Source organism: Cyprinus carpio, chromosome A17 (genome assembly GCF_018340385.1).
Source record: "Cyprinus carpio isolate SPL01 chromosome A17, ASM1834038v1, whole genome shotgun sequence".
Classification (NCBI taxonomy): Eukaryota; Metazoa; Chordata; class Actinopteri; order Cypriniformes; family Cyprinidae; genus Cyprinus; species Cyprinus carpio.
In genome coordinates, this window is record NC_056588.1 from 17,466,215 (window position 1) to 17,610,393 (window position 144,179).

At 37.4% G+C, this 144,179-nt stretch overlaps 3 protein-coding genes, 2 long non-coding RNA genes and 1 pseudogene across 6 annotated transcripts; 4 read left to right on the forward strand and 2 right to left on the reverse strand.

The window, feature by feature from the left end:
• LOC109059048 overlaps positions 1-7,037 on the reverse strand; it is a 15,731-nt pseudogene extending 8,694 nt beyond the window's left edge.
• A 13,648-nt stretch (positions 7,038-20,685) lies between these two features.
• Positions 20,686-62,300, forward strand: LOC109064655 (metastasis-associated protein MTA1-like). Its single transcript, XM_042774299.1, has 18 exons — positions 20,686-20,987; positions 33,930-33,997; positions 36,617-36,710; positions 47,092-47,218; positions 49,186-49,249; positions 49,731-49,848; positions 50,840-50,942; positions 51,215-51,314; positions 53,719-53,907; positions 54,790-54,864; positions 54,957-55,015; positions 55,132-55,259; positions 56,590-56,741; positions 57,030-57,219; positions 58,078-58,167; positions 58,254-58,406; positions 60,328-60,482; positions 60,968-62,300. Exons 1-17 carry the CDS (start codon positions 20,960-20,962, stop codon positions 60,435-60,437), a joined length of 1,848 nt encoding a protein of 615 aa, XP_042630233.1. The 5' UTR covers positions 20,686-20,959; the 3' UTR covers positions 60,438-60,482; positions 60,968-62,300.
• A 1,401-nt stretch (positions 62,301-63,701) lies between these two features.
• On the forward strand, positions 63,702-74,578 carry LOC109064656 (transmembrane protein 229b). Of its 2 annotated transcripts, none has more exons than XM_019081691.2 (3): positions 63,702-63,968; positions 71,388-71,493; positions 72,931-74,578. In XM_019081691.2, the coding sequence occupies exon 3, from the start codon at positions 72,941-72,943 to the stop codon at positions 73,505-73,507; it is 567 nt and encodes a 188-aa protein (XP_018937236.1). In that variant the 5' UTR covers positions 63,702-63,968; positions 71,388-71,493; positions 72,931-72,940; the 3' UTR covers positions 73,508-74,578. The 2 variants fall into 2 exon arrangements, with proteins under 2 accessions (XP_018937236.1, XP_018937235.1); XM_019081690.2 differs by having other exon boundaries at positions 63,705-63,968; positions 71,388-71,488.
• A 933-nt stretch (positions 74,579-75,511) lies between these two features.
• On the forward strand, positions 75,512-79,331 carry LOC109113405. The gene is made up of 4 exons (XR_002021744.2): positions 75,512-75,669; positions 77,570-77,627; positions 78,249-78,405; positions 78,488-79,331. It is a non-coding gene; the product is annotated as an uncharacterized LOC109113405 (long non-coding RNA).
• A 46,695-nt stretch (positions 79,332-126,026) lies between these two features.
• On the reverse strand, positions 126,027-131,049 carry LOC109053699 (mRNA decay activator protein ZFP36L1-like). The gene is made up of 2 exons (XM_019071017.2): positions 130,877-131,049; positions 126,027-129,564 (listed from the first exon to the last, which is right to left on the reverse strand). Exons 1-2 carry the CDS (start codon positions 131,039-131,041, stop codon positions 128,500-128,502), a joined length of 1,230 nt encoding a protein of 409 aa, XP_018926562.1. The 5' UTR covers positions 131,042-131,049; the 3' UTR covers positions 126,027-128,499.
• A 61-nt stretch (positions 131,050-131,110) lies between these two features.
• Positions 131,111-135,149, forward strand: LOC109101365. Its single transcript, XR_002019730.2, has 3 exons — positions 131,111-132,567; positions 133,040-133,142; positions 133,282-135,149. It is a non-coding gene; the product is annotated as an uncharacterized LOC109101365 (long non-coding RNA).
• The last annotated feature ends 9,030 nt before the right edge of the window (positions 135,150-144,179 follow it).

Sequence of the window (144,179 nt, forward strand, 5' to 3'; positions counted from 1 at the left end):
ACTATACAAGAGGTTCCAGTACCTCCCAATGTCCAGCTCTAATGAGAACACGCAGAGCTTACAGTGCAATATGTACACCTGATCGCTAATTGTTTTGAGATGCAGAGGTAATCTCTTTAGTCCTGCTGGTACTGTCTGTAGATCTCCCATTAGCCATTAGATCTTGTGTTTTCCTTCAGTTTAACCCACAATTAAATCAGAAGATAACACCTCAAATCCGTGAACAACACAGAGGTCTGTTCAATGTGTTTTGGCTGGCATGCAAAGGGAGGGTAAACGAAACCCTTAGCACCTTCACACGAATGAGCTTGTGCCATCTCAGCAGAACAGATACAGATGCAGGTTTGGATGCAGGCTAATGGAGCTGCACTGTGCAGTCAGCTCTCATTTCGAATGCAAATCAGTCACAACAACAACTCCCTCTACCCAACAAGTGTCATATGAGATTTAATGAAGTCAGCATTACCAAGCAAGATTTATCACATAAATAAGTCTCTCTGTAAACATGTCATGCCCAATATCCTGGGGTTGTTCCAGTATAAAAGAGGCTTTCAAAGAGTCTTACTTTGCCAAATAAATAAATAAATCAAGCCATGAGAGATGCATCAACATCAATCTCAGTTTAATCATTCTTATTAGGTTTGTCTAGGCACAACAGATGCATCTATCTCTCTGGAACATAGGGACACTGTATTTATAATTGTTCAAGTGTTTTTCTTTAGACGGCGTGGCATATTATTTTTGAAACAACTGTATAACCTTTGTAGACCCTTTTTTTGCATTATATATAAGACCAGGAATGTGTATTTAGAAAGTAAATAGGGTCATTTTTCATGAAATTGTATATCTAATGATTAGTTCTGCACTAAATAGAAAAAGAGATTGATAAGGAAGGTCTGTTATGTGCTGACCCTGCCTGAGATGTAATCACAAATAAACAGCGCTAGGCCTCAACAACATTTACACAGCTGAACACCCTACGGGCTCCACAGCAGAAATGCACTCTGAAATCTACTCCATCATCCTCAGCAGAGACTTTCTGTGTGTTAAAATGGATTTTTATAAAACTTAAAAGGCAAAATGACAAAAAATTATAAACAAACAAGCACTTTCTGGTTGGCACAGGGTTGACAGTAACTCTGAACTGCACTTGATTTGAAGAACCAGCCATGCAAGTTCCTAACAGAATAGGATTCAAAAGATGGGCAAAATGACATGCGCTATATATCTGTCCACTCACTGTGGTTGTACACATGGGAATCAATTTGAAAGGCAGGGATAGATTTGCTTCAACCTCAGCAACTATTAATGTGGACCCATCTGTTCAGAGCATTACTACAATACTGTTCTCTACCCTGACTGTATCCTCTCATACTGCAAAAGCAACATGCACGTCATCTGGGTCCAACATGGTGCTTTGCTTCGAGTCACTGATTACAGCCTGACCTGGTAGCCTTGCATCTGAGGGCCTGCAGGCCTTAGCCAAACATGTACGATCACACACAGAGATAAAACAAGGTAAAATGTAGCTCGAATGTACACAAATTCATTACATGTCCTTCCTGGCTCCAATAAATGTAGAGAAGATTGCTGTGTTTAGTTCCCATGATCCTCAGCTTTTTTAGCTATAAATAGTACACATGATCTGCGTTCAAATCATGTTCTGTAGCTCTGTTAATGACCCTATACTCTTCTATGGTCGCCGTGATTTTGCCAAGTAAGACATGTTACTTGATCAACATCTTTTGATGATCCTTGATCAACATTATTGTCCAAAAATATAGACTTAACCCAATCCCTACCCCTAAACCTAACCCTACCCATAATTTATTCCTAAAATCAGTGGGAAATGATAGCTGATTAACAAGGGTGTAGAAGCACTTAACCCTGATTGTAAGTCTAAAACAGATATTTCCTGAAAAGTTATATATCAATTCTGATTGGTTGATTGGAATGTTGTTCCAGGATCAACAAGGATGTTGATTCAGGAACATGTTGTACTTGGTGAAATCATGCTCACCACTCTTCTATGATGGCAAACAGTGCCTTTCTTTCAAACCCTGCCCATAACCATCAACTCCTGAGTGGTAGTTCCTTCTCCAAATAAATCTCAGATAGGCATCTGATTGCGTGCTTGGTTTTCCAATTTGCACTGGCTTGTGAATTTCCTTACAGTAGTGCGTAAAGGCTGGGTGTGGTTTGGGCCATTGCTGCACAGATGTGGCCCTGCTGACGCAAGGCACGGCAAGATGTCTGTTTCTTCAGTCTAGAGCATTTTCCTCTTGATATAAATTAAGCAACCTCATGATTCTCAGTTGTCTGGCCTGAATGAGAGCTACATGTGCCTGTGTGCTACTGCAGTGCCCCATGGCTGTCAGTACAAATCAATGCTGCCTCTTGGAGTTCGGGCTCATTCAGATTCCCTGCAGCCAATATGTAACTCTACTGGTCCTCACATTTCAGTGGTTGGGTGAATATCATGAAATCTATTATGAACAGGTTGGATTACATTGCATTCTAAAATCAAAAGTAAGAAATAAGAAATTTCTGCTGTAAATGTAAGATTTTTTTTTTTTTTTTGCATTGTAACACTTTCATGACAATTAAGCATATTCCCTCTTCCAATTCTCATTAAAGTAATGCAACAAATTATTCATGACCGTAATATGAAATGTAAAATATATAATAAATATATAATTTATGTGATTTCAGTGTAGTTTAATTTAAATAATTTATGCCAATTTAAATAGTAAAAAATATAATTATTACATTAATTTGTACTGTAATACTTTTTATTTTATTTTTTTTTATTTTTTTTTTTTTTAGATTTTTTTTTTTATAATTATTACATTAATTTCTTCCACCCTCAATCCCCATGGCTGAAGTGCCCTTGAGCAAGGCACGGAACCCCCAGTTGCTCCCCGGGCGCTGGATATATAGCTGCCCACTGCTCCGGGTGTGTGGAACAGTGTGTTCACTGCTCACTGTTGTGTGTGTGCACTTGGATGGGTTAAATGCAGAGCACCAATTCGGAGTATGGGTTACCATACATGGCAAATGTCACGACTTTCACTTCACTTTTCACTTCCAATTTAAATAGTAAAAAATATAATTATTACGTTGTTTTGTAATGTTGTGATTTTTATTTTGAATGATATAGATTAAGTATACATTTCTTTACTCAATTCTTAAAATAAACAAGTTTTTTTTTTACCCATATATGTCTTACAATAATGAGAATATATATAATATATATATATATATATTATACCCATATATAGACACACATATATTGTGAGACTGACCCAGTTAAAATTCAGATTCTTTATTTAAATAGATTCTGATACATTTATGGGTTGATTTATAAACTATCTAGAGGGAAATAAGATACACGCAGCATTCAATTCTCCTTGTGTCTCCAGGTAGAGCAAATTTATGTAGACAAATTATGCATGTCTGCAGGCCTTCGGGCAAGTCAAATTAGAATAATGTCAGTTTAAAGACTAGTCCCATAAAACACAAGTAATTACATGATGGCTTAGGTCTTTTTTCTTGCTAACCTTGCAACAAGGGCAAAAAAATAAACAAATAACATAAAAAAATCCTGACAGACAAGGCGAATGGCCTCCAATTCTGACTCCCAGGATTACGCAATGCCCCTAAACAGTAAGCAAAAATGCAAAAAGTGGCATTATATAATAGATTCTACACCTTAAAACAGCTTGTGAGGCAGCCATGTGGAAAACACAGGGTTTTAATGGGTACAAGTAGTAAAAGTAAATGTGAAACGTTGAGAGACGGGGACCGAGAGAGAAAAAAGGAAAAGTGAGGGGTGGTATAGACAACTCCCAATTAAACCAACTATCTGTCTGCCTGTATCTGAAACCAAAGGATGACAATGGACATGCCCTCTCACATTTCGATGTGACTGGCACCTAAGAAAGAAAGCATTCCTAACTTCTATTCCAGAATAAATGCAGGCCTTCAAGGGAGAACCGTGAAAAAGAGAAAATATGAAGAAAATTGAAGGAAGCAGATTCCTTGTTTTGCCAGATTCTCTCTCATCAATGAGATTTGATACGATGTAAGCAAGCTCTTGGCTGCCAGGGACAGGTTTTCGATCATATAAATGTTCAAAATGTGTTGTAGCATTTACTTACAATTCTACCTTTGTTTTTAGGCATACATGAATTACTTCCAAAGGTTGTGTTCAAATGTGAAAGTGGATATAATGTCGATAATGTTTTTCAGAGTATAGACTCAAAAAGACCCATTTTGAATTGATGGGAAAAATGGGAAAGTACTGATTCCATGTGAATGTGAGAAATTAATCTTCTATGCTTCCTCTTGTGCAAGAAAACCACAATATTTGCTAACAGCTGTTCAATAAAAAAATAAAAGTTTCAAGCAAAAGTTTGAAAAGTTTCCACTCAATACAGTGGCTTAAAACTTAGGTTTGAAACAGGATATAGTCAGAAAGGAATTTACAGGAACACATGCACAACTCCCACAAACTCAATTTGGAAATACGATCTGAAGCTGGGTTTGCAACCAAACCATTTTGTTTTTTATTTAATATATTACATTTAATATTGAATATAAACTAGGAAAGTAAATTAACATTAATAGATAAATTGGGGGGGGGGGGGGGGGGGGGGGGGACAATTACATAACCTTAAACAACAATATTAATCATGATTATTTATATTATTTAATAGAGCTTTATTGCTGATTTTTCGCCCTTATGTCTAGACCGTGGATCTGGATGCAACATTCAGAGTCAACCTCAAATATTCCACTTGGTGACATTTCCATATTCAGAGGAAACACACGGACCAAAAGAGGAGAACCACACCCCTGCTCTTCCACAGCTTTTATGGAATGTGTCTTGGCTTCAACGTGAGTCTAATAAAAGCACAGTCACCCGCATCCATCTCAACCAACTCTCTCATGACGTAAACCGAGGTCTTGGGTGAAACCCTGAATTGTCCTTTCTTCTGCCCTATGGCATCATGGACCACTAAGACTGGCTGTGACGTCAGCAACATGTGCAGTTCCTCCCTTGTGCACAATAAAATAAAAATGTAAAAAAATAAAAAAAAACGCTATAATGTCTTAAGACTTCAAAACCTGATTTTTTTTATTATATGAATGATTAAGCACATTATTAAGCCTATGAATTTGCTTGAATACATGTTGTCGTCCAGTGTGAAATCTGGAACCTGAAGCAAAACCAGCTGAAAAACACTCAAGCTAGAGAACTTGCTGCCCACCCACTAGACACACAGCAATGAAAAGAGCGGCATTTGCTTTTATATAACAGCACCTCGCTCACACCATTGATTTAAAACCAACTGAAAGCTTTATTGGTCATGTGTAATGGCTGTTCGGTTGACACACAGATTAATACAACATAAATAAATGTTGAATATTCATCTCAGTTTCCACCACAAAGGCTCTGATGCATAACTGATGAATAACCTTATGAATATGAGAGCAGGGATGATATAAGGTCAAGTGGCAGAGAGGCTATTCAACAGTTTAATGGATTGAGAGGTATATATTGAGCAGACATCAATGCTGCTGGCCTGAAAATGGATATAAATGAAAAGAAGAGGTCCTTCATTCACTATCTTTCAGTTCCCCAAACATCCGAACCAAGAGTCACATGCTGTATTAAGAAAACATCCAAGTCTATAGAAGCAATGACATCAACTTTCAAGCTTTCATTTTAGTGTTTATAAAAGTAGCCACTCATCTGGTGAAAAGAGAAAAGTAGCACCTCGACTGGTCATGTTAAAAAAAAAAAAAAAAAAAAAAAAAAAAAAAAAAAAAAGAGGAAAAAAGGGTGATATTAAGATAACAGCAGACGGGACAGACACAACTGTTTGATATTAATGTTATAAAGTGGGCAATAAAATTGTCTGAGTATAAACTAACTGTCTTTGCACTCAGACGTCTGAAAGTAAAAAGACATTCAAAGTTTATCTTTGTATATTTATTTCTATCTATGGTACTTTCCACAAATACAGTATACAAAATAGGTCCAAAAGTACCTTTCTTAAATGGTCAGAGACTAAATTTGATATACAACATTGCATCTGTCTATATACAGTTTAAACCCATGATTTGTGAGATTTTACCACAAAACATAAAACATAGACATCAAAATTAAATCTATAAAACTTATAAATAAATATAATGTATAAAATAATATAACATTTTAAATGTTTTAATATATGAAACAGCATTTATAAAATTAATAAATAAAAACAAATAAAATATATTAACATAGCTTTACTACAATGAACTGATATCAATTCAATATATCGTGACATGATTTTTATTGTTAAATGCAGCCAAGAAGATCAAGACCTTAGTGGAACAGGCCAAAAATTACCAGTTTGGGGGGATAAAAACATTGATTTGTTTACAACTAGCCTACTTTTTATACTGAGTTAATTTTCTGTTACATAATTTATAAAACATGTCTAATAAAGTTAGTTTTTTTTTTTTTTTTACAACGCACATGAACATAAAATATGCTTTGCAAAAGTCACAGGATCCCGTTTTGATGGAATATGCCGCATTTTTTTCCTCAGCAGGTTCAAGAAATGATTTTGGGGAGTTTTGAGAGAGGTGAGTGCATTGAAAGTATTTACTTAATTACTGAAGGCGGTGAAGTGAGTGATTTATGCGCTGACAAATTGATTTTACGATCTATCGCAAGAGTTTAAATGAGTTTTATCAACACCTGTACAAACAGACCACCGCTTTCCATGATTGCGCATCGTGGAAGTCATTCATCATATCAAAACATAACAGCGAGTGTATTTTAAATAGAGGTTCAGAATAAAACCGAAACGTAACACAAACTTACCAAAATAAACAGTCTTTTCGCATTTAGGGCACTTTGAAGCCATCGTCTCTCAAACTGGATTCTCTCAATCAGTGTCAGGTTTGTCTTCCAGGCGCGCAAGTCAACCAATGGCTGAGAGCTGGAGCGCATCCTACTGAAAGCGCCGCGCTGGATTTGCATAGCCCCGCCCACCCTCGCAGGTCTGCTTGAGCGGTCCGCTCCTCGCTTCTCCCATTGGTCGGGCTAACGGTCAGTCACCAAGTGGGCGGGGTCGTCTGGCTGCCACCGGCTCTTCCTTTTTACATCCTTCAAAAGGAATGTGAAAGGCGTCCAACAAAGGTTCCTTTCTCTTCTCATGAATAGGGATTCTTCAGCACTTGGCAGACCGTTACTAGTGGAAATCAGAGGGAGAAAGATATTGGCAGGTCCCAGTCATACTTACAACACTTCTCTTTTTGTTTGTGTTGAGGTCACTGAATGGCAGTATTATGTTTTTGACTAGTTTGTCCCTTACATCACCACGCCTAAAAATGTCTGTCACCCACATCTTTTTTTAGACTCAGGTTTTTGCCAGCTCTTACAGACTTTTGCCTTGACCATGTGTCCACGTCATTTCTCCCTCGAACTGATCCGTCAGCAGAGCAAATGTCCACCTTTTCCAAACTCCTTCACTGTTAGATGCAACCAAGTCCTGTTGTCTTCCATAAATCTCTAAATTGCTTAGTTGACTAGTCAAACAGAACCCTGACTACTGCTGTAAAGTGTTTCTTGACACCTAAGTGAATATTGACTCTTGCTTTACCTATAGCTGATTTCAGTAAGAGGGATGTGAATCTTGCAGCGTCAAGGTTGGGGCAAGCTGTCCCCAGATAATGATTTAATAGTTTTGTTTGTTTTACATTTTTGTTGTCATGATTTTATTTATAATTGTTACTTAAATAGTTTTGTTTGTTTTACATTCTTGTATATATATATAGAGAGAGAGAGAGAGAGAGAGGGAGAGAGAGAGAGAGAGAGAGAGAGAATGATTTCTGAAGGATCATGTGACACTGAGAAATGGAATAATTGCAGCTGAAAATTCAGCTTTGCGATCACAGAAACTGTAATTTTTAAATACATTAGAATATTAAAAATATATATTTTCTCATAATTGCAAACATTTGTGAAAAATAATTGACAAATATTACCGACCCCAAACTTTTGAGTGTTAATATATGTAATTTTTTAAAGTCCTTTTACCTCAAGCCTGTGCAAATCCAGTGGGACAAGTGGTGAACAGGTGCCTTAAGCCCCTTGCCTCCATAAATACCCAGTCTTCCATTCACACCCATTTCCTGTGGGACAGATTCAGAGCCACATGTTTCCCCAAAGCAAGTGTGTGTAACCCTCAGTGCATAATCCACCCAAACACCCACACCACCCTTCAAACACACCCAAAACCAGCCTGACTCTTCACGCACATGCTGTCGTGATTCATGTGGGAGCATCTGCGTTATTAAATGCTTCTTAAAAATAATAGAAGCAGATTTTTGAGACATAATCTAGGTGTGGTGAATCATTTAGGCTCTTAATTAGGAGATTACTATGTTTTCCTTTCAAAATAATAAAAACAAAACAATATTTATGAACAAAATATGAATGCTGTTTTACCACCATGATGCTACTGTTGTTGTTAATAGATGCCAGAGTGTTGCTAGTTGCTAAGGTGTTATTAGTGTTGTTACTGTTAACTAAAACTATAAAACACACACACACACATTTGTCTGTTAATTGAAATAAACCTGAATGAAAATTAAATATAAATATTACATGAAAAACATATAAATTAAAAACTGTAGAAATGTTATCTTGGCAACTAACTGAAAAAGTTTATAAGTTTCAGTAATAACTGACATAGAAATTATATATATATATATATATATATATATATATATATATATATATATATATATATATATATATATATATATATATATTATATATATATAGTTTAATTTTTTTTTTTTCAAAAACTAATAAAAATAGCAAAAGTACATTACAAAACATAAAAATTAAACTGAAATTAAATGAAAACCGAGGATTTTTTCCTTTTTAAATATTAATAAAAACTAGTACATATATAATAGTAAACACAAGTTCCCAGTGTTTTAGGGTGTTACTTTATATTCTGGGTGGTTACTTGAGCCTGAAGAGCCCACCAGCAAGTATTCTTGAACCTTATAACCTGCTAAAAATCCTGATTAAACCTCTACCTAAACTGTTTTTTTGTCTTTGCTGGTTAAGTTGGTCCCCTCGACTGCAACTCAAGCTAAAATAAAAGTGCCCCAACTCCCCTAAAACCAGCCAGCAGATTAACCTAAAACCAATCTGTTGGTCTTAAGCCAGCCTAAACTGGTTTACTTTAGTTTAATTATTATATATATATTTTTTTTACTTTTTACTTACTTTAAGATGGTTTTGTTCAGCAGGGTGTATGGCTTTGCTACTTAATTTGGTGTAAGTGCATGGGATGTAACCATACATATACCACTAATAAAGTAATTATATTTGAAACAGCAGAAATTAAATATATTCTGGGGGCATTGCCAGGAATCTAGTCACTTAAGTGTAAGTCTTAAGTTGCTGGGGTATATTTTTAGCAATAGCCAAAAAATGTTTTTTGTATGGGTCAAAAAAAAAATTTATGCCAAAAATCATTAGGATATTAAGTAAAGATCATGTTCCATGAAGTATTTTGTAAATTTCCTACTGTAAATATATCAAAACTTAATTTTTGATTAGTAATATGCATTGTTAAGAACTTCATTTAAACAACTTCAAAGGTGATTTTCTCAGTATTTTTTTTTTTTTTTCACCCTCAGATTCCAGATTTTCAAATAGTTGTATCTCAGCCAAATGTTGTCCTATCATAACAAACCATACATCAATGGAAAGTTTATTTATTCAGCCTTCAGATGAGAAATTGACCCTTATGACTGGTTTTGTGGTCCAGAGTCATATATCATACACAAATGTGAATGAGGATCCAGATGCACTGAAGCAGAACTTGTCTATTGTTGTATTAAAGTAGTTCTGGATATTATTAACTGCAAGAGACTGAAGGAGAGCGTTTGGTATCAGACCTCTTAAGGTGTCTACACTTAAAGAAAAAAACAACAGCAGGTGTCTGTGGGCACTGATAAGGCAGACAAGGCACAGACTCCATGTTATCTCCAACTAGTCTCTAACCCTAACCTAACCTACTCTCTAACCCTAACTAGTGACTCAACCAAACTTTACTATCAGACATTCACAGGTCAGAAACAGGAGAAAGAGAAGTGACCTTAACATGGTACTATAACATATCACTGCAAAGGCACTTCGTCATACTTCAAGTTTCTAAAAATGGATACAGAGGAATGTCAAAATCATCTCTTGGTGTTTGTCTTGATTCTCTGCCCAAGATAACAGTCGACCGACCTCGTCCTCCACTAAGAGATTGTAGTGATGGGAAGATGTACTCAGCTTTCCAGCAGTCCTCCTCTGGGAGTTTCCTCCTCTCTGGAGTATCTTTGTTTTATCTAATCAGAGCTACTTTATTTAGCTGGTTTGCTTACACATTGTTCATGTCTTTGTCAAATCATTGTTTGTTTAAGTTCAAGTGGAAAATGAATGCTTTCGGTCACATGAACGGGTGATGTAACCACAAAAAGTCACAGGAGAAGGGTGAGGGAAATATCACATGGATTCAAAGCTTGTTTTGATGGTCAAAAGTACTTTCCAGCACCTGACAGGAAAATGCATATGGAATTTTTATAAGATGTTAAGGATGTTTTAGTCACAATAGTTGGTTTGGTTTGTTTGTGTGTGTGTCTGTTGTGGATATCACTTGCAATAGGCAGTTAGATAACTTAGATAACTAAGAATAATATTGCTTTTTACAGTTGATACAACTTCTCTTTCTTCTTTTTTTCTCATATGGCATATGAGATCACTTCCACAATGTTTCAAACTGAACCTGTCCAGAGATGTATTTTGTCAAAACACCATGTGAAAGCCCACACAAAAATCCCAAAACTTGACATATTTAAACCAAGCAGAGCAATAACAGATCGATTCCTCACACACACAGCTGCCAGAGGCGCATTTGTCTCCCTGGCACAGGACAAACACTTAGTGTATAATCTTTGGGTTTGGGTCAAGAAAGTACAACACAGATCACATCTGTAATTTTGCCTTTGAAGTATATAACACAGTACTGAAAGAAGAAGAAAAAAAGGGATAAACAGACCAGTACAATAAAGGGAAAAAGTCCCAGTTTTACTTTGAAAAGTGAAACATTTTAAACCAAAACAGATCCTCTTTCACTGCGTGAAAGCAGTTTCTACTCTAAAAATATACAAAATAAAATTAAAGTATAAAAAAGATCATTGTGAAAGTTTTTAAGTTGGAGTATGTGAGATATAAATTCACAAGATATATATTGATAGTGATGTATAAATTATAAATTCCTTTTTATTAGTCACATTTTTATTTCATTTATTTCCTTTTATTCTTGACACGGAAAGTAGTTTTACTCTTTCATAGGAAGCACACATTGGGATATATAAAAAATATTTCTTTCAAACTGTAAAATCTTTGTAAACTAAATAAAGCAAGCGATTTTCCCTACAATATAATTTGTGTTTTCAAAATAAAGGTTACGACCTACACGCTTATAATTTTGCCTGGTGTAGAAGACAGGGTTTTGCAGTATTCAAGGACTAAATTCAGTTTTAAGAAGGAAGCTGTGATTGATTTAAAGGTTATGTGAACAAGTAGGCTGTCATTTAAATCATTTTATAACAAACCACAACCACAGTGATCGTAAATGACAAGATTAACAATTTGTACATGTGTATGCATGTGAGTTCATGCATGTACCGTATAAAAACTATGCATAAAACTACATGTCCATTTCTGTTAAACTGACAGCCTATAGGGAAAAGCATTACTCATGGCCCTTTACTGGCTTACTTTTATCCATATATTGCTGTATATTGTGCAGAGCAGGGAAGTGCATCCACACATGCACATTTGCTCAAAAAAAGATCAGTTGATGGACATATTACAGTTTTGCATGCAATGCACCCGTCCGTGTGGAACCAGTAACCCAGCCCTGTGGTCTCTGGGGTCAGCTGCTGCTTTCTTCCTCAAGATTTTTGGCATACGGATGACTCCACTGTTCTCTTGCCAACTGTCCATGTCCTGTAGAACAGATAGCAGGCTAAAACACAGACAGCTGGCCTCTTGCAGGACCTCACACCCTTGATGCCTGGCGCTTTGTGGTTTTGGTGTAATTCTCCAGCAGGGCAGGGCAGATGGAGACTGTGTTCATGCCAGTCCACAGCAGCTGAGAGTTTGAAAATCCTGTCGCTCCTGGCCAGAGAAGAGTATAGTCTTTTTTGGTATAGTCATTCACTTTGTTATTGCTTTCTCTTTTTGTGTCTCTGCAACCCTATATACTTTCTTATTAAGGCCTGTGCTTTTATCTGGTTTATCTTCATTCTATGTTGAAATGGTATTCGCAACCCCTTTTACTTTCATGTATGATTTTATTTGTATGATTACGCCTATTTGTTGCTCAAGAATCATTTCTTATTATTATCAATGTTGCACAAACAGTTGTGCTTCTTAATATCTTTGCGGAAACCATGCTATATATTCTTCGGGATTCTCTAATGAATATAAAGTTCAAAAGAAGAGGATTTATTTTAAACAGAAGTTTTCGTGTTTTATAAATGTAGTGCATCCTTGCTGAATTAAATGATCAATTTCTTGAATAGATTTCTATGTGTAGATATTATTGATTTACCCTTGTCCCAGAACCTGACTTTCAATCTTAAAATATCAAAATTCATTATAAAGATATGAATTGTTTGCTTATATAAAACCATAATAATGTAACTTAACAAGAAAATGATCATAAACCATTTCAATTCTTATTTTGTGAAAAATTATTTCCATTTATTCTGTAGTTTAAAATTAAAATCTTACAGTTTTGGTGTCATTTCTAGTACACCAAACAGTAATGCTTAAAATATGAGACATGACATGTGAAGACAACTGTGTGAAGAAGTAAATATCACTTGTGTGTCATTTCTAATCAAGCTGTAAGTTTGTCAAATTATGCAAAAGTTGGAAAACATTATTTAATTCCTATTATATGAAATATGTTAGCAAGGCAAAGTGAGTTGGCCATTTTATTTCTAAAATATTGATAACGTCTTTTCCACCATCATTTGAGATGTAGAGGAAATGTGTTTGGAATTTTTATGACTTTCTGATAAGAAGATGAACTTTTCCTCCACCAACAAGGAATTCTCAGTAACTGATGAAAAATTACAACGACAAATGTTTTGTGAAAGACAGTATAGCGTAAATTTGATTTAGCTATTTTTATGACACAATTCATGCAGCTGAAATGAAAAACATTATTTCTTTTCTCTCGCCCTCTCTCTCACTCTCTCTCTCTCTTTTTTTTTTTTTTTTTTTTTTGCATTTATCTAGTAACTTTAAAGGATTTTGACAAGAAACAGTGGAGGAATAGGATTGAGAAATGCTGGTACCAGGATTCAAACTCATGTCACCTACTCAGTGTCAGAGCACTAGGCCACGGTTTCTATAGAGCACACTATTTCTAAACCAGAATGTGCACACAAACACACATGAAAGCCACAAACACGTAGCCTACACACTTATCACATCTACAGTAAGGGCCAAAAGTTTTGGCAGTAACATACATTTTGTGTTTTGCAAAGTTTGCTGCTTAAGCTGTTGTGGTGTTCATTCAGATTGATTCTAGATTATTGTGTAGAGTGATCAGATGCATTTGAAATAATTGCTAAACGCTTCATTGCCCAAAAAATTTTATTTTCAAAAAAAAAATAATTTAATTTCTTTTTTTTTTGTGACTGAAAATGAATGGCTAGATTTAATTGATTGATTATTTATGTAGGAAGTGTGTGAGTGTGAATGAGTACTAATCAGGTGAAATCACTAACATACTAATTTTTTAAGAGCAGACTGATTGCTATAAAAGGAGGGAAGAAGTGCCTCCAATCATTGTGTTCTTGTTAGCGATGGTTACCTCCAAAGAAACACTACAGCCATTATCGCTTTGCATCAAAATGGCAGAGAATATTGCACTTGAAAGAACCATTTACCGGATTGTCAAGAACTTCAGGGAGAGAGGTTCGACTGGAGTGAAGAAGTCTTCAGGATGTCCCAGAGTGTCCAGCAAGCAGGACCGTCTCCTCCTGAGGAGTCAGTTATGTAATCGTGTCTCCAGCAGTGCAGAGCTTGCTCAGGAATGGCAGCAGGTTGGTGTGAGAGCATCTGCACACACAGTGAGGCCAATACTTTTGGACAACGGCCTGAAGGGCAGCAAAGAAGCCACTTCTCTCCTAGAAAAACATCAAGGGCAGACTAAAATTCTGCAGGAAGTACAAGGATTGGACGGCAGAAGACTGGTGCAAAGTTGTTTTCTCTGAAGCTCCCTTCCGACAGTTTGGGACATCTGGAAAATCGTTTTGTTTGGAGAAGAAAAGGTGAACAGTACCATGACTCCTGTGTTGTGCCAACAGTAAAGCATCCTGAAGCCATCCATGTGTGGAGTTGCTTTTCAACCAAGAGAGTGGGCTCTCTCAAAATTCTGCCAAAAAACACTGCCATGAATAAAGAATGGTATCAAAACACCCTGCAAGAGCGACTTCTTCCAACGATCCATGAGCAGTTTGATCCGTGCATTTTCCAGCATGATGGAGCACCATGTCACACAGCGAGAGTGATAAAGAAGTGGCTTGAAGATCATTACATTGAAATTTTGGATCCGTGGCCAGGCAACTCCCCGGATCTCAATCCCATAGAGAACCTGTGATCATCAGTCCTCAAAAGGTGAGTGGACAACCAGAAGCCCACCTCTGAGAACTAATAAGGCTAGAAGGGATCACCAACAGTCAGGATTTGGCCCAGAAGCTAATATCCAGCATGCCAGAGCGAATTGTTGAGGTTATGAAGATCAAGGGTCAACACTGTAAATATCAACTCATGTATTTATTTTTATTTTTTGCCAATAAAAGCCTTTAGAACTTATACGCTTAATGTTTTTCAGTGTACCATAGAAACGTGGAAAAATAATCCACACTAAAGCAGCAAACTGTGCAAAACAATTTGTCACTGCCAGAATTTTTGACAATGACTGTACACCACAGAATTTTCACTTCTAATCAAATATAACAACACAGAGAAGAAAACAATAGTTCTGGAAAGAAAAGCTTTGTACTACACAATGAGGTCAGCGCCGGGTTACTGTGACAAAATGTCATCAGGCCCAAATCTAATCTCCCGATGTGTTGTGAAAGAGGCGAGATGAGTCAATTAATTGGGTGTCATTTCCTCTGTCAGCGGTATCAGTGCTGCTGTGTTCTGAGTGAGGACTCACATTGTCATTGTACACTTTGTTCTGTAGCGAGCACGTGAGGACAAAGACATGTGATTAAAGATGGTTTTCTTGCGCCCCCTGCTGATCAGTAGTAGAATGTGCATATAAATACAGCGCACTGGCAGAGCTCACAAACATTGCTTTTTGTGATAGAAGAAAGCTGAAGTTAGAGGCAAACTGCATCATTCCTTCTCTGTTTAAGATATTTTCATTTATTTTTCTTTGTGGGCCTAATGCAAAATATAAAGATATATTGCTGCCATCTGGTGACAGCCAGAACGACACCCTTTTGTTTTTATTATAATTTTTTTTTTTTTTCTTCAGATGAGATTCATTTTGTGAGCATCTTTGTACAGCTTGCAGATAGATGATATAATGTAATAACCTTCATAACAACCAATAATAACCTTATATAATCTATAAGGTTTTCAGTCCTGATTTTAAGAATTTTGTGCATGAATCCTCTCTACCAGGCTTAGAGAAAATGCTTAGAAAAGAAAGAAAATGCCTTAGATATTTGAAATATCTGGAAAAATGCCCTTATGGTAAATTCCATTGTTTTATGTCATTTAAAATTTGGTATATTTCATAATAGTCTATTCTAGTTATTTTTTTTAAACTATAGTTATGGTTATACATATAGGGTTTAATGGTTCTACAAATATCACAGTGACCTGTAGTCACCAAATACCTGTCTTTAATTAATCAAATTAAATGAATCAAAATCAAGTATTTATTTTATATACAAATTAGCACATATAAAATAAGTGCATGAATTAGTTATAAAAACACATGCCCTCATAATCAAATAATTCCCCTGATAAAGAATTGCAATGGGCAAATATTATAAAAATATATAAGTTAATTTCTGACATGATTATTTATGCGCCCTGATCATATTTAACTACAGCAGTTTTACCATAAAAATGATTAATTACCTTAACTACTGTCTAAAATTTAAAAGATACAATAAGTATAAAATTATTCAGATAATTTTGTAAGACACAAATCAGCACAAAATATTTCAGTACATATCATTCAGTCTTTAAAATCTTAATTTGATTTTATTTAATCAAACAGTATCACAAAACGTACAATTTTGCTACGGCCTAATGCTACATATTATAGAACTTGCATTAAGATACCAAGACAAACAAGATTAATATTTATAATATTAAAATCTTTTAATAAAATAGAATAAAAGCAGATTTAATGATCTGCAACAAACCACAGAGAGATTAGTGGAGAAAGTTGGCATGCAGATGAATAGACAATAATTTAAGTGTCATTTTCCATGTCATTTCCTGCTTTATGAGCTGCGTGACTTATTAAACGATCAGATGTCTTCTCACTTGATCTGCACAAATGTTTGTCTGTTTTTATGGACTGTTCCAATAAACCTAGGTGTCCATGAAGCACTTCTGTTTCTGTTTCTTTCTCCAGCTTTTCTGATCAAAAGTCCTATTACACCTGATCCATGCAGATGTTTCATTTGTGTACTTGAGTACGTGTGTCTATATACAGCAAATTGCATGAAACTGATCAGCAACCCTCCCTCTGTGCGGGTTCTAAGTGCACAGGACCCAGGTTCACAGTCATGTCCATGGATTGAAGACAATGGTTATATTATTTGTGAGCCGTGTGTGGCTGTAATTAAATCTGTAATAAAAAGAACACAAGAAAAGACGGAGCGTGATGGTTATATTATTTTTAATTGATTTCTTCTGTTTCTCTAGCAGTTGCCTGCTGTGCTAGAGCAAGGGCCCTGGGAGAAGGCCAGCTGGGGCTCTGCCGAGAGCAGCTAGCGAGAGCGAAGAAGATCGAAAGACAGAGTACAAGAATCCCAAAACCTTCTACTACTTGTTTGAGGCGTTTAGTACTGGGTATAGACAGGCTGCAGCAAATTAACATTAGGCTACAACTTCACATCATTCCATGATAACTGCTTCAGCATACTGAGATCAATTTTATTGCTTTAGTTTGAAGTCAGGACCCCAAAAACACACAAACTTATGAAAAAATACGTAGGCACAGACACAAATCAGCAGTACGGACTTGCTTTGTTGTGAGTCTCCACAGAGGGTAAGTCGAAGCCTGCCATTGGCTGAGGCCAGTCATGTGATTGCAGATTACAGCTTGAGGCAGAGCTCGGTTTGTAAGGTTTTCATATGGTGTAAATCAGCTGCTCACCACAGCATTCCACTCTGCCTTCACTAACAACAACCGCCAAACATGAGGTGCCCTACCATTACGTGCCAAATCCAGCGCTCACAAAATCCCACTCGCCTCCCCCAAAATCTTCTCCACCAAAATTACATAATTAACTCCTTGTCACATGTCAAGCCTCGTCTAAAGAGGAGGGTTTATAATCATATGTTTTGCTAATCGATTCACAATCATCTTTATATTTATTTGCTTATATTCATGGGTCCCCCTCCTTTGGGCCTAATGAATGGGTTATATATCACGGTTGTCCCCCTAAAGACAGCCCTGTTTATTCTTGACCTATTTTTGTCATAACTATGTACCAGTGTGTGTTTATATTTTTTGAAGAGAGAATTTTTCCTTTTGTGGTGTTACAAAACGTTTATGTCAGTGATGTAGTTTTCAATGTTATACATGTTAAAAATTGCAAAAAATTAAAACTAATTACTATTATACAATGAAACCAATCCTAAATATCTTAAATGACAGTGCTCTCTCTCTCTCTATCTATATATATATCCAACTGAATATATTACCATTTAGTTAAATAAACTGATAGATAGGAATTTTATTTTATTTGTAGATAATTGAAATATGAATTATTAGATGAGATAAGTATTAATTTGGTCCAATTTTTGTTTTTCATTTTTGTTTTTTGTTTTGAATAAAAAAAATGACAACATTAATCAATTAGGTACAAAGTGATATTTATCTTTTTAAAGATATTTTATATTTAAGGATGTGTATGTAATATCGTATAAGTCCTTCATGGATATGTTGTGAGTGTTATTTAAAATTTTATTATTTTTTTGTTTTTGTTTACACACACACACACACACACACACACACACACACACACACACACACACACACACACACACACACACACACATATTAAAATAAATGAAAAAAAAATATTTTAAGCAACATATATGTACATATATATATGTGTGTGTGTGTGTGTGTGTGTGTGTGAAAATATTAAAATACATTTTTACAAAATGATGCTTACAAATAGAAATTAATTGCCTAATATTAATATATTTTCATATTTTGATTGAGATTAAGTCATGGACAGTTTATTATGTATGTGACACTCTTCTCAGCATCAGTAGTACTAGAGGTCTCATAATTTTGGTGTCTCTTGCTGGTTTAAGGGTCTATTGCTTGTGTTTTTCACATGTTGACTCATTCAATGCGTAAAAATCCTGGAACATGCGCCACCCACAACAACTTCTGAAAAGCAGTGTTTCACGTTTCCCTCTGACCAAACTTAGAAGAGGCTAAATCTTTGTAGTTGTGTACGCAGGGAAAGTATAATTATAAACTGGCTATCGAGACTTTGAGCGTATTCCAAGGCTTGAGAACAAATAAATAAAACAGGATTTGGACCTCAGTTTATAAAAATCTGGTTTAGTGACTGTCAACCGGTGTTTAGACTACTTGCTCGGAACTTAAACAGAATTAGAAACTACCACATTTCTTTATTATGCACCAGAAGACACTTCAGGCTGAAAGACAGCTTTTGTATAATCTTTTGGTAGCCATTAAAAACATTGTCACTAACTCCACTCCATTAGGCTTTTCACACTTATTAACCCACAGTCACTTTTAAGCCTTGGCTAATGTAATCCTATATGAATGTATCACACTGTACACCTTGAAAGTGGTTAAAGAAGTGCTACAAATGTTATCCAGGGTTAAAAGGTGGCCTCAACCTGGGATTAATAAAATATGTTAACCCACAGTTAAGCTAAATGTGAAAAGCCTAGTTAATAATGATGGTGTTGGACAATAAATACTCTTTGCAAACTGATTTATTTAGGTGGAACAAGACTGATGAAAAGAACAGCTTAAGCTTATTTATTCCGGGTATTGCTGGTTTGGTGTTAGTCTAGCTGGCTGAACAGCACAGCCATGCTGGGGACCAACTAAACTTGTCTGATGAAGCTGTCTGACCAAGGAAGCCTTACTAGTTAAGATAGTTAAGGGGCCTACTGGAAAGACTATATAATTTGAAACACAACATATATTGGTAAGCAGCTGCTGATCTTTTCAACATCGAATCCATCATCCTTGCAACAATCCCTTAGCTGTGGCTGAAATCACATACTGTCTGAACAGATACTGTAGTTTAATAAGAACTTATTTTGCAACCATTAAAAACGTATGTGCTATATAGTATGAATGTATGTAATATGAATGAAATCCATATTACATTTGTGGCCTCGACAGTAAATCGTCCATCAGATACACACCTCTTGACGGAAGTAGGTCATCCATTTACTTTTTTTGTTTTAATGAATACTTACTTTTTTATAGAGGCATTTTCAGACGATCTGCGTCTCTAACTAATGCTCGGCAGGTAAGGGATTTTTCTGAATTCATAAATCTAATGTTCTTTTTCCATTTTGCGTATTATGGAAAGACTAATGATGTTTGGCTGGTAGAAAAAAAACAAAGCAAAGCAATGGAAAACGACACAATATGAGCTTGGTCTAACCCGAGGAAAAGCTGATCTTTGATTTGAACCGCTATGAATGAATTTACACAGATTCCGGTTTATGAATCTGTTCTTTTTCCAGACAAAGCCTCTGTGTATTGAGAAAAGACTAATGATTGTTAAAAAAAAAAAAAAAAAAAAAAAAAAAAAGCACAAACACAAAACAACACAAAAAACAAAATTAAAAACAACAAAACATAGCTTTAACTTTGAAAAAGAATCATATCAGACATTTGAGCCTACTTTTTGACTCAAGCCAACAAGCAGCCGTTCTAACACCATAGCAACTTCCTACCCATGCCCTAGCAACCTGTCACACACACCCTAGCAACCATATTCCAACACGGCCCACAGCAAGGTTTTCATATTGCAGACACAGCAAGGTTTGGACTCTCAGCTCCAACATTGTGATAGCACCTTTTCCCATTTTCTTCTACTTATTCTAGTTAATGTTTCTTTATAGAGAGGAATGTCTTTCCTTGCTCTCTTATACTTGTTTGTTTATCTTTTTTCAAACTCAGTCTGAGAGCAACAGGTGTTTATTTGTTTCATTTCGCCTCTAGTGGGTCCAAAGTAGTACAGCAATGGTTCGGTCGTTTGAAGTAGGCGGGGAAACGCGAGTGATGCTGCCCATACAGACCCTCTTTCCCCTCCCTCTTGCGCTCTCTCCAGCCTGTGGCCCGAGTCGCTGCTCCAGAGTTAAGGATTCCGCTTTGTTGGGAAGGTGCTCCTAAACACGCGGGTGATTCTGAGCGCGATCGCCCACACCGCCCCGTGGAACGCGGCTGCATAAAAATATGTGCACTGTCTCTTTAAGATCCCTTCACTGGTCCGCTTCGTATTGATCAATCCACCATTTTCCAGCGCACAGCACTCAGCGGCGGAGAGAGAAAGCCCTACCTGGAGACGCCAGGCAGTACCGGGGGCAGTCATGGCAGCCAACATGTACCGGGTCGGAGGTAAGAGAACGCGCTTGGTAAAAAAAATGTCGTGCCCTTTTTTGTGTGTTGCTCTCGTTCATGCTTTTTCGCAACAAGGCTTAGCAGTTTTAGGTTTGTCCTTCCTCTTTTATGTTTTAAAGTACTGTAGGACTACAGTGAGAGGATGATGATGGTGATAGCGAACAGCGAGATGAAGAGGAACCCCGAGAATGTTTTTAGTAACGTTACTAACTGGCGCAACATTTATTGCCGTTAGCACGATGTAGCGCGTCCGAGTGTCATTGAGTATTAGTAACAAACTCACACATTTACACAGAAGAGACGCGTTTGAGCTTTTAAAGTTATAGTTTGAGCCGCACGCCTCACTTAGGACACCCTGACGGGTCGGACACACTCAGTTTTAATGGGAGCGGACGGTACAGTGTCAGATCTTTGTCTTGTAACTGAGTTTTTATAGATATTGGATGTAATGGATGGAGGAAGAAAGTTTTGGCACATAGATGTAAAGTCAGCAGATTGAGTCCAGTGGTCATTGTGTATGAAAGGAGATCAAAATTTAGTGTATGTGTAAAAAGAATGAACTTAAGTGAGATGTAGCTATATGCTCAAAATAAAGAGGGAAGATGACAGTTATGCACTGCTGTTGTTATAAATCTGGGTCACATTTAAAAGGTGTTCACGATTATCTGTAATTACCTTAATTATCTATTATGGCTGAAGCTGAGGTACCTAGGCTATTTAAAGGAAGAGTTCGCCAAAAAAAAAAAAAAAAATGTGCCATTTACTCACCCACCTCGTGATGTTTCGAACCTGTATGACTTTCTTTTTTCTGCAGAACAAACACAAAAGGAGATGTTAGGCAGAATGACAGCCCCAGTCTCCATTCACTTTCATTGCTTTTTCCATACAGTGAAAATGAATGGCGATTCTGTCTCCTTTTGTGTTCTGCGGAAGAAACAAAGTCATACAGGTTTGAAACATCATGAGGCTTAGTAAATTATGCCAGAAGTTTCATTTTTTGGTTTATCGATCCCTTCCAGTGATTGCATTTGGCTCAGGAACTGATTCCCTGTTGGTATCAGTTCTCCATTAGGATACCAGCTATGCTGATTTAGGGAGAATGAATGTGTGCTTACAGTGTCCAGTGTGTAATTATATGCATAATGAGTGTATTGGGCTTCGGGAGCTGATGAACTTGGTCTAACCTGAAGAAAAGCTGATCTTTGATGAGGACCGATATGAGTGAATTTACACCCATTGTGGTGCACAAATCTGTTCGGCAGCCCAGCTGTCCTCAAAATCTTGTTTTCTGCCTGGATGTTTCTGTTTAAACCTTTTCCTGATGTGTGAAGTATACTGTATACAGTATTCAGATGGTTTGTGTTTATAGAATATCTGGATCGTCTACTACATTTGTGAACGTGTAGTATACAGGCATGCAGTATCCATCCCACAAAGCAATGCGCTTGGCTTAACTTTTAATTTGCAGTTTTGCAACTGAACTGAAGTAATATCTGACAAAAATGACCATCTTTACCATCTCTTAAAGGAACTGTTCAGCCCAACATGAAAATTATGTCATTAATCTGCTCACCCATGTCGTTCTAAACCTATAAGTCTTTTATTGAAGATAAAGATATTTTCCATATTCTCTCATAATTTTTGTCCACAAAACTTCGGTGCTTCTATTGGTTTATTGAGTGATTGTGTTAGTAATGAATTTGTATAAGGCGGTTTAATCAAAGTCATCTGAATAGACACAATCCCTATGATGAACAGATTTAATTTGTGGTTTCATTTTTCGATGCACATAGAGCACATCAACTCTGCTAAACACGAAACTTGCTTGTCACTCAAGAACTGACCTCATTTGGAATGACATGAGGGTGAGTAAATAATGACATAATTTTTTTTTTCGGGTGAACTATCCTTTTAGAATGTTCTTATCATTCTCAGGTTTTAATTTAGACTTATTTAAACATGGTCATGTGACAACAGTGTATTATACCATGGTTTGAAATAGTTAGCGTTGAATAATGCATAAAAAATAGAGTATTTGGTCTGTACTACTCAGTATGCAGTGCAGTATATTCTAAACAGGTCGCTCTTCTCATTGGATATCCTGTACAGAGATGAATCACAGGTTTGTGAATGCGTTCGTTCAGGACTTTAAGATCATTGTGTAAATATCTGTTACACGCTCCTCCCTGTGTTTGCAACATCCTTGGCTGCTGAGGCTGAAAATGGCCCCAGGCACTCCATCCAGCAGAGAGTCTCCAAGGGCCTCCATACCTCTGGCTACTGCATCACCTGATACATATCGACATCTCCTGCGCTCTCTCCATTTCTCCTTTCTCTCATTGCTCTAGCATGGACCAAAAGAAGCACATTGACCAACCTTGGATTGGAGCAAAGCCAGTTTTGCACTATTTTACACCTCCATGTTCAGATCTCTGCTGTGCACCCTACACTTAGCGCAGCCGTACTAATTGCTGATTGCTGAAATGCACCATAACTATCATTTGGATCTCGTTAAAGCAGCCCAGACAGCTTCCCGTGTTGAAGCGTTCAGAATCCTCCTGATACCTCCAATGCAATCATCGTTTTCCATTGAGTGGTTTTTGGCCTATCGAATTTGGAAGCAGGGCCATAATGGTTAAAACAATGCACTGTGAGGGAAAAACAAAGCCTTAGCGTTCCTTCCTTGTCTCCTTTGTCCTCCCTCACACTTGATGAAGGTAGTCGGCCTGAATTCTCTCTCATTGAGCTAACGGCTTTTCTCTGGCTCTCTTTTCTTCTCCCAGAAGGGAGGCTTCTCCTAGACTCCAGCGTAGAATAAATGTGCCAAGAAAATCAGAGGAAAACAAATTCAGAAATGATGGAAATGGGCTAAATCACTTTGCGATTGGTGGCCTTGAACTTGGGATGGGCCAGGTTTGAGTGTGGAGCCACTTGATGAGAAATGTGAGCCATTGGGCAGGACACATTGAGCAGAGATATATGGTATTTGGGATGCTTTGCAAGGTGTTCGCTATCTTTAATATGTGTCTGGTCAGTGTGGGCCACAATGCAAGTGGATTTCAGATTCTTCTGCCTGGTACAGTAGCCGTGGCCTACTGTATTACAGGGTGCATTTTGAAAATGCATTTTGTTCCCCGTCCACCTCAGAGAAAGTGCGGTTGCTTCAAAGTTTTGTTCATGCTGAAGTGAGTCTAGTTGAATCTTCTGTAAATCACAGACCAAGCTCCTGTGCCTGCAGAACATCGCATAAGGGTTAATGATGTGATGCTGTTTTTTTTTTTTTTTTAATTAATTTCTGAATTTGAAGTTATTTGATTTTTTTGGAGTGTAGACTGTCAGTGTGATACTACTGTTCTGATGTCATAATGAGGATAAAAGCCTCATTAAAAGAATGAAATTCTTGAAAAGAAAACAAGTTGTTTGGCACAATCTTTTATTATTGTTATTTCTTAGAAAAAATATTTTAACAACTGCATTACTGCTTATTAATATTTGAAACATTTGATATTGTGTGACAAATCAAAATCATGGAGCCCAGCCAACATGCAAGAAAAAAAAAAAAACCTAAACAGGCAGTTGTATTTTAGAATGGCACTTCATGTCTTAGTCTTATGGTGTTTGTGAATTAGAGGGCCAAATTCAAGTCTGATTTTCCTACTGATTGTAAAATGTGATGTGGTTTGACTTACCAAAACATTTTATGATAGTTATTTTTTTAATTGTTAATAGATTATAGTTATAGTTATATTTGTAAAAATAATTTTTTTTAACTTTGAAAAACATGTTTAAATGTTTTCTTTTTTAATATTAAAATGTTTGTTCACATGTATTAAAGGTGTAATTACTGTACATTTTTTTAAATTATTATATGTGAATTATTCTTGAAAGTTGTGTAATATATCAAATATATGAAACCAACATTAATTCAAAGAGCATAGTTTTAAGATATGGTAGATTTTTAAGTGACTTTACCATTTCTTTATTGTGGACATTTATATATGTCAAGGAGCCATCAGGCTTGAAAGATTTCAGAAGAATTGGATGTGCTCGTCTTCCAAAAAGTTCAAATCATAACTGATGCTAATCATTAATTTGAGTATGTGTATTGATCAATTTTAATCAATTATTAATCAATTCCACAGAAGTCCTCTGAGCACAGCTCACAGCGCAAAATGCAGAAAAAACTTCCTAGATTCTTCCCGGGCCTGTATACAAAACCGGACGGCAGGGATTGCCGTTCTATAATATTTAAATACAGGTAATGATGGCATTAGAGAAACTGTGAGTTGTCTTTGCCTAGCAAAACATCAGTCGAGGCTGCTCTGAGCACTGTGGAGTCCTGAAGCACCTCCCCAGGAGCAATTATCTCTCTAGTACAGTTGTGTGATTGACAGTTAAAACAGCAGCATGATCATTTATTCAATAGTTCCTCAGCTGGCAGAGACTTTTTAATGAGATGAGTGGAATGGAGAAAATGCTCAAAGGATTAGCCAACTAACCAGTTTCTGCCATTACTTTTTTGGTAGCTTCAATTTATGATAAAGTGTTCAAATCATTGATTTTTTTTAAAATCGATTTGACCCTTGATCCATTAGCTCTAAAAAAATGCCTGCAAGCAGTTGCTGTGTTCTTAGCAAACTAATTATGGAGTTTTCATTCATTGCTGAGTTTTTTTTTTTTTGCACCTGTGTCTTACTCCATGACCTTACTAAGCTCAATACCATGTAATTTCCATCCTAATGACTGTGACGATGATATATTTTAGGTTTCTGTTTTTGTCACCGGGATGTTCCCCCAGTGGTGAAATCTAATTGGTCCAAATCATGCCAGTCAAAATTGGTCCCGTTTACTTTCTACTGCACATTCCTGGTCATGTTATTTCAAAGAAATAAAAGTGTTGCTGTGCTTTTGAAATAACTTTACTTTTTGGCTGTCGTGTGCTTTTAAAATAACTTTACTTTTTGGCAGTCGTCTGCTTTTGGGTTTATTGGTTGTTGTTAAGCAAATAGCTGTTTTGGCATTGTTTTAGTCTACAGTTGTACAGTTTAAAATCTTGCCAGTTTTATTGCAGTGATTCAATTCCCATTAAAGGGATACTCCACCTCAAAATTAAAATTTTGTCATTAATCACTTACCCCAATGTCGTTCCAAACCTGTAAAAGCTCTGTTCGTCTTCGGAACACAATTTAAGATATTTTGGATGAAAACCGGGAGGCCTGTGACTGTCCCATAGACTGCCAAGTAAATAACAGTGTCAAGGTCCATAAAAGGTTTGAAAGTCGTCTTCAGAATACTCCATCTGCCATCAGACGTGCAATCTGGGTTATATGAAGCCAGACGAAGACAAACAGAGCTTTTACGGCATGGGGGTAAGTGATTAATGACAAAATTTTCATTTTGGGTTGGAGTATTCCTTTAATATAATAAAGAAGATGATATCAGTAGTATTGGCCAAAATGATCAATTTGATAAATAAGCTTTGAGACTCCATACTGAACCTTTGGGATTCTTGAAATGCTCTCAGATGTGAACTTGACCTTCAGCATGTGCCAGTGAAAAAACACATCACATAGTTGATGCTGGTTGTTCATGCTTATTCAGGTCTGGCTTCATTGTGGAATGGAAGTTTTACAATCCAATCAATTACCCATAAATAAAGTATCCGAATCAAGCATTTTATTTCTCTTTGAATATCCCTTGTAAGTGAAAGTGAACCGTAGTGAATGGAATTTGATGTTGGCTGTAATCATCAAATACTGTATGCTGTGATTTTTGTAGGTTCATGCAGCTTTTTTGGTTTTAATGTGGATAGAAAAATGGCTTGCTACTGAATAGCTGAATAGTCTGGTCTAAACAACCACAGAGACATATAAAAACACAAACACCACTGCAGAAATCCATAGCTCTTATAGTCTGGTGACTAGTCAAATGCTTTAAAAAAAATTGTGATATCCCTTTTATCCTGAAAATTTACTGGTACTCGTCCTGTTCTCGTTTTGATGATGCTGGACAACATGATCACCCTGTTTTACACATAGTTGTCACTTTCATGCAACTTCAGGGCTGAAATGATTTAATCTTAGAATTTATAAACAAAACAGAAAATGTGTAAATTTTATGTTTGGGGTCAATAAGACTTTAGGAAATAAACGAATACTTTTGTTTAGCAAGGATGCATTAAATTAATCAGAAGTGCACGGATTAAAATTCTCTGTTGCTGTGGTGGATTTCTGTCAGCTAGATTGCAGAGAGGCTATGCATGAGCTCAGTGCAGGTCAGGGTCAGAAATTAACAAGGGCTTAGTGCAAAAATGCCACCAAAATGAACATAACTGCCCCCCAAAATAAAGTACAGTGGAAAAAATTGCCACTTGAACAATTAAACTAATTTGGATCTGACTGTCATGATTAAAGCAAAATTTTAAAATTAACGAAAAGTGTCAATTGCGGCATTACATTTAGATTTGTTCACAATAGGGCAATAGAAAAGCTGTTATTCAAACATCAAAACACACAAAAAAAAAAACAGCTAAAACATCATTCCTTAAAATGCTATTGGTCTAAAATGTTTTCAGTCAGATTTTTTATTTTTTTGCTATAATCCCTGTTAAAAGTGTCAGTGAAGACATTTATAATGTTATTATATATCTCCATTTCAAATAAATGCTGTTCTTTTAATCAAAAAATCCTGAAGTGTTTCATGGTTTCCACAAAAACAGTACATCCATTTTCAACACTGATAATAATAAGAAATGTTTCTTGAGCGGCAAATCAGCAAATGATATCTGAAGAATCATGTGACACTGAAGATTGGAGTAATGATGCTAAAAATGCAACCTTGTCATCAATGAAATAAATAAAATTGTAATATATATATATATATATATTATAAATAAATATATAATTATAATATATATATATATATATATATATATATATATATATATATATATATATATATATATATATATATAATATATATATATATATATATATATATAATTTATATATATAAAATAATTTTAAATTGTAATAATATCTTACAGTATTACTGTTTACTCAAATAAATGCAGCCTTGTTTAAAATTTTTTTTTTTTTTAAACTTACCAGCCCCAAATGTCAACCTCACTAATATCAGAGCAGTCCCTACTATATACAGTGAATTATTTAGAGTATAATATGATCTTTGTCTTTCAGTTTCTGGTTGATATCCAGCAGGTTTAGGTGTCCGGTGCGTTCAGGCCCACCGCTGTTTTTTCCTCGTGGTTCCGTATTGTTGGAGAAGGTGTTGTATAACCCGAATCCCTGAGCCGGAGGCAGAGAGCAAGAATAACCTAAGAGCTGCACTAATGCTCTGTGTATGTGTTTGGCGCATAAGCTTGAATTAACTGGTATTGCCATAGTAACGGATGTCTCATGGGTCCCGGTCTGATTGTCCTAAGACAGGGATTGAATGGCCTCTGTGCACTCCCAGGCCCTGTGCTGGCTGGGGTCTCTGCAGCGGCTGAGCCACGGAGAGTCCAACTCTGGGCAGCCCACACTTCCTGAAGTCAAGCATGATTGCATATGTGCTTGCATGGTTTTAGATCTTCGATTTAATGAGGTCGACAAGTTTATGCAAATATTTTTAATAAAACTATATTACATTTTGAGAGTGTTCATCCATGCAAAGACTTTTTTTTTTTTTTAAATGACTGTTGGCTTGTTTGTTGTATCTCTCGCTCTTTGTCTGTCTCTCTTCACTCAACTTCCTCTGGCCTGGTTAGACTCCCCGCACTTAACTCTCTCCCTCTCTCGCGTTCTGTCTGTCTTTCTTTCACCCTCAGTCTCAGTAAGGCTCGGCAACATGCACGGATTGGATCACAGGAAATTTGACTGCACTGTGATGTCACAGGCTTGTCGTGTGCTGATTGGTGGGGGGATGGGGGCACAGCAATCGCTGTGGGCACAGGCAGGAGGGTTGGCAGAAGCTGTGAGAGATGGTGGTGATGCCCCCAAGTCATCTGCAAGCTCCTCTCGGTTCTCTGCCAGGTTCTGTGTGAGGTTCTGACTCCATGTCGGGTTTTGCTCTGAACCGGGAGGCCTCTGGCAGAACTTGTACTCATTTAATAAGCAGCAAAGAGGTGTGGTCCTAGTCTTACAAGCATTCACACTGATAGATACAGTCAGACGCACATGGCTGAATGAATCTCAGATGGAGTGAAAGATTCAGGGGTTCGCAACCTTGTTTGGTCATCTACCGTTTTTTTTTAGGTCCCAAAGTTCTTGAGATCCCATCGCCCCAGTTATATCACTGAATTAAACTGTATACTGGATCTCGCAGGCAGCAAATGACAATCACAAGAATAACAATCCATGTTACTATGCAATCAGTAAAGTTATGCTTTATTGCTTGTAGCTGTCCTTGTTGTAAGATGATAGTGTGGATCTGATCTAAACTATTTCTGGGGACACCAGAATATGATGATCCCCTTTTGAGAGACCTCTTCCTTAAATATAAAGGTTTATATCCGTAAAATAGAATAAAATAGTTAGAAACCAGAGTGAAAAGGGGAACAAAATTTTCCCCTAACACTCTAAGATCCCAGTTTGAAAACCCGTTACAGAAAATTTAGATCAATACTTGGTCATAGTGCAGACAAGATCGCTGAATCTTACGTTGTGCAAGTTGCTGCATTTTTAGGGCTCTCGGTTATTGATGCTATATATTATAACCAGTTTTCTTTTATATCCATGAATGCCTATGTTAAATATAACATTTTAAGTGCAAGAGAAGCTACAAATTTTATATAACAATATATATTTTCAATATATTTGCAATTGCAAAATTGTCTTTACTGTCTCATTTTGATCAATTTAATGCAATGTTGCTGAATAAAATAATCATTTCTTTCAACCTTTTGAACGGTATTGTAATTTAGTCTAATCTAAACTATAAAAAAAATGCATTCAAAAATTGAATTAAAAAACAAATCTAAATCTCTGGTTTTCTGTGTTTGTGGTTACGTATTGTTTATTAGAGTAGACCCACTGTGTGTTCTGTGACATTAAATAGATCTGTTCGAAAGCCTGAGCAACGTGCTACAGATCACATGTTTGCAGAACAGCCAGCATACTCTTTTTGGTAGAAGAAAAAAAACAACAAACAGGAACATACTGCCTCCCAGACTTTCCAAGACAACATTAGATCATCGAGACTGTGTAGAGAACGTACCAAAGCCACTTCCTGTTCCTTTTACAGCCGGCGGTGCCGTAGATTGAGCTTATTTGAACAGGGCCAGCACTGTGTTCACACTAAGGCCTGACGGTATAAAGTGACAGGTGATAAAAGCTATCTGTTGCATGTAAATCCAAGTTTCGTCCTGCTCCATGTAACACAACATTAAACATCAAATATATTCTAAATTGGATTGTTGAAAAATGCTGGTAACTAAACTTTTTCGCTTCCCATTGACTTCCATTGTATAGACATAAAATATAATGGAAGTCGCTGAGAACCGAAACTGTTTGGTTGACAACAAGATCTTGTTTTGTGTTCAGCAGAAGAAAGAAAAGCATACAGGTTTGGAATGACATGAGGGTGATGACAGTGATGACAGAAGTTTAATTTTTGAGTGGACTGTCTGTTTAACCCTCTGGAGTCTAAGGGTATTTTTGGGGCCTGGAGAAGTTTTGTCATGCCCTGACATTTGTGCTTTTTTCAGTTTCTTATAAATATCTAAATGGCTAAAGTCTAATCTCACTGTAATCAGCACAAACTAGGCTATAATAATATGTGAGCAGCATGTATGTACATGATTGTGTTTTTGAGGAAAAAAAATGTTATGCGTGGTTAGTGAAAAACTAAAAATGTTAAATCACTTGAATAAGGCAATAAAACACATATAGAAAATTGGTTCCCAGGAATTTGGAGAACTGGAGCTTGTAGCCTAGAATTTTTCTTTCTAATTGATGTGAAAATCATCTTGTTTACTCACTTACAGAAAACAATATATTGATTTAAATTTTCTAAGACACTTTTTGTTGGTAAAAAGTCATATGCGAGTAGGCGTCAACTATCAAGAATTCACACCTGAGAAGACAAAGGCCTGCATAATGAGCTGCATAATGAGCCATTCAGTCAGCTGTGTCACTGAGAGGGATGAGTTACAAGAAAGAATGTGAGGACAAAATAAATGTATATAATTTTATGTTTGTAGTTTATTTAGAATATATTTAATTATCCCACAACATAATTTAATATTCACTTGTGAGTGCAGTTAAACAGTTTATTAGGAACAATCAAAGCTGACTTTTCAAACTGAATTTTTTGCATCATTAGTCACACAATCCTTCAGAAATCCTTTTAACAATCTTATTTTCTACTAAAAAAATATTTATTGTTATCATTATCATTATTATTATTATTATAATTATTATTATTAATGTTGAAAAGAGCTGAGAATATTTTTTTTAGGTTTTTTTAAGGGGGATAAATTGAAAGAACAGCAATGATTGTTACATTTGTTACAGTTACATTTATTGTTACATTTATATTATGTACATCAAGCTTTTGAATGGTATAGTAGTGTATATTGTTATTGAAACTTCATAATATTTCACTTGATTATACATTTAGTCAGGAATTATAGTTTGGAAAAAGTCTTTGGAAAAAGTCTAACTAGTAAAATGTTTACACGTTATGTGAAAACTAGTACAAGTATATAAATAAATAAAAAAGAGACTTACTCATGTTTATGATCTCTGCTGAATAAAGTGCTTCATTCTTTTTTCTGAGGAAATCTCAAATCCTCAACCACATCACATCTTTTTGGGGTGTGATTATGTCTTATTTCTCTCATCGCGAAGCAAACAGTAAAATAAAAAAAACTTGAAGAACAGTCTCGCTGTTGTCTTCTGTTGTGTGGGCGTATTCAAAAGCCGCGCGCTTCAGTGAAACATTGAATCTCAAAGGCGCGCTCGGCGCGGGGGCGTGGTCGCATTAGAAGATAATGAAGGAAGACGTGAAAAACGGACATCGGGTTGTTTTCATATGGATTACTTTATCACAGAATATTTGTTTTCAGCAGCACTCGTTTAGTTTAAAAGTAGACATGTCAGGCTTTCTATAGATGTCTCTCTCATGTCTCTTCGTTGAGTATTCACGGAGTTACAGTTCATTTTAATGACGCATTTGTAACTGAAGATCAGCGCAGACAAAGTCTGCAGACAGCACTCCTTGTTTGTTATCTTTATTTTATAAGTGCACAAAGTTTTGTTTGTTATTATGTCTGTATACAAAAAAAAGTAGACCCTTTACAGATTCGATTGATGTATTGCTCTTCTCTGTACGATCAAAACTGAAAGTGTAATTTAAGTTCTTTTCGGGGTTATCAGGAGAAAATACCCCAAAACGCGTATACGCGTTAATCGACTCCAGAGGGTTAAGATGCTGTTGTCAGAGCTGTGACAAAGTAGTTAGCTCCTGTCATCTGACTGAAGCCGCTGATATGGGCATTTTAAGTTCAAATCGGACTTGACTTGTGTCTCATCATGCCCTCTCTATCATTACATCATTCTCATGCCTTCTCTTAATTCTCATCAAAAGTGGCAAATATAAAAAAGGGTTGTAGGATGGTGCTGTATTTCAAAACCAAAGTTTGTAATTTTCTTTAGTCCCACTTGTTTTATCGCCCTTTAAATTCTCAGGAAATCCATTTTGATGTATTAGTAAACAGCCTTCTCTCTGTAACAGGAACTGTTGGCTCACATGGCTGTGCTACCAAACACTGAATTTGCAAGCGTGTTTTTGCCAGACTTGATGTTCTGGTCCCCCGCCCCCCACCACCAAACCATGGGATTACTGTGGTAGCGTGTGTGTATGTGTATGCCGTCTGCTGTACGCGGGGTGTAATCTGCTAGAGGTCCTGGCGCGCACGGGGTTAAGACCAGGCACCCCACCAAGCCTGAGGCCTGCGGGGGATGTCCCACAGAGCTGTAAGCCTGCACAGAGCCCACACGCCCTGGAGCAAGGCCAACAGCACACGCACAGAACACAAACACACACAAATACATCGGGAAAGGAGGGTTTACACAAGAAAAAAAGAACTGAGAGAATTGGTAGGAGGGTCAATGGCTAAAGTAGCTCTATGATAAAAGAATCTTTTAAAAATCTATGTTTTTAGAAATATATATGTCAGATTATCTGAAATTTCAAGAGGCTTTTTGACCTTGAAACACAGTCATGACGTTCTGCAGGGGTGGTCTCTGATAATTTTTTTTTTCTTTTTCTTTTTTTCTGCATGTTGGTCGCAACACATGACCTTGATTTGGTAGACAATGTTTTTCAAACAATATTTAGGCTTTCTTTTTTAAGAATTTCATTTGTTTCTTTCATTATTACATCAGAATGGTTGTATTACCCTGACACTTTTGCTAATGAATTTTTTGTTTCATTTTGAAACTCAAAATGAATTGAATTCCAAAGTAAAGTAGTTTACATGCCATGATAGAAGAGCTTTTTTAAAATTGTGCGTATTAATTGTATTCTTTCCTTTATTTTTGAATACATTTTTTAACAATAGAGACAAAAAAAGAAAAAAGAAAGCGCCATGTCTGTCTTGTTTGGGTTTAATGTTGTGTTTTGCCCATGATTGTCCTGATAGTGGCATGTTGTTTGGTGTCAGTCAAAAGTGGATGCTGAAGGTTATCTATGAGGTTGAGTTACAAATGCCATTGCTTTTCACAGTGTCAACGCAGTTGTTTTCAAGTGTTGTTGTTGGGGAACTCGCCAAAAGGCAGCGGCGCTCCTGTCATGTATCCCGGCGGAGAATGCTCTGTTTAGTCTCTGAAACAGTCCGGTAAGCCCCAGCAGGTGTGGGAGCATGACGGGAGATGCTGCCTGTCGCTGACAGACTGTAGGTGTGTGAACACTAACGGTTGTTTCTTTTTCTCCTTACAGATTATGTTTACTTCGAAAACTCCTCCAGTAACCCACTGCTGATCAGGCGAATAGAGGAACTCAACAAGGTGAGTGACGAATGAGTGCGTGTGTGTGTTGCCAAAAGCCAATCGAACACTACAAGATTGAAGCTGGTCATCCTTTTAGGCTTTAAGTCTGCAACAAAAAGCCTGGATTGTAGCCAAGTCACAGTCTTCTTTTAGTATACACACTTGTGAGCAAATATGAGCAAATGGCAATGCAATTGCAAGAGAGTGGAAAAATGTTTGTAATGCAAGAGAAGAAAGACTGGGGCTTTCAGGCTCCAAAATTAGTAAAAAAAAAAAAAAAGAAAGAAAGAAAAGAAGTTATCATAGAAGTGGTCCATATGGCTTGTGTGATATTTTCTAAATTAGGGGTGCACAACAAATATCGGCTGATAATTAATGTGCATCTCGTCAGTAAAGCCGGTTATCTAATCAGCAGTAAATTCCATCAGGTGCGTGATTTCACATAGAACAGCTGTTATGGTGCGTTCAAGTCATGTCGGATACATCGTATTTATGAGTTAAACGCACATGAATGTCACCACAAAGTCGTAATTATGAGTGGGGAAATTTTCTTTAAGCTCCAAGTTTCCGAGTTGGGGGCGTGTCAATGAGAAACATGACAGAATCGATGGATGCAACGTCTGTTGTTGACTGAAATTTATTAGTTGAAATTGATAGACAGGATTGCAATATAACAATTAATACGTTTTTATGCGATACAGATTAAAGTGGCTTCCTAAATTATTTTATTTTAAATTTTTTATTATGAAAAAAACTGATGATGTTTATTTTTTTGCTCTTCATTTTCTATAAGCAGAGTTAACAAACCCTGTTGTCTTTTCTTGTAATTTATTAAAAGAAGGTACACCGCCATCTTGTGCCGACTAAACAGGCTTAAACGCACCCAACGTCATAATTACGACTTGTCAACTCGTAAATACGAACTTTCCAGGAGGACTTGAACGCAGAGCCGTTGTTAACTGACAAAACCACTTTCATTATCAACGTGGATTTGCACAGCTTGTCAGTTACCAGCGGCTCTGTGTAGTAACAGTTCCTCTATGTGAAATCACGCACCTGATGGAATTTAGCCCTGATTTACTGACGTTATCGGCCGATATTTATCGTGCACCTCTATTCTAAATAACCTGAAGCCATTTGTGATGTTTTTGTTAACTAAGGGTGCTTTCACACTTGGTTCACTTTCCTAGTCCGAACCAGAGTTCGATTGCTGCCCCCTGCCCCTGCTGGACTGCGTTCATATTATGTTATTTGGGTCCGAACCGCGGTTCGTTTGCGTCATCAAGCCAGCAGCTGTTTACCCCGTTGCTTCGTAACGGTGGCGCTGGAGAAGGCGGCAAATGCATAACAGTGCTCTCTGCAATTTTATATATTTATGTTTTTGAACTGTTCATTTTGTTTACAAAGCTACGGTACATAACGGCACTTACGTCTGTCTTACGAATGTAATGCAAATGATCTGAAGAACACTGAAGGTGAACAGAAATGAGATCTAGAGCTCTCTGTTTGCAGCGCGTCAGTCATGCTCGTCAGGAAAGTGAGTGAAACACACACACAAACTCATTTTTATCAAACAATACGTCATTAATTTGCTTCTGCGATTTGGTACGATTGCGTTCACATCAGCGGCGAACCGAACTCTGACGTCAATCGAACCTGGGTGCGCAGCAAAAGTGCTAGTGTGAAAGCACCCTAAAACTAAACTATTGTTTTCATTAATTTAAAGGAGAAGTAAAATAAAATATAATAATATTAGATGATTGTAACTAACTTAAAATTTAATTGTAAAAATTTAAATGAAAACTAGAAATGTTGTTTTGATAATGTGAAAAACTGAAATTAAAGATTAATATAAATATTTCAAATAAAAACTACAAAAACACGACAACATTGATAATCAGTTTTCATTTTAATTTAGTTTTATGTAAAAATAAAAGCTAATTCTAAATGCTAATACATTCTGTAATAGTATATAATAATAGTAAAATAACACTGGAAGTCATAGGATGGATTTATGTGAGGAACAGACCAAAATCTGCTCTAGCTCTTCTCAGTGTATTTATGAGAGAAGTAGCGATTTCTGATTCAGTAGCACGTCATTCTTTTGAGTCAATACTCTTTAGACAAGCCAGACCTTTTAAACCAGGCTAAATCATAAGCCTAACTCTAAACTCTTGGTATGATTGATTCAGCTCATTCATTTTTATCATTCTTTTATGGTGGTTTTAGCCTTTTTTGAAACTTGAGGGCCCAAGTCCTCATTCACTTTTATTTTATTGAAAAAAGTGGTCTGAATGTTCTTTACAATTTCACCTTTTGTGATCCCTTTAAATATGCAAAGGGCGACAAGCTTCAGTATTGTAGTGAGTGTTTGGCAAAACCCCACACCTAAATGACGGATCTTTTTTCTTACAGTGTTCACACTTTTAAGCCTTTAGCATCCTCTAACATCACACTGCACCCCCCTGTCTGCCCTCCTCATCTTCTCTTCATCACAAGACCCTCTCAAATCAGCCAGGAAGTGCAGAGGTGTTTAGGTCATGGTTATGATTTGATCCTCAATTTGCATATTGAGGCTTCCCCAGGAGCTGATTGGTCTAGAAGCTGTTGCTGTGACAACTCTGTTTCCGTTTGCAGACGGCGAATGGGAATGTGGAGGCCAAAGTGGTGTGTTTCTACAGACGCAGAGACATCTCTACAACACTCATCACCCTCGCTGATAAACATGCACGTGAGTAGCTGTCAAAGACTACTTTACCCACAATGCTTTGAGCTGAAATGTAGGATGAGATAGGGCAGTGCAATAAACCATATATCGAGATCACAATGAAATTTATGTTGATGACGATGATAAACATAGTTTACTCAATATGGATTAATCTAGCAGCTTATCACACAGCAGAAGTAAAGGCGACAATAGCTTGTCAGTGCATGTCGTCTAACAAATTTAAGTCTGCTTGTTCTGCCTGTCTCTGAGAATGAAAGGTGTGGTTTCGTATACTACACAAACCCACACTTGACACTTGCGGTATTTTCTGCATCTGCTGTCTCAATATAGGAGTTCACATGAACTTCATTTCCAGAGATGTTCTTAGAGTCACTTCACAAGCTTTTCATCATTTCATTTGAGAAAAACCACTGTCGAACACACTAAAACGGAAAGATTTATGTGACAAAACTCCAAAATAAATGTTCGGTTTTACGTGAAGAAAGTATGACAGATATCATTTACTAAATGTACTTCTCAAGGTAATCGTAATGTTATTTTTTTCTAAGAAATATCATACAACCAATATTTTTTTTTCATCCATGTTTTAAATTATAGAGTTTTTTGTGTGCCATCTTATATGACAAAAAAAGAAAATGAAAAAAAAGTAAAGTTTTGTTGTAAATTACCTTAGTTTTTACCTTATTAATTTCATTAGCGTCAGTTTTTGATGATACATTTGTATTGAATTCAGAAAAAATTCACAATAAGATTTACAAAATAGAGTGGGTGAATTTTCATATCATGCCGACTTGAACGTTTAACTATTCAACTGAAAAATTCATTATTCATTGAAAGTTTTGGTTGTGCCTTGCTGTCTACTACCTACATAAGCAGCAACCCACTATGGATGCATCCTAACTGAAATGAAACCTCATAACATCAAATGTGATTTTGGTCAAAATAAGTTTTTTTTTTCCAACTTATTAGGCAGCGTGATTCTGCTGCTTACTTTTTGGAGCCTTTGTGTTGGGAGTGTTCCTAGGCAGCTGTCTTCCAGTTTGTTTGCAGTCCACAATGGCCACCCACAATCAGCTCACTGAACCTGAAATTTGTTTCTGGAGACATCCGCCTGGCATCTGTTATCATACAGAGCTAGAATAAAGTCAGTTTAGCCACCCACAATCAGCTCACTGAATTTGATTTTTTTTTATGTTTGTTTTAGAATGCATCTCTTTTCAGTATTCAGTTTTAGGCACCTTGTAGTGAAGGGTACATTTGCTTCTTTAAAAACGTGAATTACCATTCATACACGCTTTAATTTTGTATTACAAGTTTCTGAGTGAAACAGAGTATTCATTGGAAAGGAATAGGTCAGGTTTGATTTTATCCATTTAGATTTTTTTGGATAAAACATATTAGGCTAGAATAGTATTGGTTGATATAGATAAATATTTTATATATATATATATTTTATTTTATTTTTTGGTTGTTTGTTGTAAACATTTTTTGGTTGGTTTTTGATGTCATACATAAGACCAGTGATGTTCATTAAATAGGGACAGTTTTACCTTTTTATTTTAAAGTCTTTAAAATTCATGTAATTAGGGCCCGGGCACCAATGGTGCGAGGACCCTCTTGGAATTGCTCTGTTTATTCTACTACTACTTCTCCAAATTAAATAACATTTTTGAGGGCCTAAACATGCTCCAAAACTGACGAAACTTTGCACATGCATCAGAACTGGTGAAAATTTTCATCTGATATGGGTTTCAGATTTGGGTGTGACAAAATGGCTCTATAGAGCCACCTATAAAATGTCACCGAAGCGCCCCTCCCGCTAAGTTTCATGTACATGTACGAAATTCAGTACATGCATGTAATGTCCCAATACCTACAAAAAATTTAAAGTAAGTGTTGGTGATTAGTTATATTCATGTGATGTAGTAGTTTTTAAAATTTTTTGCCATTTTCAGGCCTTGTACTTTAATGAGCTCCTCCTACAGTTTTAATCAGATCATCTTCAAATTTGGTGGGTGTAATCAATGATCAACTGTGCGATGCTAAAATGTGAAGATCTTGAGTCTTCTTTGAAGGGTGTGTCCCTGACACCCTAACAAATTTTGATGTTTTGCCATGAAATATGAAGTTGCTGTTACTCAGGCAAACATTGTCAAATCTGTCTCAAACTTCACACGTTTGATAGGAGTTCTGTCCTGAACACATGTCCATGCCCATATTCAGTTATAGTCAAAGGGCCACCGTTGGGCTAACATTGTTGTATGGTAAGTTATTTCGATAGCAGGCTGATTTTGATCTCACACTCATGTTTGCTTCTCTGCAAAGTGCTGATTGTGCACTTTAGTTTGATTCAGTCTAGAGAGTCTCTTTATAATCTTAATTTAACTTTTAACCACATTTGTTGTCACTTTCACATTCAGATTCATTGTGCCGAACAACTTTAATGCTTTCGTTTTAGTGTTTTGTGTCTTTTGTTTAAGGTAACAGCGGACCTAAAAATTTTAATTTTTTACATTTGCTTACCTTTATAGCATTCCAGACTTGTATGTTTCTCTTTGTTGCGTTGAACAGATATATAGACATTTAGCAGAATGTTCTTGCTGCTCCATACAATGAAGCTTGTAGTTTTCCAAAACATGAAAGTGAATGACCAGTGCTGTCAAACTTCAGTAGTGAGAAAAGGAGCCATAACAGTGGCCCTTATGATGTCAAATTTCGTGACTGATTGTCATTGGCATCAAACCTGGTTCAGCACTTTTTTTTTTTTTTTTTTTTTTTTTTTTAGCTTTACATCCCTGGCTTCCATTTCATTTACTTTATATGAAAAAGAGCAGCCTTGACATTCTTCAGAATACCTCCTTTTGTGTTCCATGGAAGGAAGTGGGTTCGGAAAGACGTGAGGGTGAGTAAATGAGTAAAAGGAGTGAACTAATCCTTTGAATCTTGTTAGAGGTTCAGGAAAAAAGCTGCAAGATATTGATGTCATCCATTATGTAATGTTCAGATGAGTGACAGCCCTTAAAACACCCTCCTCTCTTGAATGAACTGTAGTTAAGAGTCTGTTAAAAGAGAATCTGTTCCTGCTGTGAACAAAACCTTTTTCCAAAATGGCTGCTGTAGAGATTTATCATCAGAGGGGCATCTGAGTGGTTTGTAAGTACAGGGGTTAGACACGGTGCTTATGCGTATAAAAGAGATTTCGGCTTCAGTCTGCAGCACACAAGTCTGATTCTGAGACCGTGAAGTCTGTTTGTTCATATGGACCACACAGATGCAGTCAAGAGGAACTCTCTCTCTCTCTGTGTGTGTGTGTGTGTGTGTGTGTGTGTTATGGACCTCTCCTCAATGCCAGCAGCCTCTCCGTGGACCTTCAGACATTTGCAATATGTGAAAAATGCATGGCAGGAATGGTTGTTCACCACATGGGTGTGGGCTACATCCTGTCTCTGCCTTTGGAAAAGGAAAAGGGAGTTGAAGAATGAGTGGAAGAGCATAAGGAAAAAGAAAAGTCACAGAGTAGAGGGAGAATTAGGGGAAAGTCTAACCAATGAGAAAGAGGGAAGACCCAAGTTCAGTGTTGGCTGGAGGTGGTCTCATGTGCCTTCATACAAGAGCTAGAGGCAGAGCCTTGACCCATTGTGCATTTTTAGTGCTTCATTCATTCATTCATTCATTCATTCATTCATTCATTCATTCATTCAATTTTTTAAATTTATTTTCTTTCTTTCCTTTTATCTATTTTATTTTTTTGTATTTTTTTCTCTTTATTTTCTTCTTCTTCTTTCCTTCCCTCCTTACATGCTTTTTTTCATTCTTTTTTTATCCATTTTTATTTATTAGTAATTCATATATTCTTTTAGTTTTATTTTTCCTTTAGTTCTGTTCTTTTTCTTTTATATATTTATACATTTGCTTTTTCTTCCTTTCTTTCCTTTTTATCTATTTTTATTTATTATTTTTTTTGGTAATTTATTCTCTTTTGTTATTATTCTTTTACTTCTGTTCTTTTTCTTTCATCCATATATTTATATTTTCCTTCCTTCCTTCCTTTATTCATGCATTTGTCCATTTATTTATTTTTCTTTTTAATCTTTTTAATATTTTCTGGCTTCTTTTTATTTTTTTTTTTTATTTTATTTTTTTTTTTTTTTTATTTTTTTTTTTTTTTTGTTTTATTTTTTTTCTTTTCTTTTTCTTTTTATTTATTTTTCTTTTTTATTCATTTCTTTTCTTATTTATTTATTAATTATATCTTTCTTTTTTTTATTTATTTTCTTTCTAAGTTCTTCACAAGGGTAAAACTCTGACTTTCTCCAGAAATTGTAGAAATCTACTTTTTAGTGCTCTTTGACCCTTGCTATAACCCAGCAGAGCTTGTGGTGTGTAAACTTGAGTCCCAGCGTTGGAGGAGTCAGCAGCGTGCGGGTGCTGTGACTCACAGATGAAATATTTTGCTCTCTGTGATGCTGGCTCCACCTCGCTGGGCCCTGAGAGCATGAGGCAGTGAGGCGCCGTGTGTGACGAGAGAGAGACCTGGCCCTGCTGTGAACTACTCACTGGAATCACCTCACTCGTCGGCCTCAGCCGCTCCACTTGTTTGTGCTTTCTGCTCAACCTCTCAGTGCCGAGCGCAACAGCTTTGAGTCATGGCTGTCAGAGTGAGCTATGTTTGTGTGTTTCACATTTCTTCCTGAATTAGAAGGGCACAATAAACAAACAAGGGTTTGAAAAAGGCACTAGAATTCAACTCTGTATCTTCTCATGTCCTTATCAACAAAAAGGTTGCGCGTGGTGTGGGTTAATACGCACGCAAGGGACATACAAAGCGAAAATAGACCAGTTATTATAACATAAACAAACGCATAGTAGCAAGTTAAAAATTTAAATGTATTAATTTAAATAAACCTTGTTTTGATATCAAAATATTTTGATGTGCTCTGTTGACATAATAATGTTGGTCATTGATGTAATGCATTAGCTCAGTGCTGTAATTTAAACTCGTGGAAGAACTTTTACATTTAAAATAAATTTGACATTTTTGCTTTCATTGATGTAAGTTGCAGTAAATGTTTTGTTGTTGTTTTGACAACTTTGAAAATTTGGCAGTGGATTTCTATTTCCCACATGCTTTTCATAGGACTGTATAGTTATACAGTTATACATTAGAAATTATTTATGTATTTTTAATAAAGGAAAAGACAATTTTAGTGTTTAATGCTGTTATATTTAACAGCTTGTGGTTAGGTTGTGGGTGGCTTTGTGAGAGTACTCTACATTGACCATATGAGCAATAACTGTGCTAATGCTTGTGCCAACTAATATTTTACTTGTCCATTAAATTTACATGCTAAATAAGTTACATTGACCATTTGCTATGCTAACGTTTCATTTCAATTCAAATAGCTATGATTAATTGGACTCAATTATGTTACAAATTAGTAACTACTTTTTTGAATAGTTTACTTAATTTGTGTTTACGCTACAAATTACATTTCTCTAAGTAATTGTAATAAGTTTTTTTTTTTTTTTTTTTTGTTTTTTTGTAATTTGTTTTTATGTTTTTATAAGTGTTTTAGAGTTTTTTGTTGTTAAGTTCGTTTTTATTGGTTTTTAGAATTTTGTGTGTTTCTGTGTCCCCAGCATCAGTAACACATTTGAAATGTTTTAAAATCTAATTTAAACCATCTCATCTTTCTCCTCAAATTCACTTCAGACTGCAACTTCACACGTCTTGTTAAAATTTCTTTTGCTGTGGTGGTAGATTGAGTAGTGCTGCAGAAAACAATGTCGGAGTGTTTTAGTACAGCGTTCTGTCTACATTAGTGCAAGGATAAAAAAAAAAAAGTTGAAGAACAATTAACAGAATCCAATGTCAAGAAAATCCCCCCCCCCTTTTTTTTTGTAAATGAAGCGCAATGGAATAAAAACAGTTTGTAGATTCCCGACTCTACCTTGGTTTATTTGTCCTAAATGTTTTTCCCCTACACATTTTGTGCTATGGTCATGAATCATTTTGGTTTGTTGAGGAGATATGTGCTATTACTTTTTGGATATACAACACACACACACACACACAAAAAAAAATCATTTGGCACATGATAAAACCTTTAAAAAAAATCTAATAGATTTACAGAGAGTCTTAGAATATCATATGAGGGAGGACTCTTTCGACTTGGACCAGAAAGCAACCATCAAGAACCACCCACAACACCCTTTAGCTTCATAGTGAGTTTTGCATGGACAAGCATTACCATTTTGTTCAGAAAATGTGTAAATTTTAGTCCTTCTGATTAGAACCCAGCAAATCTTCTCATTTAAACCTCATGAGTTTCATGATCAGCAGATGAATGCAGACATGCAAGAACCGCTAACGGAACCAAACGCATTAAATCGTTCGAAAATGAAGATGTTGTGAATTAAAAAAGTTCTCCATTCTCAGCCCGACCTCCTTTTCTCTTCTTCTCCTCCGCCTGGTAAGGCGATTCATTCATCAATAATTGATAATTGGTTAAGACATGTGAAATGGAGAGGTAATTTGTTGAGTATAGGCAGGATGTAGGGCCAAATGGTTGGCTTTTTTTTCCTCTCTCTTTCTCAAAACTACAACTGGAGTTTACTGAGTTCAGCTTCTCTCTTCTCGACGGCTCTCAAGGACGCGGCAGGCTGCTCATAGCCACAGGGCTGTTCCACTCTCTCTTGTCCTCTATATTTTGCATCATCTTATCCCATTCACTCTCTGTTTCAGGGTCCATCTCTATCCCTCGCTCCACATGGATCTCAGCAGGGGTTGTCGATGCTCCACACACAGCTGTAATAGAACGGTTACTGATGTGCTGCGCTTGTAAAGTGACCACCCGCTTGTGTTCACTGTAGTTTCAGATTTCTTCATAGCAAGATAAAACCAGATAGCTTGTGACAAGCGTACGTGTGTGCTGAATGTTGGAGCATGTGATGAAGAGGAGGGAATACTTATTGATTTCAAACAAACATCTTTTTTTTTTTTTAATCCCTTGATTCTTTTTGTTTTGCTGCCTTACCCTCCATCTCCATGTTTCTCCATCTGTCTCTCTCTCTTTCGCTAATGAAACTCCAAATGAATTGAAGCACGCTCGCTGGTTTCTCTCCCTCCCTCTCTCCCGACTCTCCCACTTATCATTCTCTGCCGCACTCTGCCTCCATACAGCACATATATGTGGGGTTTGTCAAGAGAGGCGTTTTTTTTATTTTTTATTTCTTCTTATTTATTAAAAATAAATAAATGCATAAATGATTTTGTTTAGTATCATATTTAATTCATTATGCTTTTGTGGTCCATAGAGTATGATATAGTGAGAATATGGATCTCTAACTCAAAGATTTTATTTAAGAAAAGTATGAACTATCATTCAGATGACAGAAGGCATGTAGTGGGTTGTGTACAACAGTTTTTTTTTTTTAGCAAGGGTTTAATCATGTTGTTAATTTAGAGGCCTTTGCATATCAAATATGAGACATTAGACTATACAGGGTTAAATGGCCCAAGGTTTTACTTGTTTGTTGTAAGTTGCTGTGAATAAAAAAGGATAGATGGATAGATACATGTATGTTAGTCAAAGGAAGACACCATATTGAATTTAATTTGAATATTTAATTAAGTGTTTCGAAATTATGCGGTGAGGGATAGATTTACAGGCTTTACAACGCGTATTAAGGTCCTAAATCATTGGTTCTCAAATCAGGGGGTCGGGGTCCACTAGGGGGCCCCAGGTGGCCTCAAAATGATTAAAATTAGGCAAAACAAACATTAAAATGAGACAAAACCACAAAAAAAGAAAAAGATAATTCATAATTTATTCACGGTTTCATTTTTCTTTTCTTTTGAAGAGCCAGGGATCCCACTGTCTTGTTGTGATTTCTAGACCTCAAAGTCATATAAATTAATAAATATTAGGCATTTTGATGAACAATTTTATAGTTATGCCAAGTCATGTAAATTCATTGGTTAAAAAGTGAGAACCATGACAAACATTCAGCTCTTGTCGTGTCTATCCTTCAAATTACAGTCAAAGTTGCAAACCACTGTCCCATTTTCAAAACTCATAACTTTAGTGTGCAAAAAATAAATCAATAAAATTTTTTGAATTTTTTTTTTTTTTTTTTTTTTTTTAGAAAAAGGTCTATTGCTGTGATTACTAAGTAGATTTTAGTGTGCTGCTAACTTGCTATGCAGTTTCTAGGGTTATCTTTTTTTTATTTTTAAACCTGGCTTTTTATGTGATCAAGTGAGATCTGATTGTGATTACAGAAAGTACAAGTTCATTGCAGGTGTAAAGTGGCTTAAAATATCTTGATCGCTAGATATGTCATATATGGTTCCTCCTTTAATGTAGTTTACATGGGTTTTTCTCCTCAACAAACCTTGTGATTTGGGGTGACATTCATGTCTGTGACAAATAGTGTGGTGTGAGTTACACAACGAAGTGCAATACTTTTAGTCAGGTTGCAATCTATGACCTTCAGTGTGATCAGAAGTAATTGTGATAGCCTTAGGGGTAGTTCATACAGAAGGCATTGTTGTGTTTAAAATTGCAAGACACAGGGCAAAGAAAAAATAAAAAAAAGGTCTCAAAGCACATTTTTTAAAAGTTGAAATCTTAACTTGAGCATCACAAGTGCAATGGTCTAAAACATTTTTTTTTTTACATAAAAACAATAAAAAAGCAGCAGAGTGGAATGCAAAAATTTTATAATAAAATGCACGAGCTCTACAGTATGTGAATGCTCCCTCAGCATTACTATTAGCTTGCCAAATAGTGATTGACTGACACTGGTTTTTCAAATTTAATTTGAAATTTGAATTGGAATATGTTCTGACTGGATGACCTATTGTTTATATACCATATTGCATTACATCATGACATATATGATATGAAATGGCAAAAAAGTGCTTAAAGGTGCTGTACGCAATTTTTTTTTTTTTTTACTGTACTAAGTTTACAACATCACATCACTTATTTCTCTGAAAAAATATTTTGGAGATAGTTTTTCTAGTTTGAATTGATGTTTTAATTTTTTTTTGTCTGTTTTTGTTTTGGTCTGTGTGATTCTGCCCACTGCCAGTCTACCTAATAGTATTTCGTCACCCTGGGTTGACCAGAAACATATTAAATGTGACTAAATCAACTCCTCGTTGCCTTCCATTAGGGCCTTTCACACCGCAGAAACCTTTTCATAGTACTAGAACTAATTGTGGAACTACCCACTTTTGGGAATTTTCGCACCGCAGGAACTGGGTGCGATTTTAGTACCGGACTGCCTTTTTCGAGAACCAAATTAGCTCCTGCTCCGGAGCAGGGTCTAACCAGCACAACTGGTACTACCCGTGATGTAAGTAGACATTGATTAGCCAGACGCATTTGGAAACGCCCTCACCTGCCATGATTTAAAACGCCATGTAACATACTGTAAACATTGTGTCAACTTACTTTGTAAGTATGACGAACAGCGATAAATGTATGGACGCTGAAGTGCAGGCACTTGTAGCAAATGTAGCACTGCCAGTTGTCGTTGGAGACTCTTAGTCCTCCTTTCCGTTCTTTCAGTCGATTTACGTATACGTCGACATTCCATGTCCATTATTGTGAAACCCGCGAGAGACAACAAAAACACAGCTCCGATCACAGCGTCCTCCATCCTCCTGTTGTTAACGTTGTTCTTATTTGTTTTCGTTGTTGAACGCAGCGCACAAATGGCGTCGCTGTCGACCGGCTTATGTCACGTCCTAGTACACACTGTCAGTGCGAATGCAACCCTTTAAGTGGTACTGGGAAACAGTTCGCGCAAAATCGACCCAGTACTTTAGTACTGTACTTTTACTTCTGGAACTAAAGCGGTGTGAAAGGCCCTATTGTCAGTTGTGCTCATTCCTGTTGCATGGTCCTCAATCTGGCAACCCACGTGCGAGTCGAGTCTGAGGGGGAGGGGGCAGGAGAAACGTCTCTCTCCAGTATTTTGGATTTAAACCATAGTACCCATTTCAGCCACTAGCTGTCAAGGTTACATACTGCACCTTTAAATTGCATGAAAGGTATATGATTTTGAGTAAATATTGTGCGAGATCATTCAGAAATAACTGAAAATTGATAAATGTTTCATTAGGTGGAACTGACACATGGGAGAACCTGGAGTCAGTAGATTTGTGGCTATTTATAATTTTTATGTTATGGCCAATAACCAATAAATGGCCAATATTAAAAATGCTTACTACTTTTATACATTCTGTTGCCTATGTAACTATGAAAATCAGCCAGTTAGCATCAACATACAGCATCACATCTGTAATAATATTAATAAGGTTATAAGGTGGACAAATGAAAGTTGTTTATCTTTTCCCTTTGACTTTTAGGAGAAATAGAAGAGGAGATGGAGAACACTGAAATGGTGGATCTCCCAGAGAAACAGAAGCATCAGCTGAGACACAGAGAGCTCTTCCTCTCCAGACAGCTGGAGTCTCTGCCTGCGACACACATCAGGTAACCTACAAAAAGCTTTGTCCATATTGAGGATACGCTTCATTCTGCGGTGTTCTCTCTAACAGCCAACTGGACTCTCTCTCATTAGCGTCTGCGTGTGAGTCACGCATCTCACACACACACCGGCTCCCTTCAGTCTTTTTCATGTTCTGGCCTAATGGAGTCCCCAGCACAGGAGAGTATTAACCTCTCGTTCATTCACGCTGCTCTCTCATCGCTACGAATTCAGCGGAGAGCAATTGAAAATTGAGTCAATCTTGTTTTTGCTCAAGGGCTTGCATTTTTCGTCAAGTCATCTGTATGTGTGAATAGAACCATTTAATGAGGATCATGCCCACTTTTATTTTGAAAGTTGCTATGAAGTCATCGTTCTCAGGAAAGCAGCCATTCAGCATAAGGTTGCCCTTTTAACCACCACATCCGCTCGTGTCCTACTTACACACTGGCCAGGTCACGTCTGCCTCGTGAACATGTAAATCATCTTTTGTGTTTGCGGAGAAAGTCGGACCCAAGGGTGGAGTGAGCTTGACGTTAAACCTTTCTGGATGAACAGGTTCTTCACTGTTTTTCCTGATGGAAGGTGGACGGCGAGCATCATCTCTCTCAGGGGTTGAAACAGTGACTCAGTTTCAAAATATGGTTGATTGGAATTTTCCTCCTGTTTTACTCATTTGCAGTGACCTAAAAACATGGACATGGGTACTGGCAGTGAACACCAAAAAAAGGATTATGTTTGGAAACCTCTTTATTTAAAAATAGAGAGAATTGTCTTTAAATGTTATTAAAATGTAACTGGTATTAAACACAACAACTGAGTTAAGTTAGAATTCAGGATTTCCTCAAATCTCATGTGAGGGCTTTGGCTACACTGCCAAAAAATCTTTTGCATTTTTTTGTTTTCAAGGAAAATATCTAATTATCCTTAAAACAAGATACATTTACTTTGAGGAAAAAGTTTTATTAAGTCTGTTTGTTAGAAAAATAAACTTAATTCAAAGTGAAAAAATAAGTTTATTTTATATAACTTAAAATTTTATCTGATTTTTGCTGATGATGTCAATTGTCCTTGCTTTGAGGATATTTAGATATTCTTACTGGAAAAAAAAATTGAGAAAGAAAAAGATTTTTGTAATGTAGTATTTTTTAAATTTTATTCTTGGCCGTTTTGCCACAATTTATATTGATATGATACTGGAAAGAGGTCAGGATGCACAATGTTCATATTTATGCCAGCTTTAATGGTTGCATGTAATTTTGTTGGTTTGATGTTCTCTAGGTCTGTTTTAACTCTGGGATCTGTCAGGAGTTCTAATTCATGCAAACTTAGTCAAATAAAGTACAAATAAAATTCAAAATGAATTGAATTTCTAAGAAATTCTAAGCATTATAAGCAAATTCTATGCATTATAAGCAAATATCTTGGGGACCAGGTTTTTTTATTTCGACTTTTTCAAACTTTATACATATTATGACCTTTAAGAGGTGCACTTTCAAAAAAGAACACATCATTGTCTTGATTGAATAAAACACCTTTTTTATAATATTTCACAATTTTTTTAAAAACTTTTCCTCTTAGATTTCTTGAAAAAAAAATTATCAAAATAATCATTACTGGCCAAACTAAGCTCATTTAGACAAGCTGCTGTGAACGAATGCACCGGTTTAACTACGACCAGCAAGGAAGAATCAATTTTCTCTTTCCGATACATTTGGCTCCCAATATTGAATAGGTTTTTACATTCTAAATTGTGAGATACATTTATAAATGGAATGAAATAACAAATGACAGACTATATGTATGATTACTTCGCTCTAACATGGTCATTTCTAAACCACAGCCGAACACAAAATTCTGTCCAGCAGTACTGTGAATGAACTATGTGAAGCGATTCAGATCTATTTAATGGCATATAAGGCTGTATGATTCAATCCACTGTTAAACCTGTGTGTTTATGTTGCTTTTTCAGGGGGAAATGCTGTGTTACACTTCTGAATGAGACGGAAGCCCTCAAGTCCTATTTAGACAGAGAGGTGAGTGTCACAGCATTATGCCAAGGTGTTTCTACGCATGTGCAAATGCTTTTGATTGCATGAATTTGCTTGCATTCTTCGTATCTCTGTTCACAATATGTCTGCAAGAGGGAAATGCTTATCTGATGTGTGTGTGTGTGTGTATGAGAGCTAGTTTTGAGTCCCGATCCAGATGAATAATTCAGTGTGTTGACCCAGTGTGTTCCTCCTCATATTTAGTAATGAGGAGACTGGAGACTACAAAGAGTCAAGCCAGTCCTCTAATATCTCAAACACTGGCCTTCACCGGTTCATGTGTCTGTGTTTATATTAGAGGCCAGGAACATACTTTACCTGTGCATGTATGCAACGCATTACAAGTGTGCTCTACTTGGTGTGCATTCCTGTCTTTGATGCAATGATACACAAAATTAAGCTTTGCATTTGTGTACTTTTTTTGCAATATGTTTTTGGCCTTAAAAGGTGTCTCTTGGTTTTGCAGGATGCTTTTTTCTATTCGCTGGTATATGACCCTCAGCAGAAGACTCTGCTGGCTGATAAGGGAGAGATCAGAGTGGGAAATAAGTACCAGGCTGACATCACTGACCTCCTCAAAGAGGGTAAGACGTTTCTTCGTTTTATTGAGTTAGACATGGTCAAAGCTCTGAGCTTTTCAGATGAGACCGTTTACCCACCACATATTTAACAGCTGTTTTCTCATCTTGCATCTCTCCTCATATTAACATTTAACAAAAATCTAATAAGATTTTTTTTTTTTTTTAATAGCAAATCAGCATATTAGCATGATTTCTGAAGAATCATGTGACACTGAAAACTGAATGGCTGCAGAAAATTTAGCTTTGAAATAAATAACATTTTTAAAAATATATTTAAATAGAAAATACTTCTAAATTGTAAAAATCTTTTACAGCGTTACTGTTTTTATTATAATATTGCTTCATTTTTCATTGAAATTTAAAATTAAAATGAATTTTTTTGATTTGTTTATGTGTTTTGTTATGCCATTTTATGCCTGTAGAATAGACTCCAAAATAAACTGATGTAAAGAATCGTATCCATTAAAAAGCAGGAGAAGCATATAAATACTTGTTACTTGCCCAAGCATGGCAAGCAAGCAAGTCACCATGAATTCAAAATTTACAATTCTTATTTTTTATCTTTATATGTAATATTGCATTGTTTATTATAAATTATTTATCTGTATACATCATTTTTTTTAATTTATGCACCCTTATAATCTTTACTAAAAATGTTGGCTCTCCTCTCCTCGCAATGACGTCACTTCTCTCTAATGACGTTTGCACTGTCGTAGTACTCTGTCACAATAGAGATGAAAAGATGATCGCAATTTGCGATTTCATACAGACTTAAATGCCCAATTGGGATCATCTCAAAATGCCAGATAGCACCCAATTTAACATCTTGGTCATAACATTGGTTTCCCACTAATGCTGCTTACATTAATTGGAAGAACTAAATTAAGTTCACATTAGGTGAAAGCTGGCTTCAGGAAGAAAGTGAAACAAAAGTCTCATTTTAAAGCAGTGTGTGTCCTTTAGTGAATGTGATCTGTGGGTGTTTGTTTGTCAGGAGAGGATGATGGTCGGGAGCTGGAAAAACTGGAGGAGAAGGTGTGGGATCCCAGCAACCCCCTCACAGAGAAACAGATCGACCAGTTCCTTGTCGTGGCTCGGTAAGATTCTGCAGTGGGAACAAATTTGCTCTGTTTTTCGTGTGCCAGGGTTTTGTGAACATATCACTGAGTTTAAAAGACAATAAACAACAAAAACCTCAACTATGAAAATCTGAAGATGCCTCCCAAATAATAACCTTTTTTTTTTTTAACCATCGTATACCCTGTTATTTCAAACTGCATATTTTGCTCGCTCGCTCTCACTCACTCATTCTCTTTCACTTTTTTTTCCCTCCGTTTCTCAAACTTCCCCCAACCCCCCTCCCCTGCAGGTCTGTGGGTACGTTTGCGCGGGCTTTAGACTGCAGCAGTTCAGTTCGGCAGCCCAGTCTGCACATGAGCGCTGCGGCAGCCTCCAGAGACATCACACTGGTACAGCACATCTCACATCTCACACTCTCGCACGCTCCACACGCTGCTGGAAGACTTTACACTGTAGTTCAGCTCAGCCGGTTCATACTAATTAATGGTAGACATTTACAAAAAAAATAAAAAATTGTCCAATTCTGATGTGTGCCAACAGATTTTATTTTCTTTACAGTGAATTAAACATCAGATGTTGTATTATAGCCAGATAATATTAATTACAATACATCACAATACATTACATTACATTGACATTTAATCCTGTCAAAACAGGCATAATAAATGTCTTTTCTCATCTTATTCTAAAATGTTGAATATAGCCTAGCTAATACGATACATAATCCTGAACATCCGTTATGCTTTTTCATAATATTATTTTCATCATCATCTTTCTCATCTCATCTTGTTATCTGTCATTGCATGTTATTTAGCTTTTGTCTGATAACCTGTACAGACAAACTAGAATATAATACACTAAAAACTGAGCAGAAAATGGCAGCACAATTTTTTATTTTTTTTTATGTGCAAAAGAAAAAAAATACGGTTGCAAATTTGAAATGGAAACAATTAATATCTGATAGTAGAATCATTAATTTGGAGAAGGAATGTGTGCATTATACGATCTAGTTTTAGTTAGATTTAGTGTAAATGATTACAAGTAAAGGATGATACAATATATTGATGGGAAAGAGCAAATTGCAGGCAAAATTCAAATGTAATTACAAATTCAGTTTGTATCCATGAACTAGCGCAGAGAGTGAAAGGCCATTTAAACCAACATCTCGTGTGATACATTAAAAAAAGGAACCAGCTCACATGTTCTTTTCCTTTTAGAAATGGAAAATAAACCTTTTGTCCTTTGTTGTGTAAGCACAGATGTGTTTATATCAGCCAAAAGTCCATTTAAGATTTAGAGATTGTTTTTAGTATTCTGTCATAATAGTCAACAAAAACATCTACTCAGTTTGTAATAGTTTATTTAAAGTATAAATTGTGTTAAACAACATAGACTGAATAATGAAATGAATAATTGTACTGTTTTGAAGTTTAGTCAATATTTTTAAAAGCTATTGGAGTCTAAATATTATTTCGTTGACACCAGTTCAAGGAAAAACGATTAATGAATTATAGAAATACATAAGGCATTGTTGTGTTTTAGACATCATATTTTATTAATTAAATGTATAGTTATTTCAAACAAAGGCTACTTTAAAATGAGCATTTTTGGTTTTACCATCAGTCTTAGTGTGTCCGGTTTCTATTTTCCTAAAAGGGATACTCCACCCCAAAATGAAAATTTTGTCATTAATCACTTTGGGTGATTTAGTTTATATCTTTTTTTGTTTCAGTTCGTCTTCGGAACACAATTTAAGATATTTTGGATGAAAACCGGGAGGCCTGTGACTGTCCCATAGACTGCCAAATAAATAACAGTGTCAAGGTCCAGGAAAGGTATGAAAGTCGTCGTCAGAATACTACATCTGCCATCAGACGTGCAATCTGGGTTACATGAAGCGATGGGAACACTTTTTGTAAGTGAGCTTACGCTGCATACGGTGATATGGAGAGACACAGAGGAGACTGTTGACAAAGGAATTGTTGAATAAAGTCGTTATTTTTATTTCTTTGCTTAAAAAAAGTGTTCCCGTCACTTCATACAGTATATCCCAGATTGCATGTCTGATGGCAGATGGAGTATTCTGACGATGACTTGCATTCCTTTTCTGGACCTTGACACTGTTATTTACTTGGCAGTCTATGGGACAGTCACAAGCCTCCCGGTTTTCATCCAAAATATCTTAAATTGTGTTCCGAAGACGAACGGAGCTTTTACGGGTTTGGAACGATATGGGGGTGAGTGATTAATGACAAAATTTTCATTTTGGGGTGGAGTATCCCTTTAAAGGTAATGTGTGCCAAAGTTCAACAATGTCATTGGCCAGTCAAACTCATGCCATTTTGTTGAGCTAGTGTTTCTGTCAGGATGCTCAAACTAATAATATGAGTGGCAAAATGTGATTAGAATTTAAAGTGCACAGTGATCATCTCAAATAATCCCCACTAGGCGATTATGTAATGATTGCGACAGGCCTATTGCCAGCTCAGTGTTCAGTCTCAGCTTATAGGCTGTACGAGAAGAACATCAGAGCACGCTTTTCACTCTCCAGCCACCCAACTCTGCCCATTGTGTACAAAACTTGAAGGAAAGACGCCAGAGGGCAACCTCTCCATGCATAAACATACACACTCGCATGCTGCCCACACAATTCCTCTTCATCTAGTGTCAATGTTGTTTCCAGGATTGAGCAATTCAGAGTTTCTGCTGAAAACAATGGAATGTTTGGTTGACGAATCTTGAATTTGAGCCATCGTTTATGATGTTTTCTTATACCAAATTTGTGATTTTCAGTTTCACGCCATGGACACGTTGCATAAGAATGGCTATGACATGACGCGGGCCATCGCGGCGCTCGTACCCCAGGGTGGGCCGGTGCTCTGCCGGGATGAAATGGAGGAATGGAGCGCATCCGAAGCCAACCTGTTCGAGGAAGCGCTCGAGAAATACGGCAAAGACTTCACTGATATCCAGCAAGACTTCGTAAGTTCATCCCAAGCAGTGTTTGCACATGCAGAAGGGTGATCACCCTGAATTTCTTCCATTTGTACTACAGCATAACATGGCTTTGAAAAGATTTGAACAGCATATGCTAAGGTAATTGTGGCAGTAATGACTGATAAACTGCCTTTGTTTAGGGTACAGCAAGTGTGCCAAGTGTGTGTTTAACTCTGCCATCTGGTGGTTGATGGGTGTTTGTGCAGTAATGAGTGTTTCGGCTTCTGGGTTTCAGTCAGAAATCTGTACTTAGAGAAACAGGGAGGAGCCAGGCATGGAAAATGGGCACACCCTTAAGAAGTGAACCAGCTTATTCAGGGACACAAAGGATGGGAAATGGAGCTGGATTTCTGTTTGCCATCACAAACAGATTTGCTTCAACGAAAGATTCCTTTCACCAAAAATTAAAACTCATCACTTACTCACCCATTTGATTTTGCTTTTTCAATCCATATGATTGCCTTCTGTGGAACAAAACAACTGATAACTGATATTGGTCTCACATAGCCTACATACATTGCTGGTCTTCCCTTTACCATATGTGATGTTCTCTAGTAATCAGTGTTCATATGTGAAAAAAAGCCTAATTTAAATGTGTTCATTATATAAATTGATCCTGTCTCTTCTGAAGACTTTAATTAAACTGCTCACTTTATAGAGACAAGGTCTTTATAAGCGTCAAAGTGTTGGACTGCGTGGATGTTCAGTGGAGGAGCAGAAATCTTTGAGATACATGTGGATAAGTAAACTATGACAGAATTTTCATATTCTTGTAACCTAAATGGGGTTTAATGTAATAAATGGCCATTTTGTTTATGATTTTATTTAATTATTCATTCTAAATGATCCTTTATTTTTCTATTCCAGCTTCCTTGGAAGTCTCTGACCAGCATCATTGAGTATTACTACATGTGGAAGACCACAGACAGATACGTTCAGCAGGTAATCCAACACGGCCGTCTCAAGTCTCTGTGTACAAGTTGAAAACCTAGATAGTTTTCACACTGAGACTAACTGGCTCTTGTTTCGTACAGAAACGATTAAAAGCAGCCGAGGCTGAGAGCAAGTTAAAGCAGGTTTACATCCCAAACTAGTGAGTATTTCAACAGGTTGAGGTTCAGCCCTGGATTTGGCATTTCACCATAAGCTTTGAGTGATTGCACTTTGACCAGATGAAATCCAGTAACTGTCATGGCCTTTTTTCTACAGTAACAAGCCCAACCCTAACCAGTTGAGCGTGAACAGTGTGAAGCCAGGGCTTGTGAATGGAGCAGGGGCTCTTCCGGGATCACCAGGCCAGCCGGTCGGATTGGGCAGAGCATGCGAGAGCTGTTTCAGTGAGTATTTGTCCTGCTCTTAAATAATTAAAATGTTAAAGGCGATATGTAACTGCAGTAGGACAACGTATTTGTAAAAATGCTCCCACCTTTTTTTTTTTCTTTTTTTTTTTTTTTAAGTGTTTTTTTTCTTCCCCTGGTAATGTAAGTCAAGATTTTTCTCATCAAAAACACGCTGTCGTCATGTAGTTTTCCCTGACAGAATTAAACACACATTTTTTTTTTTTTTTGCTGCTATACCTTGGTGAATTCTACATCAGTGTTGTTATTGTTAACTAAAGCTCTATTCACACAGAATAAATATTATCACAGGATAAGCAAAGCCTGTGATTTTACTCAAATTTACTGACTTATCTCCCGGATATGAATATTCCTTACTGCATGCTGCTATGTCATCCATCTACATCTAATCATTCTTTTTGTTTTTACTCTCTTCTGATGGTTTTCAGCTTTCTTTTTCTGCAAATTGTATAGTTGTATGGTGTGACGTGACAGGGGTGGTTCTAGACCCTTTTTATGTGGGCTTCATCCCCCCTAAAACTATCTGAACGATCGGGCCAGTGCTGCTTCCTCTAAGTTTATCATTCTCGTGTGTTTTAAGGCTTGTCAGTTTAAACATTTTAAGCTATTCAAGCACAAGACTGCATGAAAGAGTTCTCAATGCGTTACTCGTGCACTGTCATAAATTGACAGTCATCACTGATAAGCTGCTACTAAATATTGAAGAAACTTAATTTTCTGTAAAGTTGCTTTGCAATGATTTGTATCGTAAAAAGCGCTATACAAATAAACTTGAATTGAATTGAATAAATCGTCTCTGTGCACGCACACAAAGAAAGTCGTCTCTGAGACATCAAGCAAATACCAAATTGAGTTCTTTTTCACATCTTTGTCACAAAATTGGCACAAGATTATCTCTGAATGGCTGTCTTTACGAGTATCGACGTAAAAACAGTTGGTTACGTCTTAAGTGAATGTAAATAGTTTAGAAAATATCGGATGTGCATAACCCGTGCATTTCTTAGGCTATGTTAATAATGTTAATCAAACAATAAAAGAAAAAAAGAGAGAATCACAAGCTGCTCTTAACTAAGTAACCTGTATAAACACATACAAATAATGAAATAAGCAAGTAATAAGTAATAATGTCCCAACCAGTACAGGCTGAATACAATAAAGTAGCTGAACACTGATTTGACTTTTATTTATTTCAAAAAAGAGAGGATAAATCCTGTTTTCTATTATATGCCAGCTTTAATATTATTTCAGGTTGCAGCGAGTAGAGCAGAGTGGTGTTGGAAGGAGTTTTATGTGTTTTGTTTGTGTGTAGCCACTAGCTCGTATCAGTGGTACTCATGGGGGCCGCCCAACATGCAGTGCCGGCTGTGTGCCTCCTGCTGGACTTACTGGAAAAAGTACGGAGGTCTGAAGATGCCTACCAGACTGGATGGAGAGAGGCCTGGACCTAACCGCAGCAACATGGTGGGTGTAAACTGGATTCTCTCAAAACATGCTCCAGAGTCAACTCTTGAGCTCTCTCCCCCCCCGAGTCATTTTATTTAGTCTGTTTTTTCTTTTACTGTGCAATTCTGTTTTATTATGCCTCTATGTGACTGTTAAATGAATGCCCTGAATGAGCAAAACTCTCTTTCTTTTATGGTTAAAAGATGTTTAAAAATGAAATGTGTGGACTTTAGCTAAAAGTAAAATGCAATATTTAGATTTTGCTGTCACCCTGAGCTTGACTTTCCTCTCGCTGTTTGTGTTCAGAGTCCTCACGGTCTGCCCATGAGACACAGCGGAAGCCCAAAGTTTGCCGTTAAGACCAGACAGGCTTTCTACCTGAACACGTCTCAGCTGACGAAAGCTGCTCGCCGCGTCTGCCAGGACCTGTTGAGATCCAGATATTTGGCCAGACACCCGTACACACCTGTCAACACTACCGCTATCAAAGCAGAGTGTGAGTATCTGCTGGGAGACATGAATATGGTACTTCAAGTTTAAATTGCTCTGATGGTATTTCTTAAGGAGTTTTTTATATATATATATATTATAAATATATATATATAAAAAAAAAAAAAAAAAAAAAAAAAATATATATATATATATATATAACAAATAATATAAAAAAAATAATATATATATATATATTATATATTATATTATTATTATTATTATTATCATTTTTTTTTTTTTTTTTTTTGGTTCAATGACAAATTTCTAAATGATCTGGATTTTTTTTTTTTTTTTTTTTTTTTTTTGTTTAAAACATGAACCAAGTTCTTAGAAATGGCACAAAAATGTTATGTTTTGTAATCATAATTGATATCTGACATTTAAAGAAACTTATTGATCTTGTCAAGGCCCTGAGAATAATTTTTCAGTTTCTGTATATTGGTTGTACCGCAGAGCTGATTTAGCAAACAAATGTTATTGATTTTTTTATTAAGATTAATTTTACAGCATTAATAATAAGTTTTATCAAAACTCCTTAAATTGTTTATTTTTTTAAGAAGTTGTATAAAGAAGAAGAAAATGTATGCATAAATAATAAAAAAAATGTAAACTACCATTACTACATTCTTTTAAAGAGGCTTTTTGTCTTCATTATTAAATCAGTTGTGCCACCCTGATTTTTTTTTTTTTTTTTTGCCCAAAATATAAAAATATGATGAAAAGCATGTTCATCATAATATGATTATTTTGTGTGTGTTTGTATTTCTTAATTAAAAATAAAATGTTGTGTCATTGACTTCGTACTGAATTACCACATGAACCTAATTAGAATATAGAATTTTAATGGCATTTCTTATTTCAGGTGCCATCAGGTTGCCAGATATGTCCAAAAAGCCTCCATCTCTAAAGCAGACAGTAAGGAAGCCTTTAGAGTCAGTGGTTAGATATCTGGGTGAGTGAAGCTGTCTTTCCTTCAAAATCTTTTTCAAATTTTCAAGCAAAGCCATTTTATTCATGTCTTTTCAAACCATTTTCCAGAGGCCCACCCCTGCCCACCCAAATCAGATCCTCCACGAGGAGCCACCATTTCCATGGGCAGCCTGACGCCCATCAAATCCACACCCATCCTCAACAACGGCTCCCCCACCATCCTGGGCAAACGCACCTACGAGCAGCACAACGGTTTGGATGGTAAGCCATCGGCTTGTGTGTGTAAGACACTCTTTCTGTGCTGCCCACGTAACACACTCTCTTCCTCCTCTTTTTGTGTTGTCTCATTTACTTGTCTTAAACTCTCCCACTCGTATCTTCACCAACCCCCATACAGGAAAACACACACACACACACACACGTGGTACTTTAATCTCTGAATGGCTTTCAGGGTTGTCATGGTAACGGATCAGCAGTGACTCACATGGACCACAGATCAGACCCCAAAAAACACAGACTAAAGGCACTGTAACCGTAGATTCAAAAGAAGGGCTTCCCAAGCATTAGGAACACTTATGTATGATCCTCTATCACGTAGTGCTTTATTACCCTCTTGTCTCTATGAAGGCTTTGGAGAGAAACCAGTGTTCAGCAGTTATATAAATTTCTGATGAGCTTGGCACCATTCTGTCCAAAGCAGCAAATCCTTTTGCTTTAGCCCCATACTGATTTTTCAGTTTTTTTTTTATTTTATATTTTCATTTATATTTGAGGTCTTAATGCACTTATTGATATGGTTGATGTTATGTGGTTGTGATAAATGGCACATGGTATTTTCCATGTTGCCGTCCTCAAACCAGGTCCTTTGTGGTGTGAGCAGCATGTATTATGTAAAGGATGGAGTTAGCAGAAGAGTGCATGTAGTACCTCTTAGAACCAGCACGGCTCATGAAATTGTAGAATGGAGCAGTGTCTGGAGTCTCAATGATGGTAGCGTTTTTTTTTCAAAACCTGGAAAGCTGCTCTGATACGTACTTCGTACATGGGTAGCAGTCTTCTAAGGGAGCACCCTAAGTAGAATGGAATCTTATAAGTGACTGAATCTTATAACTGTTTTTGAGTGCTTTTGAGGACTTCATGTCCCACATAAAAAGCTTTCTTTAAGCACACTAGAGACTCAACTTGTTTATATTATATTATATTATATTATATTATATTATATTATATTATATTATATTATATTATATTATAATTAGAATGCATCTCTTCTATCACAATTAATATTTACAAATGCCAAATATTTAATATACAATACACAACACAAATGTATGTTCATATTATACAATTTATTAAAATGTTATGTAAATAAGCATTTATTTTGATAATTAGTAGCAAATATTTTTTAGCAGTATGTATAGAGGGATTTATCTCCTCTTATTGCAAACCAAAATACAAATATATGTACATATTCTAATATATGCATTTTTATATAAATAAAACATTTTATGTATTTATTTTGACAGTTAGTTACAAATACATTTTACCAGCATATATAGATGATTTTATCTCCTCTATCACAATTAATATTTAGAAATGCACACCATATTTCATATACAGTACACAAAACAAAATGTATGTACATGTGTGCAATTGCAAAATGTTTGACAAGTTGCAAATATTTTTTTTTTTAACAACGTGTATAGATGACTATCTACTTCATAATAATTAGTAAATTGACATTTATTCATTTAGAATACGCTTTTATCCAAAGGAACTTACAGTTGCGGAAAACAGCCAGTGATTCATCATAAAGATGAAAAATAAACACTGGAAGTGCTTGTAATAGGAGGTTTCAGACATTGTTCAGATTAGAACATCCTAGACAGGCAAGGATTAAGGAAACAGAAAGCAAAGGATGCAGTCAAATGTTGACAAAAGAGATGATTTTTTTATGCTGTTGCTTTTAGTATTTACAAATGCACAAAATATGTAATATACATCAGACAATACAAATATATGTACATAGAATTGTATATGTGTGTGTGCGTGCGTGTGTGTTTGTGTAATTTTTTATGTAAATTGTTTATTTATTTATTCATAAATAAGCAGTTAGGTGTGAATATTTTTTCTCAAAATGTATAGATGGATTTATCTCCTCTCTTTCTCTCTTTATGTGTGTCAGGGTCCAAACCCAAAGTTCTGGCTCCTCAGTGGGAAATAATGGCCAAGAGGGTTTCTGAACCAAGCCGAACTCCCTCTGGCCTGCAGGATGAGGTTCACGAGCTGGACTGACCTCTGCTTTGACAACTGACTGCTACACTCTGACCAGATGAGCAGGTACAGCTCACATGACCGTTTCAAATGCTGATTTTCTCAACAGGTACAATTTGTAGCTAATTTAATACATTTGAGCCTTCAGTATGTTTAGATTTAAAAAAAAGAAACCTTTCATCTGAAACCAATGTAAAATATGTATAACACACCAGTTCAATACTTTTTTTTTTTTTTTTTTTTTTTTTTTTTTTTTAATACAATCTAACCATCCCCAAACTTAAACGGAGTACTCCTCCTACTCCTTAAAAAAAAAACTCCTAAATCTGATCTTTTCTGGCCAATTTGTTTTTTCTTTTTACTTTTTTATATCATGTAACACTTCCAAATAGGGGTATTAATTAAATTTTTTTTAGTTTGAATACTGTAAATAGCTTATGTCATTGTATTATTTGTAATACTGTAAATGTTTTTAGTACATAGCACTAATTCCAACATATTAAAGCAAAAATGTACGTCTTGACAGCATCTCTTTAATGCTTAATTTTCAGGTGACTCGAGAGACTTTTTCAGCTCTCAGCGACTGATGGAACTAAGAGCGGATCTGCGGTCAGAAAGCCCTGTCCAGGCGGCTCATTTTTACAGCTGAAGCCATTGAAATGACTGCAAAGCCCTGGCGTTTCCATGGGTTGTCTGTTTTTTTGCAGCCTGTGGCCAATCGCAGGACTGACCTGATTGTACAGGACTGATTATTATTATTTACCATCAGCTGTTACTTCTGTCATTGTAATTATAATTATAATTATTACAATTATTATTACTGTTCTTTTTTTTTATCAAGTATAACCATTTTCTTTTTAACGACTTGAGAAAATGTAAGAATCTTGAACGTTTCTTGAAACAACTTCCTTCCGAACCATAATGTAAAGGTGGGACGGACTGTCATTTTTGTGTCTTGAGTTGTTTTGTTACATGTCTGCTCCGAGCCGATGTGAAGGACTATACAATGTCTGTTTCTCTTCAAGTGGATGCTTGTATTCTCCGGTTCTGTTAGCCCATCCTGCCACAGTGGTTTAAATTATTCAGAAAGACAACGGAACGTTCTTTTTCTACCTTTTTCATGAGTATTGCAACTGCTCCTATATGTAATTTCTCTTTTGTGAATATGTAAATGAAAACAGGAGGGAGTTGTTATTGTACAGTGGCACATTTTGGGCCTTTGGTGGTTATCAAAGCTTGTTGTAATGGATTTGCCATGCACAGCGTAGTCTTTAAAATGTCTTTTTGTAAAGAAACCTCCCATGCTCTCTCCTGCATATACAGAGAGGTGATGGGAACTCTGAAAAGGTACTACCCCATTAATACAATGATACACCTTCTTAAGAATGAGTTTGTATGAGAGTGTGGTTTTTGAGTTATTCCTCACGTATGCACGCAGCAAAAAAACAGACCGCTTCAGGCCAGGGATATGTGATACAACCCAGTTTACTCTGCAGCTGGCTTATCAAATATTGATATCTTTAGGCCAACACAACAAAATGACAAGGATGTATACACATACAACAGACTGAACTTGTAAACATTTTTGGAAAATCTCAAAAAGTAATGCAACCAAAGATACTGAGCTTGACGGTTCAAAGGATGTATTTTTGGACAACAGCTGGGGAATGATATTTTTATAGAAATGTTTTCATGACCTGCCGTCATATCTAAAACAGAATAGGTAATATAATTTCATTCTTTACAAAAGAGACGGAAATTTGGAGTCAGTTGTGATGGGAGAAAATGACACAACAGATATTTTAGGCAAACAGTATTTTAATGTTTTTCATTTGTTATTAAAGGGATATTTAATCCAAAAATAAAAAGATATTGTTTATTCACCCTCATGTTTTTCAAAACCTGTATGACTTGTATTTTTTTTCTGTGCAATATAAAAGATATTTTAAGAAACATTTCAGTGTTTTTTGTCCATACAATGAAAGTCAATGGTACCAAACATTTGGTTATCAACATTCCTCAAAATACCTTCTTTTGTGTTTCACTGAAATAATCAAGTCATACAGGTTTGTATGACATGAGTAAATGATGACGGAACTTTAATTTTTTGGGTGAACTGTCCCATTAAGTGGTTATATTTTCTAGAAAAGATTATGGTCCTGCAGCCACAGGGGATTTATGTTAAGAGCTGTAAGTAAAGTCCAGGATTTTAATATAAGACACCTCATACTTAATGTGTTAATTCAACTAAATTGTGATATTGATATGCACCTGTGATTTTTTTTAATTGATAATTTGTGATTTATTATATTACTGCCACATAATCAGGCACTGTCTATGAGTTGTACACTGGCAGTGTCTTGTGTCCAGTTGCATGGGCTCTTCAGCTCGAAGCCCCAGAGATAGAGTTGGGCTACTTGGACTTGAATCTGACACGGACTCTGACATTTTGGACTCCCGATTTTTTCCAAGTGCAGTTGAATTCATGTCGTGTAACATGAAAGATAAAAAAAATTAAATAATTTAAATAAAGTGCAACATAAAATTAACATAAGACATCAGTTGGTTTTGGACCTGGACTCGTCTCGGACCCAACAAAACCGGTCTCCACTGGCTGTATTCTAATCCCCAGGGCTCAATATTTCAGTTATACCTGTGGTTCATTTTTACCATATTAACATACAGGAGCTCATGTGTATTATAACACAAGATTGACGCTGAAGATGAAAACAGCAGTGAAACAGTTAATAGTGGACACTTGATATGAGTCTCTTAAAATCGAATGAACTACAAGCCGGCTAAAGTCTGTGTTTTCCTAATTTCCTTTTTTTCCCTCTCAAATATATATATATATATATATATATCTGTTTATTGAAATATGACATTGTCACGTGTTCTAAAATTTAGGTACAATTCCGTTAACGATTTATTAATAGCGGTGTTCCCAGTTCAGTATTCAGCTCGTAAAAAGTAATTTAGATCCTAAATGTATTTTACATTTTACAGTGTAAATTGTTTATATGTACAAATTACAATACTTTACATAAATGGCTGAAAAGATTTTGCACGTTTTAATAAAATGCTAATAAAACCATGTTTGTTTCATATGTGTGTTGATATTACTGCTATAAAATGCGTTTGGCTATTGCCATTTTTCAGTCACTGCGAATCAAATCAAGCAAGCTCGAATGAGACGACTCGTGATTCAGTTGAGTCAGTGAATCCGAGTCAAACTAATTAAGTCGCATTCACAGACTAGTTTTGTGAACCGATTCAACCAGTTCATCACAGAGATCCGACTCAAAAGAACGATTCGATGCCGATTCGGACGTCGCTTCTAGGTAGGCAGCTCGCTGTGTTTTGAAACGCAGCCGGTGTCTGAGCGTGTGCTGTACTGCTGCAGTGAAGTAAAATATGTCAGTTATCACCGGACAGCAGCGAGAGACGGCTACAAATGTACCCTGAGAGGCAACCGGTGCAACGATTTTCTTCCGTTTAACACCAAAATGAGGCCCGGCTGCTCCACATCTACAGCGGCGGAAGAATAATACGGTAAGTCTCGCCGGCTTTTAGGATGTTTCATTAGACATGTTCGGGTTTCCAGCATAGGTTATCCCACAGTTAACACGAACTAAACCGGTATCATTCACTGCACTTTTCTGAACGTTTTCTCGGCCACCAGCTCGCTGTTTAACGGACTGTTATCATCTAAATAGGCGAAGGAGGAAGTCAACGCTGCCTTCTCCATCGCGCACTTCATCCTTTAATTACGAACGAACTTAAGTTGGAGCATTTGCGATGTTGCACCTGCCTATATATCATTTTTTTTTGCAACAGGGAACTTTATTCAATGTTTATCACTATAATGAAGTACTTAAAGTCCGTTCAGTTCTAAATCCCCTTGTTTTGTTGTGTTATACAGTGTGTCTGCGCAGCCGACGCAGCGCTGCAGTGGTCGGTTGTCATGGAGGCCTGCGCTGGCATCCGACCGGGGCTGCTGCTGTCACGACTGCGGTATATTCAGCCTCACGAAAAACCCTCAGATTTACATCTCCCAAACAATTCGTATTAACATGAACATATGAGGTGCTGAATCAAGTCGCATCATTCTCAGATTGTATTTGACGACACTCCCGAAACAGACGGTGTTTTGACTAAACAGACCAATAGAGTTCATATTCTTGGGGTCACTGGCTATAAACAACCTTTGGCACTGGCTTCTCACTTTTTCCATCTCAGTCACCTAATATGTATTGTGTACAGCAAGGTTAAGCGTATATAAATATGATACGTGCCCTTTAAGAGGTCGTTCCGGGATAGTTTGGATGGGTCAATATTTATTTACTACGCTGACTCTTTCCTCATATTTCATACTGCTGAGCTTACATCAGCAGCGTGAGATCAAAGACACTTAAAGCTTACTTGATTAAAACTGGGGATTTGGTGTTTAGTTTGGCAGATCAGCTCCACTGCACTCCACGCTGTTTCACTTGGCCACATCTCAATCTTGACTCTCAAAATAAGACGTGTAATTATGGTAAATGTTGGTTTGTCATTATTCTTCATGCCGGAATCAAAGAAGTCTTGCCGTGTCAGTCTTTTTCAACATCACTGTGGCTTGGTGCTGTCATGTGACAAACCCTCTCTACTAAGGCTCAGAAGTTGTTAATCTCTTGGCGCTGACCCATATGGGTCTGGGACATACTTGTGGTCCTGTCGGGGGAACAAACTGAAAAGGATAAGCTCTTGGGCTGCTTCATAATCACTTGAAGTAAAAAGTATATACAGTAACAGGCCCGATTGGAGAACGTGGCCCTCCCTGAGAGTCTTGGGACCCACCTTATATTTTAAAGCTGGAGCCAGACCATATTAAACTACCATGGCAGAGTGATACTCAATGTTATTTTAGTATTATTTATATACTTATTATAGTATTTATTAACATTTTGAATTAATTTTTATTTCCATATTTTCAGTTTTCCTTTTAATTTTAGTAGTTTTAGTTTTGTGCTTTTTTATATTTCTATTTACCTCTATTTTTAATTTTAGTTTTTAATGAATTTATATTATATATATATATATATATATATATATTTATTTAAGAAATATATGTAATATTTATATATATGTAAAGAAACTTTTATTTTGAAATCGAATAATCAAAATTAATCGATTTTCAGGCCTATTTAATGTTCACAATTTTGCTTATTTCTCTCTCTCTCTCTCTCTCTCTCTCTCCCCCCACACACATTATTATTATAACATATATTGTTATGCTAGTATTGACATCTGTCACTGAAAAACACAGTCAAGCAATAATTATGAGACTGTTATTATTTAGCCACTCCTTATTACTAAAAGCTTTTAACTACTTTTGTTTTGCATTTTGTTTCATTTGTGCCTCATTAACACTGATGAGTGAAACTCAGGATGAATTGTCCGCCTCATGCTGAAGAATTTAATGAAACTGGTTCTGCCTCCATCTGAAACATGATCATCCTTTAAAAGCCCTTAGGAGTCTTCTCAGCAGCACTGCTCTACCTCATGAGAAGAATGAAGGCTGTGTGCGAGCTGGAGCCAAGGTGATGTCTGGAGTAACTGAGCTGTGTGTGCTATTGATCCATTGCCATTTATATTTCTGCAGAGCGGAGTGAACTCATGGCAAGAGACCAGAGCTCTCATCAGTCACCTCTAGAAACGGCGGGAATAAGAATGCATCAGAGCCGGTCATGCCAGTGCGTCAAAGGAGGAATTTATAGTATATTGTCCCTGCCATTGATATGCCTTTGTTTTTTTGGCAGGTGTGTGCATGATATTGACAAAAGAAGAGAAAAAACAACAACAAACAAACGGATAGTGTAGCCTTTTTTATGTCTGAACAACCCTCTACGGACACCTTGGAAATTGAATTGCCACTGGCTAGTAAATTTTTTAGTTTACTCGCCAGACTGATGTGTGTGTGTGTGTGTGTGTGTGTGTGTGTGTGTGTGTGTGTCTGTAATGTTTGTAAAATGGTACAGCTTATTAAATATCTGACACACTGTTAACATCAGTCAGTCAAGCAGTATAATATAGACTATTATGATATGTTACTTTAGTAATTAGAATTAAAACTTGGTAACCCATGTATGAATGCATATTAGTCATTTTAACTATACTTAGGACTGGTGGTGGTGCTTTTTTGGTCATTCTGTGTTTCTGTAAAAAAAAAAAAAAAAATGGGGAAAAAAACAAAACAAAAATACTGATAAGATAATAATAATAATATGAATTCTACTAAGAATAATGTATAACGCACTAAGGATTAACGAGTTGCTGGATTCATGAATATTAATCAGGTTGTGTGCGTTCGCTTGAACTGATTTGCTGAAATAAAAACAGGGACGATAATAGGTGAGTGCCAGCCAATGAGATTGTCGTTTGTGCATTAGTTCCGCCCACTACCGGAAAACCCGTTTCTAACATATTTGCATCAATAAAAAACTATTTATGTCTAATTAGTATATGCGCTATACTTTTATTATTTAGAAATAAATAGTGACCAATATTTTATATGTAGATTGATTGACTCTTTGTGAATGTGTTCCCTAATCTAAAGTGTTACCAAATTAAATTTTTTGTTTTATTTTTAAAATGATTTTTAATCATTTTAGTTAACAGTAACAACACTAAATGGAATGCTTTGGGTTTTGGATGCACTATACAGTGCATATATGAACTTCCATTTCATGCCCTCACTAAAAGACAAATTCTTCATAACACAGTGATTCCCTGAACCAATTTTTATCATCCATTGTCAAATAAACAAGCACTTTTCGCTAGTCGTTCTGCTTTGATGCTGCTCTCTGCAGCTGAGCTTGCATGTTTGAGTGGTATAGCGATGGCCAGGCTGTCAGCAGTGACTGGTCTGTTCAGGTAGATGAGAAGGTCAATAGAGGTTTGACAGGAGGTGATCAATAGCAATGCTGACTGCAAGGCCAGTAAATGGGTAATATGTATTGGGCTCCTATCAAACTATTCTTAATGCCTCTAGGTTATCCAGTTGACTGAGCACTTGTGTCTTCTATTGCTGCACAAGAGCTGTATCTTTTCTCAAAGCATAGATTAATATTTCATAATGGTCTTTCCATTAGAGTGCAGAATATTAGCCTTTTAGCACTCTCATGGAGTATGAAATGCAATTATTTAAATTAACAATAGAAAAAAACAATGTCTGTTATGTCTATTAAATCCTATTATGTCTATTAAATCCACAATGTCTATTAAATCCACATCCATTGTGCCAGTGCCGAAACACTCCTCCCCAATGTGCCTGAATGACTATCGCCCAGTAGCACTCACACCTATTGTCATGAAGTGCTTCGAGCGACTGGTCCTAGCACACCTCAAAGACTTCCTCCCACCCATACTGGACCCACACCAATTTGTCTACCGTAGAAATAGGAGCACAGAGGATGCAGTATGCACAGTGCTGCACTCTGTCCTCACACACTTGGACGATAACAACACGTATGTACGGATGTTGTTTGTTGACTTCAGCTCAGCATTTAACACTGTTATTCCCTCCAAGCTGACCACAGAACTTGGAGACCTGGACATTAAACACCTCCCTCTGCAACTGGATTATGGACTTTCTGACCAACAGACCTCATCATGTTAGGTCAGGCCACACCTGCTCCACCACCATCACACTCAACACCGGCGTACCACAGGGCTGTGTGCTGAGCCCATTCCTCTACTCCATGTACACCCACGACTGCAAGCCTGTGCATGGATCCAACTCCATCATTAAGTTTGCAGATGACACCATGGTGATTGGCCTCATCAGTGACAACGATGAGACTGCCTACAGGGAGGAGGTATAGCACCTGGCCTCATGGTGCGCTGACAACAACCTGCTCCTTAACACCAGCAAGACAAAGGAGCTCATAGTGGACTTCAGAAAGAAGAAAAGAAGCATGCATGACCCCATCCACATTAACGGGATGGTTGTTGAATGTGTCTCCAGCTTCAGGTTCCTGGGAACCACCATCTAGGAGGACCTGTTCTGGACCACAAACACCTCCAGCCTGGTCAAGAAGGCTCACCAGCGCCTCTTCTTCCTCAGGACACTGAGAAGAACCAGCTGTCTTCAGGTGAACTTTTACCGGTGTGCGATCGAGAGTATCCTGACCAGTTGTATCACAGTCTGGTATGGGAACTGCTCAGTTGCTGACCACAAGGCACTACAGAGGATGGTGAAAACCGCCGAACGCATCACAGGGACACCACTTCCTGCTATTGAGGACATCCATAGAAAACGCTGTCTATGTCTATGTCGCAGCATTCTTAAGGACTCCGCTCACCCTGACCACAGACTGTTTAACATCTTGCCCTCCGGGAGGCGCTTCAGGAGCCTCCGGACAAGGACCAGCAGATTCAGGAACAGCTTTTTCCCTACAGCTGTCTCCTTACTGAATTCTGGCCTCTGACCCCCCCCCCCCCCCACCCCACACACACACCAAACACTCAGACTCACCCCTCCTCATCACTACATTTGGTTTACAAACAAACAAAAACAGTTCACTTGTTATTACTTGCACTACTGTCTGTTCATCCCAGAATACTGAATGATCCATTTGCACACTGGAATATTTTATATTTTCTATGCACTTTTTTACTGTCCATTGCACTAGTGTAAATGATGTTCATATGTTCATAGTTTCTGCTTATAGTGTACATACACTTATTACATAATCCATCTGTATTGTATATTCATAGTACACCTATCTGTATATCATGCTGATAGTATTTAAAATCTGTTAATTATGTCCATAGTACTGCCTTATTTGTATATTTATTGTACATTTGTAACATTTTGTAGACACTGTATATCCTGTACTTACTGTTTATTGCACTTCTGGTTAGAAGCTAACTGCATTTCGATGCCTTGTACCTTACATGTGCAATGACAATAAAGTTGAATCTAATCTAATCTAATCTAATCATTGTTTAAATGAAAAAAAAAACAATATAGTAAAAACAATAATGTAATCATATTAATGTAAAATAGTATTAAACCATAAGATAAATGGTCAAAAGTGATACTTTTAAGTTGTTACAAAAAATCTGTTTCAAATAAATGCTTTTTTTTTGACAATTTCTTCCTCAAAGAATTCTGAAAAAATGCATCATACTATTTACAAAAAAAAATTGTAATCAACATAAGAAATGTCATTTGAGCACCAAAATCAGCATATTAAAATGATTTCTGAAGGATCATGTGACACTAAAGACTGGAGTAGTAACTGCTGAAAAATCAGCTTTGCCATCACAGGAATAAATTACATTAAAAATCTAATAAAATATTTATAAAACAATTCTTAAAATATAAAAACAGTTAATTTTAATTGTGTTCACTGTATTTATGATCAAAGAAATTAGCCTTTGTGAATATAAGATACTTGTTTCATAAACACACACACATATATACTGTCAGATTCTCCCTTAAGTTTTTCATTAACAACGAGTATGTGTGTTTTAATTGCCAATTATTGATACACCTCCTGTATCCATTACTTAAGGGCTGTATATTTCTCCATTGTGTGTTTTTGCTATTGTTCAGGAAGTAAGAGCTTTGCAGCTTTGATTGTAGTAAAGGAAATGTTTTCTGTCTAGAGCTTGTTAGAATGTTAAAGGGTTAGTTCACCGAAAAATGAAAATTATGTCATTAATGACTCATGACGACCTCGTGTCGTTCCAAACCCGTAAGACCTCCGTTCATCTTCGGAACACAGTTTAAGATATTTTAGATTTAGTTCGAGAGCTTTCTGTCCCTCCATTGAAAATGTATGTACGGTATACTGTCCATGTCCAGAAAGGTAATAAAAACATCTTCAAAGTAGTCCATGTGACATCAAAGGGTCAGTTAGAATTTGTTGAAGCATCGAAAATACATTTTGGTCCAAAAATAACAAAAATTACGACTTTATTCAAGATTTGTCTTCCGGGTCTGTTGTGAGCGCGTTCACGACGCTGCTGACGTATGTCAACTGTCACAGCAGTCGCATTCACAACAGACCCCGGAAGAGAACAACATGAGGGTGAGTCATTAATGACATAATTTTCATTGTTCGGTGAACTAACCCTTTAAGCATGCAGTTCAGAACATTTGGAGATGCTTTGTTGCAACACCAGACGCTCTTCCTTTTTGTGAAGATATTTCAGATGAGCTGGATGTATTAGATTCAAGGAACATTGTCTGCATTTATCTCAGTAACACTTTTGACACTTTCGATGTGTTTATCATATGCACAGATTTTGTGAGATTAAAATTAAAACATTTAGGAATTCACATTCTTAATCTTAGGTTAACAGAAATATTACAATATTATACAGTATTTATAATTTTCATTGCAAATTACATTCTATTAACATAATCTGTGGCATGCTATCAGTTACAGCAAAAAAAAAAAAAAAAAAAAAAAAAGAAAGAAACCTTCATAAAAACAATCAAAGATGTTTACAGTAATACACTTACTATAAAAGTCGGGGCAGGATATTGCAATAAAACCAGTAACTCATACATGTGAGGTTACCAACATAATATAACAATGATTTAGACAACTTTATAGCTCAAATAACACATTTATTAGAATCATATACTGTAAATGCAAAAATACGATGGAATAATATGAATGTATATTACAAAATCTATATGTAATTCAGTTTTACACTAATAACTATTATAAAGTGCAAAAATATGATAGAACGTCTGGTCCTATAGAGTTCTATTGTAAATGTTTTACTTGAAAAAACAAATATTGTTTGTCTTCAGGGGCAAGTTAAAATGAATGTCTGTGGTGATGGACAGCATTTCACAGATGCTTTATTTTGTTTTGCACCTGTAACATTCCTTTAAAACAATGCCATTACTCCACTCAATTTAACAGGGCTCTCTTTCTTTCTTTTCTTCCCCTTTTTTCATTTTAGTACATGAGTGCCACATTGGCATCGGCAGCAAAGCTCAGAAGTACTGCTCTCTTTGGACCCTGACAGTGTGGAGTGTGGACAGTGAGACTGCCAGACAGCAGGTTGGGTAAAATATGCAAATATGACTTATTTTCCCCCCATAAGTTCCATTTCTTGTTGGTTTCCCTCTCCATCCAATGAATCCTAAGTCTAGTTTAATCACAGCACAGGCTATATTAGTTTTTGTTTTTCAAATAGGCTTAGCAGATCTATTTTAAATGTCATGGTACACTTTGTAGAGGTGTGAATTATAGAGCCACTTGAGTTCCCATGATGCCCTTGGAGCAAGACACTTAACCTCCATGTGCTCCCGGAAGACTGTCCCTACAATTCGCCTACTCTAAGCAGCTTTGGCTGAGAAAAGCATCTGCTAAATGACAAGTAACCAAAGTGTAATTGATAGGCCATAATGAGATCACATTCTGCTCTAATTCAGTTTCACACACATCTTCAGCAGCAGTTGAATATCAAAACAGTCATAATTGCCTTAGAATTGACCAGCCATCTCTATAGTTTCATTGTGATGTTGGTTGTACACAGATGAGCTGTTTTAGGACTTTAAGCCCCTCAGAAGCCCTCTGACACATGATACTCTTGACGTGTACAGTGTGTGTGTATGTGTATGAACATGGATTTACAGCAAAAGACAGTGGAAAGTGTTGATGACTCATGTTAATCGGCTCAGTTATTTTTCTCTCATGTCTGAAAGTGACCCCTGTTCATGAATCCAGCTCATATGCGCTTTGAGATTATATACTGTTATTTATTAAAAGTACATAGTAGATGCTGTTACTGTGTGTTGTCATGCAACATTTTTATTTTGTTGACTATGTTTTGAATAGCATACTACTCTAATAATTTCTGCAAATATATAAACTACTGTTGAAAGGTTAGGGCCTGATATGATTTTTAATGTTTTTAGGTCTCTTATGCTCAACAAAGCATTTATTTAATTAAAAATACAATAAAAAACAGTAATATTTAAAAAAATAAAATCACAATTTAAAATAACTGCTTTCTATTTTAATATATTTTGAAATATTTAAAAAATTAATTCCTGTGATGAAAAAGCCGAATTTTCAGCAACCATTATAGTCTTCAGTGTCACATGATCCTTCAGAAATCATTCTAATATGCTGATTTGCTGCTCAAGAAACACTTCATATTATTACCAATGTTTAAAACAGTAATGCTATTTAATAATGTTTTTGTGTAAACCATGCTGCTTTTTTTTCTGAATTGAAAATTCAACAGCATTTGTTTGACATAGAAATCTTTTGTACCATTATAAATGTCTTGAACAATTTAATGCATCCATACCGAATAAAAGTATTAATTTCTTCCAAAAAAACAACAAAAAACTTTCTAACCCCAAAATAACCCCTATAATCATAGAATGCAGTATGCTAGTATTCCATTCAGAACATAGCAAGTTGCAATGCGGATTTATAACACACTCTTTTTTTTATTACTTCCTGATACTTATTAACTCCACACATCAAAGAAAAAGGAAGATGGTCATCATGGCAACCACAGTGACCCCTGAGCCCCTTACGGCCCTCTCTCGGTGGTACTTGTATGCCATACACGGTTACTTCTGTGAAGTCATGTTCACGGCAGCCTGGGAGTTTGTGGTGAATTGCAACTGGAAGTTTCCTGGCGTGACGAGCGTGTGGGCGCTCTTCATCTACGGAACCTGCATCCTGATCGTAGAGCGCATGTACCTTTGTCTGCGGGACCGCTGCAATGTGCTGCTCCGCTGCATCATTTACACATTGTGGACATACCTGTGGGAGTTTGGCACGGGTTTGCTGCTACAGCAGTTCAACGCCTGTCCGTGGGACTACTCCGAGTTTAAATATAACTTCATGGGCCTGATCACGGCAGAGTATGCTGTGCCGTGGTTCTGCGCCTCCTTTATTGTAGAGCGCCTGGTGATACGCAACACGCTCAGGTTGCGCTTCGACTTGGCCGCCGATCCCAGCCAAGCTGAAGAACGGCCGGACAGAGGCGGTGGAGGAAGAGGGCGAGATGCCAGAGCAGGGGCCACCAGCACAAACGGTTACGTGAAGGTGGACTGAAGATGTTGTCAACACCTTTTCCCATCTCAAAGCTCCCATCACCCATGACTCTATCCGCACATACTATCTCAGTCTCTCTCCCACCTGCTTCCAGGGAAAGAGTTGCTCAGACATAGCTGGTCCAGCTCCAACAGAGACAGTTGCACAACTGTGAAGAACATTCTGATTTATCGTCCAGCTAGCGTTATTTGCTCATGTGGAGGGACGTTCATTTGCCACCTCAGTGCTCAACGCTTACTGCCCTCGCTTTGGGCGAGTAGCCGTTAGGTTCAAGGTTTGTCAGTAGGAGTGGTGCCTGATGGCATAATGAGAATTAACCCTCCATCTCTACCACCAAACTGTACCTCCCAAACCAGTCCATCCACTCCGACACTCTGGGAGGGGACAAACAAAATAACTTGTGTTCCTTCGTCCAATATAAACAGGAACGCAAGCACATCACTTGTAGAGAGACGAAAAGATATATATCAAGTGCTTTTAAAAAAGCAAGTCTAAGTTTAGATTATAAACAGTGTCCATGATATATATATATATGTGTAGTAGCAAAGCAAATAACTGTTAGGATGTCTTACCTTTCAAATGTTAGTTTGTCTTATTTATTAATATCTAAAATGTAGTTAAGGATTGTCACGATAATATATAAATAATGTATTGTGTATATATACTGTATAACCTAAAGCAATGCCTTTTACTTGAATTTGGTGTTTTTTTTAAATTCATCAAAAAATTCAGTGCTTGAACATGCATGAAAGTTGTCTTCCAGAAGATTTGTTCCCATTCAGACTGATCTTAGATGCTGTGTACAATTTATTTCCTCCTTTTTTTTCTTTGTTTATTTTTCTCAAGGAGATGAAGACCCAAAGGAGTACTGTATTGTCTTTACATATGTAGAGTCATGGTGCTCAGTACTGAAACCATAAAAACATCACAGTTTCCTGTGTTTTCACTTGAGAGAATGTGTTACTGCTGTAAATGTGTTGATGAACTGGTGCTACAGTAGATTCTCACTGAGTTGCTTCAAGGGATCTGATGATAGTCACAATAAAGGCATCTAGTATGTAGGTTCACTGACCTCAGGTACGTCACTGTTAATTATTAATCTCCGTCTCTAATATGCCATGAAGTAACGGATGAAGATTAATAGAAATATTGTGGCAAATTATTTAAAATGCCAACATCACCTTGGTATTACCCGCATGGCTACAATTTCAGGTTATGGTTCAGGTTATGGATTTGCCAGAATTGTTTGTTGTATTGGTTATGTTGTTTCTGACCAAACAAAAAATGCATTAAAGCTACAAATTTTTGAATGAAAGTACTGTCAAGTTTCCCCTCAATATTATTGGTTATACATTTTTTTTAAGTGAAAAAGTCTGTGTAGTCTTTATATCAAATACAAAAGTTGCAATTAAAATATCAAATGTTATTTTCATAGCTTTGATAGTGTAGCTGTGCAGCTATTGTTCTGAAGTTCATTGTAATGTCAGCGTTTTGCACACCTGTCTCTTTGGTGTGCTATATACAGTAGATTATTGTTGAAGTTATAAATTTTAAATGATTTTCATAGTGCTGTTGGACAACACTTTTCTGTTCCCTAGAAATGTAATGTTCCTATTTGTAAGCGGTGCATTGCATGTGTGTTCTTCTATTGTAATCACATGTCATAATACAGATCAGGCCATATCAACAGATGTACAGTGGTAATGGAGATGGTCTTCGATGTTATGTCTGTTTATAAAGCCGTGCATTCAGGAAATGGTAATGTGATATGTGGAAGGAAGGCAATAAGTGTTGTCATTTTAGTTTTAAAAGTGTGATTTAAGCAAATAACACCCTCCGTCTCACACTTACACACACATTTTTTTCAGTTCATTAAAACAGTGATAGTTTGACATATAGATTCTCAATGTTAAAAGTCATGAAAGTGATCTTTCTCATGCAAGCAGAATCTCAACGACTAGGAGAAGATGGCCTGGCTGATGACCGAAGTGTGGGAGTGTCAGTTAGTTGGATATTAGCATATTTTCTATATGAGATATGTGTGTTTATTTCCTTTTATATTTGAGGGTTAGGTGTCCAGAGGTGGTGTCTGAAACCTGTAGTGGACATTATGGCTGTGTCCGAAAACTGGGAAAAGCAGTCTTTGGAGGACACATTTCAAGGTAGGAAGGCACGAAGGCAATGTCAGCTTCACTTCATTGGGAAAGGAGTTTTTTGGGGGAAAATTTTAAGGTTGGGAGGGAAGGAGGGCAATGTCAGCTTCACTTCATGTCATTTGAAAAGCTGCATTTGGTGTTCAGTTTTGTGTGTAAATGTATGTTTCTGGACCAACTTTTTGCACTTTTGATGTTATTTCTAGAGACAAATCAGTATTATATTATTTAAATATTCACTTGTTATCACCAAAGCTCAATCTATTTTGTTGCTCTGTAAATCATTAAATCGTTACGCTTGCCTCAGAAGCATGTCCAAATTCACTTTTAGTGAGGTGCCTTGTGCACAAATTGCTGCCTTTAGAAGTATTGCCTGAAAAGGCAGCGAGGGAGTCAGCAAGCAATGTCAGCTTCACTTCATGTCAGCAGCCTATGTTTTCGGTTTCAGCCTATGTGCTCGTTTGATCCCATAATGCACCACCTCACTTTGAGAAAGGGACACCACTTGTAGGGACTTTCCCGAACAAAAGTGAACAACTAAATCCACCTTGATAGCACACATACATCACGAAGATATCAGTTTGACATCTGCATTTACATCAGCAAGACATTTTTTAGAGAGTTTGCTCATCTGCAATACATCTATAGGAAGTTTCCAATCAGTTATCAAAGCTTGTTTGGAAAGATTTCTTTAAGATGTGATTTAGGAGTATGTAAATCTGACATCTTAGAGATGTCTATCAGACGTGATCCTTTCAGATGAGGTGATCTTAAACTACATCTTGCAGACGGTACGTTTAGGATGTATGTGCTATCTGGGCAGTGGCGTTGAAAGTCCCATATGCAAAAACATTTGTACGGGCCCCCCAAACATTATAGATTAATGTGGGCTCCAATGCTCCTCGTTGTCTTTTCTGAGGTAAATAACATTACATGACTGTTTATGGTATAAATAAATGCTTGGAATTAATATTTAACGTTTTCAAGTCTATTCATTATTTGTAGCATGCCAACTACCCAATAATTGCAATAAGCATATTTTGTTATTTTAATATAACACAAATTGTAGCCTTTAAATTCTGTAAATTCTGTATGACGAAATACAAACAATAAATGTGTTTTCCCGCTCTTTAATGTGGCATGAAATCACTGTATTCACCTCAGTTCAAGTGGCATGTGCAGCAATTTATTTATATATTTATTTTTGAGTAGGTGGAATTTTCACATAAATAATTAATGTATTTATTTAATTATTCATGCTATCTAAAAACTTTAATCTGGTAATTTTGACTCTATTCTAAAAATACTATGGCACTAAAACAGCACCATATGCAAACAAACAAAAGAAAGAAAAAGAAAAACCTACTCACTCATTTTAGTTGTAATTAATTTAATTAAATTCGCGGGGCCTTTCTTTCGGCAAATTCAACCACAAAGTCAGTGTTTAATTTAAGGCTTTGCATGTTCTCAGTGGAATTGTGCAATTGTTGCTGAAGCTATGTGATGCAGTTGTGATACAGTCTTTTCAACTAGCTAGGTACCAACCTCACACAGGTTTTTTTTATTACTATTATTATTTTATTTGGTTGTGGCAATGCAGTGTTTGCACTTAGTTTAAAAAAAATGACAGTTCTACAGCAGCAATATACAAAAGCACACAAGAAATTACAGAGCCCTGCACATGACATGCAGACAAAAAACAAAACAATATATTGTGGCCACGAATTAAGAATTTGTTCCCACGTTTTAATTAAAAGGCCCACATACAGACACTTCTCAAATCTGATAAAAAATAAAAAAATAAAAACTCAATATATGTTATATGCGGTTGAACTATTATCAACGTTGTTTTACACTTAAGTTAAACGCAGTTTAAATTATAAATGTAATGCTATCTTTTGACCACTAGGTGGCGTTGTATCACCACTACAGAACCCGGATTTGGAACCTTTACCAACAAGTTGAAGGTAACTTGCTTTTGCTAACAAATCACACTTACAACAGCTATTAGGAATGTAAAATAATTATAAATTATTATGGGACCTCCTTTAAGTTTTTCAGTTTCCAGCATTTTGTAATACCAAGTTATCACAGTTGTATAGTGGCCACCATAAATGTAGGTTACCACAGTACATTTTGTTATTTTTCGTATAATATGATGTCTTTGGCCTATGTGAGCTGTGCATGTGTTTCTGTGTCAGACTGGTCCACACCTCATATCCTCATCAGCTTGTGTCCTACAATGGTTGGAATCTGGAGTTCATTCTATGAACATGATATTTTTCGCCCATTTATCTAGTTTTGCTATATCTATATATAAATTAATATATACAATTTAACCAGCTCATGTAGTTTCAGACATACACATTTAATTGCATTTTGTCCCTCAATCCTATGCATTTTAATCCTTGTCACCATATATCATTAAAAGGCTTTTCAACCTATGTGCTATCTTTCTTGTCTCCAGTTTCCTGGCCTTTTTGTGGATTCTTTCAAAAACCCCTTGCGGCTATCTAGGGCAATTATGCGTCACCTCAGATCCTTCAATTGCAATTTGCTAACTCTTCTCTCATCGCCTTTGTTTGCAGTGACAGCACGCCTGAGCTCACCTGACTATGGTGGGTGTAGTCTGCTAAGATGCCACTGCACCTATAAAAAACACCTAGACTCCGCCTCCAGCAGCAACACAACCAATCATCTGTCAACACTCCATATATGGAAAGGTCCTAACCCTTTAAAAAGCAGGTGAAGCATAAATAGCTTTTATTTTCTCTCGATGTGAGTCTCTCTGTCTGATTTCTGTGCTGTTTTTCTGAATTCATTCCAGCTTAATGAAGCAGTAAAGCGGCTCACAATCGGAGACTCCAGCTCAAACTGCTCCAGGACTAACAGCCCAGGAGGGGTTTGGTTAAATGAAGTGTCTTGCATGGGAACTGAGCCTGTGGGGAGGGGTACCACTACAATATTCTTTATGCATATCAGTAATCAAAGCTGTCAAAGAGCAGTGGAGCAGACGATGGCTTCATGCTGCATTAGAGGGGTGTGTCGAAAGTAGCCCATGCTGAATAGATCTGAGTGTCAGGGCTCAGATCCATTCATAAAGCAGGTTAGAAATGGAGAAAGAGCCCATATAAAACATAGAATGGGAGGAAACCTGCTTTACAACTGCGTTCATGTCATGTGGGGTATTGCAGACAGATGTAGAATGGTTGTGACTGAAGAAAAACTGACTTCCCTTTATTTAAAGCATTTTAACTGCAGGTTAGTAAGAGCAACTAGATGTTCTTGTCTTAGTGTTACAGAATGGAACAGCTTTGAATTTTTTTTGTATTTTTTAAAGTCCTGACACATGCTACACTGTGATAGTAATGGTACAAGGTTATAAACTGGGCAGTCTATAATTAATTATACACAAAATGTTATTGAGAATAATATATGTGATCTCATAAATCATATCTCCAGAAATGTCCATTGAATATTAACCAAAATATATTAATTATAATTTTTGGTTTTAGTTAAAAGGGGTAGTGTACCTAAAAATTATAATCCTGTCATGATTTACTCACTATCATGTCATTCCGAAACTTCTTCTCTGAAATATCACAGAGGATATTTTGATAAAAATGTCTGCAATTTTATTTATTTATTTATTTATTTTTTAATTTGCAGTGTTGGTTGGACTTTTAAAACATTTCAGAATTATTATTTTATTTATTTATTTATTTATTATTATTATTATTATTTTTAAATGTATGTATCCTCTCTATGCAACATAGGTTTGAAGGCATAGTGGAAACATTATGCTATGGTTTGCAACATGGAAAATTTGCAAAAAAGTGTAATTTATAATCTGGGGTTATTCTCTTCCATATTTTACACTGTTCATACCAACACAATCACATGAGAAAGTTTTATTTAGTAGGGAATTTGAGAATTTTTTACTCATTTTACATTTTAGCGATTTGATGGTCAATTTGTATGAATTCATACAATTTGATTTGTATGAAAATGCGTGATTTTTTTTTTCAAAATAAACTAAGCATGAGGTCCACCCTTAACCATAAGTAAGGCATAAGCAGATAAAAAAAAAAAAAATATGAATGAGATTAAATAAATTCAAATTCGCCACCAATTCGCCAAACCGTGAGATAGTTACAAATTGCCTGTGAGAGTATGTTACTTCATATTGGGTTAGTATTTCTCAGTGTACTCATTCTCATTCAGTTCTCTGGAGCAGGGCTTAATAACTCATGGTTAAATGTTACTTAACTCAGTGGGTAAATGTGGCCTTAACCTTGGGTTTCAAAACAAGATGGTATCTAAGGTCTGCATGTAGTGTAAAATATTTGTTTTCTTACTGACTCCTTCAGTTTTTTTCTCCACACGAAGCCTGGTAGCTAGAAATTGTTCGCTAATAACCTAATTTTCAAAAGCCAAAACAAACAGCCACCTGACTGCCAAAGACTGTACTTTGTGGCTGCTTATGGCAGTTTTATAAAAACGGTGGACAGCTGTATCTCTCACTCTGGCTCCTTGTTGCCGTTATGTAAACGGCCATTGCTTATCTCCCACTCAGCTTTGCATAACGTTACACAGAGGTTTCCCACACTGCTTTGCATTTTTACCAGGGTATTTGAGCAGCAGGCTTTTCTGTTTTCTTTTTCTTTTTGGAGATAAGAGCAATAACTCTCTCCTAGTTTTTCTTTCTGCTTTATGTATCTTCTGTTATATTTTTTTTTTGATTGTTTTTGGTTCTTGATTGTTTGTATTCATTGTAGAAGTTGAAGAGTGTTCTTAGTGGTCTGTCACATCTCAGAGTGACTGTTATAGAGATGTAGCTCCACTGCTTCTGTGTGTCACATGATAGATGAGGATGGGGAAGAGGATGGATGGAAACCTTGTTTTATCTCTCCACGGTGTGATTTAAAGGAGGTGGACTCCGCTATCTTGTGAAACATCCCCAGTGTTCATGACACATTTAAAAGAATAGTTCGTCAAAATGAAAAGCCATTATCATAATCTGCTATTAACCGTAGCAACCACTTAAAGTCAGTGAGGTTACCTTGAAAACCGGACCAGTCTGATTTGTGAGCAAATCAAATTTTGTGAACTGGATCAACTGATTCACCAAAACTCTGACTCAGAAGAATAATTAATTTACAAATTCAACAAATACTTCAAGTGAACATGCCAATGAAAGCAAAAAAAAAAAAAAAATGTGCACATCTTCTCAATCCTATTTTTGTTTTTTTTTTGTTTTTTTTTTTTGTATTCTAAGAATGAAAGAAAATCATATTTAGTATTTTGGTTCATTTCTCTCTTCCTAACTCTTTTCATTTCAGAATTCAAAGACTTTTCCAGACTTTTTTAAATCCAAAACTTGTAAACCACACTAAAGCTCTCCAGGTACTGTGCAGAAAGTGTGAATTATGGTAATGGCTCCTGGCAGGGAGGAAAATAAGTCCAGTTATTAAAATGAATAGCTGCCGCTCATCCTGCGGTCTGGACCCCAGGCAGGGGTGGGGAGCCAGGCCTCTCAACTTTCTTCCATCTCATACCTACACCTCCATCACTGTTGTGTGTGTCTTCCCATTACATGTCAAACCCTTTCTCTCCAGACTTTTCCGTAGTTGGTTTGGCTCGGCACGATGGCATAGTTAGGAGGTATGCCAGGCAATTGATGGCCACAGAGTCCTTGGCCCCATTCTAACATCCCTAACAAGCTCCTTAAGGCTGCTAACGACTTAGTTTGTTCCTGAAGAACAAATCCACCCCCAACTTTGGCCTTTGAAGTGGGAATATGAGTATTAGATTCAACCCGACGTCATAGAACCCAAAAGTAAATCTTGCCTCAATAGGCTTAATCTTTGTTTTTGTCTCCATTTTCCGAAACATTTCTCCAAGTCTCTCAAAGTTCCTAATGACAGATTCAAGCCATAATACATTGATCCTAACCCTTTAAGTTGAGCAACTGTGCATGTAAGAGCAGGTAACAGATAGTCAAAAGGTCATGTAGAAAAGATCAGTGTACAACTTATTTTTCCCATATATCCATAGGTCATTTATTAAGGGAACTGCAGGAAGTTGTTAGTTTTCGTTCGGTTCAGTGGAACCAGATAAATATATTACTATAATAAAGATAAAGGTATCGGTTATATCATTAATGAACTATGGATGGGCGTCTACTTCAAAGCAGCTGCTGGCTGTACAAACTTTATGATTAGTAACCAAGTTTTAAGTGTAATGGGTGTGTGTGGTTTTAGAGCATCCAAACCAGCCCTTGACGAGAAATGATTTTCAAGGACTTTAAAGCATTAACTAACATTGGCTGAAGTGATTATTTACTAAAATGTGTGACTGTGTATCAACCATCGCTTGATTTCATTACAGTGGTCTGATCTTGATTTAACACAGATCTTAGTGTACGAGAATGCAGAGCTAGGTGGCAGGCGACAATAAAGCCTGGGGACAGAGTTACGGTGTAGTGGTCTTGGCTGGGGTGTTTGGTGTAAGAGCACACCGCTGAGGTGTACAATACTGTGGGAACCGTGTTATTGCAGGTGTGTGTGTGTGTGTGTGTGCATATTACATCTGATTTTGAAATATGTGAGACATTTCACTACCTCTGTTTTTTCAACTGCTCGGTCTGTGTTAAAGTGGCCATTTGAGGCTTTAAAAAAAGCAGTGAAATTTCCGTTCCTCACACTAGAGCCGCTGAGAGAGCGAGAGAGAGAAAATGTTTCAGAGTATGTCGAGCTGAGAAATAGATGAGGTTTATTTTAAGAAATGTTTGCTGGATGACTGACTGGAGAGGTGCATTATGGACTCTAAAGGTGGGGTCACCTGTGATCTAATCTCCAAGTCATGTGTGTTTGTGTATAAACACTGTCTTTGTCTTTAAGGGTTAATGGGTGTTAATAAAAGTTCATACCTCTTGAACCATACGTGCACAGAGGTTGACCAACTGTTCAGCTAGTTTTAGACCGTATTTATTTGAATTATTTCGTAGCAATGCTTCAATGAGCTTCTTTTAAAGCAAAGTTGGTACAGCCACACACGTGCAGACAGACGTCTTTGGCTATTGCATTGTGATTCGAGCGCTTTGTGCCACATACACAGGTTGCGTTCATGTCACTTTGGAATTCTGAGAAAATATTGAAGGACGTAGAAAGCATACCAAGTATTCATTTCACTGCTCAAGTTACCACAGTTTTGGTTGATTAAATGTGACATCACAGTGGTCAGGTAGCAGAAGTCTCTCTCAAAATTGAGTTTCCAACCTTTAATTACAAAGTTGACACAGGCGCAAATGGGTTTTTACAAGTCAGAAACTTTTAATTACAGTAATTCCAACATGATGTGAACGCATCATTACTACTGATTATACTACGGGGCCGTTGAATGCTTGAACCTGATTGGCTGACGAGCGTTCTGAGGTGTGCAATTATTTTCAGGGAATCGCACAGTGAACATAGTTCCAGGCAGTTCTCTTGACCGCATTACAGTTCCATATCACTTCGCATAGTAAAACTTCAATAATGGAAATAAGCATACAGTACCTATACAGCACACAGGACTAACAAAAACAACTTGACACGATTTTCCGAAAGTAAATACACATGACATTTCTCACTAGCGAGGTAATAACAGCGCTGTTTAGAGACGCTGCTGCAGAACACTGTTAAGGGATGCACAGAGGCAGCCTAATTTACACAAGCTCTCTCTCTCTCTCTCTGTCTTTCTCTTTCTCTGTGTGTCTCTGTCTCTCTTGCTCTCTTTCTATAACTCAGCCCTCATTAAAACTGAACCAGCAAAGAATGCATCACTGCGGAAAGCTATCAACGGCTGCAAAAAACAAAACCGGGCAAAGCCTATTAAATATCCGTTGACCAGCTTTTGAAAATGGCGGCGCATTGACCACCTCAGGTGTGCATTATTTTTCTAATAATTCAACGGCCCGGAGTCAATTATTCCTTACTTACTCAGCTAGTCATTCAGGCAAACCACCAACTAGTTGATTTAAAAAATCTGTCATTTTGTACGTCCCTGCAATAAAATACAACATAAAGCTATTATTTACAAATCCTCTCTACTCATAGAGAGGGATTAGTCTTCATACACTGTTGTACAACTTGTTGGATTTCTTGTGGTCTAGGTGGTTTTCCTCTCTGAACATAGTAGTCCCAGCGGGCTCATTGACTCTCCGTGGACCTGTAAAACGCACTGGAGCCACAGGAGCTCAAGCGAGAGGCTCATTTGGATTTCTATAAAAAGTTTCAGATTGTAAAAAGCATGATTTAGTTTGATAAAAAAAAGTTAATGCTTGCATTTGGCATGTTGTTTTTGGACCAGAAGCGAGTTTGAGTTTGGTTCAACGCTGACTGTTTTCCCTCAGGACAGGGTCTTTCTTGCTGTAACGTTTTCTTTGAGCAGCTTCTTGTTCATCATCATCTCTTTTATCTAATGCATTTTAACTGCTAGCCACAGTTTCTTGCACACTTTTGGTTTTTGGTATCAGTAAGACTCAGTTACCTCTTCATTTATACCAAACACTGATCATCAAAGTTTTTAAAGTGGCCATTATCATGATTATTCCCTTTTGAACTCAAAATAGTCATCATGAGTGGAAAAACACCCAAAGTTATTTATTTAATAAATTTAACAAACATTATTTTAAAAGAAAGCCACGTTTATAAATTTAATCCATATTAAACAAAATGCACTGTATTAAAAAACAAACAAACAAACACATACATTGTAAAAATGGTTAAGAAGACAAAATTGAATGTTTGCACACCAATGTTTATGTGTAAAATCATATATATGTAGGCCTTTATGTGTGTGTGTGTGTGTGTGTGTGTGTGTGCGCGTGCACATGTGACTGATGAGGTTTTGATTTCTTACACGTGAATGAACCACAGCTGTCGATAGGTTCTGAACAGTTTTATTAAAGTGACACAATTAACCCAAGTATAATTATGACTATAACAGAAATCTTGTTTTGTTTTTGTAACTAGGGCTCTGAAACAGGCCTCTATGTTTGCCTGCCAATGGTTGAGAGGCTTAACAGCCAATGAGGTGCTTTCCAGTGTGATTTGATTGGCTGACAGCTCGTCACCAGACAGAGGTAGCAAAGCCCAACTACAGTATGTTATGGTGTAACAATGGGAAAACTCTTTACAGACGGCTCATGCTCACTGTTTTTTGGCCTTTTATTTTGTCATTGATGAATTGACTTGTAAACACACACACACACACACACACACACACACACACACACACACACACACACACACACACACCAACTGACATCTTATGATTAAGCTTGCTACACCACCTCATTCATGTTTGTTCTTGCTTTTTTGAGATGTCAATCATCTTTTCTCACCCCGACGAGAATGAAAGGAAACTAGGCAGGGCAAAGAGCTACAGTATATACATGAAAAATCATTTTCTTAATCAGAATTGTGTCATGTTTTCCATACTAAACATCCATAAAACAAAATAAATAAAAGGTGTAGAATAATTTTTAGAAGATTTTTAAAATAATTTTTAATTATTAGTGAAGTTTATGCTCAAAATAAAAATAAATAAATAAAAATAATAGGGTAAAAAAAAAAAAGAGAGAAAGGTACTGGAGAGGTGCATTATGGACTCTAAAGCTGGGGTCACCTGATAATACTAATAAAGAAAAATATTTTTACTGGTCTTAATGCTGTGTGTGATTTTTTTTTTTGTGTGAACAGAAGAAGGGGAAAGGGGTAAGTGTGAATATGAAAAGTTTTAAAGAGATCAATGAGACAACAACCAAACTACAACAAAAATGTTTTAGACAAATGTAGCTACACGCTAAAGCAGCTAGCTCTAAGAATTAGGCCTGACTCTACGCTAGCCTAGTATGTGAACAGCAAAGCCTGTAGCTGCTTAAGCTTGATTTCACATGTCACTGTCTTTCAAAATGTGTCTCTGTGTAACCACAAGGAGCGCTATAGTTGACATTAGCATATTTCGTCTTTTTTAATGTCAACTGTCATGTCAGAGCAACCTTTCAAAAAATCTTGCTGAGCAAGTAAGTTATGTTATGGACACCTATCTGCTAGCACAGACATTTAGAGAAACTTTATTGGTGGTCATATGTTTGCACTTAAGAAGATAGCGGGTTGATGCTCTTGACAGTGGCACTGAGGGTGGGTGGCTTGTTCTTCCCGTGGGACCCTGTAACAGATCTGAGAATGGCTGCTGTGATCCAACCCACAGCAGCTTGAGCAGCGTGCGACCGACATATTCTCGGTGATACACACAGACGCACACATGCTGTATCGGGTCACCTCTACATTCGGCCCGCCTGGTCATCACATTTGATGTGGGCTCCTCAGTTTTCCTTAGCGTCTGTTCTTCCTGCGATCTTCACATTCCTCAGCCACATAACAGACCACCCGGTTTTCAGATTGCTCAGGTCTGCGTATCTCTACCGTGTCTTTCCCTCGACCCCCCGCCCCCAACCCTCAGGCCCATCTGGATTCACGGTAACCTGCCCGCTCGCACAGTCTGCATCGTGTTCAAAGTTTATGTGACCAGACTAACACTAGACATTGAATCTGTCCTATCTAATATCTACGGTCTGCACAACGAGGGTCTGTCGCCTCTATTAAAAGGGATCAAGACCTTTTCAGTTCTGTTTGGGGTTTTTAGGGTCAGATTTGAGATGTTTGTTTCTGTGGTCAGCGTAGCAAAAGCGGCTGCGATGATGAATCATCAAATTTTTTATAAGGTTTGTAGGAACGCAACTGCAAAAGATAAAGATGCGCACATCATTTTGTAACAAGCAAATCCAAACAATGTCATTCTCGAGCCAAAAGCATTTTGATAACTTGATAATCTCTTTAACAAAATGTCTTCAGTTTTGGTGCTTGAGATGTTTTCGTAGTCTCAACTTTGACTCAAGCCAGAGTTTATTTCCTTGTATTGTGGACCAGCGATCTCATCCAAATGGATGAAAAACATCTAGTACACTCTCAAAAGTTACATGTATACATAACATGACTCTAAATTTTCTGTATTTAGATCAACAGTGTCCAGGAGATTCCAGGAGGCCTGTGTTTTGTTACTTAGCATTCATAAGGACGCTGTTTCCTTTTACACAAAGCAGAGTAGCTGAGCTGTATATGGGAGAATTTATGGATGTCTGGAGCAGGTGTGAGATCAGAGGAGTTGTAATGAGGGTGGTATAACCATTCCCGTGTTTGGTCAGATAAGACTGTGGCCATTATCTCATCTGTGCGCCCTTTCAACATGACTGAAGTATAACTCGCTTTTGCGTAGGTCTGGTGATTACATAGTATAGTGAAATGTGAGGTCAGATCTTCATTGGTTAAGTAGGATTTGTGGTTAAGTAACTCGAAAGTTTCAGACCGTACGTCAGCCTGGTGTACATGCTGGATCATTGCACAGTGTTTGTCCCTGTCGCTTTCTTTCGCCAGCCTTGTGTGTTTTGTTGTGGCTGTTTGCCTGACACAAACTTTGTCTCAGTTCTGAGCACTTGATGAGTCACCACACCTGAATGGGACGTACTCCGAGCACGCTGGGAAAAACAAATCACAGCAGTGCCTCTCACTTCCTTTTCAGGTAGTGTTCTCTTCTACCTATTGTTCTCTTGCCAATCAGGCCATCACACCAGTAAGCACAAGCCTTCTTCAAACCACTGGGGAATCTCCAGTCAATTCTTTACAGCTCATCCATTATTTTGTCAGAACGACTCGATGATTGACAAGTGAACAAGCCAGAATGTTTGCTTGTAACAAAGGCTTTTTTCCACTATGCTTGCCAGTGATACTGTTTCTTTATGAAAGCAAGAAAAAGATTTGGAATCTTTATATGTTCAAAGGTCTTTACTCAACAGTTTCATGCTGAAGTGCATGTAAAACTTGGTGTGAGATCTGTCTTTAACTGAACGTAATTTGGAACTTTAAAATATTTTACAATAAGATTACCTTCAGCGGCTGCACAGAACTGGCTGTAGAGATTTACGAGCTGAAATGAGATCCAGGGCCTGGATTCAGTCCATACTGCATACTGTTCTTAAAAACAGCATCCCATACTCAATGCAGTATTGCACTGAATACATTGTTGTTCTAATAGAGAGAAAAGAAATTGACACAAAACAAATTTTTGACACTTATAGGTCAACTACTTATAGGTTTATTCATATTCACATTGGTATGCAGCTCCCATAGTGATTACCATCTCATGACAATGGAGTGCCGGGGAATGCCCGCTATCAGACAACTCAGGAAGTCAATGAAATAAGTGCCAAAACGTAAAGTCCACATGCTCTTGAAAAACAAATTGGCCAGATATTCCCGTACGCCTTCTGTTTTGTAAAAAGCTGAAGTGGAAGTTTGAAGATACACTGCAGAGAATCCTGCTCTTCACAAATATTTGTATTGTCTTTTCCAGTTAAAATATCAGAAACTCCTCGTTCCTTAATCCTTGAAATAATATACATTGATTTGAGAAGCATCAGTGCATAAGGTTTTAAGTTTTCAGAGAATGGCTCTTTAATACATTAAAACAATATACTGTAGTAAATATAGTAAAACATAGTAAATATAGTTAAAAAGTATAGTTTATTTTCAGGATAATTTTAGTCTAAAATTGTATGTTAGCATGTGATTTCAATATTTTACCATATTTTATACTCCCAAATTTCAGATTGCAGTTTTATAATATATAGGCTTGAAGCTTTACAGCTCGGGGAAAATTCCAAGTTTTGCATTGATGCCAAATCAAGGTAAAATACAGACTGCACTGTATTACTCTCGCCCATATCTTTACAACAATTCTGATATAGCTGAGATTATTGCCCCCTTTATGCTCTGGAAAACTAAATGAGGATGTGTAGTATTAAATAGGGTGTGGTTCACGTTTGTGGTTTCAGGTTCGCTTAGATTCCCCCATTCACCTTCAGGGAAAAAGAAAGATGGTTAGATACTGAGAAAAGCAGTGCAAATGACAAAACCATGCAAACAAATGCAATCCATTTATTATCTAACGTTCTGGACGCACTATGTGTCCTCTACCTGTCTCATTGAGATATTTCATGGCCTGTGTGAAGAGCTGTAAAATGTGGAAAAAGTCATTCATCACAGTTTTGAGAGAACTTTGTATCATAAGTGACAAATTATTGTCATGGGCTGTGTTCAAATTGAGATAGTGTGAGAGATATAAAAGTGTTTTAAATTAATGATGTCTAAGAGACTGAAAGGGTTTAGCTGTAGAAAAGAAAGCTTGTAAACAAAGCTAGTAGCAGCTGGTCCAGCAGGGGGCAACATGACAGTTCCCTGAGGAGAATTAAGGGGGATATCTCTCTTTGTAAACCATGAAGTGAGGTATATAGAGCTTTTAAGTCTTACATTTTCATGTTCATGATCTTAAATTTTGTAGATTTTATGTCTTATATGCCAAACTCACTTTCAACATGCACATACAGTTTCTAAATGTAAATTCCCCTTTAAAATATAAACATCTTGACCTATAATAGACAACATGCTTCTCACATATTTAGCATCATGATTTATTTTATTTATTACAAAATGAGTGTGTCTGCGAAATCAAGTTGTTGTTTTTTTTGAGTAGTTTTTTTAAATATTTTTTTGTGAATCTTATATTTTTAAGTGTTTTTGTGTTTTTTTACTTTGGTGGAACACAAAATAAGGTATTTTGAATAATGTTCTGGTTGCTCTTTCCCATGTAATTACAGTAATGGTGTTCTTTTTGAAGTTTTAAAAACTTTTTGAAAACTTTAGTCCCCATTTGATCTTAAATGTGATCCATACAACTTCAAGGTTTTTGCATTTTATTTATTTATTTAAATTTGAATTGAAATCCTTCCCTCCAGTGATTTGTTATCCACTATGACCAGATCATTGAGTCAGTTTGTCATCAAGATCGGCATGATCCCTGTACAAATCAATCAGGCTGCTTTTGTGAACTATCAGCAAACTAGAGCACTGAAAAGATCAGACAACAGAGGATAAGTAATTCTCAAGTTTATTTTTCTCCTAAAATCTCATGAGAGTCTCCTATAGCTAAACTGACACCGATTTCTTGACATGTTAGAACACCAGAATCTGAGGAAGTGAAACCCGAAACTCCAAAAAACTGTCATTTTCAGCATGTGAATCACATGTTGTGAGCACACATTCAGTCTGCTGAGGTTTGTCCGGTATCAGAGGGAGTGTTTGTGTGTGTGGTGAGTGGGTGGTTTGGCTGTCTGGCTGAACATGGAAGTTGATCGCTCTGGTGGGGACCTCCAATCACTCCCCTGATATGGTGAAAAGTGCAGTTCTGCAGAAATACATTCCAGCTCGGAGCGAGAGCAGTGCGGGTTCCACGACTATCAGATTCTCCTGCACGCCTGTGGCTTTGGCCCAGCGGAGCCGCAGTGAGCAGAGAGAGTTAAAAAGTATACATCAGTCGTTCTGAATTGGCCAGACCAGACACAAATTTGGACTCTTGTTGAAAATGAACAGTTCTGCCAATGCCAAGATGAAAGCGGGTGATGAGCGAGAAGTCCAGTTCTAGCACTTCACTATGTGTGCGTCTTTGTGTGTGTGTCATGTGGCGTAGGTGTTTTGGGCCCTGTCTGCATGTCCGTTCTCTTGATGCAGTCCAAACAGATGGATCAGCTTAAATTAACCTCTGCTCACTCACGTGTATGTGTGCAGAGAACAAAAGCTGCTACAAAACCTGAAAAGTCTGGAAAATGTTGATCTCTGTTTTATGTAATAATGATATCTAGAACATATATATATATATAGATATCTAGAATAAAATCTAGAAAAAAATAGAGGTTATGTAATTGACACAATTTTTAAAATCAAATCTTTGTGTACATTGTGTATTTTTATTCTTATTAGGCCATTTGTTTACTGCGACAGTTTGTAAATTGAGTTTGTTCATGAAGTCGCCAGTAGTTGCCAGTACTTCTGGAGGAATATTGTTTAGTCTGACAAGATGAAACATTTTAAACAGAGTCCAAATCATATTCGGCCCTGGTATGACTCTCTGTTAGAAATGAATTATTTTTTGATTGTTGCAAACAATGAAAAGGTGCCTTTAGAGTAGTGTTTGTTAGCTTAGCAACATGCTAACATCATTTCCATTGAATTTGCTGCTTTAGAAGGAAGCTGCAGGCAGTAGACAGCAAGGCACAGCTTGCTAGGTTTTGGAACAGAGCTAAAGAGAGTGCGTATGTGGAACAACAAAGCAGTGAAGGAGGCAGAGTGCATATTTGGACTACTAATAAGGACACCCACATGGCAAAAAAGCCCCTTGTAGCATCACGGCTATGCTAAATCACCTTTGATGTTTCTAAACGATGTCACCAGCAAATGTGCTAATTTATACTAATCACCTAAGTTTATGCTACAAATAGCATCAATACATTGTTTAGGTATTTTCTATAAGAAATCCCAGCCACAGCACAGGTTGAATCTATCAGGCTCATGTTTCCAGGGGCAAACGTCTATCAGACTGGGAGGCGGAGCTTCACTTGGGTTTTTTTTTTTACCTTTGGCTGAACGCTGGAATTCTTTGTGTAGGACTTTGAGTTGCCAAGAGAAAGGGAGGGTGAGTTAAGCAGAGGAGATGTATGTGGGTTTGAAGAAGTCAGAAGGGGGCTTTCTCTCCCTCGCTATCTTTCTTGACGTGGGCCCTCATTGCTTTTTGCCTTCTCCCTTGCAAATGAAAAGATAACACTGATTTTTGTCACTCCCCTTTGTTATTCTCAGTGAAACAGGCTCTGTCCATGCCAAATCAGATATGGAGCATTGCCTGTTTACTTATTGACTCGGTTTTGCATCCACATGACCATGAGTGCCTTTGTTGGTGTTTGTATTTTTTGGCCGCTTGTGACCCGTAGACAAACAGAGCGACTTGCCGTGAGATGGGCCACAGGAGGAGCAGATGTTGCATTAAAACACTCTCACTTCCTTTTATCAATTGCACTGCCCTCTATCCACTTCTTCTTTCCCTTCTTCTTTTTATACTCCTCTATAATGATGAATATGTGTTTTGAATGCTGTGAGGGTGATGTTTTATATTGCTTACGTTAAATTTAGCTTATTAGTCAAATCATAGTTAAAAGAGTTTTATATTTTTCTCTTCCACATGTCTAAACCAAGCTGGTTTCAGATGAGATACTGTAAAAAAAATTCAGAACTCACACCTGATTCACGTGACCATTAGGGGATTTTGATATGAGTTCTATATTAAGTGATGTATCGTTCTACTGTACGCATTTGACAGTGGCCAGGCTGTTTTGATATGTGTGGGTGTTTGGGTGTTGCAGAGGAAGTGATTATTTTTATGTCTGAATACAGATATGAGTAGTTTCATGCGCAGACAAGCGTGAATTTTGCTTTTGTTTGTTTTATGTTTCAGCTGAACTGAAACTCAGATGAAAGTGTTTTTATTTCATTCTGATTGTCAAAAAGGGTTTCTTTGCTGAAAATACATGCAAATACAGCATGTGAAAAACTATTGGCAGAACGTCCAGCATGTTGAATGTTTGCACGTGTCTGTGTGTGCATACGCACGCAGCGTATAATCGAATCTCTCCACAATATGATCTAACACACCTGTTAGTGTGTGTGTTCTTTGAAATCCAAGACTTTGGATCTGTCATGTAAAAACAATGTTTTTCTCTTTTCCCATCTGGCTTCGCATAATGGGAAAGAAACATGGGGCGCAATGTCCTGATGTCCTGTATCCAATCCAGTACTCTCATTTTACTGTAATTAGATGATTTGATTAATATATGCTTTATTAGAAGACCCATATGGAATTTGCAGAGAAGCCCCAGAACTCCCCAGAAAGCTGCTAATCAGAACAAACGTCATTTGAAAAGTTTTTGTGCGTGTTGTTTTTTTTTTTTTTTTTTAACAAGTTGGCTCATTTGATTATGCTTTGTGCAAAATATATCCATATTTGTACCAAACTGATTATTAGAAATCTCTCTTTTTACTTATTGCTATGTTTTGATGATGTATATTTAATTGTGTGCTTGTTTCCCCTATTTTTACATTCTTATTATCTTTGTCATCATTTAATGCTCACTTAAAGTTAATCTTTAAAAACACTAACAATTTAATAACACGGTTAAATATTATCTTTATCAAATCTTAAATTAATATCCATTTTCATACTGTAGATTATAATGTTTTAATGCCTAAATTCACTTGCAGCCTTGGTTTTAGTGATTTATTTTTATTTATTTAGACAATATTTAAGTTCATTTTTGGATTTGGCCAAAATTTTCATACTTTTATATTTCATTTTACCATTTTAAAATCCATTCTGCAGTTGTTCCCCTCAAAAATGCTGTTCCAGCCCATCCAATTTGGCTGGTTAAAATGTAATCCATCAACGCCACTCCATGTGGTACCTGAGACAACACAAGGGAATTGTGGGAATTAGGAGGATGACCACATGTGTGACGGACAGAAATTAGACGTTTTTAATAATCTGCTTCATTCAGACGGCGCGAATGATCCTAAAAGTTCCATTACCCAACTGATTTGTTAAATCTACGGGGTGTGAGATCAAACACATGGAAAATGAAGTGTCTGGTAAATCCAGCAGTAGAGGGACGTATGTGCTTAGATGAATTAGGATGGAAATGATCTCACAGATCTATAGCACCTTTCTGCTATTTTTATTTCAATTCTTTTGAACATCTGTGAGACACATGTATCAGCTGCGGCTGAATCATTTTTACGTTCACAACAGGTTTGACCTTTCCATGTCCAGACTGGCCAAAATCAGTGCATGATGAGCCTGAACATAAACCTCATGTACTTGGGCCTTAACATTTTAAATTGGACTTTATGGGGTAAATCAATCATAGGTACAATAAAACTGCCAAACACAGCTTGTTTTCATACCAAACCACAACAATGGCAACATATGGCTAGCAAACATGTTCGTTACTCACTCACCATCATTTCAAAGACATCTCGGGATTGCAAAAGACGAGACCATTATCAGCATGTCACGTAACTTCCTGTTCCTTTGTGTCCTCCCATTCTGCAGGACAAGAAGTGGATGGTATCTTCTTTCTATCCTCAGTCATCTCCTCATTTATTTTCCTTTCCTCATGCTCCGAAGCTTCAACGGGAGCTTTGCAGTGACCTACTTTCATGAAAACTCAATAGCAGGGCCTGGGCCAAGCGCTGTTGTGTGCCAGTGGTTTCGCCTAGAAAGACAGGTCTGAGGTCTAGCCATGCCATGGTGCATGAGAATGGGGGAGATCTCTCGTAAACCCCTGAGCCAGGGAACATGTCGCAGTCTGCCTGCCGTCACTGAGACCGGAGCCCCTTGTAGAGGTAGCCATGTCGGTGCTGAGCCTTGTGGTCGTTAAACAGATTTATGGCACCCGGTAAAGTTAATATGTATGAACGAGTGGGAAAATCAGTAGTGTAAATTACAGGATGTCTTATATTGGGCTCTTAATGCAGTTTTTAATGTGCCTAGTTCCCCAACACCCCCCAAAGCCACCTCTCCCTTTTCTCCATTTATCATTTTCTCTGTAGTCTGGTTCACCAGCTTCCAACACCCTTATGCACAAACCTGCAAAATGGAAAACCTGCATCATTACTGCGCTCGCGCCCCATCTAGAGTGCTTTACTGCTACCTTAGATCCACAGGCTCAAACACGGTCATCTGCATATATTTTTTTTTGGTCCATGGGACCTGTACAGTTCCCAACTCTCGCAGCTGCGCTTCCCATAGCCTTGACGTTGGCGTGTTTGGTTGGTTTGGTGGGACATGGAAGAGTGTGGACAGGTTGCAGTGTTTTTTGGTGGGTCACCCTAATGAGCAGCTCTTCCACTGAACCAGGTTTATGGGGCGGCTGCCAGCATCATTAAGAGAGCCTCGTAATTGCCCTTTCCAGCCAAAACCCAAAGCTGAAACATCTGCTGGCCCCCATCCTCCTCTCCCGATTTCCTCTCCTATTCTTCATTTCCTGCCCTGCACCATGTACAATAAGAACCCACGCCAGCCTGTCCTCCCAGCAGCCCCACCAGTACAGAACAGTTACGTTCCCACACTCACAATGAGGAGGTTTTGCTGCGGAATGAAGTATAGATTTTATGTACTAAATATAATATATTTAATAAGTAGCATTTTCTACCAGTGTACCTTAATGAGAAACAGCCTAGACCATCTAAAGTGGTGACTAGCTTACTTCACCCAGATTATTACAAGGTATAGGTATAGTTGTCCCAAAAATGATAATTCTGTCATCATTTACTCAACTTCATGTCATTCCAAACCAGTATAGCCCAACACGAATGCTCATTTAAACTACAGTTGCCATTTGGTTATGTGTAATCCCCTCACAGAAGTGCTAGTCAGTGTCGGCATCTGTTGTTGTTGCCGTCTCTAGTGGTGTGTTGTTTTTCCATCTCATCCATGACAATGTTTCAGACCAGTGATTACTAATGAAACTAATAATTAAAGGCATTTGGGCTGCTGAGCGCATGCATGTATGCGTGTACTTGAATCTCATGACGAAATTTATGGCACACGCACTGAATGCATACCCTAGCTTATGAGTAAAACCAAAGTATACTTTGGGCTTATGGCTTTCTTCTATGGAACACAAAAGATGATGTTTTGAAAAATGTTAACTCTGTTTTCGTCCATGCAATGATTAATAAAGAAGTTTCATTCAGTCAGTTTACCAGGTAAGATTTCTCTGCCTCTCTGACCATTCCTGCTGTCCTTCTGTTTTGGCCTTTCTGCCTTCCAATGGAGACACAAATGATTATAAACTTAAAGAGGACAATCCCTCATTGTCCCACCCGAGGTCCCTAATTCACTGTGTGTGACAGAGGGAAGGGTGCTGTTGCTGTCCAGTTATCCACCTGATAATGCAGCTACTGTCTGCCATACTCTGCCTCAAGTCCTTTCTGAGGAAAAGAGGCGAGTACTAAAGCAGAAAGAGCAAGACCTGAATGTATGACAAAGAAATGGAGGAAAACTTCTGCACATGCTGTTTAATGTAATAACCTACGATTCATTTTGTTGCAATGGCAAAAGAATAGAAAGAGACAATGCGAAATGAGTGCTGTAATTAGCCGAACTTTAATAATTGAGATTTATATCAGTTGTATGGTAACCATATTGGAGCAATTGTCTGATAGCACATTTACCACAGGACATATACGCATCGCTGCACAAGAGAGGAAACGGATGCTGAAGCACAGATGTGCATACAAAACTTGTCATGACAGCTCCAGCAGATGACAAACAGTCACTAGTGTATGGCTAAATTTGTTCTACTCTCATTCTAAGGCTGTTTTCATACTCGGTTGGATTTCTTGGTTTGTAGCTGAGTTCAAAGGCAATTTATTTGTTGAGAAATGCATTATGCTATAATGAAGTAATTCCCAACCACCTTTCTAGAGCTCCATTAACTCTGAGTATGTGCATTTTACTAGGATCATAGCTGTTATCCGTTATCCGTCACTGTTTCTCATCTGAGCTGGCATTCTCTGATGGTGTAATAACACCAGTGAGACCAATGACTTCAGATGTGTGTCAGTCCAAACAAGAATCTTTGACTCAAATTCTGACAAACTGACAAATCTGCTCACAGGTTTAACTTGACCTCTGTGCCTTTTTTATTTTTTATTTTTTTTTTGTAGTGAACTGTAGTGCTATCATGGATCACATCGCAGGTCAACGTCAACTTGTTCCACATTGGTAAGCACTTAAGTCATAAGTCTTGAGCAAAGACTTGGGAAGTCTTGGGAAGTCGTGGCCTAATGGTTAGAGAGTCGGACTCCCAATCGAAGGGTTGTGAGTTCGAGTCTCGGGCCGGCAGGAATTGTGGGTGGGGGCAGTGCATGTACAGTTCTCTCTCCACCTTCAATACCATGACTTAGGTGCCCTTGAGCAAGGCATCGAACCCCCAACTGCTCCCCGGGCGCCGCAGCATAAAATGGCTGCCCACTGCTCTGGGTGTGTGTTCACAGTGTGTGTGTGTGTTCACTGCTCTGTGTGTGTGCACTTCGGATGGGTTAAATGCAGAGCACGAATTCTGAGTATGGGTCACCATACTTGGCTGAATGTCACGTCACTTTCACTTTCAAAGAATTAACCAGGTTTCCATGAGACACGAAAGCATAGTTATCATGGCCAAAGGTTGTTCATTATTGTTTCACTTTAATTATCTATATTTGATAGTGATACAGAATTATAAGTGGAGTTTACTAAGGCAAGAGCAAATCATTAATCAAATCATGTTAACTTGTTAGAGAGCATGTAAGTAATCTGAGGATTTTTTTTTCTTTTTCAGTATTCATGGACAATAAAATGGCTAGAAGAATCCTTTGACTTACATTGATGGAGCCATATCTAGGATCCAGAATATCATAGAGACTCAGGCTTGTACAAAGTATGAAACTGTAACAAAAAAAATTTAAACTCTGGCTCTTAACTTCCTTACAATCAAATTTGCTGTTCTTTGCAATTCAGTGACCTGTTTGCTACTTTAGTTAAAACTTGGAAACTAGATTGCAATTTAAAAGTCATTCTCAATTCAGTTCGAAATGCATTATTAGCAACCACCCAGAAGATGAGTAAGATGGATAAGTCAACAAGCAGAATCAAACATGGCTGTTTTGCATGATGACAGATTTGTTTAGCGGGGGTAACATGTCTCAACTGGGCTTTTCTTACGAGGGAAAAACAGTTCTGGGCAACTGTTCAATTCTCAGGACCATGTTTTGTTTGGGTCTGTTCTTGCAAACGATCACCTGCTACTAAGGGACAGAGAGAATGAATGGAATAAGACGGGGAGGGAACCGTGTGTGGCGGTAGGAGCTGTGGGACGGCAGCCTGTGGACAGCTGGACCGTCGGTTCGAGTTTCCCCGCTTAGCGAGGCTGAAATTTCAACCCATTTCAAATCGAGGGCAATAAATGATTTTGGCTCAAAACAACTGTGTAGTGTGAGTTTCCCGCCATTTTCTTGTTCTTTTCTCTTTTTTTCAATCAATCCATTACGCAAGGATAACCACAAAGCTGCCTTTATGCAACATAGGATGAATATCTAAAAATATTCAACTTTAAACAACATATTATAGCATTTTAGAGGGGCCGCTATATAAAGCCAGCTGGTCTTGACACCATATGTGGATTGGCGTATCGTCAAACTTCAGGTGTTTTCCTCTGATCTCGGGTCAGTCGTTCCAGTGTGTTTGTACAAGGAAATGTTTTGGGGAAGTATGGGCTGCTGACATGACATTTAAGTAAGGCCACACTCGCTTTAGGACGGAACACAACAGGATGGAGTAAAGGCTACACACTGGCCTTGGTGATGACTGGGGAAATGTTCAGCGCTTTGGGAAGCACATATAAATGCCAACACCAACTGGACACACTGACTCATTTTTTGCTGCATGCTAAGGGCCTAGACTGCCTATTTAGCACTTACAAAAACATACGTATCTGTCAGCACAACCAGAAATAGTGTGCAAAACTCAAATTCATCAGTCAAACAGAGAGCTCTTAAAACTGGCTTTGACTGTATCAGGCAAGTGATCAAAATGAATAAGTACATATACTGTATGACAATTTATTTTTTTACTCTCGTCTTGATGTCAAACTGAAAACAGATGTACAAAAGACATGCACACATTAAATAAGCAGACAGAATGTTGAAGACCATGCAAAATCATGCTAAAAGACGTGTGAAAAATAGAAGTGCTTATGGGTTACATAATGAAATAGTTTGATCTTCCAATATTAGCTTAAAATCATCATACTTTAAATAAAAATAATGCAGTTTCATGGCCTGCAAAATGTTGTGGTCTTTTACCATAAATATTACTAATATTATCATGCCACTGACAGGTGTATCAAAAAGTTTCAGGGATAGTTTACCCAAAAATTAAATTTTAACAGCATTTACTTCCCCCTTAAGTTGTTGAAAACCTGCATGAATTTCTTCCATTGAAGAATGTGTGTAGTCAAAAGTTTTCCCCATTGACTTCCACATTTAGAAAAAAATACTATGGAAGTCAATTTGGTTACTCACATTCTTCAAAATATTGTCTTTCATGTTCAATAGAAGAAAGAAACTTTTTTTTGAAACAAATGGAGGGTGAGTAAATTGAAAAGTTTCACTTTTGGGTGAACAATCCCTTTAATTTGGAACGCTGTATGTTTATGTTTGTGTTTGAAGTTGGCAGCAAAAGCTTCTGTAACATGTATAAACCATAAGGCTGTTTGCAACTACAAAGAGGACTTGCTGAAACCCAATGGACACATTAATTCAATTTTCATTACATTTAAATTTTCATGCAATACTGCAAACAAATTAGAGGAACTGGCTTAATCATATTTTGTGGAAGCCAGCACTAATATGTTAAAAGGGCCTTGGGGTTGAAATATAAATAATGAATTTGCAGTTCTCCCTGCTTTATATCCAACACATGCCAGAATCTGCTCCATAGGGGATGGCGTAAGTTTCTCAAATGCATTTTCTTTTTCCTCAGATAGGCAAGTAGCTGCTCTGGGTCTGGTCTGGATCATCATCATCATCATCATCTTCTTATCTTTGAGCTCCACTGCATTCATCCTTCCTCTTCATCTCTCTCATTCTACCTCTTTCCCTCCACCATCTCGTCTTTCATTTGATGAGTTAGGGTTGTGAATTCTCTACAGCCTCCCAGGGTTTCTGCAGCCGGCCTGCAACAGCTGAACAAACAGAGGCTGTTCTGGAGCACTGCTCAACCATAGCAGCACATAACTAATGGGCTCACTGAGTGAATGAGAGGTGGGGGTTCGTGTCCAAGGTACTGTTTACAGATAAGATAAAACTTAAAAATAATTTGCTTTACTCCATTTTGAATGTTGCTTTTTCTGCTGAGATAAAACAATTAGCCAGTTGCTTATTTTTGTTAGTTGTAGATTTATTATTCTCATGCTAAAATGCACCTTTGAAAACATACAACGTATATAAGTGCATTCAATCATTGTGATGTCTTTTGCCTTCGCCGACCCTGCCAGATTGTGTAAATGAATTTCTGCGATACATTTTTAACATGGCCATTGCCATAACTCATGGTTGTTCTGCATCTTTATTATGGCTGTGGTGGTGACATTCAGCTAAACGTTATAAAACGCACAGTAGACCGCTGGAGGCTCGACAGCTCTGTAACGATCTGCAGACGGTGAGTCAACTATTCTTAACCCCCTCCCCCGTCAACGGATCCAGCCAGAACATTCCTCACACATCTGGCCCTCCAACGCTCTCGCCTGTGCCATAATTACCCACAAAGCCTGGTGCTCTCCTTTTCTCTTTTCTTTTTTATTAGCTGCAGAAACCCTTCCCTCATCAAAGCGCGCTGCTCTCAAGTCCCAGAGATGGGAGGGATCCTTAGAGGAAGACTCAGTAGAACAATAGTACACTTATGGATGACTTAGCCTTGGTGGAACATTCTTATTGTTTTGATGCCTCACCCTGAACTCAGAATATTGTTCAACACTAAAAATAACAATGCTACACATTTTGTTTTTGAACAGTGAGACTGATTCATGTTGACTGAGCTGTCACGTTTTACTGTGAAAGTTGTGGCGGCAGACTTACTAAATAACTGTGCCAGTTTTCAGTGTGGTACGTGTCAGCAAAAAAAAAACTTCTTCACTAAAACCTGCAATCCAGTCACATGTTACCTGCTCTGATGTAGAATGTAAAAATTTTAAATTTTAAAGGAAAATGAAGCATTTTTATGGCGCTAGAAAAAAAATTAATTTTGTAATTTATATATTTTTTTTATTTAAATTTGACATTTAAGAAAACGGAATTGTCATTTGAATTGAATTTCATCATTTGAACTTTTGTCATTTTGTTTTTGTTTTTACATTACACTTGACTTTTAACAAACTTGTTGATTTGTTTTTTGGTGGTATATACCTTGATATGTATATATATATATATATATATATATATATATATACACACACACACACACACACAGTGGTGTGAAAAATTGTTGGACCCCTTCCTGATTTCTTAGTTGGCCGGACATTCTCCTTCAGGTTTTTTTGGTAAACAACAGAATTGATGGTTCCATTTATCACAGCAAGTCTTCCAGGTCATGAAGCAGCAAAACAGCCCAAGACCATCACACTACCACCACCATATTTTACTGTTGGTATGATGTTCTTTTTCTGAAATGCGGTGTTACTTTTACGCCAGACATAATGGGACACACACCTTTCAAAAAGTTCAACTTTTGTCTCGTCGGTCCACAGAGTATTTTCCCAAAAGTCTTGGGGATCATCAAGATGTCTTCTGGCAAAACTGAGACAAGCCTTTATGTTCTTTTTGCTAAGCAGCGGTTTTCGTCTTGGAATTCTGTCATGCGGACCATTTTTGCCCAGTCTCTTTCTTATGGTGGAGTCATGAACACTGACCTTCACTGAGGCAAGTGGGCTTGCAGTTCTTTGGATGTTGTTGTGGGGTCTTTTGTGACCTCTTGGATGAGTCGTCGCTGTGCTCTTGGGGTAATTTTGGTCGGCCACTCCTGGGAAGGTTCTCCACTGTTCCATGTTTATACCATTTGTGAATAACGGCTCTCACTGTGGTTCGCTGGAGTCCCAAAACTTTAGAAATGGCTTTATAACCTTTTCCAGACTGATAGATCTCAATTACTTTCTTTCTCATTTGTTTCTGAATTTCTTTGGATCTCGGCATGATGTCTACTTCACTTTGTCAGGCAGGTCCTATTTAAGAGATTTCTTGATTGCGAACAGGTGTGTCAGTAATCAGGCCTGGGTGTGGCTAGAGAAATTGAACTCAGGTGTGAAAACCACCAGTTTTAACAGGGGGGCAAACACTTCTTCACACAGGGCCATGTAGTTTTGGATTTTGTTTTCCCTTAAAAATAAAAACCTTCATTTAAAAACTGCATGTTGTGTTTACTTGTGTTTGACTAATATTTAAATTTGTTTGATGATCTGAAACATTAAAGTGTGATAAACATGCCAAAAAATAAGGCCAACACTTTTTCACACCACTGTATATATATTGATATTAAACACCAGATTTCTTTATTCAGAATAAGTAAACAAAAAACCCTCCACTTTCTAGTCACTGCTAAAAATTTAGTACCATGAAAGAAAGAAAGTAAACCTTATCTGCAATGATGACAGAATTAGAATTTTTGGGTGAACTATTCTTTTAATATAGAGCAGTATTATTTTAGTATTAGTACTGTAGTATTTTAGTTTAAGTTTTAGTAATTTTATTATATGCTTGTGTCATTTTTTTTTTTTTTTTTTTTTTTTTTTACTTTTCTAATTAGTACTCCAACTTAAAACTGCAGTCATTAACTTGCTGCAGGTGGAGGATCCTTTATAGCCTTTCCTCAGAGCAGCTGGAATATTTAAACTTGTCATTTTAGAACACAGTTTAAGGAGCATTAAATTGCTTTTTGAAGTTAAAAGAGCAACTTCTTTTGATATCATTTGAATGTTATGACAATTACAGATTTGATTGTACAGAAATTGAAATCTGTACAGATAATGCTAATATACACTAAATACATGTAGTGACGCAATGTTGATGTTGTTAACATTAACAGTTTGAGAACAAACAATAATAATAATTTGCGTGGTTTGACATGATCTAATCTAACTTTTCAGTCATTGGATTTAATCACCATTGATAGTGCGATATTTATTACTAGTTCACATTTTTGTTGAAACTTATTTTAGACATAATTCCGAAGAACAGTGAATATCCACACTGGTGCGTTGACTTACAGCCCTCACATACACCTCAAAATATTAGATTCATCCACGCTGAGAAGCTGTGCCAATGTACAACACATATAAAAAAAAGATAATTCTGAAAATAACTCCAATTGCAGGTTTCAAACAGAGATGGCGACAAAGATGCATTACGGATTGCAGCTTTAAACTTCAGTTAGTTTTTGAATTGTAATTTTTTTTTTAAGTTCATAAAATATTTATGTTTTATTTCAGCTTTATTTTAATTACCAAGGTGATTTTTTTGTTTTAGTTAACAATGACAATGCTGTTATAGACTAATGCATATTTGTAAGTGCATGTGCTGTGAGAGGGTGAGAGTTGTTTAGTGCGTCAGGCACATGTCTGAGCGCCGGCTCTGCACTGAAACAGGAAGTGAGGGCGCATGCAAGGGGCATGCAGAAAGGAAGAGGCTTTGTTGGTATTGTTTGGCGGGAAGTGACATTGTTGTAAGTGCTCTGTTGTTTTCTTCCTTAAGCAGTTGTACTCCAGCTCACTGCTTAATCACACTGTGTTGGCTGCCTTCTAGCTTTTTGTCTTTAAGCTATGGTGGTTTTATAGATACGGTCCATATCTCACATGACAAGAACAATCAGGTGCTTCCGAGTCCTACACAACACCACAAGACAGACTTGACTCTGCTTTAGGGATACTCACTGAGACACGGCCTGCACGTTCTACAAAACACTTTTTACAAAATCATGTGCTTCCTGTGGCCTACTTTTTTGTTTAGTGCTGCCGATAAATTTTATGAATTCACTATAAAAAGTAACAACAGAGTGAAAAGTATTCAAAAGTTGTGGGGGTGTCTCTCTGATATTTATTGTCTCCATGATGGTCCATGCTCCCAGAAATAAAAATTCTGACATTGTTTACTCACCATCATGCCATTTCAAACACAAATATGTTTCTTTAACATTAGACAAGCCCTTTAAAGACCTAACAAAATGGTATGATAAACACATTTTCCCTCCTTTGTTTCTTATATTTCTTGTTGAAACAGCAAGACAGGGTGAAATACATATTTTTAAGAGATAATAGACTTTAGTTTAGATTATAGCCATTCTATTGCTAATCAAAGACAGGTGGTATTAGAAGGAGTGACATTTTCATTATAGAGAGAATTTGATTGGATGTAAAGTGTGTACACGCCCATGAGTGCAGGATGAGTGATTAACATAATACAGTTTTTTTTTTTTTTTTTTTTTTTTTTTTAATGTCATTGAGCATCTGTTGGCCTAGTTTTTATGGTGTGTTCTGCATTGTCTGCACTGGTCAGACCACTGTTGTGTTTTTTAGGCCGACTGAGCATGTTGAATCATTGAACGAAATCACTTTGTTGGCTTTGCAAACTAGTGAATGATAAGAAAAATGCAAGTGATGAAAGCAAACAAGCAATAAAGTCAAGAGGGTACACCACAGTGGCTCTTCTGATTTTGCATTCCCATCTTATCTGACCACTCCAACATGATTCACATTCACAATGATAAGAAATGGTTTGTATGTTTGCAGTCCTAATTACGGTTTCCCTTTTTGAATGGTGAATACATATTACTGACATACTTTTCTCTCTCGCATGTGCAGAACTTATGTGCTAGTTGGCTGTGGCTGTCATCTTTGTGGTGTGTTCTAGCCCAACTTTTTGGCCCAGGCGCAGGCAACGAGAGGCGATACTACAGTCAGCTTTCATCACCGTTAGTTCTTTTATGTCAGCTTGTTGTGATTCTGCCTTAAAACTGCTAAACGTTTTGTCAACTTTCAAGAGTAAACTAACACATACATAGGCTCAAATCTAACAGATATTGACTAAAAGCCATAAAAGATCCATTTTGAAGTCATGGGGTGTATGAGAATCACTCATTGTTGTGTTGAGAGTCATCCTCCCCCTCTCCCGCTGATGTGCCAGGAAGTTTTGTAAACCGGGATATTGCTTCTAATGGATTTCAAACACCGCAAAAGTTTATTAGTAAACAGAGCATCGTAAAGTTAGAGGGGAGTGTATGTAAATGTGTGTGAGAGACTGTGGGGACAGGAGGTTTGGTTTGTGGAGATAGTGGCGTCCCAATTGACAAAATATGTGCATGTTGAAGTAGTAGTCAAAACTTCCAGGCCTTCTGCATCGATTTTTTGTGTATTTTGGATTCATGAAAATTTATATATCCAGTTTTTTATATTTAAATGAAGTACTCACATGACATAGGCCAAGATGATACTGTTTTCCATATATAAAAACACATGCAGCAGCTTTCAGATAAATTGTGGCAACTTACATAAATAAGGCAATGCACATTATAAGATTGTAGAGAAAATTTGATCAGAGGAATGTTACATCAAAAAGCATTGCTTTTGCCATCTTTTTTTAGCCTTATTTCCATAAAGATACTTGTAAGTCATCTTAATCACATTTAGAAATGAAGAACACAGGTCTCCTATAATGTACTGTAATTATGATGAATGACACCCTGTATTTTCCCCTCCTGTGGTGTTAATCTAGAGCTTGTCATGATGGTCTTGTATATTTATGTGCATGGTTAGAGAGAGGAGATATTAGTGTGAAATGCCTTCCTAAATGACAGCACTAAGAGGGCGAAAGGCCATTGAGGATATGTGTGTGTGTGTGTGTGTGTGTGTGTGTGTGTGTGTGTGTGTGTGTGTGTGTGTGTGTGTGTGTGTGTGTGTGTGTGTGTGCGTGTGTGACCCTCCCTCTCTGCGTCAGTGGACCTATTTGCTGATTCTCTTCACAAAGCCCTTCTTTGATGTGGTGCTTCCTGCTTCCTAACAGGGCCGCTGTATTAAATTGAGTTTGCCTCCCATTGAATGAATTAGGCTTTAATAGTGTTATTGATCAGGCAAGTAGAATCCTATACATCCTCCCACACCACAGGCTCCCAGGCAGCACAGATTAAAACAAAAGCAAAATACAAATTATGTATACTACTGTTCAAAAGTTTGGAGTCCATTTAATTGAATTTCCAATAAATGCTGTAAATAATCCTGAAAAAAAGTACCAACCATACATAAATAAATAAATGGACTGAAAAAGTACTTGCAGCTGTGCCATCATAGGAATAAATTACATTTTAACATGTTACATTTTAAACAGTTATTTAAAATTGTAATATTTCACAATATTAAGGTTTGCACTGTATATTTGACCAAATAAATAGCATAAGAGACATCTTACAAAAAAATCTTACATGTATATAATTTTTTCCCCATATGCTTTAACAAACTACATAATATATAATATAAAGATATATAATACACCTTAGCATCATGTCACATTTTCTTCATTAAAATCTAGTTTTATGTAAAAAAAAAAAATAAAAAAAAATAAAATACATATTCAGAATTTAACTTTTTTTACTGATACTTTCTAAGCTTTACATTCTTGTCCATATGTGTGGGTGTGTTCTTATCCATAATGGGAATGTGTTGGCTTTTTACTTTTTAAAAATATGTACTTTGGCTTGGCTTGTTGACTTGTGTCATTGTAGTCTGTCACTTTGATTCTTTCCGTGTAGATTGCAATTAGACTGAAACAGCACACTCACTCATCATGCTTTATATTCTCTAAAGAGTTTGTGTGTTTTTCATTCTATCTTTTATCATTGTAAATGAGAATTTGATATGTTCATATAATCTTTTTAAAATTATAAATATTTAAATAGATTTTGCTTGCTGTGCACAATGGAGGGGCTAGAGGTGTCATATTTGCGTCCATATTTATGCATCTGGCAGAGGTTTTTATAAGTTATACACTGTGTTCTCTGGAAGTCAATATACTAGCATTGCTATTGAAGCTCCTTTTTCCATACTACAAATCAAATAAACAACAACAGAGTTTCCTTCTAGGAAAACTGCTTAAACCAATGACATAGACATAGTAATAGGTCAGCGGCTCTGAGACCACACTGCAACTCAGCAGGAGGGTTGACGTAAAAGAAAAAAAGTTTGTTATTCTGGGAGATTCTCTGTTCTATGATGCCAAGTTAGCCGTTAAATCGCCTGTTTTGTGCTGCTGACCCGTGAGTGATGTGTAGCTGGGATCATTGGGTCAAAGCACAATGCTTCCTGGAAGGACACACTGATTCTGTCAGGAGCAGTGTGCTTTCTTCTCCTGTAAACCCTCTAATATACTCTATTAAACTCAAGCTCCCACTCTTTAGTCATCAGAATCAGGATCAGTTTCAAAGTACTGCCAGGTGAGAAGGACACACGATAAAATGTATGTGCACATGATCATAGAGAATTATAAAGGCAAATAATATTATTGGAGAGGTTTATATTTTCTAAAGAAATCTATCAGTACTTTTTAGAGCATTGCTGTGTTTTGTCTATTGGCCATAAGTGAAAATGTAAGCATTGGAAATTGAAATCACAAGCATTAGAAGCTATTGTAAAATTGTGTCACTTAAAAATGTAATAGCACACCTGGTCGATGAAAAAAAATTCTTGAAATATCTATGTCGACTGACAAAAATATCAAAGACTTATGCTTACTGACACAGAACATCTTAACAAATAGCAACATGCTAACACCAAGAATAATAATAGGAATGTTAGCATTAGCTTTAAACCATGAGGTAGCCACACATAAACATGCTAACAAAACTACCTAAACAGTGTGGCTGCCTGTAAACTCGTTCTTGAAAGTGTTTCTTTGTAATTTTGCAATATACTCAATTGCTAAAGTTTAGAGGTTTGATAAAATCCAAATTCCGAGTATGGTTTGTGTTTTGTTTAGCTAGTATAGTTTATTTAATTAATTAATTTATTTAGTGTTGTGTTCAATAGGGGAGGAGGACTTGTTTCTTAATTTGGGCTAAGAGGAAGACATTTAAAATCTCCAGGATCTATGAGATCATTTTTCCTCTCTTTCTCCTGTTACTCTGTGTGGAAGTCACAAGTGTTTGAGTCCTCAACCTCACAATGCCACAGAAGAATGTTTATTTATCCAACATCCTGCCTCAGATCCAGACATATTATACACAACCTGGCACATGAATTATACATCGGAATCAACCCGCATTTTTAGTTGATAATTCCAGCATGCCTTGCAAAAAATAAATGGCAAGTGCGACTTTTTCTTGTGCTTAATGTGAATATGTGCTGTTGTTTGAAGAATAGCATCTGTTAGACCCTCGTCCAAAGGAAGCTTAGCAAACACAAAACTGTTGAGCAGATCAGAGGACTCCAGATGACTCTAGCTTGTGTGCTACCTTGTATTTGCTGTCTTTTGTTTACTCTCTCCTTGTTGCTGACTCGTAAATTAGAGGTAAACTAACACCCCCTTGCCATTCAGCAAAGTTCTTCTTGGTTATTAGAAGGCGTTCGCTGTATCTCATACCCAAGTGATACTGAAGGACACTTCCTATATTAACCTCACTAAGCGCTGCGGAGATGAGCTTACAGAATGTCCCACAGGAAAAAATCAGGTGATTGCAACGAAAAACATGATTTTGAGTAAAATGTGCAGATAAATTAAATGGATGTTATTGTTATATGGTTTGAAATGAAGTGTGACATTGCAGAGTATTCTTTCTGTTGTTTTTATGTAAAGAAATTATTAAATTACACAGGAATATGATTTGAAACTGTTCCCATACCTAAGCCTGTATATTGACTCAGAGTTAGTGATGTAGTTGATCTGCTGAGACTGAGTGACATGGTGTCTGTCAGAAAAAGACACGGATGGATGATTTGTGCCTGTGGAATAACCAGACCAATCTCATTCCTCTAGCTCTTGTACAATGACGACTGGCAGGTCGCATCAAATGAGATTTTTTTTTTTGACAAATTCTTTGACACAAGCCCAGCTTGTGACAGGTTGAATAGACATTCTCAGAAGAATTATTTCAAGAGGGTGATCTCATCTGAAACTGCTCTAAGAAAACATAAACATGCGGGATGAATGTTGCAGTATGATATATGTGGAAACTATCTAGATGGTGACAGCATCTCATTACTGAAATGTGCCACATTTAGGGGTTAAATTAAAATTTTGGAGGTGGGGTAACTGTGAAATCTGGCGGTGATTCTGGTGGCTAAGACATCTAAAATAAAAGCCAACTTATATACTTGCTAAATATAAATAGAATGGATGTACTACTAGATAAACAAAAAAAAAAAAAAAAAAAAAAAAAAAAAAAAACTAGGCTGGACTATAAACTTAGATTAACTGGACTGACAAATAAACCAGTATTGGTTTCAGAATGGTGCTCTGATTTGTTCAGAACCCCTGGCCACACATGACTGACGTAAATATATATATAATATCAAGTTATCTGCAAGTTTAAGATATTTGTAAATAAAGCACTGATTTTAAACAAGGTCACTTTAAGGGAGGAGGAAAGTGTTCATAAAGGAAAAAGTTGTCAGATTCATATCATTTTGTTGTAATATATTTGTATAACCATGTGTACGCTGATGATATAAAAAAAAAGGTGAAAGTAAATAGCTTGGATAGAATAGAATAGAATGCTAGCATGGGGTGCTAAGGAAGTTAGATCATGTGCTCCAATTACCGAAACAGAAGCAAAGAAAGGAATTGATAACATTTTTTAATAATGAGTAAGAAAGAAACTGAGCCAGTCTTATCACATATTATCAGAGGTTGTGCTGATTGACGGCAATAAAAACGGAGGGGTCAGAAAAGCAAAGCTCTCTTTGAGTAAGGGAGCGTAAAATCAAATCCCCCTATTTTCACAATAAACAGAAAAGCAGAGGAAATGTGCATGTATGAGTGTGAGCACCCCAGCGTGTGTGCAAGCACAACCCTAAGCCTGACTTAAAAGGGATTGTATTCAATTTTGGGGGCTTTTGTTCAGAAGCTGTTTGAACTTGTTAGGTTCAATATTTTAAGGACAAAAGTTCTTCTTTCCAACTTTCTTGAGAAACCAAGCAACCTGCTGCATAGCCTTAAAATGTCATTTAGGAATCCATGGTATTCTGCTCTTTTGGTTTGACATTTAAAACACTCGGTTTGACAGTGTCCTTGACTGAACCTGTAGACCTTCAGAGGCAAATTGTGTGAGTGTCAGGATAAGAAAAATAAGAGGAGACGCATAATAAAATTTGTTCAACAGTTTTACTTCAATATATGTGCAAGCAAGTTTGGAACACACTGTACAATGAAAGTCAGTGCGGTCCAGTCTTGTTTGGAACCCAACATTCTTTAAAATATCTTTTTTCCCTGTTTTCCACTGAAGAAAGAAAGCCATGCAGGTTTGGAATGAAATGGGGATGAGTATATTTTGGCTGAGCTATCCCTTTAAGATGAATTTTTGATTTGAAAGTGAATCAGTCTCTCAAAATATTCCAAATCTGTCCCTTAGTCTCATCTCATCTCTCTTCCCTTTTTTTGTTTTGATTAAAGCACTCAGAGCTTGTTTTGTGCACCATCCATCAACTGACCTTTCTTCTTTATGCACGTCTCGCACCCCATGGTCCATCAGGCTTATCTCTCTCCCCCAAGATTACCACAAACATCTAACTTTCGTCAAGACCTGTCTCACACCCCACATGGGATCTGCCTCTCTCTGCATGCACACACAATCACATGACTTCTTTCATTTTGATCCGCTCAGTATGTAATGGTCATTTCCCAAAGCGAGCCTCTGTCCTCTGTCCTCTCATGGGGGCAGGGAGGATGTCTGCTGGCCTGGACGTGGAGTTCAGCGAGGTGGGGGACATCTGAATGGTCACCCGCTGGGCAGAGGGAGGGAGTGTGCAGGGACAATGGTGGTTCTGTTTTAAGGGAGCGTGGTCAGGGGGAGCCGGGAGATGGGCTGGGGGTGTTTGTAGGGGCAGGAAACAGGGGGAGCCTATGGGAATGCAGATTGGTTCTCTGAATTGAACTGGCAGGCTGGGCTTTGATGTGAGCAGAGGGGGATTTTCATAGGGCCCAACTTTTATCGATGTTAAAACCACTCCCCTACCAAACTCCATCTTCTCTATGTACTCCTCTCTGCTTCTACCCCTTTTCTCTCACTGCCTGCCCATTCCACATTGTCTGCCTCTAAATGGACATAAACTTGGGTACCATTTAGTATGTAAATTATATGATCTTTCCCGAAAACCTGAAGCCTGAAAAAGTAATTGTGACTTTATATCTCACAATTGCGACTTTATATATTCTTTTAAAAATTCTCTCACAATAACATTTTTATTTTTACTCAGAGGTAGAAACTGGTCTTCCATTGGTCACCATCATATGTTGTGTTTTGAATGCCACTGTGTCAGAGTCTTTTAACTACCGTATCTTAACCAGTAAGATATCAACGAGTTTCAGCAGAAAGACCATGCTAGTCAACAGCATTTCTGTGATGATCCACCTGCTAGGCTAGTTTTAAACTAGCACTGAAATTCAACCAGCCTGAAATTCATGGACAGTAATGATCGTCTTAGCAACACTTTTTAGCAGGGATTACCAAGATTTTTCAAACACCATTTTCCAGTACCAATCCAATGGTAATTCTTTGGACACTACCATGATGGTGCACCATAGTATTATTTGAAGTACTTGGAGATTTTAATTTTTTTTTGTAAAACCTTGGATAATAGGATCGGGTAATTGACAAACAACTATTGTGGGTGCATGTATGTCCACATAGATGTTGATCAGCATGCTAGTTATCTTTAGATAGGGGGAAAGTTTAGTTCACCACAGAGGTACAAAGCAACTTAACTTCAAAACTTTATAATATCTTGATTTAAGCACCCCTGCAGCTCCGCCATTAATTAGACTCGTCCCTGTGAATGTTCATCTCTGTGTGCATTAGAGAAAAGCCGTGATTACGGCCAAATCCATCTGCCTCGCCTTTCATACAAATGCAAAACCCCTGAAGGAGACACTGCTTTAAATTCACAATGCGCACACATAGTTCAGACTCCACACTCACTCTTTGCCAGTGTCCTCTGGGAGTCTTAAAGAGAAGTAGGGTTGTAAGGAGGAACAAAAAGGTTTAGAAATTGCTGAGTAGAGGAATTAAAAAGAGATGAAAAGAAAGAAGTGAGAGTGGAAATTGTGTGTGTACGTGTGTGTGTTTGGGGGATGGGTAATTACTTTTCTTCCTCTCTTGAAGAAAACGCCTCATCTTAATCCAGCAGGGGGATGGGAAAGGGGTGGTAGATAGGGGGTCTCGTCACGCCACTTCAATCTCAGCATCTCAGCACTTTTCTTTGTGTCTGTCATTCACTTCTCTCTTTCCTATCTGCTTTTTTTCCACAGAATTATTATTTATTCCTCTTTTATACTGTGTTCTACTGAGGACCTCAAATGAGGCCGATCAGAAAGATAGGGAGGGGGCCCTGGCTCAGTTTGTTAGGTTGATTATGGGCTCAGATCTGGATTTAAAAAGTTGGCTGTAGAAAAGGTGTACAGGAATGTTTTTCCTCAGAATCTGTTGAATAATAGCTGGAGAAATCTGAGGTCTTGTAACAGCATTGGTAATATGACATTAAAAGCATGATTAGACCACATTTCATGGATCACTACAGGCAGTGGAAAAACTGAGGGGAAATGCGCAAGTTGGAACAAACTGTTACGTAAGTCTGCCGTACTGCTCTGGGATCAGACTAGGGAGAATGGAAGATGTGGGCACCATTCATTTAAGCTGATGCCAGATCAGATGTTTTCTTCGAATAATGGCGAGACCCTTCAACCCTGACTTCCAAGCACTAATGTACCACAAGTCATTAGTGTGCTCATTTTCATTCAGGGTACTTGTGTTCGTGTACTCTCCATTCTGATATCTACGTCTCTCTTTGACTTTCCAAGAAAAACAGGCCAAGTCAGGTGGCTCACAGTCCAAATTTTATTTGCCAAATTAGATAGCGAATGTAGTTGCTTATTTTTTGAAGCACTCTGCTTGTGGAACAATGCAGCTGTGTATGAGTTCTGGAGGAAGGAGAGCTAGCCAAGCAATGAGAAAGACAGAGCCACTATTATGGGATATTTAGTCTTGGTTTTAATGATAGTGGACAAAATGACATAAGACACAAAATGCTTCCTGTGACATTATTGAACATGTTACTCCTGCTGAAAAGGCCTGCTTAGACTAGCTTTAATTTCCATGCTGGTCCAAATTTGGTTCTGGTTTAACTGGTTAAACTAGTTAACGGATTAGTTTATCTCCCCAGAAAATTCAGTCATCATTTACTCACCCGCATGTTGTTCCAAGCCATTATGAATTTCTTCCTTGAAACACTAAGGAGCTTTAAAGTTTATGTTTTCCCCTGCATGTCATGTGCAGAGTGCCATACTTTTCAATGCATCAGTGATACAGTACATAAACCAGTATGACTGATTCATTCATATATCAAACTGATTCAATTCTTCAGTGTATACGATTATTTTATTTTTTCACAGAAGAACTGGACATCACTATTTTAATGAGCTTGAGTAGTTGTCACAATTTTTGTTGAATAGCAAATTAAATATTTCACAAAAAGCTGTCTTAAAGAAAGAAAGTGGGGACACCAACACGCCAAAATCGCAAGATGTAGAAAGGTGTATAAAAGAATATATATGATGGTGTATGCTGGTGATGGTCTTTTTGGTATTTTTTGTATGGTTTATATGGTTTTTACGAGCCTCTTCATGGCATTACAGCTACAAAATTACCACATGAATATAAAGTTCAGACACCCTTCCTGAGTCTGTCAAATGTTGTCATGATCTGCACTTACCATATTTACTAGCCACGAAAGGCACACTGGAACATAAACCATGCAAATGAAATTGGTCTTAGTTGGAGAATCTTTTGTCTGCTCAGTGGTATGGCATATATTATGCATAAGCACAGATTCCGGGGATTACAGATAATGCTATTTTTGGCAGCCCAGATGTCGGCTCGATCAAAGAAGCTGCTATTTTAAGACATGTCAAGTCATCAAGAAAAAGAAATGTAAAGAGGAGGGGCTTGTTTTGTTATTGGGAGATAATCATGTTTCCTGGAGTGGTCTAAATGAGAGCCGTCCAGTAACGGCAGTGCAGGAATGCAGTCAGTGCACACCGCTCAACCCTCCCTAAGTCTTGGCTCCACTCCACTCTCTCAGCACTCCACACAAAGCTTCCTTTGTTCAGCCTGGTCCTGAAAAGCAATGCTCTGTCACTCCCTTTCTCTCTCCCACTCTGTTGTAAGGCCTCACTCTTCTCTCTTCCTACGTATCTCTTCTGCCCGCTCCACCAGCTCTCTCCTTATCTAAATATGCTCTGTTCTCTCACACTCATATCTTATGTTTTTTTAATCAGTCTTAGGTTAAATTATCCTAGAATGTTGGGATTCTTTCTGTGTTTTTACTTTCATTCCTTCTCTGTCTGTTTTCCCACTGCCTTTCACAGACTTCAGTGTTGTTTATTCACCAGAAGGTAAGATCCAGCCAAGAAATCTGTATTATCCTGCACATTCACAATCTTTTTCAAGCAACCTTTTTTCTCCTCAACAGCTATTTTAGGTTAACCGCACATTTAATAAGCTGGAATGGGAAGGGGGGATTGTGCTCTTGTTTTGCTCTCATACTTTTTCAAGGCTTAGAGAGATTTAGTCCTGCCACTCTCCCATGAAAGAATACTCTCTCTCTCTCTCTCTCTCTCTCACACACACACACACACACACACACACACACATACACAGCAAAACCCTTCAGGTGTTCTTCCCATATGCGATCAACTGATAAACCAGTCTCAAGTTGAAATTAATGAATCATGCAAATATCACGTGATTAAAGGAATAGATTTATTTTCCAGCATTCATTATAATGTCATCTTGTATTGGCAGTTGAGTGCTTTGTTTGATGAGGGCATTAAACGTGTTTATTCTGTACCTATATTCAGGTCAAGCAGTCATATGTTTTGTTCCTCCAACAATAATCACTTCATGTGAAAACCTGTTGTTCTGGCAACCTCCTACAAGCCTCGTCCTGCAGATTGTAAAGTGAACAGCATTGGATGGCCCGAGGCGTGAAATTATGTCCATCAACGCCTTTGTGACGCAGCCAAACTTTGCACAACCGCTTGCTGACATAGATGCGGGACTCCATAAGCCCGCTGGCTGCAGGCATACCTGCACATGCCTTTGCTGTGAAATGATTACTTCATGCTTACATTTCACCGCACTCTACAGTCATACAATCAGAGACGTGCAGAGACTTGTAGTTAGCTATAGACCAATGATTTCTGGAACATAACAGACCAGTTTAAGTGAGGCCACATTAGGGAAATTCATATTTTTAGAACCCTGTATATTGGATCATTATGGCTTCCCCCTACCATTAATGCATTTTATTCAGTTTGACATTATAACTGTTTCATTTTGTTCATTTGGATTGCTAAAAACTGATTTATCCGATTTTGTACAAGGAGTGAGCGTAAAGTGACTGGAGCGCATACATTTCACACATAATATAAAGTGTAGGGAATATTGTTCAATCACTGAATTATTGCACATTTTAGTGTTTAAATTTCTGTTTCTAATGTGTACACAAATACTGCAGTACATCCCTTTGTGAACAGCCTGGGACATTTAAAAAGTTATTGACACACACACAGAGTTTGTTTTTCTAGGTTCTAGGCTGCTGTTGAAATCCCATGGTGATCTCCTGCAGCTGCATCCAATCAGATCACAAAACCTTGAAACTGAAACAGCTACAGCCTGAAAATACAGACCATTGTCATGCTTTTTCTGGATATCTCATTCCTGAAAATTAGATTCATACATCTCACTCACACGCTTTCTCTCTCTGTCTCTCTTGCTTTTTCTTTCTCAAGAGGTTCTGTAAAATTTTAACTAGGCCTGTTTACCGCAGGTGTTTCATATTGGTGATTAAAGCACCTCTGCATCTGTTGTTCCTCAGGCAAGATTTGGTCTGATTACTGCTCACTAGGGTGCTGTGCTGTGACCTGCTTTTGTTTGATTCAGGCTCATTTTGCTGTCCTTGAATGTTATCACAACTCCTGTGATCAACAAATGGCTGGTTAGCTTCATTTCATGATAACAGAAAACTAAAGGGTAGTTCACCCAAAATTAACATTTTTGATTATTTACTCAGCCCCATGTTGTTCCAACATGTTCTCATTTTACGTTATGTACTAAATGCTTTTTTAATGCAACCGGAATAAAAAGAAAAGTGATGAAGAAAAGGAAGGCATACAGATTTGGAATATTGGAACAACGTGTTAATGCATAAATTGTTTTTTTACTTTGGGGGAAACTATCCCATTAAACACTTTGTAAATAGCATTAGTTCCTCAGCATTGTTTAAACCATATTGCATAGCAACACTAGTCAAGTACTCCCTGTTAATTAAACAGTGTACGAGATGTGCCAAAATTTTCACTTGAAGCTCTGTAGATCTCAAAGACTCCCAGATCTAATCTGACTCAAAGCAGCATGGGTTTCTTTAATGCACGTTAGCCTCTATACCGCAGGTTATGCAAGAATTAGGCCGCATTATGCAACAAGATGTTAGTGTGTCAATTAGCAATACTGGTAGTTTTAGCTGAGCATAAGAAGTAAAACAGTGACAGTCTTGTTGACTCAGGGCTATTTGTCAATAGGAAGGCATGCTGACAATGAGGACCTTCCTCTTTAAAGTAGGACAGAGTGGACAGCACGCTTTGTCATAAGCATTACATCAAAAGCAGGTTATGACTTTTTCTCCTCAAACAGTGTCTCAAAACAAAGAGTGCTGAAATGTAGGCTAATAACTCAGGGGTATTGTATTTCTGTTGTCTGAGGTAATAGGCTTTCTCCTTACTTCTATGAATTTTATTTAAAGCAGGTCATGTTGATTCAGGATTATATGAGGCCCTTGTGTCAAATAGGCTGACTCACCTAGATGTATTTCCATTTAGTTTCAACATTTCCAATTCAGAGCTGCCTCACCTGCCAAAAGCAGAGTCACTGGACAAATGTGGTGATTCAGAGTATCTCTTTGGCTTTGTGGTTTATGAGAGTGTGCTCATATCTATAAAGTGAGTGTTTGTGTGAGATGGACCGAGCAAGAGGCATGGGGGGTGAGGGGGTTGTGGGAGATGATGAGAGAATGGTGAAGCAGCCAGCCCACAATGGGCCGTATTGTTCCAAGCTCATAATCGGAGCGGACATGGAACTTGGCCGGGAGAGTCGTCCCCATAGCCCTCGACACAGCTGCTGGGACTTCAGTTTATATTCCCTCCATTCTGCTTTCATCAGCATCTCTCTTGCGTGCATTTTTTCTCCATCTCTGTCTTTCCCATTAAGCGGCTCTTTTTCCTTCCTCTATTTGAAATGAAGGGGTCAAGGCATGAGCGACGCAGTCTTGTGTAACACTACAAGTTCACTAACTACATAAACTGTGCCATTCAAAGAGAGCCAAAGCTTTGACCTCAATATTTAATGCTTTAGTATGGGAATACTAATCTTGGGCCTCTATATTACTGTCCTCCAACCAGCCATCTTTGCTTCCTGTATGCGTTTTAGTTAGTGGAACAACCAGTAGTCTGGTGGAAAAACCCAGCCAGTAACTGGATCTTTAAAAGATTAGAGCTCTACTTCAATGACGAGAGAAATAAGAAGCTTAACAGCTGGCCCAGTGGCGTTAGCTGTGTTTACAATAAAAACTCACAGTCAGCTGTGTGGCCTTTGCGTCATTGGCACGTAAAATTAAAACATGAGACCATAGAGAGACCCCTTCATCATGACTTAAAATTTCCACAGAGACTGGAAATGGTGTGGCTCCTTGTACAAAATCTGATACATCTCAGGTGGGTAGAGGGGACTGGGCATCCTCACGCTTCTCTTTTTTTATCTTTGACAACAACGTCCATTATGAATTCCATCACATGGCCTGTCAGCAGCGTGTTAACCAATAATTGTCGCCTCATAGCTTTCTAAATTGATTGAAGCATTCGTGGTGTGTGTGTGTGTGTGTTGGCTGCACATACGGTTGGCTGTGGTTCTTGGCCGTCGGGCTCAGATGATTCTATGGGGTCACATGTTGTTGGGCTGGAGCTGCTTTACACATAAACATTACATGACCCAAGCAAGCAACACACGTTCCCTGTACTCTGTTAGGGCTGCTGGGAGTAAGTTGTATTTTTGACCCGCTTTAGGTCAGGTGTCCGCCCTTGTGTTGCCTTCCATATGTTCTGCATTTTCTTCCCCTATCCACCCCACCCCCAGTCCTGTTGCCCTGTAATTGCCAGGTAATGTTTCTGCTCTGGCTCCTCCTCTACTGCCATTATTCCTGTTCTGGATTAATGTGACTGCCAATAGTGGCCACAGACTTGGCAGCATTTCAAAAAAGGGGCCCACTTTCGATACATTATACACAAGCAGCTTTTACAAAGGTGTGCATTTCAAGACAGTCTTCCTCTGTTTTTATACTGTGCTTTTTTTCTGTCAAATCAAAGCTGGATGGGACACTGGAGACTCTCTTTTTTTTCTCCCCAATCTAATCTCTATAACCTCTCCCTGCTCATATCAGATATTCCCCAGCCGCCTGGCGCCCAGAGGGAGGCCCACCTTTACCACCCAATGTAGACTCAATAATACAGACCTGTTTGCTTTCATGGTCATATTCTGTCCAGACCTGCCCATTTCCCAACAGTCACCTTTTAGATGAATAAATTAACTAAACAACAACAATATAGGACTATAGGACTATATTTAAAATGCCTTTGGTGTAGATATCAATCCTGGATAGATCTGCATTCTGTACTTTTATTTGTGGTCACTTTTTTCCCTTTCTTCCTCTTTTCTGTAAGCAGAAAAACCACTTGAGGTGAGCTTTTACCAAAAGTGACCACTCTCAAAAGGTCAGCATGTGACTTTTAAGGTATCTGTAAATATTGTTTTTGTGATTGAGATTCAAAAAAAGGAACACAGACATTTCCACAGAATACCAATTTTAGAGAATCCACCTTGACTACAAAGTAGGGGATGGCCAAAATTATCTGGGTACCAAACAACCTATAGGTCACAAGGGGTCATCCGAAAAACTTGGTTCCTCATGATGCACATTGGGCAACTACAAGGATAAAAGTTAACAGAACAAACGGGAAGAGCCAGGCAATGGTCCAAATTAACACAAACTAAATACAGGGCTGAAGGGAAGTAATCAAATTATGGCGCACAGTCCGGGAACTGCTTGTATGTTCCACTGAGCTCACTGGCTATGGGTAAGCCAGTTAAGCAACATGTAGAGGTTATGATGTAACAAGACAGCAGTTTCAGGATATGTTTAGGTTAATCCACACACATCTCTATATTCGGTATGCAAAAAAAAGCTTACTATCTTGGCCTCTTCTGGCTTTTGGTTTCTGAAGACAATTGAGTTTTACTCTCTTGGGAAGAGAGGAATAGCTTATCTCACTGAGACAGTTATTTTCCTTTCCGGCAAATAACACTTTAGAGGAAGTAAAACCGATTTGTGCTTTCCAGAGAATGTCTTGCCCCTTTTTATCACTCTTTTGGAGATGTATGAAAGGCAAAGAGGTGGGAGAAGAGATTTATCAAGATTTTAACCATGATGGTTCTCTTGACAGCTTAAGGAGACAATCTGAGCACACAAAGTTAACCTGGCCCATAAAAGCTTGCAGAGACCTTAGAGCAGGTCTCCTTTCCACAAATCTACACCTCCTCTCCACCCTCCAATTCAGGACCTTCAATCTTGCCTATTCATGGAAAACTCCATAAAACAAGTGGGCTGTAATTCATTATGACTAGCTATTACTGTTGATATTGTAATTTCATATGTATGAGTGCACATAAAAAAAGGTTCCCCAACACCTGGATCTCATTTGCATTTTTACATTGAAATATGGAACATGGGCTTGTGCGACAACTTTCTTAATTTCTTCAGTGGCTCTGTGATGTACATCAGGTTCAGTAGCGAACCCTCTTCTCCTCAAGAACCACATTTCACTGTATTAAATTATTTTGTTAATATCACATTATTGGTTATTCAGCGTATTGATTCTATGTATATTTTGGTGCTGTTCACACAGAGCTCGACTCACAATGTGTAAGTGTGTACTGTGTGGCCCTATCCCAAATGGCACACACCCAAATGGTCTTATGAACTTACAATACTCACAAGCACCCCCTTTTAGGCCACTACATGCTCAATGCACACTTCTGCAGAGCCTGCACTGAGGCAAGCTTTGCAGCAGACGTCTAACCGACAGACAAAGCTGCATTGGCACAAAAGTGTGAAAGACCGTGAGAGCTAAGGGTGCCATTTGGGACAGGGCCTATGTCTATATGTATGCCCAACACATAAGGTGAAGATAGAGAGCTGCCTCGCTTTGATTTAAATATAGTTGGACATTAGCATGTTGCTAAGCTAATAACTTTAGTTCTTTAATAAGCATAAGAAATATTTGAAATTTTATATATATATATATATTATTAAATTAAATTTCAATTTTATTTCTAAAGCATGTTTAAATTCAAACTTTGTTGGCCAAAGTGCTGTACAAAGTATTATAAAACTATTCATATTAATTGTTAATATTGTTTTTGATGTTTTCGGAATGGAATGAAATGTAATGTTTAGTCTGCAATTTTTCCAAATTGACCCATTTTTTAAATTTATTTATTTATTTATTTATTATTCAGGGGGTTGCAAGTTTGGAATTACAGTTCATTCTGGGACTGGAATCTTAGTGTTTAGTGTTAACTGGTAAATGTGTATTTAACACCTACAGTTCTGTATACAGACTCTATATACTCTGTATATACTCTATATACTCTAAAAACTGTCCAGCTAACAAAATTAGGTTATAAATAATGTGGGAACATCATTTTAAAATGTTTCCATTCCAGTTTTCTTGTTTTGATTAGAACATTATTTTAAGGTTACTAAAAAGTTACAAGTAGTACAAATAATATCGTCAGGACATTTTGAGAATGTTGATCCCAGAATGTTTTCTCTAAGTGCTATGATAATAAATATCAAATATCAAATATATAATAAAGTTATAAGAGCATGACAACCAGATGAGAGAAGAGAACGGACGTAAGCACACACACACACACACACACACACACACACAGACAGACAAACAGGTGGTGGATCATTTAAGCAGTGATTTACAGAGCACTCTGACTTTCATTGTGCCACTCTTCCTCTAACCTCCTTGGTCTCCTCTCTCCAAAGCTCCTAAAAACAGCCTGATCTCCTCTGTTAAACAATAGAGCACATCATCCTCGCCCTGTTTGCCGCCACAGGAGCGTGACAGTACATGTGTACCCGTACAGCTGTGAGCGACCATTTGAGTTAAATTCATTTGAGCGAACATGGGTGTTCACTAACAAAACACACACACTTTTCCATCAAACAGTGGGTTGTAGGGTGGTCTTTAGTGTGACGTTTTTAAATTGAATCCTGTATGTAAAACTATACACAGCAGAAGCAAGTTCCTGTTTAGTCTGTGAAAACTAAGTAAACAGATAAAAGAATATATTCAATCACATTTCGCTTGCTCACTGATTTTGTCCATCCCAGATCTCATTTACGGTCAAAAATATCAGTGTGTCTCATTTGTGTGTGCTCAGATGGTCAAAATATGTGAATTTCCACCAGAAGTTGTGGGTGCTAAAACCCTATCATCTGAAGATGTTAATCTAGCAACTGGTTCCTCAACTGCTTCCGTGGCATGCATTGAAAGAAGGTTATGAAGTGGTTTAAAAATATAAAAATAATTTTCTGTGGTTGCCCAGACTATATTTTTGAAGCATGACCTTTATTAGAGTTTCCACATCCCTTCAGTGTGACATTTCTGAGTACCATCATCTTACACACAGGGTACACTATCTGTATTGCAAGGCTTACTTTGTATTGCCTTGTGTTGAAAGGATTTTATGGCTGGTTGTACATGTGTTTATGTCAAGGTGTGAATGTTTGTATTCGTGCACTTTGTCTGAGCAAGTGAGCATGCCCTGAGGAAAGGGCTATGGAAGGAACAGGCCTGACTGGTTTCGTTTAGGCCTAATCTTGATGGAACAATGCCTGTGAGAATCTGTTTGGAGATGTACTAATGCAATCTCAGGTTAGGTTTTTTTTTTCTTTTTCTAATGGTAGGTTCCAAATTGTAAAGGAGCAATTTTTTTTTTTTACCTCAGACGCTGTGTTTGTGTTGTTTCGGTCTAGATATGCTTTCTCACATGTCACCTGTCAGTATCTTGTCAGCTGAAGTTGTGAACGTGAGAATCCTAAAAATTTAAATCACCTCTGCAAACCACAAACTGAACATCTCAATATTATCTGATCCCATATCAGTCATTCACAAATCTCTAATCAAAATCTGTTTCCTTTTTGATTTTCTTGCAAACATTTTTTACAATGCTCTTAGCAGACAGATGACTCATTTGAACCAGTCATAAGATAAAGCTGCTATCAGTTCTTCGTTTGTCTGTCTGTTACAACAATGTTATCGTGGATTATTTTGAGAAAGCTGGTTATCGGAACATGTCATTTCTTAGTGCTTACTCAAGTCCCGCCGTGGATAAGATCTACATGGGGCGTGTTTGAGTGTGTGAACGGAGCTAAGGCAATATTCCCCTTTAGGCATTTACTTAAGGTTCATCCAGAAGATAAGCAGATCATTGGTCTCTCGTACTCTTGTCTGACATGTTGGAGCCTGAATGTGTGTTGAATGGTTTCATTGCCCTCAAGAGACAGATAGCAGCCTGAAACATAGCTTGCTTATAAATGCTGGTGAAATATTTCCTAAATGGTTTGACAAAAAAAAGTCCAAATTATTGTCTGGAATCTTTGACTTGTATGAAATTTAAATGACTCCTTAAATGATTCTTTTGTATTTCATTTGCACAGGTAATGCTGGAATGCTGTGTTGGAGCCAGACTGAGTTTGAAACTCTTGTTGGATCATGACACTTTGGTAATATTCAGTTACAGTTCTGGAATGTCACGAGTGTCTCAGTGTGCTATGTCGTTGTCACTTTCACCAACACATTCTCACACAAACAGGCCAAGTTTCCAACCACCCACCATCTAGAGTTTGCCCTTTATGACCACATCGACCTGTTTCTTTCCCACCTTATGGTATATTCTGATTTAATGGAGGTCAGAGAAGCTGTGTGATCATGTGATGTCCACTGTCCAATAGTTTTCACCACTCATTCGGATCTCATCCCCAATTGGTTTTTGTCACTCATGTTGTCTCACATCAAGAACACCAACTAAAGTCGAAATATTTCAGACTGTTTTTCAATTTCGGTCATTACGGATCTAATATCTGCATCCAGTTTTAATCTAGTTGCAAGAACGTTGTTTTTAATATCAGCAAAGACAATGACTGAATGTGTGGGTTCTCAGAGTTAGAAAAACAATCAAGGCCTGGTTTTGCTTGACAATAATTGGTTAATTTAGATCTAAACTGGTTTGAGAACTTGTGAGGTAGGAAGGAAGTGAAGAAAAGGTGGTTTGGAGCTTCAGAGACATTGTGCGTCAGTACTCTCACACTCGTAAAATGTCAAAAGCAACGTCAAACAGTTTGAGAAACAGATTGAGAAATCTACCTTTTTTGGTCATAACTTCACATATCAGACTCAGCATTTGCCCTCTAGCATCACATCAGCTGTCTTTTTACTCCTGCAGTGAAAGCTGCAGTATTTTCATAGCAGAAAGTGCAGTTTCTCTGTTGCCTTAATCTCATCCAGAAGCTTCCAAAGCCCTACTCTAAGGTCCAATGCAAACAGTAAACACGGTACAGATTAGAGATGTGACAGGGTTAAGTAGCTCAGTTTCAGCTTTCTAACTCTGTCTCCTCTATGCTTCATTGTGCTGTTTCAGCAGCCAGAGAAATGCTGCAAATAGAATCCAGTGGCTGGGTGCAGTCACAAGTCACAACCACACTTTCCTTTGCACCTGGTTCCACTACCAGCTCACCTTCATACTGAAACTTTTCCAAACCGCAGATCTTTTCTATTTAAAATCTTTTTCTGTCATACTCTTCTGCTCTTCGTGTAGGTAAAGGGTTGCTCTGCAGAGGTAAAAAGCAACCATGTGATGTACTAAGGAAACAGCCAGGGGGCCAAGATTAATATTCATGACCAGAAGATTTTATAACTGCACATCTCTAGAATAAGTGTTCATGGGAGAAGTTCTCAACCAGCTTGTAGTCGAATGCCTCAGTTATATGTGGACCTTTCGGTCATAATAACCGGGCTGAGATGGGACAAGCTGCTCAACACAATACATAAACTAAATGTGTACAGTTTAAAGAAAATGGGAAGTGGGGTTTTGGGGTGAGTTTAAACATTATATCATGATTCTAGAGGTTTGCTTGAAGTTGCCAGGGTGCTCTGAGTAGTTTTAGCACATTGCTATGATATTCACTGTTTTAAGGTGTTTTTGTTGTAACCTGAAACCAGTTAGATGCCTTCAGGGCCATGAAAAACTTGTCTATGACACAACCAACTTGTTATTTTATTTTTGTTAGTTTTACAATAACATTATTGATGAGCAAATTTAGGCATATGTTTCCTCATTGTTTTGGTGAAATATCTCAGTGGAATAATGAACAGTAGGTCAGCAAGTAAAACTATTCACATGGAACTCCTTACTTCACAGAAATCAAGTTACTCTTCAATCTGAAGTTATCACTGTCCCTGGCCTTCCACTTGCTCTACATATACACACACACGCACATGTACACAAACACATGCTCATCTGTGGCTAGTGATACAGAAAAGGGCAGAATTGGCACATTTTTGTCTGTTTGCACTGCTCAAACATCAAGAAATCCATTCCAGGACTTCCTGAGAGACGCATTACAAAGCCTGGTAGTGTTTCTCAACACAGATACACAGACGCAGGTTGAACGGCAACAGTTTTCTACAGAAGCCACACATGAAGTTTTCCGAGCCGTACCCTCTTTCTCTCTCTCTCCAGCCGCACTGCAAGCGAAAAAGAGACCTGCTTCCTGTTTATGATGAGAACACATAGAGTACCTATATGTTTACAGGCACATTTTACAAGTGTTGCAGGATGTGGCCTCGCTCACGAGGGTGGAGAGTGCAGTGGGGGAAAGATGAGGAGGTTATATAGGTACACCTGACAGAAAATACCAAGCAACTGGTGCAAGTCTTTCCATCACCTGCACAATGGAAATAGCAAAAAGGAACATATTTGAGTGTTGTTTTGTTTACTCTGTAGACTTTGGTGCCAACAAGTTGAACATATATTGAGCTCTGCCTTACTGGTAGAAATGATTAGTATTTATACTCTACAAGGCTCCAGAAAGTATTTGGACACATAAGACACACTTACACAAGATAAGAAAGTAACCAAGTGCATTAAAACGCTGTGGCATTTATAAACAAATTATGCTATTTTTAAAAGATGAAACCAGTTCATACAGGTGTTCTAGCAAAATAACCACACATGTAGTTCATTATGCGGTTTGACAGTCAGATAATGTACAAATACTGTGTCAAAAAGATTTGGACAGTATATCCATTATGATTTTTTTATTATTTAAAACCTCACAAATGTATTTTTGTGGATTTTTTTTTTTTTTTTTGAGAACTTGTCTACAAGTTCAATGCCATGTGGTTTGTTATAATGCAATAGAATTCATTTAATTTTTACTTCATTTCTGCCAACTTAAGTGTTGAAATATGTTTGATTATAATAGGTTATATTTAGAGTGATTGTTGAAAAGTGTTGAAATGCTATCAGTTTTACTTTATAGAAGCTCAAACACCTCAGAAATCCTGAAAAAGAAAAGTTTAGGATCACTTCAGATAAAGAAATAATAGACTAGCGATTGTGAGATCTAATGTCACGTCCAATTTTTGTGTTTGAAGGGGGTTTTTCAGTTAACAATCTGTTTGAGGACAAAGTTACATAACGGCCAGACTCTAACAGTTGCCCTGATGTAACGTGTCATGCTTTGACTTCTGAGATCTTTCCTCCTCTAACCTAATTCATCACCATTTCAGCAGAACCCAGAGAAGCAGATTTCCCATTAGGAACTGTGTAATCAGAGAGACCCATGGAGTTTGACCACATTCAGGTCAGTACCCCATCAATTCTTCTCTAGACTACCAATGACTACATTCCTAGGAACTCCCTCATAACAGTCCACCATGGGTCAAAATGTTTGATAATATGCAGCACATTTTTTTTCTTCCTATAATCACAGATGCCAGATCCACAGAGATGAGTAAAAAACCATAATGATGCAGAATTGGGGTTCTGTGAAAATTGCTGTCCTAACCAAATATGAAGTTTGTGTTCTCTCGTCCTCAGTGGTCAGTCGCAAGTATAATTCAGTCAAACCATTCTCAAGACATTTAAGTAGCATGTGCACCCAAAACCATCTTCCCTACCGTAGTGTAATGTACTGTATACACACACACCCACCACTACGGTTATTGAACTTTCAGTTTTAATCACATTGGACAGCAGGACGTGTATTTTTTTCCTTGCTTCAAGTCATCATTCTCCTTGCATCCACCACAAGATGAATACTGCTTAAAAAAAAACGATACTCCAGATCATTTATTTTCTGAAAAATATGGGTTTTTATTGGTTTTAACTGCAATCAGTCATTACAAAAGAGAGATCAATCTTATATAAACTCATAAAAATTACTGTAGTGAACAACAATAGCTGTTTATATGAAAACAAAATACATTCAACTCTTCAGATACTTTCTTTGTGTCTATACTGTTAACCAACTTGGACAATCATTGCTTAAACCACTGAGGATACAAGCAGTAAGTCATTAAAAAAAAGCATCCCGGCTTTATTTAAGGCAAAGAATGCTTGCTCTTGGAATGTGTAAAAGAGGCACTTTACATATAGGCCAAAAGCTCCAAATGTCCAAAGACAACAGAACTTCAACTCATTAGGTCACAATTATTGCCTGCCTTTCATCATGTCCACCACCATAAACCAAATAAACTGTTTTAACACTGGAGGTTTATTACATCATTAAACCTTTATGAACATAAAAAAAAAAAAAAAAAAAAAAAAAAAAAAACACTTCATGGTGGTATTTAAAATGTGTTGCATGCGTTTTAAGGCCACTAAACTTTTGTATCTTAGATCAACTTGTTTAAAAAAAAAAAAAAAAAAATTATTTGTTCCATAGATCAAATCTATCATCAGGCTCAGGCATTCAGTAAACTGGATTGGTAATCCAAGTTTGTTTTTCACAATAAAAATTCACCGTTTGAAAAGCAAGATTTTTCACTGCCACATAAATTGCTACAAGTGGGGCCTAAGCTCACCTAAAAATAAAAATACCTTAAATTGTGGGATAACTTCTGACACTCCTGTGAGTCAAGGAATTGTTGTATGGTAGTTGATTTTGTAGTTGGTACTGATTTTGCAGTCAATTATTCGAGAAAAGGGAATGACAATAAATCTACAATAAATAAATCAAAATGCAGAGGATTTTTTTGTTTTTGCTTTTTTGCTTTAAATTAAGTTTCATTTAAGTGTAGTTGCCAACAAAAGTCATTGTAGTACAATATATTAAACTGTGAAAAAAGAAAGCGGACAAGTCTTCACAATCTTAAGATTAATACAGAAGATCATAATTTAACATAAAAGAAAATATATTCTATCGTTTCATTATCAAGATAAATACAAACAAAATTAACAAAAAATGCATATGATCACCAATAAATATGTTTTGATAAGTTAAATAAGCAGTGACAAGCAAACCCTTCTGTTCTGAAAGGTTTTCAAACAATAACAATAATATAACCATAATAATAATAATAATAATAATAATAATAATAAACAATAACCATAATAAAAAATAAAAATAAAAACCAAGAGGTGGAAAGATGATGAAATTACAAAGTGCTCCTCTGAGCAGAATCTACACGGTGGGGTTGGGGGGGGGTGCTTGCATGAAGAACTATAGTGAAGCTGGAGGAGGTTGAACTGCACCTTGGGAATGATGGAATTCTCCCTCTGTTTGCGGATTTGCCCGAGAGAAGGTGGCGTTTTGAGGTGGGACAGAAGAAAGAGTTTGTCTCAAGGTTTAATAACAAGATTCCCTTCCCAACAAACTTTAAGTAACCAGCAACTAATGGGGAAAAGGGGCACTAACAGCAACAACAACAACAAAAAGGAAACGGTTAAGGAATTGTTCATTTTCGAGTGGAGACATCCCATCTCAGGGGTTTGTGCTGGCTGTAGGCGAGACACGGAACAGACAGCACCTGACTGAACATTTGAATGTGCCTGAAATATTCCAGAGCTCCATTCTCATTCAACCCTTATGAGAGAAGTCCTTCCTGCAGACTGGTGTAATCTGCAATTTCAAGGGAGGGAGAGCACACACTCAAAACAAGAGCTACATAATCAGGCCACGAGGAACGAAAAAAAAAAAAGGAAAGATAAAAGAAACTGTGGTCCATTGACCCCAACACTTAACCCCAGGCACTTGTCTTTTTTTTTCTTTTCATATTCTTTTCCTCTTTTTGCTTTAAGCTGGTCTACAAAGACAGTTGTGAAAGGTCCAAGCATGACACTTGTGAGCTTTAGTTAGTTATGAAAGTGTGTCCTTGAGAAGAGTGGTAATTTGTGAGGGGGATGGGCACAGATCTCTCCCATAACCGTGCCACTGGCTCCGCTACACTTGACTGCAGCTGTGGCACCTGGCACAACGGTCTCATACCTCTCACGATTAGCATTTTGCTAATCCACTTCCTACTCTGCGTGTTTGGCACAGTCACACCAAGAACATAGCAGGGGCTCTGCAAGACGAGGCCCGGAAAACAGAAGAGCCTTGAGGCCGGGAGAGTTTTAGCTTGTTCTGGTTAAAAAGAGTATTCAAAAAGAGAAAGATCCCTTAATTCACTGCATCGGTTTCAGAGCGGAGGTGATACAAGGAGGGAAGTGTACGGCTTCTAGGGTGCCAGAGAAATGGTGAGAGGTGCTAGCATCTCATCCTCTCTGCACAAGACTGCTGCATGCAGTGGAAAAGGGGGATGGGGTCTGGCTCAATGTGCTTTAGTCATCAGAGATGGAAAGCCTGCTGAAGATGGGCAGTCGGCGGGTGGTGTCAAGGATGGGAGACTCGGAGCCGCTCAGACTTCCGCTCGAGCTGCTCTGGTAGCCCTCTTGGTCAGAAAGTGAGTCTGGCTGACTGGATGGAGACTCATAGAGTTGGGGAGACTCTGACATGGCCCTGAAGTAGTAAGGGGTTGTCGGGGAAGGTGGCGCCTGGGTGCAAGGGTCGGAGCAGGATAAAGGTGCGTTGCCCTGGCTGGGACTGAAGAAGTTGGCCAGCTCCTGGCTGGAATACGTAAAGGGGTTGCTGCTAGGCCACTCAGGCAGATCGTCTGGGGAAAATATAGGTGGAGGGGTGACGGAGGTGGGGCTGTTCCTCAAGCCTTCAGAGCTGGGGAACCCCGCAAAGCTGTAGCTGTGTTGCAGCCGTGGCCTCTCCATCTTATTGGAGGACGAAAGGGGGGACGGGGTTGGTGGAGGTCCACGGCGCTCTTCCGCATTGTGGATGAAGTGGCAGCGTGGGCCATAGGGGCAGAAGCCGATGGTGTGGAATGTGCGGCACAGCTCGGTCTTGTACTTAGGATGGCGGCTTAGGCTGCGCAACTCATGAATGCCATGGGCAAACTGGCACTTGTCACCGTACTTGCAGGTGCCATTCTCCTCGAATGGCCTGCATAACTCTGTCTTGTAACGGCTTGAGTTGACCTGGCTGTTGGGGCCTCCAGGGCCCAAACACTTCTGTAGCAGGCGATCCCCTGTCTCCGAGAACGAGCGGTCTCGAAGTCGGTTCTCTTTGTTGCTGCTACCGGTGGTTCCCATCCCTGAGCCGAGCAGGGATGGATCTGCGTTAGCAATGTTCAAGAACTGGTTTTGGTTGAGTTTGTTGCTAGCCGAAGTGACGGAATGCCGGCGCTGGTAAACCCCAATAGTTGAGGGTGTCCCCACAGCCTTCCTGTCCAGCAGGCACCCAGTGGGGTTGGAGATGGGCAGACTTGGCCCCGTGCAAGGGACAGAGTCAGGGTGTGGAGTACTGAGGATGTTATTATTGAAGTTCAGCATTTTGTTCTACAAAAGAAAAGACAAAAAAAGAACAATGATGACACTGAATTCAGTTGTTGAAAGCCACAAAGTGGTTGGCACGTCTTAACTGTTTTGCACTGGCTTCATCTTAAACCCATGAGTAATACAGGCCATAACAACTGTTAGTTTGGCTTGATGCCCACCAATGGAACGCTTGACTGCTTTAGAAAAGCAAAGACTGCGTGTGTCTGATACGAGTAATATCCTAACTCGTACTGTATCAGATGTGAGACTATGTCTGCCTGCAAACCTGTGGACATTGATGACCACGTCTGACAACATTAACAAGTTCAGAATCAGCATTATCAAACTAGATCATGCTGCTTAAAGTTTTTCATAAGGAAAAAGATCTCTGTACTACACAGAATAAAGCTATATAACTAAAAACAGACAATTTATTCTTAAACAGCTGGATGGTGATATATACTCAATATTATCCACACAGCACATTAACTCCACGGACAAATTATGTCTGACAACAGTTATGGGTTAATGACTCATATCTAAGAACCAGCCTGACTTACTGGTTTTCTAAGTCACTCCTCTCAGTCAGTTTAATTCAATAAAATCACGGGACAGCCCTGACAGATTCATACACCATTCAAGTTTACACCCAGACAGGTCAATCAAAAAAAGTATTTTGTTAAGTTTGCTATATCTGAAACCGGTTGCTCCAAACTTCAGTTTATAAAGTTCAAAAGGAAGCATGACACATACATGGGTAGTTGATACGAAATACTTGTGGGAAGTTGACGTGCACTGAGGTGTGATATGCCATGTCTAAATATATTGACAATTGTTATGCATGCATTCTTTTTAATTAAAATGAACTTAGTGTAATGAAAATGTGTACTTTTAATTAAAATCATTATTTTGAAGGAATGACTGGAGAGTGATTAAGATTGTGATTAAATTCAAATTAATTGCAAGCAGCCTGAGGATCCAAGATATACACTTTCACTTCATATAACTTTTAACTTAAAATCTTGATATAAAAAAAATGTCCATAAACATATTATGCATCAACTACCGACATACGTTGTGAAATCAAAGCCATGGATTCTCCAGAACAAGCCAAGCAGGGAACTTTACTGGCTGCAAGCTTCTAGGACTACTTTATTGCTACATTAGAACTTTAAAGATGACTCGAGAGTGGTAAAAGCAGTTATTGTTGTTTGGTGTTACTTAATACAACTAAACAAAAACAAAAAAAAATCGTCCATTCAAATCTAGAAGGAAAGTATAATAGTCCACATTCCACAACACAAACAGATCGAGCAAAAACTTTTTTCCTTACCTTGTTGTTGATCACTTCGCTAAAGTCGAAGAAAGGCGACACCACGGCTGTGGTCATCTTCCAATCGAGGATAAATAAAACACGGCGAGAAGAATCGGATACTTTAAACCGTAACAAGTTAGGTTCTGGTTGTGCTGCCCTATAAGAAATCCCCCCGGTCTGCATTTCTTTTTAAGCAGAATGCAGGAGGGGCCACGAGACGTCGCTTCATATGGGCGTTTCTCTCGCTCTTTTTTTCAAGTTTCGAAGTTTTGACTTCTCTCTTGCTCAGAAGTGCAAAGCAGTATAAAAGTTTACTAGAGCTCTCGTGACTCGTGCACGCTCATAAGCAAATCAGCGACCTTTTGATCAGTCGTTTGTCTCGGAGACTGAAACCTTATTGTTAGACATGTTTATTTTACGTAGAGCTTTAACTCAGTAACAAAAAACGCTCAGTGTTTATTTTTCTACTTGATATAGCTTAATATGCAAATTTTTGCTGCGAATTATTTCGGAAATCAACAACTTAACACTTAAATTAGCCTTAATGTAAAATGAATGGGAAGTAGAGTGTTGGACTGTTGTATACTGAGTGTTCGTTAACTTTATGTAATACCCTTTACCAACACCCTTATTTCAATGTAAGCATTTTAATTGTTGTTTCATCTGAACAGTGTTAGAAGGTGTTTATTTTTCTGTAAATTTTACAGATCCACAAATCCTTACATGTTATTTTGTTGCATCAGGGTGGTGGTATGTTAGTTCTACACAAAGACTATTTTTTACTTAAACATGTATTAATCTATATTCTTTATAATAAATGAAACAGTGATAAAAAGCCCCTACAACTTCAAATGCACACTACTCAGGACCCCCTCCCACAGCCCACCCCAACAATCCATGACAGGGCAAGAACTGCTCTCTCTCGTCTACACTGAGTCATTCTGTATTTGTGTTACAGCTGAGGAAGAACAGCACCACTCTGGACAAAAGTTTTTCAGAAATGTTGGAGGAGGGAGCAGATTTACTGGGTATATTTGCTACAGCGCTACATTGCTCTGGGCTGTGTGGGGCGGAGGAGACCAGGGAGGAGAGGACGGGGTCATAACACCCCCCTCCTCTCCACCTCCTCTCAGCCAGAGGTGGAAGTTTTTATAAAAGCCTTTTTTTTTCTCTCCACACTTTAATAGTGCTTTTAACATGAGCAATGTTGGTGAGATGTGAGGAACTTACATACTCTATGCTGAGATTATTAATTCAGTTTATATTCAGTATGATAAAAGCATGCAAGGAGGAGTTTAACAAGTTCTGTGGTACAGAGCAATCTACCCCCAGGGTGTAAGAGAGACAAAACTGAAGGTTGACAGAACAGTAGAGATTACATTTCAAAGTGTTTCCAACTCTCAATACTTTGAAGATATGGATTATACCCTAAGAGTCACGATAAGACTTATACAAAGCCAAAAGTACATTTTATCTCAAGTTATTATGTTGCAATTGATTATTCAAACGTATTATTTGTTTGTCACAGATCATGCAAATGAATGGTAATGGCTGTGTGCGTTCAGAGTGTTTGCGCAGGGTGGCCTGTAGAGGGAGTACTTCATTTTAATCCGTGTTTGACAGGGTCCACTACATTTCTTTCCTTGGCTCTCCTGTTGTTTGTTGAACAGTGAGAGGGAGCAGGAGAGAGTTTGAAATGGTAATAAGAGGTAAGGAATGATTTATATCTTACAGGATTACTTTACAGTCTAATCTCTAAGTATGTAGGGGGAACTTGTGAGATTCCAAAAGTCAGTTATGTGCTGTGGGAACCGCCCTACTGGTACAACTTAGCTGATTTCTGGACAGTCAGTTCTAGTTTTTTTATTTTGACATCCACAGCTGACAGACTTATTATCCCTCAGACGAATATATTTTTCTTTCATTCGAGATCTGTTTATTTGCCTTTTACTGTAGCTCAGAATTTAAGATTCTGGTGTCCATCCCCCTTTTTTTGCTCTCTCTTGTACTCAAGGCGAGTGTTTTAAAGGCTAAGCACAATTGAAATGAGGAAAAAAAATAATTGTCCATAAAAGCTTGGCCACAGAATCGTAAGTGGTACACCACTTGATCTCTCTAGTCATGTTGTTCCCATGCAACTCCTCTACAAAGTAGCTGTTGCCCCCTCTTCTTTTTATACAGGGCTCCAGCTGTGCAATGAGTTTCTTCAAGTGTCAAGACTGACGATTAGGGTTGAAAGTGACGCTGAAATGATGCCTGCTTTTTGACTCGAAAATATAAACAAGTGAAGTTTATGGCTTTCTCTTTGACCCCTACAATATGGAATAGCAATAGTCCTCTGGCTTAAAGATTATGAGATTAGCTTTTAGCTGTTATGCTGTTGTTTACAATTTGTTTACTCCTCCTTTCCGCTCTTTTTGCAGAGTTGGAGCAAAGAACTGAAGAAGCTGGAAACAGGATACTGGCACAAAGATAAATGTACTGTAGTTGGGAAGAGAAGTTGTTGGGGAAGAGTGTCAGGGTTTGAAGGCTGGAAATAGTGAAGTGATGAAAATATGATTATTGAAATAGAATTTCCTATCTTGAGATTAGCATGTGAAATGTCAGGGGTCATTTTCCTGTCTGACCAGGTTTCTTGTCCTGTTGATCATGAGGAAGGGTGGACTCCCCAATCTGAGTCATTCTTACTGAACAGGCATCATCACTGTAAAAATCATAATTTAACCGACGCCTGTGCCCGAAAGTAACATTTATGATTATTGAAGATTATTTTTAGACACAATTATGGGAATACATTTTCAAATGTACTGTTTTACAAGAAAGGCAGAAAATAGTAAAGCACTTTTTTTTTTTCAAATGCACGATAGACAGTCTAATAAATCTGTTAAGCATTGTATGTGCTTAAATTTATTAGACCACCTGCTATAATAACAGAATACACAAATATTTTAGGAATCTGTCAAAAACTTGTTTAAAACTAAAATTTGTATTGTAATTTATTAGGCAAATAACAAACTGAAATAGTCTTTAATCACACATAATAACCCAAAAAACTTAATATTTTGTATGGCCTCCTTTGGCCTTGATAACAGCTTGCATTGCTTTTTTGTACTTTTTCACAGTCTCCGTTGTTATTGACTGTAATTGGGCATATGATTTCTATTATTATTATTATTATTAATAATAATGAAGTGCATTACTATTTTTTTTTTACTTTCTTGTATAACAGTAAATTTTAACATTCATGAATAACAACAATTCTATTTTAGCATTAGAAACAATACTGTGACTTAAGAACTTACACATACTGGTGGATTAATCATTAAAGAAACATTAAAAATTATTTTGGTAATTTCCAATACTGTTAGTTTAGGGCAGCTGTGGCACAAACCTTACATTGGGTGGTGGTAGTCTAATGTTATTGTTATATATATATATATATATATATATATATAGAGAGAGAGAGAGAGAGAGAGAGAGAGAGAGAGAGAGAGAGAGAGAGTAAATACACAATAATATAATTGTAAATAACACACATTTAGTAAATAATACATTTTACATTATACACATACATACACACATATTTTTATCACTTCTGGTACCATTAGTGCACTTCTAACCCTGAACTCCATTGCACTGAAAACCTGTTGATAGTATGATGTTCATTCTCAAGAATGAGAGCCAACTCTGAAAATGTAAAAATTTCATTGACCCCTACGCATTCCGAAAAAACAAAAAAGCCCAGGTTGTAATCGGATTCCCCCAGTCGAGGTGTTCTGTAGACCTGACCTCCGAACAGGTGTCATGGTCATGCTGAGGACAGTGCTGAAATGAGATATTAGCGAGCCCTTCACTCAACGTGGTCAAAATCAATGATCGTTGTAAGCAGCGGCCAGCACAGGAACAGTGGAGGCCATTCTCTGTGTGAGAACTGCCCTCCGTCCATCTGTCTCCATTCTGGAGCCGACCCCCTCTGCACAGAACCTCTCCTGTGTGGTCACAACTGGACTAGAGTTACACGGCCCATGTGTCCAGTGCAAGGCCAGACAACAAACAAGGCCGAAAGTGAAACCACTCTTTCCTGCCTCACACAAGCAATTGCTCCACACAGGAAAAGTACTGTTTTTGCTTCTACATACATTCTTGAGCAAAATCTTGGACACAAATGGGAAGCAAACTGGAAATATATATATTTTTTTCATGTTATATATGCATTGTTTCGTGTTCTGGTTTCTCTGAAACACAGCATGTGGTTTTGTGTAATGTGTAATAAAGTTACATACATTTTTGATTTGTTTGTTCCAGTGTAATGCTATCACCGTAAGAAATGCATGATCATAAACAGCAGAAAAACCTAGATTTTTTTTAGGCTGTGGTTAGGGGGTTGCTAGGGTGTTTTGATTAATTACTAGCTGGTTGCTTACTAGTCAAAATAGCAGAACCCAATGGTCTGTGATATTTTGTGTCTAGGTATGGTTAAGTTTTTTATTTATTTATGTTTGTTTGTTTGTAACATCTGATATTTATACTAATACAAATGTAAGTTATATATATATATATATATATATATATATATATATATATATATATATATATATATATATATATATATATATATATATATATTATGAAGATGAAGATGAAAATGTCTCTTGAAAATCATAATGAACACTGCCCTCAATATTACTCTATAGGATTTTTCATTCACTTCTGTTATTGTCCAACAGACAAAAAGCTTTAGAAAAGTAATAGCTTTCATCTCCACAAGATAAGAGGTGTATCTCTCCTCTCACAGATGTGAGGTGTCATTAATGTTTATGGCACAAATTAGCATCAAAGATTACTACTTAAAAAAACATGAATCCCAAACCTTATCCCTAACTTAATTTGCATAGAAATTAGGCTGACTATTTCTATGTGATAATCTAAATCTTTGATGACTCATTTACATGGGAGAAATAACCCTACGGAAAAACATGTCTCATGATTACATTATAGATTATGTCATTGCATGTTGTCATTGTGCAGAGGGAACAGAGCATTTACACAGAAGAAGCAAGGGTGGGAACAACTGGATTAGCTCAAGTGGTCATATGTAGGTTTGTCTTTTTTAATATAAGTAGTTCTGACATTTAGAGACTATTTTGGTCAGATGTAGTTATTTATCTCCTTTAGGATCATGACAAAAATGTGAAGTGTGCGCTAAACTGGAGCTGAGATGCACTGTGTGACGTTATGTTTGTATGAGCAGTAGATTGCCGCTTTGTCCGGCCTGAACGTGTCTTCCCAAAACTGCTCTCTGCTCTAATTACTGTTATCCACAATCTACTCAAGAGTTCAGCACCTTAACCTGTACTTGTGCTCCAAACTTGCACATTTGTATCAATTATGTTCACTTGAGAGGGTATATTTGAGGCTGTGCTCTTATGCGGCATCTCACAATCCACTCATGGGCATATAGGGATAATTGACGCTTTCAAACAGTGGTAAAACAGTGTGGTCGACAAAGTTGCATGCAGCTCCTCATTTTGCTCCTCGTATAAAACTTAAGGTGTCTCCAAACTATGAAGTTGCATGACTTGACTTCATAGTTTAACTTGAAGTTCATGGAGACAAAACAGTGATTTTCTCTCTGCCCTGCTGTAATGGCATTCCTCTACCGTTCCTTGTAGTAATGAGGCAGAGGTAGAGAAAGCTCCCTTAAGGTATGTGGACCGTGGCTGGGCAACCACAGCACAGTAAACCCTTTCCTCCGCATTCTCCCAGGGGAGAGTTTTCAGAAACCGAGTTGGTGTGTATCATATTGCCATACAAGATCAATGTTTTCTTGACCTCTCATTTTGATTTCGCAAATGTTTTCAATCATATTCTCGAAACGTTTGTCTCTGGCTGCCGTCCATCTACGAAAAGTAGGGTTTTATTGTAATGAAAACTTGATAAATGAGCTAAACATTTGTCTGAATTTGACACCACATTAACAGGATAGTTCACCAAAAAAATGAAAATTCTGTCAACATTTACTCACCCTCCTGTTGTTCCAAACCTTAAAGGCTTAAGTTCTTCTGCAGAACACACACAGAAATTCATACATGTTACGGGTGAGTAGATGATGAAAAAAATGTTCTTTCAAGAGTATCTCCAACTTTACACCCCACACTTTTTCCCCATTAGAAATATGTATTAGATTCATATTCAGTGTCTTTGTCTCTCTCCATATCAAAGATCTGAGGTGCAGCTGGGTACAATCCTGAGGGAAATCAGTTTGTTCTGTGTACCGTCTTCCACTGTAATGGAGTGCGTTTTTTTGCCCACAGTTGTGTCTAGAACAAACTCATCATGCTCTCCACTGAACTCCCATGACAAAGACTATAAATACTGTCTGTTAGCTGCCATTCTACTTTTATCTCTGTTTATCCTTTTGTGTTTTGCTTGGTAAATACGTGTGTTTCGTTTCAGCCTGTCTATCTGTTTGTGTGAAAAAAGGGGAAGAAGAAAAGTGAGTCTTCGTCAAAAAGAAACTGGAACCAATTACACCCAATGCTAAGAGTATCCACTGTGCATACTGCTGGCGTATCCACGCTTGTATATACAACCCCTCAACCTCAGCCTTTCTCAAGGTCCAGTCCCACATGGCAGCCCACACTCTTTTGTCAGCTCATTCCGCATCCTATTGTGTGACATGGAGTATGGAAACTCTTTTTGTGCATGTTAAACAGTGTTGGTTTGCAGTTTGTTTGTCTTGAGTGCTTATATGCTCTGTGAAATCTAGTAAAGTCAAATGGCTTTCCCAGAATATGCACTTTATGAGCCCCTGTCCCCATCCTCTTCAAATTAGAATAGATTCACAAAACTATTGAGTAACTCCAACTTTGTCTGCGAGCAGCTCAATGTCCTTTCCAAGCTTTCCCCCTTTACTCTTAAATGGAGTACAGATATTTTCCCAGTGCACAGCTGCCCTGTAAGTACTATGACCCTCTTGATGAATTAACTCAGAGCTGGCAAACGCGAACCTGCTCTCTTGACTTTGCGCTGACGTATCTTGACCACCGACCCGCTTTCATCATCCTCCATCCAATGTGGTACTGAGGAAACAATGAAAAAAAGCAAACTACTGTAAATAGTTTCCAAATGAAAACAATTCTCACTAGAGAGGGACGAGGCTATTAATACATTTAATATGTGATCTCAATAATGCACCTTCTTGACATGAACATGTGTGGACTACAGTGATGTATCCTGGAACAAGAAGATCTTGATAAGTTCAGCCCACTGATTTCTTTACTACTGGCTTCATCAACTAAACAACCATTTCTGTTCTAGCAAACCAGGGTGCAAATTTAGGATGGAATTGAGGGGACTGATCCAAATGATTAAGGCTTGAACCTCCTGAAGTAAGTCAAAACAAAAGGTTGGGGAACTCTTAAAAGTCAGTTTTTACATCTAAGTATATATACATGTTTCAACAGTGTTTCAGTAATCACAAAAGTTAGAAATCGGAGTTAGTCAAAATGTGTGTTTTCGTTTCACGCTAAATAGATACTCACAGAGAGAAGTCCTTTGTCTAAGGATAAAACCACATTAATGTTACGCCAAACAAGCACTTTTAACTAAGATCCATATTGGACATTAAATAGACAAAATATTATTTATTAATTTATTGTAGATTTACGTACTACAACTATTGAACAAAAGACAATTCACTAACAGCAGACTGGTATATTCAAAATATGTTTAGTTAACTGCTATTTCAAAGTCTTTCACAGCACTCTGGGACACTTTAGGACTGTGTTAGGATTTCTTTTTTTAGTTTTTTAGTATTTATTGTGTTGTAATTTCAAGTTTTCACTAACTGCTAACTGTTCTTGCTAGAGTTAATGTCTTTTCGCTAACTGCTAACTGTTGCGTATATATTCAAATGTATTTTTGCTGCATTAAAGAGTGGTAAAATACCACAAAAATATAAAAAAAATATTTATTTATATATTTATTTTATTACAGTTGCATAATGCAATCACTTATTACTTCAGTGTATGTAACTCAGTCTATTGGAGGTCACTGCAGTGAATGGCTGAGTAACTTTGGTCCTTGCGTTACAAGACAACATCAAGAGTGCACTGCTGTTATCTCCACTGCGTAACACATGTTCCATTCTTAAAATGTGTCATACTGTACGTGGAGTCTAGAAAGGCACATTCACTGTTCTCCCACGTGTAAGCTTTTAAACATTGACCTTTATACTTGGTTTGATTTGTATGGCTACAAGCTTGGTGCAGATGCAATCAGGCTGGTGTATTTACCTCCCACACTGCCACAGTTGCTCAAGAAAATCATATGTAGAATGAAAAAAATTTTTTTTTCTAATGTTCTCTCCTGCTTTTAGTGTCTCTTACATGTTTTATTCCCATAAGTGACTGTAGCTGAACCCTAGACATCACTTCCAGGATCAGATTTTGTTTTTATCACAGTAGACACATGAATCATTCCACAAAATAAATAGTTGGAGATCAAAATGGTTAAATGAGACTGTTTCCTCTTAATTCTTACTGATCTATCTTGCATCACATGCAGTGATGAAGCTGACTAATGTGAAGGCCCTTATCTCTAGCTCCTTTCCAGTAAGGAGATGTGCCAGGCTTCTATATATAGCTCTAAGGTATGTTGAATAAAATAATATTGTGCTTTACGGTTTATTACCATAGATGTGCAAATAACTTTTTTGTCATCCGGGACAAGGCATTGGAATGGGGGACAAACATCCACAGAACAGGAGGAGAGATTTGTGGCTTTATTTTCTGAGTCATTTGTGTAAAAGATGTTGTCATTACAGATGAAATACTGTCAAGCATGGCGCCCTGGAAATGTCTTAGCCTTGAAAAGAATCTTTCAACTGGATACGAGTGCAGTGCTTGCCCTCTTTAATGGAATGATTGATAAAAATGTTCTTGCTTGTTTATGAAATCTGATACATGGTATCTAACAGCCTGTGATAGGACCTTCTCCCACCAGTACTGGCCTGGCCCTCAAACCATCCTTAAAAATAGAATGATTACAATAGCATGTGCTTAAAACGAACAAGCTCTGATAAAACAGGAAAAGGCTCGTTAAACTAATTTGGAATCAAGATTTTCTTGCTTTCAAGAGAGGATTTGGCCTTGAGCTCCTTATGAAAGTGGCCTTTTAAAAAGAGAACAAATTTTATTGCTTTGTTTTTTGAACGCCTGCCTCTGATTGCAAGAACTATTCGGTCACACACAAAAGTATGCATTCTTCTCTATCTCGTGAAGAGGAGACAGATGCAAGACCGCAGTCCAAAGCCAAGAAAGCGCCAGTTTTTATTAGCCAAACAGAGTGTAATGGGTTGTTGTACAATGTAAACCAATGCTACTAATGGGTGAAAAGACCCTAATTATGATGTTTTCCAGAGTGATGAGCTTCAAAATTCAAAGAGAAGACATTTCAGACAATGTAAACTTCATACTAAAGCCTTTTGGCCCTCGTATAAGCAGACATGAGTGACAATACAGGAAACATCTGGAAGTGGAAGTTTTGGGGGAGATGACAGGGTGAGGATTAGCTTCCCCTTCAGCACCATCTCATGCACTGGGAATCATGTGGATTCTGTCGAGGCCTCCAAGCAGTCCCTGAACAAATAAAGAAGTACATGAAGCAAAACAGCCACAGAAATGAGACACTCAAAGCACATTGTAATTATCATGAGGTAATTTTAATGTGGTGTAAACATGGCTGTGCTGCAAAGTGAAAAATGCTAGTCTGTATTGAAGTTTGAGGTTAGGTTTTCCTCCATGGGTAACGGAGAGCACTTATGTTTACTGTTTCAGTGGTTACTCAAGGGTTTGTGAAGAAGGCCTCAAAGACTTTGTTCAGTGCTGATCTGTTCTTCAGGCTTCACATACTGTAAAGTAAGGTACTACATCTTTGATATAAATGAGTCAATGACAAATAAGGATGTCCTAGATTACTTAATTACAAGTGTCAAGTGGTGTAACCATTGGATAAAAATTCATTAAATGGATAAGGTTTAAACACACACACACGCACGCATACACACACACACACATACGTGTATATATATATATATATATATATATATATATATATATATATATATATATATATATATATATATATATATATATACATGTGTGTGTGTATACAGTCAAACCAAAAATTATTCAGACACCTGATAATAATATATATAGATATATATATATATATATATATATATATATATATATATATATATATATATAATTTTTTTTTTTTTTTTTTTTTTTTTTTTTATTTTATTTTACTAGTGGGTGCAGGACACTATAGTTCATTTATGTAAGTGAGGATAACAAGATAAAGTAAACTGTGACATATAATACCCAAAAAATCTTCATACAGTGGACTACCAGTAAAATTGATAAAAAATTAAGACCAAAAATCATTCAGATGCTTTGACCTGACCATGTTTTGCTTAAGTGTTATCTGAAATTATCAAGATGAATTTGTTCTGATACAGTTTATCTCTGAGTTCTTGTCATATTTTATTACCATTTTGACTGTATATATATATATATACACACACACACACACACACACACACACACACACACACTAAAAAAAATCCCCTGAGATCTATAGATCTATAGATTTTCTAACTACATGAAATCAAAACAGAAATTAAATTCTTAAATTCAGAAATTAAAAACAGGTTTATCATAGAACTGTTTCATTAAAGTAGTTGTCTGTACAAATTACATTTCTAATGAATTTTTGAAAAACGTAATAGGTTCTGACAAAAATATGAGCATCACGTCATTGACCCAAATACACAACATGTGTTTGTGCATCATTTTCCATTTCACTCACTCTCACGCACAACCATAAACTCCTCATGCCTTTAGTCACTTGTGCTTCTATACCCCACAAATCTATTTTTCTCCCACTTACTTTCATTTGTGCACCCCACAGTTAACTGTCTCCATCTGACATGCACATTTTCATGCGTCATCACTCGTGCTCCCCCCACACTGTACATTGAACTGTATTCCACTTACCCACAAATCCTTGCCACCTGCTCATAAATACTGCTCACTTTAACCACTTTGGCTGAAAAAAGAAAGGTGTAGAAGAACTGAATGCAATAACAAGTCTAAATAGGCATATAGAAGGAATAAGAAGAGATAAACAGAGAGAAATAGGCAATCAGAGCGAGAAGCTTTGAGGAAGAACACCATGAGGGAAAAAGTGCACAGTCATGCTCTTGGAATGCGGGGGAGGAAGGGGTGGCTGGTGTGACTGTCCCATTTTTCACAGTCTTAAGCAGAGACAGATGTCAGTGTGAGGGGCGGCTGACCGGCCTTGCTGGGGGAGGGCTGGAGCGAGGGATGAGAGAAGAGGTGAACAGTGCTCATGTACCCAGTTGGAGTTTATTTATTTCTTTAACAGAGTGGAAACTCTGTGGAGACGTGTGAGGTGGATGGGCCCACCTTTCTCACTGCTGCTGCTGCTGCACTGCTGGATCACATTTAGTAGCGTCTTCGCACGTCTCTGTTTAACCATATACACGCACTCACCTCCATTTAACCCCACAAGGGCCTCCTATCACATATAACACATTACCCTCCTTCTTATATACAGCTCGCCACATATAGTAACAAATCTCGCTTCATTCACAGTCACAGAGGGCTCGTATACCTCAGTTTAGAACGGTTAATCATAACATTATAGGTCCAGTGCTGTATTACCAGCTAGGTGCTGCATCATATAATGACTTTCAGGGAAGTTGTCTGTTTTACATTAATTTCTATTTGATATTTTCAGCTTGTTCATCTCGTTCAAGCCAAAAATGGGCTTTTGGTGCCATTTGCACAGTTTTCCAAATGTCAAATTTCTTTGATCTGCCCACAAAGTGCATAAGCAATAAACCTTCCTGATTCTTGTTTTTTGGCCATCCATTTGCTGCAAGGTGAAAATATGTGCCCTGACTAACTTTGAACTCACAATTGAGTTTTATTTTAGTTTGTGAAATGTTGTGCTAGTGATAAAAGGAAAAATACATTTAAAAATGTAGTTTAAAATAGAAATAATTTTTGTATTCTTGTTGCTTTTGTATGGTTTTGAAAAGCTTATACTGATTAAAGAATTTCAGTATAATGGCAAAATACATTACACATTTGTATACATTGTTAGTGTACACATCTTAATCATTATTTTTATCTATTAATAAATATGTGTGTGTGTGTATTTCCTTTGAAACAGTTTTAACTCTGGAATTGCTAGCAGTTAACACATTGAATAAAACGTAATTTTGGAGAAGAAAGACTAAAATCCATTTAATCTATTTAATATAAAATATAAAACATATATAAAACATACTCCAAACCTTTGATTTTATTTACCACTTTTTTAAAAAAACATTTAAAGTTACATATTTAAATGTTTACAAAGGGTCATATGACATTGCTAATAAAGAACATTATTTTGTGTATTTGGTGTAATGCAATGTGTTTATGTGGTTTAAGGTTAAAAAAACATTATTTTCTACATACTGTACATTATTGTTGTTCCTCTATGCCCCGCCTTTCTGAAACGCATCGATTTATACAAAGCTAATCTTGCTGAAAAGCGAGGTGTGCTCTGATTGGCCAGCTATCCAGTGCATTGTAATTGGCCAAATACCTCAAGCGTGTGACAGAAATGTTATGCCCCTTACCATACTGTGATGCCGTGTGTCCCGGCACGACACGACAAAAACAATAAAACCCATTACAAACCAAACATTTGTTGCATCCAGTGGGGACATAATTACTGATTATAATGACTTATACTGTCTTTTTACACGTTGCGTTCTGTATCGCACATCGTGCTGCGTAAACATAAAACCATGTCTGCATTTTGTGATGTGTGAATTTGTGATCGGATAGTGGTAATATAAAATGTTCAAAACTCGCATTTGAATCATCAGTGGCAAATTCTTTAAATATGAAAACGTACTTTCAGTCTGTGAGTCAGAAGCACCAGACTGTCCTTGCAAAGTTGGAATTGACCCACTTTATCGAAACAACCTTCGTGCACAGCCTTCCCAGGTTCAGGAAACAGTCCTCCGTAAAATGTGTTACACACATCTGAATATTTGGGTTAAAATGTTCTGGAACAGTGCGGTAAATACAACTTAACCACTGATTTCTAGTTATGTCCTGTTTTGGAAGACCAAACAAAGTAGTTTCACTTTCACAAACTTAAATACAACCCAGTGCTGGGTAAAATATGGACAAACCCAGCAACTGGGTTGTTTTGACCCAGTGGTTGGGTT

Bases quoted from the DNA above. Each gene is read 5' to 3' on its own strand.
- LOC109064655 (XM_042774299.1), top strand. From the start codon at position 20,960: ATGGCAGCCAACATGTACCGGGTCGGAG. The intron at 50,943-51,214 runs GTAAGATTCTGC...CCTCCCCTGCAG, and splicing joins CAGTTCCTTGTCGTGGCTCG to GTCTGTGGGTACGTTTGCGC. The intron at 57,220-58,077 runs GTGAGTATCTGC...TTCTTATTTCAG, and splicing joins TACCGCTATCAAAGCAGAGT to GTGCCATCAGGTTGCCAGAT.
- LOC109064656 (XM_019081691.2), top strand. From the start codon at position 72,941: ATGGTCATCATGGCAACCACAGTGACCCCTGAGCCCCTTACGGCCCTC.
- LOC109053699 (XM_019071017.2), bottom strand. From the start codon at position 131,041: ATGCAGACCGGGGGGATTTCTTATAGGGCAGCACAACCAGAACCTAAC. The intron at 129,565-130,876 runs GTAAGGAAAAAA...TTTCTTTTGTAG, and splicing joins GCGAAGTGATCAACAACAAG to AACAAAATGCTGAACTTCAA.